This window comes from Gorilla gorilla, chromosome 1 (genome assembly GCF_029281585.2).
Source record: "Gorilla gorilla gorilla isolate KB3781 chromosome 1, NHGRI_mGorGor1-v2.1_pri, whole genome shotgun sequence".
Taxonomy (NCBI): Eukaryota; Metazoa; Chordata; class Mammalia; order Primates; family Hominidae; genus Gorilla; species Gorilla gorilla.
The window spans coordinates 148,946,332-149,090,510 of NC_073224.2; the positions used below are offsets into that span (position 1 = coordinate 148,946,332).

Here is a 144,179-nt window from a genome sequence, read left to right on the forward strand (position 1 = left end):
CCTTTAGGCATTTGGTATTTTCGCCTTTTCACTAAAATAAATATCCCTTATGCATTCGTGCACATTTTAAATTTTTTTAGGCTAACAACAACAGAAGAGAAAAGAACATGTGTATGTCTATCTTTTCCTCTTTATTACTGTTTAGTATTCTCTTCTGGTGGTGCCCTAAAAGACAGAATATTCTATCCTAGAATCTTAATTTCATATGGGATTTCCTAGTATACTCAAAACTGATGTAATGGTAGAAAGAAAGTTTTACTTTTCTATCTCCCCTCAAAGCAAATGTGATTCCTATCTTTACATTCTCTCTTCCCCTGCCTGGTGTGTGTGTGTGTGTGTGTGTGTGTGTGTGTGTGTGTAAACACACAACTGCAGATATTTGAGTATTATGTATCTGATATCTCTCTTTAAAGAGGATAAAGAGATACACTTCCATTTGATGCAACAGTGATACATTACTTAATATGTACAGATTTTCTAATAATCTGTTATCCAAACTGTGGGTGAAATAGCAATTTAGCATTCATCTTTAATGAAAACTCATTGTGAAAGTTTACTGAATTTCAAAGAAAGAAAATACCTAAACCTATTATCTGACAGCATACTAGATAGCTGTGAACATTTCCTTGGGCCCTCAGGTCTCTAGTTATAGATCCTACAAATTCAGTGTTGGCCACACACCTCTCCCAACTTTTAATATCCACAGTAGGCGGGGTGCGGTGGCTCAAGCCTGTAATCCTAGCATTTTGGGAGGCTGAGATGGGCAGCTGATGAGGTCAGGAGTTCGAGACCAGCCTGGCCAAAATGGTGAAACCCCGTCTCTACCAACAATACAAAAACTAGCCGTGCGTGGTGGCACGTGGCTGCAGTCCCAGCTACTCGGGAGGCTGAGTAAGGAGAATCGCTTGAACTCGGGAGGCAGAGGTTGCAGTGAGCCAAGATCACACCACTGCACTCCAGCCTGGGCAACAGAGCAAGACTCTGTCTTGGAAAAGAAAAATTATATGTGTGTATATATATATCCACAATAAAAAGGAGGAACATGAGATGGGTCAAGCTTGAAAATGGGCACTTGCAATGAGGTCACCTTGATTATTAATGATCAAGTGATGTGTGGCTGATATGAGTTCCGGGGAGACCTATGCTTGGGAAATGCACAGTCCTCTGAGGTCTGCAAGTGATCAGTGTTAGATCCTGTGGGAGTACGTTGCATATTCAGACATGTAAGCCTCAAAGCATGGATCATGTATATTTGGACTATTGTATATTCAGTATCACCTGACACCTCACAGCTGAGTTAAAGGGCCTCAATAGATAGCTGTTGAATGAATGGATGAAAAATATCTCGACATGTCTGACAAAGTGGTGGAGCAGATGCCATAGAAATCTGAGTGCTCAAGAGATTAAAGAAACTTCTGGGAGATGAGATATGTTCAGAGAAAAAACAGGACTGTGTCTCTTTGCCTGTACTATTGACATGTGCTATAGAAAATTACATAATGATATGGAAGTAGTGTTACCATAGATTCTTGGTCCCCAATATCAACAGAACCTCCAGCTCTGTTCAAATGCCAAGAGTTCTGGGTCTGGGTTCTCCAGCAGCTGTTTCAAACCTACTCCACCTTCTTCAAGCCTTCTGCCAACCTATTTTAGGTCATTTGTGCAGAAAGCTTTGCTGCCAATCTTACCAACAAAATAGACAGCATTTGAGCAAAGAAATCTTTCATCTGCCTGATACCCCATGTTGAAATATGTCAAATAGGAGTTTTATCTGTCTCTGTCCAAGTGTACTCTGAATACCCTTCATATTCAACCACTACAAGAAACTCTCTCCTTCCATGCTCTCTCTTTAAAAACACTTTGAAGAATTTTATTCAAACTATTGTATATTGTAACAATAAACAGTACATATTTAAAGTGTACAATTTCATAAGTTTTGACATATATCTACACCAGTGAATCCATCACCACATTCAAGAAAATAAACATACCACCCCCAAACATTTCCTCATTTCCTAATATAAAACCCTTACCCTCACACCTGCCTCTTCTTCCTCCACAACAGGCAACCACTGATTTGTTGTCTGTCACTGCAGATTAGTTGCATTTTCTAGGGTTTTATATAAAGATAATCACACAGCAAGTATTCTGTTAGGTAGGCTGGCTTTATACATTAATCAACTGATGGGCATTCATGTTGTTTCCAGTTTTTGGCTGTTACCAATAAAGCTGCTATAAAAATTCTTGTACAAGTCTTTGTGTGCATGTGTATTTCTTTTATCTTGAGTAATTACTTAGTAGTAAAAGGGATGAATCATGTTCATTATAGGGTGTGTATTTTTAACTTTTAAAGAAACTGCCAAGCTTTTTCCTAAAGTGGTTGTACCATTTTACATTCCCATAAGCAGTGTGATAGAGTTCTAGTTGTTATACATCCTTGTCAACACTTGGTATTGTTGGTCTTGTTATTTTTAGCCATTCTCATTCAGATGTGTAATGATATCTCATTTGGAGTTTTAATTTACATTTCTCTAATGACTAATGAGTATTTTTCATGTGCTTTTTTTTTTCACACCATTATATCTTTTTTGGTGAAGTGCCTGTTCACTCGTTTGTCCATTTTTTATTAGGTTATGTATTTACTTATTGTGTTTTGAGAATTCTTTATATATTATGGATACAAGTCCCTTATCAGTTGTGTAATTTGCAAATATTTTTTCCTAGTCTGGGGTTGTCCTTTCATTCTCTAAGTCTTTTAAGGAGCAAAAATTCTAAATTTCAATGAAGTTGATTTTAACAACTTTTTCTTTCATGAACTGTGCTTTTGGTGTCATTTCTCAAAAATTTTTGCCTAGCCCACAAAGATTTTCTCCTAAATTTTTTTTGGTCTAGGTTTTAGATTAGGTCTATAATTCGTTTTGAGTTAATTTTAGTATATGAATCAAATTTCAATTTCTTACATATGGATATTTAATTTTTCCAGTATCATTTTTTGAAAAGACTATCCTTTCTCTATTGAATTGCCTTTGCACCTTTGCTGAAATTTAATTGACCATGTAATTGTGGGTCTATTTCTGGACCCTCTATTTTCTTTTATTGATCTATTTGCCTATCTTAATGTCAATACCACACTATCTTGATTACTATTTTCCATGCTGGCCATGTCATAGACCACTTGCCAGCCTATGGATTAGTTTCCTTTGGATCAGGTGCCCATCCCGTGTCCAGTCAGATGTAGCTAAGTGTTGGGGAGAGCAGTTTTGCAGAGTGCAAAGCAGGGCTGCTGAGCACTACCTCTCCATGCAAGCTGAGGGCAGGGCAGCTTCTTGTAACATGTGCTATGATTATGCAGGCACAAGCTGCATAAATAACCTACTCTTCTCTCTGCATCCAGTTTTACCTCTTCAATAAATTGTATATATTTCTAAAGTGCAAATTTTATCATTTAATTTCCTTTTAAGATTCCTCAATGGTTTCCCATTGCCCTTAGGATCAAGTCCAAGTTCCTTGTCCTTAGCAATCCAACTTCTGCTTCTCTTTCCAGTTTCATTTCTTACCACGCTTACTTTTGCCACTTCTTGCATGTATACTCTGGTTTTGTGAATTACTTACCATTCCCTAAACACGGCATACTCTCTTGTACTTCTTATACTTTTTTCATGTTTCCCTCTGCAAAGAATATCTTTACCCCTACTCTTTCCCCCCAACTAGCTTTTAAAAGTCTTTTAGGTCTTCACTAGTCTCAGTGGCTCATGCCTGTAATCCCAGCACTTTGGGAGGTCTAGGTGGGTAGCCCAGGAGTTCAAGACCAGCCTGGGCAACATGGCAAAACCCAACTCTACAGAAAAATTTAAAAGTTAGCTGGGCGTGGTGGCGTGTGCCTATAGTCCCAGCGACTCAGGAGGCTGTCATGAGGATTGATTGAACCTGGGAGGTCGAAGCTGCAGTGAGCCATAATCATGCCACTGCACTCCAGCCTGGGTAACAGAGAGAGATGCTATCTTTAAAAAAAAAAAAGGAAAAAAGAAGTATTTTATGTCTTCTCTTAGATATGACATCGATTTAATTTAACAAATTTTTATTAAACAACTAATGTGAGCTAAGAAATGCCCCGCACTGTAAGAAACAAGATTAATAGGGCCCTTATCTTCACGTAGCATAGAGTCTAGAGGAGGAGGTAGTCATTAAACAAGTAATTACAGTAAAATCCACATGTACAATAATGTAGAAATAACATGGTGAAATTATGTTCCCTGACAATGCAAAACAAATTTTAATACATCTGGCTATTAATCCTGCCCTCTCCCCAGTTCCCGTTTTCAATGTGGTGGGTTAAAGCTCCTATCTTGGAGGGGAAGACAAGGTGAAGTGGACCTCTGCACACCCATGAAGTGGGACTCTGCATTCCCAGTATTCTCCCAGCCCAATCTGCCTGTATTAGACAGATCAAATGGCTGTCAATAAGCCCAGAGATTCCTGGAATCAGTGCTACGATTCTGTAATTCCCAGCTAGTCATAGAGCCTAGAGTTATCCCCTGTATATTTATTTAAGCTGGAGAAGTCAAGTACCAGCAGATGGCTCTGAACTCTAGCTGAGACCAGGATGGATTTTGGTCACACAGCCAGACACTTGGTGCTCTCCAGCAAACTATGTGGGATCACTCCAATCATTTCATTAATCTCATAATAATATGACCTTGTAATTTGTGAAACTGAATTTTTAGATTCCATTTGTTCAGTTATAGTGGGGTTTATGTACACATGAGATAAGTATAACAAAAGAAGCACTGAGTGGTTTTTGAGTATGAGGTAAGAGGGTGACGGAAAGTGGCTCTGACAGAAGCCCAGGTGAATCCAATCAGCCAATTACATTAATTGGGACTGCTGAAGGATCAAGGCAGGCCCACTATGGTTAACTTAAAATGCAGGTGGGGCTGGGTGTGGTGGCTCACGCCTGTAATCCCAGCACTTTGGGAGGCCGAGGCAGGTGGATCACTTGAGGTCAGGAGTTTGAGACCAGCCTGGCCAACATGGTGAAACCCCGTCTCTACTAAAAATACAAAAATTAGCCGGGCATGGTGGTGTGCACCCGTAATCTCAGCTACTCACGAGGCTGAAGCAGGAGAATTGCTTGAACCCAAGAGGTGGAGGTTGCAGTGAGCCGAGATCGCACCATTGTACTCCAGCCTGGGCTACAGAGTGAGACTCCTTCTCAAAAAAATAAAAAATAAAAAAAAGAATGTACAGGCAGGCATATGCCAAGATGGAAAGTATATATGTAAATATATTTACACATACTTATGTATATTATATTTATATATAAATATACATACATAAATATTTGTATATACATAATTTATATGTATATTATATACACACAGGTCTTATATGTATATATATTTGCATTTATATATGCATATATTGTGATTATCTATATATGCATACATGTAGATTATATATATGTATATACAAATATATGCATTTAAATATAAATTATATATACATATATAATCTACATATATGTATATATAAATAGATAATCACAAATTGGCCTACATTTGGGTAACCTATAAAATTGGTCAAAGGATTGTTGATATTAGCTATCCAAAACTAAGGAACTTAATCAAAGGGATATTTAACTGAAGCTTGAAGAATGAGTAAGAATTAGCCCAGGTGAAGGAGTGGGAAGATGATTCTAGGCAGAGAAGGCATCCTCCAGAAGCCTTCCCTGGTCCACTAGACTGGGTTAGGACTCCCTCTTGGTGTTCCCAAGGTCCTACTGGATGCCTATTTCTAGACCACCCTTATCACATGTGTCACAATGGCTTTTTCTTTACCTTCCCCCATTAGACTGTAAGCTCCTTGAAGGTAGAGACTGAGTAATTAGGGCCCAGTAGCATATCAATTCCCTCTGTGTGAAGTAGGGAAGAGGGATTAGAGAAAGACTCTCTCTGGGCAGAGGGATTGGGAAGGTAACTCTCTATGCAGAAGAATTAGAAACAGGCTGTTACAGACTCATGGGGTCAAGGATTGCTTCATAAGAAGTATCCTTGCCAGAAGAAAATGGCACTCTTTCTTGCAGATGGATTCAGCCCTGCACTAGGGGGCATGAGCTGGTGAGTAAGGAACAGGTTGAGTTTCAGCCTCCATTCACCTACTTGGCAACTTTGTACTGTGTACAAACTCCACAACTGTACATGGTGACCCTGTAGATTTTTCTCTGTAGTCTCTACAGTGACTATTATAAAGCCCAACACATATTAAGTAAATATTTAGAAAACAGTCCATAAAAGTAAAAGCTTAGACTAGAGACTCCAATAATGGCTTACTTAGCACCATGTGTATTCTAGATTGTTAGCTATGGCCGTATTGGTGCCTGGCAATAAAATGGTGCTGCCATGTGGAATGCAGTTGTTTCCAGCAGAAGGCTCATCAGTAGCCACAGCAGATGGCTTGCCAAATCAGAGAGGGAATGAGGTAGCTAATAGGACCTGTTCCTAAGTACAAATGGCCCCTTAAGAGACTTTGCAGGCATTTTAAGGGTCCTGCAGTAAAAAGGGATGACAAAACCCAGTGAAATCTGGGTTACTTTATTTTTTATTTTTTGAGATGGAGTCTCACTTTGTTGCCCAGGCTGGAGTACAGTGGTGCAATCTCAGCTCATCGCAACCTCCACCTTCCGGGTTCAGGTGAGTCTCCTGCCTCAGCCTCCTGAGTAGCTGGGATTACAGGCACCCGCTACCACACCTGGCTAATTTTTGTATTTTAGTAGAGAAAGGGTTTCACCATGTTGTCCAGGCTGGTCTCGAACTCCTGACCTCAGGTGATCTGCCCGCCTCGGCCTCCCATAGTGCTGGGATTACAGGCGTGAGCCACTGCACACAGCCAAGTCTGGGTTACTTTAGAAGCTAAGAATACATCTGTGGATGAACTATCCTCCAGTGTCCTGTATCCCTTGGGAACTTAGCTCAATTACGACAGCCTGATCAGAATATGAATTGAGAAAAATAAAGCTTGACATAGTTTTTGAACTTAGGCTGTGTAAGTAATGATGTAGTGGGGCAACTACTAAGTTGATGAAAGTCAATTTACCAAAACAGAAGTAAGGGAGTTTAAAAAAAGTCATGCAATTATCATATTCCATTAGATTCTAAGATACCACTGAAAGGTGTGCCCTTATTTTATGAACCCCTATGAAAGAAAAAACTGGTAATTACAAATTATGATTGTAAGACACATTTTGAAATGTTACAACATTTTTTAAAAAATGTCATAGAATTGATGAAATATGGATTATAAATACTTCATCTTCTTGTGGTTTGTATGTTATATATCTTCAAAGAAAGATTTTAGCTCTTAAAAGAGTTATTGTCCTGGTGAAAGCAGACTAAACCGTCCAAGTTCCCTTGACAGGTACATCATCATGGCAGAGTGCAATTTGCTATCAAAGTTTCATGATACCATCTGCTGAGATCATATTCATCTAATTCTATGCTCATCAAGCAAGTAAATTGGTGTTCCTAGCATCCTTCTCTACAGAGAGGGAATATGCTGACCAGTCTGCTTAGGTATTCCATTATGATTGACAGTCAAAAATTTTACTGTAAATTAATATATCAGCATTTGATTTACTTATTAATCTCTTATGCATTTCATCTATCTGCGCTTGATCAACTCTGGTTCAACTGATTCTCAACCTGCAAAGCTAAGAGCCAAACTCCAGAGGAAAATGATACCGCAGCATTATCATCACTAGGTGAAGCACCAATTGAACAATGAGCTGATCTCTTTCTTTGTCAACTTTAACATGCAAGTTGCACATGCACGTGAACATGCAACTTTTGATCCATTCCACCACAAAATATTTGAGAGCTGAGTGTGTTCTATTTACCTTCACATCCTCCAGGGGGCATGCATAATGATATGCTGAGTAGAATAGCAAATGTGTTTCTGAATATTAGATATAATTTTCATTAAATATGTGTATACTAAATCTATTTTGTACTATGTTTTATGAGCCTTTGTTTTTAACTGAGATTTGGAAAACTTTATTATCTATTCCTTATGTCCTCCATTCCCTGGTAAATTGAGAGTTGATTGTACCTTTTTGTCTAGCTCTTTCTTTGAAGTATAAAAGCACTGCATTCATTCAACAGTATTTATTGAATAGCTTCAAGGAACTGTCTTATTCATTTTTTTCTGACAGTGCCTAGTACAGTACCTTGCATAGAGTAAACAATCAATGAATGTTGGTTGAACTGAACGGAATTATTTATCGCATACCTGCTATGTGTAAAGCTCTGTGCTCAGGTCAGTGTGGAACAAAAATAAATACAAAACTTGGTTTCTGTTTACATCATCTCTCTTTCTACTCCACACATCCTCCCTACCCCCACTCCAATGAACAAACATACTGAACTATTTGCAGTTCCACAAGAGTGACTTGCTTTACAGTTTTGGTATTAAGAGGTTGATCCAGAACTAGTGGGATACTGAGCAAAATCCAAACTTGATTTGACTTTATTACTAGTAGATTAATGTTTCATTTCTTTCTTTTTGCTTGGAATTATGAAGCATTGGAATGAGGAGAATTATTTGTTTTTATCCAACACTGAACTGCATTTTCTTTTTGAGCAAGTCATTTGAGACCACAACTTACTTTATTTATTTATTTATTTTTGAGACGCAGTCTTGCTCTGTCACCCAGGCTGGAGTGCAGTGGCATGATCTCGGCTCACTGCAAGCTCCGCCTCCCGGGTTCACGCCATTCTCCTGCCTCAGCCTCCCGAGTAGCTGGGACTACAGGCGTCCGCCACCACGCCCGGCTAATTTCTTGTATTTTTAGTAGAGACGGGGTTTCACCGTGTTAGCCAGGGTGGTCTCGATCTCCTGACCTCGTGATCTGCCCGCCTCGGCCTCCCAAAGCACTGGGATTACAGGCATGAGCCACCGTGCCCGGCCACTTTATGTTTTTTATCAGGTAATTCCATTCACTGATAATCTGGTAATAACTAATGGATTCATACACTGTGTTGATATGGTCAGATTTTAACATATTAACAGTAGCCACATTATTAAAAAGTCAAAAAATAACATGCTGGTGAGTTTGCAGAGAAAAGAGAACACTAATATGCTGTTGGTGGGAGTGTAAATTGGTTCAACTGTTGTGAAAAGCAGTGTGGCAATTTCTCAAAGAGTTGAAAACAGAACTAACATTCAACCCAGCAATCCTATTACTAGGTATATACCCGAAGGAATATAAATCATTCTACCATAAAGACACATGCATGTGTATGCTCACTGAAGTATCCCTCACAATAGCCAAGACTTGGAATTAACCTAAATGCCCATTAGTGGTAGACTGGATAAAGAAAATGTGGTATATATATACCATGGAATACTATGCAGCCATAAAAAGAATGAGATCATGTCCTTTGCAGGAGCTTGGATGGAGCTGGAGGCCATTATTCTTAGCAAACTAATTCAGGAATAGAAAACCAAACGCTGCATGTTCTCACTTATATGTGGGAGCAAAATGATGAGAACACAGGGACACAAGGGAGGGAACAACACACACTAGGGCCCACCTGAGGGTGGATGGTGGGAGGAGGGAGAGGATCAGAAAAAAATAACTACTGGGTACTAGGCTAAGTACCTGAGTCATGAGATAATCTGTACAAAACCCCAGTGACATGAGTTTACCTATATAACAAACCTGCATATGTACTCCTGAACCTAAAATAAAAGTTTAAAAACAACAACAGCAACAAAAACCAGTAGCAGCATCTTGCTTTTTATTTCTTTAAAACATTTACCAGGTGTATTCATTGGAGCATCATTTTATTCACAATGTGTTATGAATTTTCTCCCAAACTGTTTTCCACATCTTGACTTTCATTCTCAACTGTGATTTCCTTAAATATTTTGGCACTGAGCCACATAACTTGTCTTTGGATTTTTTCAGTTGCCTGTATGTTTTTTTCTGTCCATAAGTTTATTGTCTTTATCTGAAAAATCCTCATAGAAAATTGTTTGGTTTAGCTCTCAGCAGCCCGCTCCTGAGCTCTGAGGAAGCTTGCCTTCTTTTGAGCTACCCAATCTTTCTTCTGAGCAAGGGACATTTTGGGTCGGTTCCACCTCTTCTTTTTAACTTCTTTCTTGGGCTTCTTTTCACAGACTGGACTCTCTCGTATAGCAGCATGAGCTTTCTTACACATCTCCTCCATCATGTCTGGAGTTACTGTTCTTCATGTATTGAGAGAACTGTTTCTTGTAATCATCTTCATCTTCTTCCATTAAGTAGCACATGTAATCTGCAACATTGTGGCCCATGATGTGCTTCCTGTGTACTTGTGCATTAAATTTCTTGCTTTCAGAATCATAACCAGGGAATCATTTAGTACTGTGAGGGACAGACAAGCCTCCATGCACAGCTCCCTTCAGAGTGCCAAAAACTTTACTGCCAGTAGTACTTCTGGCAAGGCCTGCATCCTAATTGCAGGTAAAGGCACCTGGCTGACCATCAATGCTTACCACATTGTAGTCATCGCCAGTTGCCTCCACTTGGCCTTCATAGATCTTGTCCATGCCAAACCTATTGAGAAGCCTGCGGTCCAGCAGCAGGCCAGTACAATATGCTGCAGCATAATTTGTCAGGTCAACCTTCACACCATATTTTGGCAGTTCGTGTACATATGCTGTGCAGACTATCATATCCCCCTCTATACAGGCATAAGCAATCTGACAAATGATATCTGTTTGCTCCACGAACTATCATCCTGTATTTGGGTGTGTTGTATTCATTTTTATCCTGTATCACCAACTGTTTCTGAGCATAGTAATCAGTTTTACCCTCTCATCATCTTCTAAATTTCACTTGATATCTCTTAAAGTAGGCCTTATTCTTAATAACTTTTACAAACCCCATCCTGCAGAACAGAGACCCATGTCTGCGGCTAGACAGAGACCTCACGTGTATTTTTTTTTCTTTTTGCATTACTTTATTCAAGCTTTCTGTCATTATATTTTCTGCCATTCATAGAAGCTTTTGAGATCCATTTTGTACAGCATTTCATCAACTATTACTACTTCTACTATTATAATTACTATGATTACTTTTACTGCTATTATGACTTCCACAGTATTACACTTCAGTTGCTGAGTTCTAGTGTAAAAAACAGCTTCATTAGTGAGACAAGTTCCTGATCATGGCTGAGTTCTGAATGATTCTACTTGCTTGTGTGATTTGTCTGCACATTAGTCAGTGGTATACATTAATGACAGTTATTTTCTTAGTAACTGCTTTTACAGTGATATAATGTAAGAATTTCCATAGTGCATAATATTTTGTAGTAAGTCCAATAGTAAACTGAGAATGTCCAATTTTAATGGATTCTGCAAATGAAATGATCCAAAGGGCACCCCTCCCCCATTGACTGCAAATATATACGTATTTATATTTTATTGTTTACACATTTGTGTAAATGAAGATGGGAGATTTGCATTTTAAAGAGCCCAAAGAACTGTATGACTTCGAGAAAATCACCTTACTTCTCTTTGTCTCGTTGGGTTACAATGAAATCGAGCAAGTTAGAACAATGCCTGGTACACAGTAAGCACTCAAAAGTGTTAGCTATTAAGTAATGAAGCAATTAATGTGTTTAGTCAAATATTTATTGTTTGGAATCTACGTTTGCTGTTGCTGAAGGCATCATTCCATAGGAAAGAGAATGTTTCTCATTCTTGTCAAATAAATGCAGTTATGGTATATTCTTCTGAATGTCAATAACATCTTGAGGGTTTGGAGGGCCACAGTAATGACAGCTGTACAACTAAGGAAAACTTTTTTATTTTTAAATTTTTAAATGAGTAAACAGAGGTTCAGAGAAGCCCAATAATTAAGGCGGGACCAGTAGATTTCTCAAGAACTCTTGGTTAATCTTAAACATGTTAGCAGTTTCTCGTTGGCTCAGTCGAAAACCAAAAGAATAGCCCATTCATTGTTTCTCTGCCCCCAGGATCCTGTGGTGAAGTCTAAAAATGAGAATTTCCAGAACCCTCTCGGGACTGATTCTCTGAAGGGTTAACCAGCATCTCACATGCTTCTTATATAACTTTAATTCGTAGAACCATGACACTTTCAGTAATGCAGGGAGAGAGTATCCTCAGAGAGTCAAACTGGAGCAAACCTCGGCCACCTTTCAGGGTAGGCTGTCCGGGTAACTGAGATGTCACACTTGATGCTTTGCCTGGCCATCAAGCAACTCCCAACAATCTGCCCCCTTAAGATCCTAAAACCTTCCCTCTGCCATTACTCCACAGTTGTGATTGGCAAATATTGCTGTTTTCCTCAACAAGAGGAAAATAACAGAGATTTTTGCACGCTCGTGATCGTGGAACTCAAACCTGGGCCTGTTCCACCTTAAAGGGCCTAGGCATGCCTAGTGCTTGGGTCTTGCAGAGTTTGGGCACCACCATATTTGGAGCGTGCCTACTTTGGGGCGGGAACCTCCTTGGGAGTGATTAGGTCAGCGCTGGGGGAGGTGACCTTGTTTGGTTTCTGGCACCCGAGAACAGTGGTGCACTGTTTCCGCTGCCCCCGTTTGTCTAATTGGCCCAGACGCTCCACCAGCGCGAAGCTTCCCGGGAGCTCCTCGCTGGCCACCCCCGCGGCCCGCAGCCCGGCAGAGGCGGGAAAGCAGCGCGCCTGCGCCGTGGGAACCGGGGCTGGAGGCGAAAAGCGGGGAGCGGAGGGGGGCCGCTGGAGCCGAGTAGCGTACAGAGCGGCGTGTGACGCGGGGACGCCGCGCGCTCCCAACGTCGCCCCGGTTTGACGCACACGGCACCAAACTGTGAGTTTCAGGGGTTATTTGGTCAGATTCGCTGGGACCCGAGTGGGTTTCGGGCCTCTGGGCTGTGGCAGCGGCGGGACTGAGGGTGGCGGAAGAACTTGGGGGACTCGGCCTCCGGCTCTCGGGCCCGGGGAGCTACGCCCTAGGCTGGCTCCCAGCCATCCAAAAGGACGCATTTTGCCGCACAGGCTAAGATGGCGGCGGCGGCCGAGGAGGCGGAGTTGGTGCTACACAAGGAGCCCGGGCCCCGGGTTCGGGGAGGCGGCGGCCGCGGCGGTCGCTGGGGGCCACGGAGCCTGAGGTGAGCGGCGGCCGCCGCCGCGGGGCGGGACTCGGCGGGGGGATGGGGGGGGGCTTTCCGCTGCGGCGTCGGAGGATCCGGTAGCGGACACAAAGGGGCTGAGCTGGGCACTAGACTTGGGGGTTTTGTTTAGTCACATGAAGCCGAGCAGCCAGTGAGCAGTAGGGGGAAGGGGCCGAGATCAGGCGGCTTGGGGAGCCTGGCGGTCGCCATTGCAATGCACTGAGTAACGGGGCGGGCCGAGAGCAGTCACCAACCCCTCTCGTTGAGGCTGCTTGGTTGTGGCCAGAAACGCTGGCTCTGGCATTAACTGTATACACCCCACCCCTTACTTGGGACAGGACCGCATAGCCCTCCCCTCCCCCCGTCCTGCAAGATCTTATGCGGCTAGGTGCCTGGGAAGTAACAGCAAGAGGTAAATCGCTCGAAGTGTTTGGGTTGCCAGGGGCTTGGTGGGTGTCCAGCTAAAGCTTTTTGCCTCTCCAGGTCTGATTCTCTGGCCTTTGTGTCCCTGGGAAGTTACTCTGCCAGAGGAAAGCAGGTGTGCTCCACTTCTCCCGTGAACCTGAAGATGAGTTGTCCCAGACTCTTCTCAGTGATTGGAAACTTAGGTGGTGGAGCTAAAGGTTACTTGTTACGAGACTTCTACAGACAACTCTTGTTGGGATCCATCTATGGTTTAGCAACATTAGTGGAAAAGTTTTCTTGAATATTGACTTTGAATATAAAAACGTTTATATTTAGACTTCAGATTTTGTGTGATCATCAAACTCAACGAGGGGATAAACATAATTGGGGGCGAATGATGGTCTTGTCTTGTTAATAATTTCAACAGAAGTATCACATCACCGCCGACTATCCTGTCCAGTCCTGACTAATTCCACGCTTGTTGCATCTGGATGGTAGATTTGTTTTAATTGTGTATTCCCTCCCTGCAGTAGTTTGCTTTAGTTGTAAACATTTTTTGGTCCCATGAGAAGGAAAACATTTCAAAAAATAGACAACTAAAGTTTCTCAAAGAAAGGAAACCTGGCTGTTTGCCTTCAGTGGCATGTGTAAGTATCTAGGGAACTTGATGGCAGTAATATTGCATTTTGGTAGGCTTGCTAAGAAAAACCTCGTTTTTATAATAAGGCTGTAATCTAGCTTAGACATTTTAATTGGTGAAACATAAAGCTTGATTAGTATTAATGCAGTGGTATGTATTGCTTTTAAAAGTCTTACAATTTCTAACAAATTAAAGTTATACTGCAATTATATCATACTTTGTGTTGGTATTAACTCATGAAGTACAAAATTTTGAAACACCTAATGTTTTGTGTTGGCAATTAACAGAATTCCTTGGTTGGAGGGATATTTAAACACATTAGATCACTGTGTAGATCTCTGTGTTCAAACTGAAATTTGAATTTTTCAACATTAGTTAACTTTCATTTCCTTGTTCTTTTCAGATATATATTTTCTCTTTTTTTTAGCTTTTCTTCTAATACAGAACAGTCTTGTATTAATGAATAGGAGATGCATTAACATTAGCAAACGTATTCCTGGATCATAAAGTTTTACAGTGGAAGGAATATCAAAGAACAACTGCTCTTACCCTCCTCTTTTACAATATATTGAGGACCAGAGATGATTAAGTTAGTGGCATAATGGAAAATTGCCTTTCAGCCTCTACCCATTGCTGTTTTGTATTTGTGATGTTGCTGGGATGAGAAGGTGAATATCTACAACTAATGGTTAAAAAAACAAGGGAATGTTATTGAGAATACTTGTTAATTAAATATTGTTAGGTTCATGAGAACTTCTGTGACAATAAGTTAAAAACTTTCATATTGGCCTGGCACGGTGGCTCACGCCTGTAATCCCAGCACTTTGGGAGGCTGAGGCGAGCAGATCACGAGGTCAAGAGATCGAGACCATCCTGGCTAACATGGTGAAACCCCGTCTCTACTAAAAATGTAAAAATTTCCTGGGCGTGGTGGTGCCTATAGTCCCAGCTACTCGGGAGGCTGAGGCAGGAGAATCACTTGAACCCGGAAGGCGGAGGTTGCAGTGAGCTGAGATCGTGCCACTGCACTCCAGTCTGGTGACACAGCGAGACTACATCTCAAAACAAAAAAACTTTCATATTCTATGGTAACTTGGTTTTTAAAGTGACTTTCAGTGAAACAAAATCAGGTACAAAATACAGAAATATCAGATAGTTTCAGAGCAATGTCGCTTTTGAATTTTAAGGTTTTCCAAATGCAGTCTTGACCCAGAAATTGAAAAATTAAAAAACAACAACCAGGGACTTGATAAATTTCTTTGAAAATTTGAAATAACTGCTGTTATTGCCAGTTATTACATAGGAAAAGAAATGAGATCAATGCTGAAAATAATGGTGTCTTTCATTTTGTAATAGTGTTTTGGTTGGATAAACGAATGTGCCACTCAGAATGTTCCTTTTCTTTAAAACAACTTTTTAAGATTACTACTACTGAGTGGTACCTCTAAGGTCTGTTAGGAAATTGAACAAGTAGTGACAGTCGTTTATGGTGGGACCCTATAGTGATCTTTAACTTCTTTGAATGTCAGATTTAGCAAAAAGTTAAATTGTTTTAAGGTTTTAAAAGTTTTTATGGGTCATATAAGGTGCTTTTAAATTACTGATTTTTGTAAGTTGATAAGCTGTTTTATAATTTTCAACATTATGTGAGTGGATTTACTTACACTTTCATTTTGTGAAAATTAGAGTCACTTTCAGGTTATTTGTAGTTATAAAGTGGTCTGTCACCTGCCAACCTTAAACGTTTTCCAGCTTTAGTTTGTCATTCAAGTTATAAGAGTGTTTTGGTTGAATTGAGACTGTTAATGGGTAGCAGGAGGAGAAAAGAAAGTTTCAAAGAGAATAGAAGTGGTGTGGATATCTGCAATCTAGAGAAAGGTCAGGTCCATTTTTTTTCTGTCATCCTAAATACTGTTTTTTAGTGTTACTTATTTAAACCATTTTCTCAGGATGTGATTCTGGAAGGAAAAGTGAATCTTATTCTTGGGAAGGCTTTTCAGTCAGGTCTTAAGACGATTGTAGCTTGCAGCAAATAGAGAAATTGGCATGTTGAGTTCTAACCCTGATTTTATAGAGCACTTGTTTTAGCCATTTTTTAAACTATTTTCTAAATGTTTTAAATTAGTAACCTTGTAAAATAAAACGAGAATGAAGAGTGGATACTGTAATACTATGGGTACATATTCAAATGAGCTTTTATTTACAATTACTAATCTTTCTGGTAGAATGTCTATTTCTTATATGGAGAATCTGTAAATATTGAGTAAAGTTGTCAGGTATAGCATTGACTGAAGCAGTTCTAGAAGTGGTGTTTTTGATTCAGGTTTATTAGAGGGAAATAAATAGCTGCTGTTAATAGTGCAAGCCGTTTACACCATTGAGTTTTGGGAGATTTGAGAGTCGTGGAACTGATGCTAGCACTAGCTCACCCTGCTGGTTGGCTAAAAGATTTCTCCTCTTCCCCTTAAGAAACAAACATGAAGATCACAGGAGACCCAGAGGGTAGTAAAACTCTAAATTAAATTCTGTCTTTCTTCAGGGAGAGGAAGTTCCCGTGAAAAAGGTGTTTTCTTGTGTCTAAGGCCTTAGTTGCTGCATTATAATTTTTTTTGCAGATCTGCCAAGTTGAACCATGGAGTTACTATCCTTTCTTTTTCTTTCTTTTTGGTTGGGGGACGGAGTCTCAGTCTGTTTCCCAGGTGCGGGTGCAGTGGTGCAATCTTGGCTCACTGCAGCCTCCGCCTCTCAGGTTCAAGTGATTCTCCTGTCTCAGCCTCTCAAGTAGCTGGGATTACGGGCGCCGGCCACCACACCTGGCTAATGTTTGTATTTTTAGTAGAGATGGGGTTTCATCATGTTGGCCAGGCTGGTCTTGAACTCCTGACCTCAGGTGATTCACCCGCCTTGGCCTCCCAAAGTGCTGGGATTACGGGCGTGAGCCACCACACCTGGCAGGAGTTACTATCCTTTTTGAACTTCCTGGGAACTCTTATGTGATTATGGAAAGTTAGTATATTTTTATTCTTTTAATTTCAAGATAAGAAATCCTTTGACAATTGAGAGATGTTAGGAAGAAAAACAGCCCTGTGAGAGTAACTTTCCAGGAGGAAAAAAGCAGAGGATTTCAAGAGTAAGAGGAGGAGGAGCCTGCCAGGGCAGAAGCAGCAGCAGTGCACACTTCTCTTGGTTGGGAGAAAGTGAGACTGGATTAAGATTAGCGTTTCTGAGAGATTTTCTTTCCCCTCTCCTACTCATCTTGGCCCTACCTCTTCTGTCTGCTAGCTGTGGTCTTCCCATTTCATTTGGAATCCTTTGAACTGAGATTTTGTAAGTAAAAATAAAGATAAGTGATTCGTTCCTTGAAACTTAATTCTGTTAGCCTAGATTTTGGTCGAATTGAAGTTGGGTTAGAGTGATGAAGGCAGATTTTATGTGTTAAGCCTTTTGGTATGTATATCTTTTTTTTAAGTTGAAAATACAGCTTTTAAAAGACTTTATATAGGCCGGGTGTGGAGGCTCACACCTGTAATCCCAGCACTTTGGGAGGCCGAGGTGGGTGGATCACTTGAGGTCAGGAGTTTGAGACCAACCTGGTCAACATGATGAAACCCTGTCTCTACCAAAAATACAAAAATTAGCTGGGCATGGTGGCACGTGCCTGTAGTCCCAGCTACTTGGGAGGCTGACGCAGGAGAATCACTTGATCCCAGGAGGCAGAGGCTTCAGTGAGCAGAGATGCCGTGCCACTGCACTCTAGCCTGGGTGACAGAGTGAGACCCTGTCTCAAATAAAAAAGACTTTGTACAAACTCTAGAAACGTAAGTATATTTTGAGCCAAATAGACAACTGAAAATTAAAAACACCTAATAAAGTGTTGATTAAAATTCTTTACACTTTACAAAGCATGTTTACCTGTAGTCTATCAATTATTTTATCTAATTTTTTGAAAAGATTAATATTTTACTTAAAAGTATCTCTTTCATTAGTTTCTTGAGGAAGATATTAAATACAGTCATGTGCAGCATAATGATGTTCTTTGGTCAATAGTGGACTGCATTTACGATGGTGGTCCCATAAGATTATAATACTGTATTTTTACTGTATTTTATGTTCTATGTTTAGATACACAAATACTAAACAGTTATGTTACAGTTGTGTGTGGTATTCAGTACAATAACATGCTTTACAGGAGCATGTTGTAGCCTAGGAACAATAGGCTATACCAAGTAGCCTAGGTGTGTAAGTAGGCTTTACCATCTAGGTTTGTTTGAGTACACTTTGTGATGTTTGCACAGTGACCAAATTACCTAAGAATGCATCTCTTAGAATGTACATCCATGCTTAAGTGATGTATGACTGTAAAACTAGTACTTTCAGAGCACCGTTTATTGGGGAGGAGAGGGGTAATTCCCAATTTATTGTTGGTTTGTGAAGGTGGGTAAAAGCCTTCACAGAGTTGGAATTAATTGCCTTTTGTTTACTGCTGACTCACTAAATACTTTACACACAGACACACACACACGTAGAATCACAATTGCAATTATAATTATGCATATATAAAGAGGCAGGATATGATAAAGTTTAAAAGTGTAAGCCTTGAAGTAAAATTGGCAGGGTTCAGATTTAGCTGTGTGAGCACTAGGCAAGTGGAATTAGTAATTACCATCTTCAAAGAGGTTTAGGGTTGATATTACATAATTCATGTAAAGTCCTTAGCTTTCTGGCATACAACGCTGAGTAAAGTAAGTGTTACCTGTTAGAGTAATAATGGTTATTATTACCATTGTTTAATTATTCTTTCTACATTAACTTGAGATTTTCACCTGTGAGTGATTTGCAGTTGTATACTTTTGCTAATGTCCCATTTTAAGCCATGCCGATAAAGACGAGGTTGTTATAGAGGAAGTGAGAGGTAGGCATCAAAGTGTGCCTTCTCTGATTCTAGCAGCAGAATCTTATAACCAGGTTAAATATTTCAGGAATGCATTCCCAGCACTGTCAGCAGATGAGTAGATACACTTGGGAATGAGTACATTTTAATGAAGTTATTTCCCAGCCAGTGCATTGGTTTGTCTTTGTTATAACATCCTGAATTTCTTCACTCTCCTTTCAATTTTTGACTGTGAGGCCATGTGGTGACCATTAGTAGAGAGAAGAAGGTGAGTGGCTATGCGTATTTGTAATGTACATATAAACCCAAGATGAGAGTGAGGAGTGGCTGGTAGGTAGCTAGATTGAGGAGGGTGGAATATAATCTTTTCATTGGATAGTCTGAGTTGGGAATTTCCCAAACAGCATTTCCTTTTGTTGTTTTCCTCTCCACACTTTGTTTTGTGTAAGTCTGTGCTGGTATGGTGTTAAAGTTATCAGTTCCCCCTCTTTAATTTTCTTTCTACCACCAACCTCCTCCTAGCACAAACACGGATTTTAAGCTTATAAGCAAATTTGTCAAAGACAGCTAGTAAAAATAATTTTAGGTTCATTTGAGGAGGGGTACTGGTATGAAATTGTAAGTTTTTCATTTATGCTTGAAAAATACAGCAATTTTGAAAGTGAGGGAGGGGAAGTCACCCATAATCTTATTACCATTATATAATTATTAGTATTAAAGACAGATGACGTTAATTAAGCATCTACTATATTCTTTTAATAATCCTGTGATGTATGTATTCCCACTTTACATGTGAGGAAACACATCCACTTAATAATGGAGTAGCCAAGTTTGAACCTAGGTATATCTTGAGAAGGTCTAGAGAGGAAACCTTTCTGTTCTACCTTCCTGTTCTTCTTACATATATATCCTTTTACCTAGTTGTTACACAATTTGTAAGTTTCATCTCCTAGTTTTAAAACTTAGCATTATAAAAACATTTTTCTCCCTACCCTTATTGCAAGTGGTGTCGTATTGCTCTCATTGTCTATTCATACCACCATATAAAGGCTCTTTGTCTTGGCTGCTGGACATTGGTACAATGATGTTGACCAAAATGGATGCTGCCCTTTACTGAGTGACTAAGATGAAAAAAATCAGGCTTAATCAGAACTAATACTTTATGGGTTTTGGATTGCTACAGGTTTAATCATGCTATCTATCCTTGCTGGTGGGACATTTGACTTAGAATTGTATCTAGGTAAAATATAGATGACAAATAAATTGTATAATTTATAGCTATCTGAAAACAACTTTTTTTTAAATATTTGAACACTTTGAAATGCCTCACACTTCCTTGTTAAAAATCTTAAAGGGATATTAAAATTAAATGGGCACTTAAAACTTATCTGGTTACTATTAGTAATTCCTAATATAATATTTAATTCATTAAAGAAAAAAGCTTAATGTTGAATTCTGGCACTCATCGGGAAGATGACATTATATGTTAAGAGATAATTTGTGGGACATAGTAACTATAGTTAATATTGCATACTTGAAAGTTGCTAGGAGAGTACATTTTAAGTGTTCACACCACAAAATATAACTATGTGAGGTAATGCATGTGTTAATTAGCTAGATTTAACCATTGCATAATTTATATGTATTTCAAAATGTGTTGTACACCATAAATATATACAATTTGTATTTATCAGTTTAAGAAGAAGAAGAAGAAAAAGGTAATTTGTGGGCATTTATAAATAGATTGTATAGGTCAGCACTGCTCAATAGAAATATAAGTTGAGCCACAAATGCAATTTTAGATTTTCTATAGCCACATCAAAAAATAAAATAAATAGGTGAAATTTTATTAATGGATTTTTATTTAACCCAGTATCTAAATACTATTATTTCATCATATAAACATGATTGAACTATTTTACATTTTTTCTTTTTTTAACCATGTTAAGTCTTCAAAATCTGTTAGTATTACATACTTAAAGCACGTCTCAATTCAGACTAGCCAGACTTCAGGTATTCAGTAGCCACATGAAGTTACTGTATTGGACAGTGCAATTACAGATAGTAAGTCCTATGGGGTATAGGGAAAGAATAACATAGAAATTGAACTGAACCGTAAAGGATGGCTGAGAACAGAAAATGCTTGAGAAGAATATTCCCATAAAGAAGTGATAGGAATTAAAACAGCAAATACAGTTTGATACCAGGTAATAGAGTGGCTTGAATCCAGTTTAGGGAATGTGGTTTGGGGTGTGTGTGTGTGTGTGAGAGAGAGAGAGAGAGAGAGAGAGATTGGGAATATATATTGGAGGGTGCCTAATTCGTGTCTCATACATGAGCACTTGATAAATACTGAATTAACTGGGTGCATTGGCTCACGCCTGTAATCCCAGCACTATGGGAGGCTGAGGTGGGCAGATCGCCTGAGGTCAGGAATTTGAGACCAGCTTGGCCAATATGATGAAATATCCCGTCTCTACTGAAAGTACAAAAATTAGCCGGGCATGGTGGCGTGCACCTATAATGCCACCTACTTGGGAGGCTGAGGCAGGAGAATTGCTTAAACTTGAGAGGCGGAGGTTGCAGTAAGCCAAGATCATGCCACTGCATCCCCACCTGGGCAACAGAGTGAGACTCAGTCTCCAAAAAACAAAAGAAAAAAGATAAATATTGAATTAATATTTAGAGAGAATTAATATGACACTACAGAAAATGCTGGAAAAAACATCCTAACAAAGCCTTGTGGATCTTCAAAAGGGAAAGTGTTTCATTTAGGGAATATTGATGTTCTATGATTAACAATATGATGGAGATTGATAAAGATGAGAATTGAGAAAAGGTTTTTAGATTTAGCTATTAATTGGTTACTTGTTTTTAAGTATTTTTTTTTAGGTATAACATACAGTGAAGTGCACAAATCTTAAGTACAACTCAGTGAATTTATACATATAAGTATACCTAGGTAACTTCCAGGTAGTGGGAGGTACTGGGTTACACCTGGGGAGAAGAGGATGTAAAAAAAGCACAGACATGAGAATTGTGGAATGCAAGCATTTTCCGTGATTAGAGCCTATTTTAAATGAAATACCCAGATAGAGATGTAGAATATTTTTCTTCACTGATTAAAGGTGACTTATGCTCCCTACTATTAATTTCTCCCTTCAGAAGTAACCACTATTTTAACCTCTAACCTCTATCACCATAAATTAGTTTTTGCTTGTTTCTTTTTCTTTTCCTTTCTTTTTTTTTCTTTTGAGACAGGGTCTCAGTCTGTCATCCTAGCTGGAGTACATTGGCGCAATCTCAGCTCACTGCGGCCTTCACCTCCCAGGCTCAAACGATCCTCCCACTTCAGCTTCCTGAGTACCTGGAACTACAGGTGCATGCCATCATGCCTGGCTGATTTTTTTTTTTCTTTTGGTAGTAGAGATAGGGTTTTCCCATGTTGCCCGGGCTGGAGTTTTTGTTTCTGAACTTCTTATGGCATATTTGTCCTCCCTCCCAAGGGTAGTGAGAATTGATGCTTGAATCCATCTCTCTTTTCTTCTGTCCTTGTTTGGCATTGTTATGAATTGGGAGGTAAATCAGGTGATATTTGGTACTATGGCCCTTTTTTTCCCCCCCAGTGACAAAATCAGAGAGGTGCTTCTTAGTGTTCATTAATAGTAATCCTTTAGAGGTTAGTTTTATGACTTGATATTTTGTTTAGAATGCAGAGGTTTGAATTTGCCTCCACCGATAACATAGTTGCCTGGCTTGCTGTCATTACAGTATTCTCTAGGCATATAGCCAGGAAGTAGGTGGAGGAAGTTGTGGATTGCCTCCTTATATAGATGGTTTTTGGAGCCTCTTTGATGGTAGCTTCCAGGCATTATGTCAGTTAGCTATTAGGCATTTTAGGTTGCTTATTAAGGTATTTGGGTATTTCTGATTGTAATTTTAGAGGTAGGAATAAATAGGTGTACTTTTTTTATAGGTAGGCATCTACCTGTTCAACAGAAAAGTAGAATATAACTAGAATGTTACCTTATGGACAGTTGCTTACAAGTGTGAATGGTTAAAGCCCATGTAGGAGACTTTATAAATGGAAAACTGAAATAGAATTGTTGATCATGATTTTTACTTTTAGTGCTTGAATCAGTTTTTTTCCCCCAAATGGAATTAATAGTTGTAGCATTATTTTTCGTAAATACTGAGCAGTAGAAACCTTATTGTAGTATAGCAGTATTAAATTGGTGCTTTGCAGATAAAGAATTTTTTCTGAAATGGGTATTATAATAAAGTTGTTAAAAGTATATAATAAAAAATATATCTTCACATTCTAGTATATCTAGTTTTGAAGAATGAATATGTAAATTGCGCAGAAATGGGTATGAAAAGACTTTCTCATTAACATTTGGATTGTGAATGCTCTTGAGTTTATAAATGAAAATATTTACTCTATACAAAGAAGTTTTGTCTTTTGGAATTTGTAGTAAGTTCATTTAATATACTCTTGCTCCAGGGATTTTAGTATTTGTCTTGAAGAAATAATAAAATCTCACCTGTCAACTTTTCTTATTGTAGCTTTTGTGAAGTATAGAAGGCTAAAGCAAATTGGTTAAATTAGACATTGAAAAAAGTATATGATTATTATCTCCAAAATATTGAGACTTTACACATAACAGCTTTTGGGGGCTAGATTTAGAAAATCACTAACATAAAACAATTAGAATGTTCTTAATTATAGTTTTCAGAACTGACTAATGTATGTAGAGAAAAATACACTCAAGTTTGTGTTCTGTGTTTACATGTTGTTTTGACAAAAATGAATGTTATATTTGAATTTAGTTTTGGGAGATTTCAGTTTTTTTTGTATTCAGAAAAGTCTTGTTTGTCTGGTTGTATTTCCCCCAATTTTCATAACTTTTATTTAACTGGGTTAGTTGTCATACAAAATTCAGCTAATGCTCCACTAGGGGTAGGGTTGCATATACATAGAGCACAGGATATGGCTTCTACTCCAAAGAGCTCATGATCTAAGATATAGCTTGAAGAGTACTTAACTATGAAACATTTAAATTACTGAGCTGACAAAATAAAATGAATGATCTGTAATAAGATTAATAAAGCTTTTTGACAAAAATAATTTTTTACGTAGATTTTGAAGAAGTGGTGTGTATAGGTTGGTGGAAAGGGAAGGAGATAACAGCTAGGGGGAAGAGCATGTTAAAAAAGCACAGATATTTTGGGATGCTGAGGCAGGTGGAGCACCTGAGGTCAGGAGTTTGAGACCAGCCTCGCCAACATGGTGAAACCCAGTCTTTACTAAAAATACAAAAAAAAAAAAAAAAAAAAAAAAAAAATGAGCCAAGTGTGATGGTGGGTGCTTGCAATCCCAGCTATTCAGGAAGCTGAGGCAGGAGAATCACTTGAACCTGGGAGGTAGAAGTTGTGGTGAGCTGAGATTGAGCCACTGCACTCAGCCTGGGCAACAGAGTGAGACTGCGTCTCAGAAAAAAAAAAAAAAAAAAGCACAGACATGAGAATTGTGGAATGCAAGCGTTTTCCTTGGTTAGAGTCTATTTTAAATGCATATAATAAAAAGTAATAAGATTGTGGCATGAGCTGGAGGGATCTAAAGAAGTTTGGATTAGAAATTGGAAATAAGGAGTTCTACTGAAGATCATTGAATAGAATTACATGAAGAAATATGATTAGCAGCCAGATACAGCGTGATTGGAGGGAGATTGAAGTGAGGAAGGCCAGTTGGTGATTATTATCTTGGTGAGTGGGAAGGGTATATTAAGAGTAAGGATGCGTAGTTTTAAATAAGTCAAATCAAATATTGTGGCTCCTCAGTTTGTAGTGCAGAGCTAAGATAAGAATGAAAGAGTTTTATTATCTTCTGGTATTCAAAATAAATGGAGATAGAGTTTGCATATGACTTACTAGCACTAATTGAGGTATGCCTTTTTCTAAAAAAAAACTGGCTTGGCCTTTTTTTTCTGTTAAGTTTACTTTGAAAACCAATAAAGTTATGCTATAATGGTGTTTTCCTAAGTAAAAGATATTTAAGGTAACTGGTAAGAAGAGCTTGTACTTGTATGCTGAATTTTGAGTTAAAATTCTGTATTTTAGCCATGGCTTAAGGGACATTATAATTTGTATTGGAGCTGGCAGGAAAACAGGAAATAATAAAAATTAACAGTGTGGACTACATATTTATATTTGTTTTTAAATAGATACTTGTTTTAAAATTTAGGAACTTTTGGGAATACTCTGCTTTTATAGGAAAATAATGTTCTTAAAATGTAGAGTTTTTAATAATTCCTAAATTGAGTGTACATTATGTTTTATTATGGGTAAAGGTCATTTTTAAAATAGAAGAATTAGAAAAACAGGAAAAATAGAAGTAATACAGTTTTTTAAATCCTCTTTTTTTTTTTAAGAGTTAGGAAATAGAACAGAGCTTGGGAACTAATAGTTTTAGAGTTTTAAGATACCATGTTTCAGTATAACATTTACATTTTAAACATTCTCACAGTTAATATAGGCTTAACTTGGAAATATTAAGCTTTTAGGATTTAGTATGTACTAGTTCTCTGCTGGCACTAAGTCTTTCCCCTTCGCTCCTTTCCAACAGGTATTGCCCAAGCTCTCATAAGCCGTTCTTTTCTTTCTATTATGATTATTATTTTGTAGAGATGGGGTCGCACTTTGTTGCCCAGGCTGGTCTTGAACTCTTGGGCTCAAGCAGTCCTTTTGGCCTCCCAAAGTGCTGTGATTACAGGTGTGAGCTGCTGAGACCAGCCTTTTCTTTTAACTCTGATGGTCAGTACTGATGAAGTCCTTTCCAGCTTTGGGTACACAGCCTTCCGTTATTCCTGCTGTCAATTTTTTGTCTTTCTACTGTGCTTTTCAACCTTGGTTATTCATGTATCACCTTCATCTGTGCAATTATTACCATTTAACTGCAGCAAGTAAAGACGTTAATAGTGAGGTTTTTGGGAATGTGGTAAAATCGGGAGGTATATTTGACTTTGTCCAAGTTATCTGATGAGGCAGATCAGCTAAAGCAAAATACAGTGGGTTGCTCCCTACTATCACTGGGACCTAGAGATTTCATCTACATCTCTGAAAAATGGGGCTTCTGTATGATAGTATGGGTCAGAAGGAATGACAGCAGAACTATCAACTGTTTTCTGATTATCCTGATGAACTAGTGGTATAGGAAGCTTTTCTGAAAACTCTGCTCTGAATTGCTTGCTTAAGTAGTTGCTTTTTTATTCCTTTGTATGGCTCCAGAGTTCTTGGGAATAGCCCTACCTCCATTTGTTTGTAGATGAGAGAAAGCTGAACCTGCTGTCAGTGGAGAAGGCCTAGAATTAGTCTAGAACTGGTGTTATAGGGCCCTGGAATGCTTCAGGAATTGGTGGCTTGCAGGGACCTCTGAAGGAATTGTCTAAAAGTCTGTATAACAAGTAAGCAACACTCATGGTTTCAGGAAAGGATCTCTTGCCTCATCCAAGTTTTCTTCTTTGACATTCAACCTGAGGATCTCTGTACTTGAGAACAGTAGGCATAGTTCAGGTTAAGGGCATCATACTGGAAAACAGGGAGAATTAAATAAAAATCTGCATGTTGATCTGAGAGTTATTCCCAGTGTCTTTTTCCCTCCCAGTTCTGAGAATACTGGCTGACAAGTTCTTGTCCCATCTAGCTGTGAGATTAAAAGATTCATCCTGTGACAGCAAACTGCTGAGATCAGGAAAAATATCTAACTGATAACAGATGTGGCCCAGATTGATAATCCTACAGTATGTCTACTCATTAAGACAGAATCCATAGGCAACTTTTAAGTGCCTCAATCTTAAATATGAGATTAAGGATCACCAAACATTTGAGGATAACCTTAATATGAAAGAGAAGAGGGAAATGGAAATACTTCAAGAAGACAAGTTTTTATAAAAAGTTAACTGATTTCTTCAGAAGTAAAGGTATTGCATCTTTGAAACAAGAAAGGATGCTATGAAAAAGCAGTGCCCAGAAAACAAGAGCTTCTAGAAATTTAGAATATGAAACACTTCATAGAAGAGTTGGAAATTCAGAATATTAAATTCTTATTAGAGGGTTGGAAGATAAAGTTGAGAAAACTCCCACGGAGGAGGACAAAAAGAGTTGTAAAGTGGGAGAAAATAAGAAAACTAGAGGATCACACTTGCATGCACGTTCAACATATGAAAAGTAAGGATTTGCTGGGCGCGGTGGCTCACGCCTGTAATCCCAGCACTTTGGGTGGTCGAGGTGGGTGGATCACCTGAGGTCAGGAATTCAAGAACAGCCTGGCCAACATGGTAAAACCCTGTCTCTGCTAAAAATACAAAAATTAGCAGGGCATGTTGGTATGCACCCGTAATCCCAGCAAATCGCTTGAACCTGGGAGGTGGAGGTTGCAGTGAGCCGAGGTGGCGCTACTGTGCTCCAGCCTGTGCAACAGAGCGAGACACTGTCTCAAAAAAAAAAAAATTACAAAATGGGAGAAAATGGAAGAAATTAAGAATAATTGAACAAGAAATGTGAATTTCCACAGTGAAAGGGCTCATGAATGCTCAACATGGTGACTGAAAAAAAGAACCACATCAAGATACATCATGGTGAAATTTCAGACACCAGAAATAAAGGGAAGATCAAGAAAGCTTTCAGGAATGGAGCACAAAGAAGGGATTAGAAATAGGTAGCATTGGAAAGTAATCAGTAATGGAATAATACGTTCAAAATCCTGAAGGAAAGTTATTTCCAAACTATTCATTCTATACCCTACCAAGCTATCAAGTGTGGGAGGAGGCTAAAAATATGAAACATGAGGTTGTTAGAATATTTACTTCAAAAGTACTATATCAGGAACTTACTAGAAGACACAGGCTCCATCAAAGTGATGGGTTAACTAAAAAGGAGGGATCCAGGAAGTAGGATGCATTACAGGAGAAGAGTGAAGAGAATTTCTAGGATGATTATGAAGGGAGATTCAAGGATAGGGCTGTACAGGAGGTCTGAAGAGTAATCAGTTCAGCTTGGGACAGGAGGATGAAGGGATCTGGATGGCATGTCTTTAGAGAAAAAAAAAGGACTTTTTTGGTTTAATTCATAAGGGATATTTGTTGGTAGTTTTCTTGTGATAACTTTGTCAGATTTTGGTATGAGGGCAATATTGGCCTTATAGGAGTGAGTTAGGAAATGTTCCCTCCTATTTTTTGGAAGAGTTTGAGAAGGAATAGTGTTAATTATTGAAATGTTCCCCAGATTCCAGGGAAGCAGTGTGGTCATGGATTGTTTGTTTGTTTTTATGAGACAGAGTCTTGCTCTGTTGCCCAGGCTGGAGTGCAATGGCACAATCTTGGCTCACTGCAGCCTCGAACTCCTGGGCTCAAATGATCTATCCTCCTGCCTCAGCCTCTGAAGTAGCTAGGACTACAGGTACTGTCCGCCGTGGTTGGCTAGGTCCTGGGCTTTTCTTTGTGGGAAGTTCTCTCTACTTGTTTTAGGTCTATTCAGATTTCCTATGTCATCGTTAGTCAGTTTCAACAGTTTGGGTTTTTCTAGGAATTTGTCCATTTCATCTACACTATGTAATTTGTTGGCATACAGTTGCATAGTGTTCTTTTATAATCCTTTTTATTAATATAAGGTTGGTAGTAATGACTCCTTTTCCATTCCTCACTGTAGTGATCTAAATCTTTTCTTAGTTGAGCTAAAGGTTTGTCAATTTTGTTCTTTTCAAAGAACCAACTTTTGGGTTGATTGATTTTTTTTTTTTTCTACTATTTTTCTGTTCTCTATTTCTGCTGTGTTCTTTATTTTTTTTTCTTTTGTCTGCTTTGAGTTTAGTTTGTCTTTTTCTAATTAGAAAATTAGGTTATGGATTTAAGATTTTTTTTAATGTAGTCATATATAGCTATAAATTTCCCTGTAAGCATTGCGTTTACTTCATCCTATACGTTTTAGTATGTTGTGTTTTTGTTTTCATTTTTCTCAATATACTTTCTGATTTGCAATGCAATTTCTTTGGCTTACTGGTTACTTAGATGTTTGTTGCTTAATTTCCACATATTAACTTACCAATTTCCTTCTGGTATTGATTTCTAGTTTCATTCCATTGTGGTCAGAGAACGTACTCTCTATGATTTTTATTCCTTTAAAATTTATTGACGCTTGTCTGATGGCCTAACACCTAGTACATACTAAAGAACATTCCTTATTCTGCTGTCGTTAGGTGGAGTGTTCTGTAGAGTTTATAGTGTTCAAGTCTTCTATTTCCTTGATCTTCTATCTATACTATCCATTATTGAATGTGAAGTATTAAGGTTTCTAACTATTATTTTTGAATTATATTCTGCCTTTCAATTCTGTCAGTTTCTACTTCATATATTTTGGGGTTCTCTTATTAGGTGTACACATGTTTATAAGTGGCATGTAATTTTGATGGATTGACCTTTGTATTATTACAAAACATTCTCTGTAGTAGCAATTTTTTGTCTTAATGTCTGTTGTTTCTGCTATGAGAATAGCTGCATCAACTCTCTTTTGGTTACTTTCTGCATGGTATAACTTTTTTTATCTTTTACTTTCAGTTTATTTGTATCAATTTAATCTCAAGTGTGTCTCTTATAGCCAGTATATAGTTGGATTATGTTTTTTACCTGTTCTGCCAATATGTGCTTTTTGTTTGGAGTGCCTGATTAATTTCCATTTAATATAATTACCAATAAAGTGGAATTTACATCTGCTATTTTGCTCTTTGTTTTCTATGTGTCTCATTGTTTTTTGGGGTGGTTATTCCTCTAGTCCTGTAGTGCTGCCTTTTGTGTTAAATAGATATTTTCAAGTGTATCACTTAAATCACTTGTTTTGTACTGTATACTTTTAGTTCATTTTTGTAGTGGTTGCCGTGGGAATTATAATTAACAACTTAATTTTAGTCTAGTTGAAATTAATACTGTAAATTTTAATAATATACAAACATTTTGCTCCTATATAGCTCTGTTCCCTCTCCTTCCTTCGTGCTGTTATTGCCATACATACATCCTTTTATACCTTTTAAATCAGACAGGAGAAGAAAAAGTTACAAAGAGAAAACAGTTATACTGTCTTTTATATTTACCTATGTGGTTACCTTCACCATGCTCCTTATTTCTTCAGATGGATTCAGATTGCTATCTAGTGTTCTTTCATTTCAGCCTGAGGGACACTCTTTAGTATTTGTTTAAATCTGTAAATGTCTTAATTTCTCCTTCTGTTATGAAAAATAGTTGTAGAATTCATGGTCGAGAGTCTTTTTCTTTCAGTACTTTGACACCATTGCCATCCGGCCTCCGTGGTTTCTCATGAAAAATTAGTTGTTAATGTTACTAAAGTTGTTTGTCTGTGACAAGTTGCTTCTTTCTTGCTTCTTTTAGGATTCTCTCTTCCTTTTTCAGCAGTTTTATGATGATGTGTCTAAGGTGTAGACCTCTCTGGGTTTATCCTCTGTGTAGTTCCTTGAGCTTTTTTGGATGTTTAGGTTAATGTTTTTCATCAAACGGGGGGAATTTTTAGTCACGTTTCTTCAAATGCTCTTTCTGCCTCATTCTTTTCTCCCCTCTTTTCTAGAACTCCTATTATATATACAATGGGATGTTTAATGTTGTCTCACAGGTTTCTTAGGCCCTGTGGATTTTTAAAATTGGTTTTTCTTTCTGTTCCTCAGACTGGATAATCTCAGTTGATCTATTTTCAGGTTTGCTGACTTTTCTAGTAAATTGTTCATTTTAGTTATTGTGCTTTTCAATTCTACAATTTGTTTTTTTCTCATAATTTTTTATCTTTTATTGATATTCTCATACTTTCTTTTAGTTCTTTAGACATGGGTTTCTTTTAGTTATTTGAATATGCTTAAAGTAGCTGATTTTAAAACATTGTCTTGTTTAGTCAGTCCTATGTCTGGGTTTCCTCAGGGACAGTTTTGTGAACTGCTTGTCTCTCCATGTGTAGGAAGCATACTTCCTTCTTTTTTTCTTTGTATTTTTTTTTTAATATTATTATACTTTAAGTTCTAGGGTACATGTGCACAATGTGCAGGTTTGTTACGTATGTATACATGTGCCATGATGGTGTGCTGCACCTATTAACTCGTCATTTAGCATTAGGTATATCTCCTAATGCTATCCCTCCCCCAGGCCCCCATCCCACGACAGGCCCCAGTGTGTGATATTCCCCTTCCTGTGTCCAAGTGTTCTCATTGCTCAATTCCCACCTATGAGTGAGAACAGGTGGTGTTTGGTTTTTTGTCCTTGCAATAGTTTGCTGAGAATGATGGTTTCCAGCTTCATCCATGTCCCTACAAAGGACATGAACTCATCCTTTTTTATGGCTGCATAGTATTCCATGGTATATATGTGCCACATTTTCTTAATCCAGTCTATCATCGATGGACATTTGGGTTGGTTCCAAGTCTTTGCTATTGTGAATAGTGCAGCAATAAACATATGTGTGCATGTGTCTTTATAGCAGCATGATTTATAATCCTTTGGGTATATACCCAGTAATGGGATGGCTGGGTCAAATGGTATTTCTAGTTCTAGATCCTTGAGGAATCACCACGCTGTCTTCCACAATGGTTGAAGTAGTTTACAGTCCCACCAACAGTGTAAAAGCATTCCTATTTCTCCACATCCTCTCCAGCACCTGTTGTTTCCTGACTTTTTAATGATCGCCATTCTAACTGGTGTGAGATGGTATCTCATTGTGGTTTTGATTTGCATTTCTCTGATGGCCAGTGATGATGAGCATTTTTTCATGTGTCTTTTGGCTGCATAAATGTCTTCTTTTGAGAAGTGTCTGTTCATATCCTTTGCCCACTTGTTGATGGGGTTGTTTGTTTTTTTTCTGGTAACTTTGTTTGAGTTCATTATAGATTCTGGATATTAGCCCTTTGTCAGATGAGTAGATTGCAAAAATTTTCTCCCATTCTGTAGGTTGCCTGTTCACTCTGATGGTAGTTTCTTTTGCTGTGCAGAAGCTCTTTAGTTTAATTAGATCCCATTTGTCAATTTTGGCTTTTGTTGCCATTGCTTTTGGTGTTTTAGACATGAAGTCCTTGCCCATGCCTATGTCCTGAATGGTATTGCCTAGGTTTTCTTCTAGGGTTTTTATGGTTTTAGGTCTAACATGTAAGTCTTTAATCCATCTTGAATTAATTTTTGTATAAGGTGTAAGGAAGGGATCCAGTATGAGCTTTCTACATATGGCTAGCCAGTTTTCCCAGCACCATTTATTAAATAGGGAATCCTTTCCCCATTTCTTGTTTTTGTCAGGTTTGTCAAAGATCAGATGGTTGTAGCTGTGTGGTATTATTTCTGAGGGCTCTGTTCTGCTCCATTGGTCTATATCTCTCTTTTGGTACCAGTACCATGCTGTTTTGATTACTGTGGCCTTGTAGTATAGTTTGAAGTCAAGTAGCATGATGCCTCCAGCTTTGTTCTTTTGGCTTAGGATTGACTTGGCGATGCGGGCTCTTTTTTTGGTTCCATATGAACTTTAAAGTAGTTTTTTCCAGTTCTGTGAAGAAATTCATTGGTAGCTTGTTGGGGATGGCATTGAATCTATCAATTACCTTGGGCAGTATGGCCATTTTCCCGATACTGATTCTTCCTATCCATGAGCATGGAATGTTCTTCCATTTGTTTGTGTCCTCTTTTATTTCATTGAGCAATGGTTTGTAGTTCTCCTTGAGGAGGTCCTTCAGATCCCTTGTAAGTTGAATTCCTAGGTATTTTATTCTCTTTGAAGCAACTGTGAATGGGAGTTCACTCATGATTTGGCTCTCTGTCTGTTATTGGTGTATAAGAATGCTTGTGATTTTTGCACGTTGATTTTGTATCCTGAGACTTTGCGGAAGTTGCTTATCAGCTTAAGGAGATTTTGGGCAGAGACGATGAGGTTTTCTAAATATACAATCATGTCATCTGCAAACAGGGACAATTTGACTTCTTCTTTTCCTAACTGAATACCCCTTATTTCTTTCTCCTGCCTGATTGTCCTGGCCAGAATTTCCAACACTATGTTGAATATGAGTGGTGAGAGAAGGCATCCCTGTCTTGTGCCAGTTTTCAAAGGGAATGCTTCCAGTTTTTGCCCATTCAGTATGATATTGGCTGTGGGTTTGTCATAAATAGCTCTTATTATTTTGAGATACGTCCCATCAATACCTAATTTATTGAGAGTTTTTAGCATGAAGGTCTGTTGAATTTGTTGAAGGCCTTTTCTGCATCTATTGAGATAATCATGTGGTTTTTGTCTTTGGTTCTGTTTATATGCTGGATTACGTTTATTGATTTGTGTATGTTGAACCAGCCTTGCATCCCAGAGATGAAGCCCACTTGATCATGGTGGGTAAGCTTTTTGATGTGCTGCTGGATTTGGTTTGCCAGTATTTTATTGAGGATTTTTGCATCGATGTTCCTCAGGGATATTGGTCTAAAATTGTCTTTTTTTGTTTTGTCTCTGCCAGGCTTTGGTATCAGGATGATGCTGGCCTCATAAAATGAGTTAGGGAGGATTCCCTCTTTTCCTATTGATTGGAATAGTTTCAGAAGGAATGGTACCAGCTCCTCCTTGTACCTCTGGTAGAATTCGGCTGTGAACCCGTCTGGTCCTGGACTTTCTTTGGTTGGTAGGCTATTACTTATTGCCTCAATTTCAGAGTCTGTTATTGGTCTATTCAGGGATTCAACTTCTTCCTGGTTTCCTGGTTTAGTCTTGGGAAGGTGTATGTGTCCAGGTATTTATCCATTTCTTCTAGATTTTCTAGTTTGTTTGCATAGAGGTGTTTATAGTATTCTCTGGTGGTAGTTTGTATTTGTGTGGGATCAGTGGTGATATCCCCTTTATCATTTTTTATTGCGTCTATTTGATTCTTCTCTCTTTTCTTCTTTATTAGTGTTGCTAGTGGTCTATCTATTGTGTTGATCTTTTCAAAAAACCAGCTCCTGGATTCATTGATTTTTTTGAAGGATGTTTTTTGTCTCTATCTCCTTCAGTTCTGCTCTGATCTTAGTTATTTCTTGCTTTCTGCTAGCTTTTGAATGTGTTTGCTCTTGCTTTTCTAGTTAATTGTGATGTTAGGGTGTCAATTTTAGATCTTTCCTGCTTTCTCTTGTGGGCATTTAGTGCTATAAATTTCCCTCTACACACTGCTTTAAATGTGTCGCAGAGATTCTGGTGTGTTGTGTCTTTATTCTCGTTGGTTTCAAAGAACATCTTTATTTCTGCCATCATTTCGTTATGTACCCAATAGTTACTCAGGAGCAGGTTGTTCAGTTTCCATGTAGTTGAGCGGTTTTGAGTGAGTTTCTTAATCCTGAGTTCTAGTTTGATTGCACTGTGGTCTGAGAGACAGTTTGTTATAATTTCTGTTCTTTTACATTTGTTGAGGAGTCCTTAACTTCCAAGTATGTGGTCAGTGTTGGAATAAGTGCGATGTGGTGGTGAAAAGAATGTATATTCTGTTGATTTGGGGTGGAGAGTTCTGTAGATGCCTATTAGATCTGCTTGATGCAGAGCTGAGTTCAATTCCTGGATATCCTTGTTAACTTTCTGTCTTGGTCTGTCTAATGTTGACAGTGGGGTGCTAAAGTCTCCCATTATTATTGTGTGGGAGTCTAAGTCTCTTTGTAGGTCTCTAAGGACTTGCTTTATGAATCTGGGTGCTCCTGTATTGGGTGCATATATATTTAGGATAGTTAGCTCTTCTTGTTAAATTGATCCCTTTACCATTATGTAATGGCCTTCTTTGTCTCTTTGGATCTTTGTTGGTTTAAAGTCTGTTTTATCGGAGACTAGGATTGCAACCCCTGCCTTTTTTTGTTGTCCATTTGCTTGGTAGATCTTCCTCCATCCCTTTATTTTGAGCCTATTTGTGTCTGTGCATGTGAGATGGGTCTTCTGAATACAGCATACTGATCGGTCTTGACTCTTTATCCAATTTGCCAGTCTGTGTCTTTTAATTGGAGCATTTAGCCCATTTACATTTAAGGTTAATATTGTTATGTGCGAGTTTGATCCTGTCATTATGATGTTAGCTGGTTATTTTGCTCATTAGTTGATGCAGTTTCTTCCTTGCATCGATGGTCTTTACAATTGGGCATGTTTTTGCAGTGGCTGGTACCGGTTGTTCCTTTCCATGTTTAGTGCTTCCTTCAGGAGCTGTTGACAGGCCTGGTGGTGACAAATCTCTCAGCATTTGCTTGTCTGTAAAGGATTTTATTTCTCCTTCACTTATGAAGCTTAGTTTGGCTGGCTATGAAATTCTGGGTTGAAAATTCTTTTTGTGAAGAATTTTGAATATTTGTCCCCACTTTCTTCTGGCTTGTAGAGTTTCTGCCGAGAGATCCACTGTTAGTCTGTTGGGCTTTCCTTTGTGGGTAACCTGACCTTTCTGTCTGGCTACCCTTAACATTTTTCCTTCATTTCAACTTTGGTGAATCTGACAATTATGTGTCTTGGAGTTGCTCTTCTTGAGGAGTATCTTTGTGGCGTTCTCTGTATTTCCTGAATTTGAATGTTGGCCTGCCTTGCTAGGTTGGGGAAGTTCTCCTGGATAATATCCTGCAGAGTGTTTTCCTACTTGGTTTCATTCTCCCCGTCACTTTCAGGTACACCAATCAGGCGTGCATTTGGTCTTTTCACATAGTCCCATATTTCTTGAAGGCTTTATTCGCTTCTTTTTACTCTTTTTTCTCTAAACTTCTCATTTCATTTCGTTCATTTGATCTTCAGTCACTGATACTCTTTCTTCCAGTTGATCAAATCGGCTACTGAAGCTTGCGCATTCATCACGTAGTTCTCGTGCCATGGTTTTCAGCTCCATCAGGTCATGTAAGGACTTCTCTACACTGGTTATTCTGTTAGCCATTTGTCTAATCTTTTTTCAAGGTTTTTAGCTTCTTTGCAATGGGTTCGAACTTCCTCCTTTAGCTCGGAGAAGTTTGATTGTCTGAAGCCTTCTTCTCTCAACTCATCAAAGTCATTCTCCGTCCAGCTTTGTTCCGTTGCTGGTGAGGAGCTGCGTTCCTTTGGAGGGGGAGAGGCACTCTGATTTTTAGAATTTTCAGCTTTTCTGCTCTGTTCTTTCCCCATCTTTGTGGTTTTATCTACCTTTGGTCCTTGATGATGGTGACATAGAGATGGGGTTTTGGTGTGGATGTCCTTTCTGTTTGTTAGTTTTCCTTCTAACAGTCAGGACCCTCAGCTGCAGATCTGTTGGGAGTTTGCTGGAGGTCCACTCCAGACCCTGTTTGCCTGGGTATCAGCAGCGGAGGCTGCAGAGCAGCAAATATTGCTGAACAGCAAATGTTGCTGCCTGATCATTCTCTGGAAGCTTCGTCTCAGAGGGGTACCTGGCTGTGTGAGGTGTCAGTCTGCCCCTAGTGGTGGGTGCCTCCCAATTAGGCTACTCAGGGATCAGGGACCCACTTGAGGAGGCAGTCTCTCCGTTCTCAGATCTCAAACTCCGTCCTGGGAGAACCACTACTCTCTTCAAAGCTGTCAGACAGGGACATTTAAGTCTGTGGAGGTTTCTGCTGCCTTTTGTTCGGCTATGCCCTGCCCCAAGAGGTGGAGTCTACAGAGGCAGGCAGGCCTCCTTGAGCTGTGGTGGGCTCCCCCAAGTTCGAGGTTCCTGGCCGCTTTGTTTACCTACTCAAGCCTCAGCAATGGTGGGCACCCCTCCCCAAGCCTCGCTGCTGCCTTGCAGTTCGATCTCAGACTGCTGTGCTAGCAATGAGCGAGGCTCCATGGGCGTGGGACCCTCCAAGCCGGGCGTGGGACCCTCCAAGCCACGCATGGGATATAATCTCCTGGTGTGCCGTTTGCTAAGACCATTGGAAAAGTGCAGTATTAGGGTGGGAGTGACCCGATTTTCCAGATGCTGTCTGTCACAGCTTCCCTTTGCTTGGAAAGGGAATTAATTCCCTGACCCCTTGCACTTCCCGGGTGAGGCGATGCCTCGCCCTGCTTTGGCTCATGCTTGGTGGGCTGCACCCACTGTCCACCACTCCCCAGTGAGATGAACCCAGTACCTCAATTGGAAATGCAGAAATCACCTGTGTTCTGCATCGCTCACGCTGGGAGCTGTAGACTGGAGCTGTTCCTTTTCGGCCATCTTGGAACCGCCCCCCCCCCCTTTTTTTTTTTTAATATCTTGTAATTTTTTGTTGAATACTGCACATTTAAAATAATGTCACAACTCTGATAATCAGATTCTCCTCTCCTCCCTGCCCCAGTGTTGTTTGTTATTTTAGTGATTTTCTTTTTGAAACTAATTCTATAAAATCTATATTCTTTGTCACATATGGGCACTGAAATCTCTGCTCAATTGGCTTAGTGGTCAGCTAATGATTGGACAGAGATTTCGTTAAATGCCTGGGAGCAATAAATCTTTTTGTTGAAGTTATGTGTGTGTTGGGACGCTCCTTCAACACTTAACCAGGCAGTTTACAACTCTGCCTTACTTTTTACTTCCTGCTTGTGCAGAGCCTCAGGTTTAGCCAGAGGTGAGCACTTAGGTCTTTCCTGGGCGTGTATACAGCCCTTTCTGTACATGTGGCTCTCTAGAGTCTCAGGAATATGTTGGAGCTTTACAAAGCCCCCAGCTTTTCTTTTTAAAGCTTTTAGTCTATTGTTTGCCTCAGCTGTTCTTCTCTCCGTCAGCCAGCTGCAATATGAAACAATTACCTCTGATTGTTTTTGACAAATGTCCTTTGGTTGTCCTAGGGTATTGGGGGAAGCTTTTTGTACTAGATAAGTGCTGAGTCAGGTCAAATTAAGATAGCTTTGCAGTAGAGCCTTCCAGGAGACCACCAGATATGTTAAATAATGACAGTTCTCTGGGAATGAGGTACTAAAAGAGCTCCAAACCTCTTCTGTCTTTCCTAGTGCCTGCCAGGCTGTTGGGTTTTTGTTTTCAGTTATAAAGCAGTGGGGCCTGGCTCTGTGCTCAGGCTGGAGTGCAGTGGCATGGTCATAGCTCACTGCAGCCTCAAAGTCTTGGGCTCAACTGATCCTTTGGCTTCAGCCTCCTGAGTAGCTGGGACTACAGATGCATGCCAACGTGCCTAATTTTTAAACATTATTTAGAGACGGGGTACCACCATGTTGCCCAGACTGGTTCCAAGCACTTGGGCTCAAGCATTTCTCCCACCTCAGCCTCTCAAGTAGTTGGGATTATAGGCATAAGCCACTGGGCCTGATCCCCCAGGCTGCTAATTTTCAAAGCTACTATGGGGGAGAATGGGAATAGGGCAAGATAAGATGCCTTAAAGTGTGCTGGTCTTCCCAAATAAGATTCAGCCATCTATCACTCTTCCTAGATTGCTCCAAGCCTTTGGCTAATTTCCAGAGTTCACAGAATGTTGATTTTCACAGTTTTTGCCAGTGATCTTGCTGGGTTTATGGAGGAGATGATTTTCGAAGGTTCTTATTCTGAATTTTTTGCTTGTATCCTACTGTTGAGTTTTGGGAGTTTTAAAATATTTTAGATATGAGTCTTTTGTTAAGTATATAGTTGGCAAATATTTTCTGTTATTCTAGAGGGTATGTAGAGTTATCTTGTAGTGATTTTTATTTTGCATTTCCCTGATTCCAAATGTGACTGAGTACCTTTTAATATATGTATTGCCAAGTTTTATAAATGTTTTGTGTGTCTTTGGAAAGAATGTGTGCAGTATTTATGTGTCTGTGTCTTAGTTTGGGCTACTGTAACAAGTACTATAGACTGGGTGGCTTACAAACAACAGAAATTTATTTCTCACAGTTCTGGAGATTGGAAGTCTGAGATCAGATTGCCAACATGGTCAGGTTCTGATGAGGGCTCTGAGCCTCTGATGTCATGTTTTTGATTTAGTGTTGTTACTACTTTCCTTCCCCTTCCCCTTTTAAAACTCTTGTTGTTTGTTTTATCTGCGGCCACAAACCCAATTTTTGTTTTCTGAAAATACCTTTTTTCCACTTCATTTTTGAAGGATAATATCATTGGATATAGAAGATGTTGTTTCAGTTATCTCCATTTTTTCTGATAGGTCAACCATTAACAGTATTGTTGTTTTTGATATGTAACCAGTCATTTTTCTTTGGCTGCTGTCAAGGTTTCTGTTTGGCATTCACCAGCTTGACTATGATGTATATGCATATGTGGCTCTTTGTGTATATTCCGCTTGGGTTTGTTGAGATTCTTGGATTTGTTAAGTCAACATTTTCTACTGAATTTGAAATGTTTTGGCCATTATTTCTTCAACAAAAAATTTTTTATGCTCATTTCATTCCTTTCTTTTTGGGACTTACATATATGTTGGACTGCCTAATAGTGTCCTTCTGGTCTCTTAGGATCTGTTTATTTTTCTTTAGTTATTTTACTTTCTGTTCTTTGGATTAGACAGTTTTATTTCCCTGTCTTCAAACTCACCAATTCTTTCTTCTGCTGTCTCTAATCTTCTGTTGACTCATCTGAGGAATTTTTTATTGTAGTTATTGTATTTTTCAGCTTTTTCTTTTTTTTGTTTCTGTCAATTGTTTGAACATAATTTCTTTTAATTTTCATAACATACTTAGAATAACTGCTTTGAATTAATTCAGGTAGACTCAGAATCAGTATCTGTTGATTTACTTTCTTTTTTCCTGAGTCTGGGTCACATTTTCCTCTTTCTTTGCATATCATGTATTTTTTGCCTGAAACTGCACATTATGGTATGTTTTAATAAATGATTCAGTTAATGTTCTTAGAGTTGCAGGTCTTTTTTTGAAGGTAGATAGTTAACTTACCTGGGCCCAGACTGCAAACTTGGTCTCCCCTGATGTATGTAGCCGCGGCCATCTCTGTTTTCTTCTAGCTTTCCATTGCTGCTTTTTTGGCCTGGCTTGTTGGGGGTCTCCCAGTGTCTGAGTAAGTTGGTTGTTACCCAGAGATTTGTGGAGATTGTAGTCCAATTTTGCCCTGTGGTTTTCTTGCTTCTCGGAATTTTACTAATTTCCAGCTGTTCTGCAGAGCTTCTAACCTTCACTAGTACTTCAATCTTGTAGAGCTGCAGCTTCCTGCTGCCTACACTGCATAGTTGGGGAATGCACTCTGTTGAAAGGCAACAAATTCAGTAATACAGTGCTATTTTCAACTGTAGCATCATTCTTTCTAGTTTCTGCCTACTTTTTCCTCAATCCCTTCAGGTCTTCTGTGTGCCTACTGGTTTATCAGTCATCCAATGATTTGGGCAAAGTTTATACCTAGAATTTTTGTTTCACCCCTCTGGTTCTCTGACTGCCATGTTTTTCCCATTTAAATTTCTAGCTGTTTTCTCAGGCCTGAATACAGAGCCCTACGGTGATACTGTCTTTATCCAGAGATAATTTTTGTGTGCTTGTGGGGTCTCTAGCATTCTGTGATTACTTTAATTAAATTTTAGGGATTGAAGGATCGATGAGTGCATATGGTATCTGTAGGATGATGTCTTTATTTTTGGCTTGGATTTCTTCCATAGTAATTTCATTCCTGAACATGTTCTCTCCATGAAGTGTGGCAAAGATAGCCACTGGCTGCTCTAACCTACATCGTTCGCATAGCTGTTTCCGCTGAGGATTCAAGTGACACTTTCCCAATAGTTTTTGCAAACGTACTAAGAAGCATTCTACATCTCCCATTTAGTCCCATCCGTGAACAAATTACTGTGCTAGGAGAACAGGGTAATCTGATCAGCCTGAGAGTCACTTGTTTATCCTTCCATTCAGGTGCCTAGGATTTGGGCCACTGTAATAGTTGAGTAAGAATGTGTCCCTATCTGGAAATTAAGGTTACTATTAGTAAAAATAGAGGCAATATTAGAAATAGAAGATTGCTCTATAACAGTTTTTATAGATTTTGGAGTGTCCTGAAAAATTTCATTGTATTGCTGGATCCAGTAAAGTTGTCTAGGAACAATATTTCACAAAAAAATTATAATTGAATGGTGACATTACTTACAAAATGATTTTGGTCAGTTTATATGTCTCTGAGTTTGAAAAATTTTGTGACAGAATGTCTTGTAGAGTTACTGCTAATAAAAGAATGAAATAGATTTGTTCCTTTTTTCCCCACCTTGTCTTCAAAAGTTAAGAGACCTAAATCAAATGTCAATATAAAATAACTCCTAGGGCTAAGAAAAATTTATTATGGTATTGTTAAGATAGAGTTGCTCTGTCAGTTAGCTAATTATTGTGTAACAAATTACTTTGAAACTTGGTGGTTTAAATCAATAAACATTTTGATTAGAACAAGTCTGTGAGTCAGCCAGGTGGCGTTTCTGGTCTTGACTGGGCTCATTTATGAATCTGCATTTAGCAGCAGGTCAGGAAGGTGGCTCTGCATCTCTTGGCTGGGTTCTCTGATATATTTGGGCATTGACTGGCCATAAGGTTGATCTAGGATGGCCTATATTGAGCTGGCTATAGTTTGGTCTAGGATGTGCTGTGACATCTGGGATACCCTCCCATTCTGAAGCAGATGAGAGTTGGCTTGTTATCATGGTGGTGGCAAGGTTTTGAAAGAGAGCAGAAGTATACAATGTCTCTTGAAGCCTAAGCTCAAAACTGGCAAACTGAAATCTGCTGGATTCCACTGGTGTTTCTTATAAGGTCAATCCCAGATTTAAGAGATCAGGGAGAGGATGCTACTTCTTTTTTCTTTTTATTTTTTAAGAGACAGGGTCTTGCTCTGTTGACCAGACTGGAATGCAGTGGCACAGTCAGAGCTCACTGTAACCTTGAACTCCTGTGCTCATGCAATCCTCCTGCCTTGGCCTCTTGAGTAGCTAGGACCACAGACATGCACCACCACACCTGGCTAATTTTTGTATTTTTTGTAGAGGCAGAGTCTCCTTGTGTTACTCAGGCTGCTTGAACTTCTGGCTTCAAGTGATCCTCCTGCCTTGACCTCCCAAAGTGCTGGGATTACAGGCATGAGCCACTGCACCTGGTGGACCACCTCTTGATGAGAGAAACTACAAAATTTCCTTGCCAAATACATGGATAACGAGGTGAAACAGAATTGGGCTATTCACAATCGGGCCTTTTGTTTCAGTTGGTAAAATTAGATTAATTTTCAATGTTTAATTCTGAACTCATATTTCAGTAAGAATTGTTTGCATATAGAAATTGGGGCAGGTAAAAATTTTGTATATCAATCTGTCCAGTAGTCCAGATTACTCTTTGCTATATTTGTTTCATACATCAGGTCTGATGAGATTTTGGAAGCATTGTTTATACACTGAATTACCAATTGTAGGTAGATGTTGGTAAATTAGCAGTTGTTCAAAGGTGATTCATTTATATCTTTTTTTTGGTTATAAATGATTTTTTTTGGGTGTACATTTATTATTCTAACTTCGAGATTTGACTTTTTTCTATTTGTTCTTTGCATGCTGTGAATTTTTAACAGATTTATTGAAGTATAATTGACATATTAAAAAATCACACTTAAAGTAAACAATTTGAACAGATTTGACGTCTGTATATACCTATGAAATCATTCAAGATAAGCAACATACCCTTTAGTTTCAAAAAGTTTCCTTATGCCTGTTGGTATTCTTCCTGTTTGCCCAGACAGTGAATGATCTGCTTTAGGTCATTTATAAGGTGGTTTGCATATTCTGGAATTTTACATAAATCAACACATGCAGTACGTACTCTTTTTGTTTGGAGTTTTTTTTAACTCAACGTATTTTTTTTGAGATTCATTCATGTTGCATATATCATTAGTTCAGTCCTACATATTCTGTTGCAGGTGTATAATGTGAGGATTCACCTGTTGATGGGCATTTTTCTTCTAGTGTTTCAATATTACAAATAAGGATGATATGGACATTTGCATACAGATCGTTTGACGTGGTTTGGCTCTGTGTCCCTACCAAATCTCATGTTGAATTGTAATTCCCAATGTTGGAGAAGGGACCTGGAGAGAGGTGATTGGATCATGGGGACAGATTTCCACCTTGCTGTTGTTGTGGTAGTGAGTGAGTCTTCACGAGATCTGGTTGTTTAAAAGTGTGTAGCACTTCCCCCCCTTCACTCTTATTCTCCTGCTCCATCATGGTAAGATGTGCTTGCTTCCCCTTTGTCTTCTGCCATGATTGCAGGTTTCTTGAGGCCTTTCCCAGCCGTGCTTCCTGTACAGCCTGCGGAACTGTGAGTCAGTTAAACCTCTTTTCTTCATAAATTACCCAGTCTCAGGTAGTTCTTTATAGCAGTGTGAGAATGGACTAATACATCATTGTATGGACATATGCTTTCATTTGTTTGGACAAATACCTAGGAGTTTCCACTCCATGACTGGATCCTGTAGTAGGTGTATGTTTGACGTTTTAAGAAACGGTGAAACTTTTACAAAGTGGTTGTACCATTTTATCTTCTCATATGAATGTATGAAAGTTTTAGTTCCTCCACTTGTTCACCAACACTTGGTATGGTTGATCTTACTAATTTAGCCATTCTTATAGCTGTGTAGTGATAACTCTTTGTGCCTTTAATTTGCACTTTCCCAGTAACAAATGATACTGAGCATCTTTTGATATGCTTGTCATTCATGTATTGTTGCTGAAGTGCTGCTTCAAATTTTCTGCCTATTTTGTAATTGGGTTGTTTTATTATTGAAGATGTTAAAAGCAGGTTTATTGAGGCATAATTGACATGTAATAAAGTACACATACTTAAAGTATACAGTGAGAAAAATTTTGACACATATATACTCAGGAGGCCGCAAACAGGATGATGAATATATTCATCACCCCCAAAAGTTCTCCTGGTGCCACTTTGTAATTCTTCTTCTCCACCACGTTCCTTTTTGGGGGTCTGTCTCTTTAACAGCATATAGTTCAGGGTTACTTTCTTTTCCCACTGAGGCAAGACTCCTTTTTGTCTGGTGTTAACGTGAATCAGGAGATTTTCCACTCTTAAGAGAACAGGTACTATTTCTGGTGCTGTGTAAGACTAGGGCAATTCCCTTTCATCCTTTTGGGTGACTCTTCCTTGCTTGGATAGTTTCCACACAGAGTTGCTGTAATCATTATGTAGCTAGATACTTGAGGGCGTTCTTTGTGGAATTATCTTCTGTTCAGTACTCTGCCCTCATGACTTCTTTAGGCTTTTAGCTCAGTCTCCTCATCTCAAGGATTACCACCAGATTCTGCATAGATACTCTTTTCCTTGGGCAGGGATCTGTACTTTCTCCAGGCAGTAGTTTGCTCACCTTGTTTCCCTTTCAGGGTTCACCATCAGGGGTTGCCTAATGTCTAATATATGAAAACTGTTGTTTCATATGTTTTCTGATTTCTTGAGTTGTCAGGGAGGAGGGCAAACCCAATTCCTGTTACTCCACCTTGGCTCTTATATGTACTTTCTACTCTTCATATTTATCTTTTATTTTGGTAAAAAACACATAACAGTAAATTTGCCATCTTAACTGTTTTTAAGTATACAGTCTAGTAGTGTTAAGTGTATTCACATTGTGTAACAGGTCTCTAGAACTTTTTCACTTTGGAAAAGATAAACTCTGTGTCTGTTAAACACTAATTTCACTTCCTCTCTCCCCCAGATTTTGACAACCACTCCACTTTCTGTGATTTTTGACTATTTAGGTACCTCATGGATGGAATCATATAGTATTTGTCCTTTGTGATTGGCTTATTTCAGTTATAATGCCCTTGAGGTGATTGAGGTTCATCCATGCTATAGCATGTGACACAATTTCATTCTGTTTTAAGGCTGCATAATACTCCATTGTATGTATACACATTCGCTTGATCTGTTTATACATTGGTGGACAGTGGGTTTCTTCCTTCTCTTGGATCTTGTGAATAATGCTGTTGTGAACATGGGCATGTAAATATCGTTTTGAGATTCTGCTTTGGATTCTTTGTGTATATGCCCAGAAGTGGGATTGCTGGATCATATGGTAATTTAACTTGAAATTTTTTGAGGAACTGTCATGTTTTTCATAATGGCTGCACTATTTTATATTTTCCCCAACAGTGCACCAAGGGTTCCAGTTTCTCCACATTCTCGCCAACACTTTTTATTTCCTGGGTTTTTAAAAATAACAGCCTCTAGTGGATGTAAGGTGATATCTTGTAGTTTAGATTTGCATTCTCTGATGACTGGTGATGTTGACTGTCTTTTCTTTCTTACAATATTTTTTTTGGAACAGGGTCTTGCTATATTGCCCAGGCTGGAGTGCAGTGGCACAATTATGGCTCACTCCAGCTTTGACCTTCCAGGTTCAAGTGATACTCCCACCTCAGCCTCTCAAGTAGCTGGTACTACAAACGTGTGCTACCACACCTATTTATTTTTTTCAGTAGAGACAGTGTCTTGCCATGTTGCCCAGGCTGGTCTCAAACTCCTGAGCTCAAACGATCCTCCCACCTCAGCCTCTCAGAGTGCTGGGATTACAGTCATGAGCCACCACACTGGACTGAGCATCTTTTCATGTGCTTGTTTTATATGCTGTCTTTGGAGGATTGTCCATTCAAATACTTGGCCCATTTTTAAATTCAGTCATTTCTTTTTTTGTTGTCAAGTTCGTTATATTACATATTTTGGATTTTAACCTCTTGTCACATACATGATTTGCAAGTATTTTCTCCCAGTCTGTAGGTTGTCTTTTCACTCCATTGATTACTTCTTTTGATGTACAGAAGTTTTTAACTTTGAATGTAATTCCATTTTTTGTTCCCTGTGCTTTTGGTGTCATGTTCAAGAATTCATAGCTAAATCCAATGTCCCGAAGCCTTCCCCTATGTTTTCTTTAATAGTTTTATTGTTTTAGTTCTTATGCTTTGGTCTTTATCCATTTTGAATTAATTTTTGTATGTGGTGTAAGTAAGGGTCCAACTTCATTCTTTTTCACGTGGATATTGGATTTCCCAGTACCATTTGTTGAAAAGACTGTCCTTTCCTCTCTGTATAGTCTTGGCCCCCTTGTCAAACACCATTTGACTAGAAATGCATGGGTTTATTTCTGGGCTGTCTATATTTTGTTTCATTGGTTTATATGTCTTTTTATGCTGGTACCATTGTTGTCTTGATTACTATTTGTATTTAGTATGTTTTGAAATCAGGACATGTAAGGCCTCCAACTTTGTTGTTCTTTTTCAAGTTTGTTTTGGCTCTATGGGGTCCTTTGAGATTCCATATGAATTTAAGGATAGGTTTTCCTGTTTCTGCAAAAATGCCATTGGGACTTTCACACGGATTGCATTGAATCTGTAGATTGCTGTGGGTAGTATGGACATTTTAACAATAAATCTTCCAAACTGTGGGTACAGTGTGTTTCCATTTATTTGTATATTTTATGGTTTCTTTCAGCAGTGTGTTATAGCTTTCAGTGTACAAGTCTGTTGGATCCTTGGTTAATTCCTAAATATTGTATTCTTTTTGATACTATTGTACATGGAATTGTGTTAATTTCTTTTTCAAATTGCTTATTGAAATACAATTGATGTTTGCATGTTTGTGTGCTTTTATTTTTTGTATCCTGCAACTTTGCTGAAATGATTACTTCTAACGTTTTTCTTGAAAATTTAAGAGTTTTCTGCATATAAGGTCACATCTGAGAACCAGGGTAATTTTACTTCTTTCCTATTTGAATGCATTTTATTCTTTTTTCTTGTCTAATTGCTCTGGCTAGGACTTCCACTACTGTGTTGAATAGAAATGGTGACAGTAGGCATCCTTGCTTTGTTCTCTATCTTAGAGGAAACGCTTTCAGTCTTTCACTGTTGAGTGTGATGTTAGCTGTGGGCTTTTCATGTATGGCTTTTATTATGTTAAACTTTCCTTCTATTTCTATTTTGTTTTCATAGGTTGAATTGTCCTTGCATTCCAGGAGTAAAGCCCACTTGGTCGTGATGTGTAATCCTTTTAGTGTGCTGCTGAATTTGTTTTGCTCCTATTTTGTTGTAGATTTTTGCATCAGTATTAATCACGGATATACGTCTATAATTTTGTTCTTGCTTGTTGTGTCTTTGTCTGCTTTTGGTGTCAGGGTAATGCTGACCTTATAGAATGAATTTGAAGTATTCCCTTCTTTTGAATTCTTTATGAGTTTGAGGAAGATTGGTGTTAATTCTTATTTAAATGTCTGGTAGAATTCTCTAGCAAAGCCATCTGGTCCTGGGCTTTTCTTATTTGGTAAGTTTTTGATAACTGCATCCAATCTCTGTTTACTAGTTATAGGCCATTCAGAGTTTTTATTTTTCATGTCCTCGTTTTGCTAGGTGTACATTTTTAGGAATATACCAATTTGTTCTAGGTTATTCAATTTTTGATGTATAATTGTTCATAATATTCTGTTATAATTCTTCTGGCATCAGTTGTAATGTCCCCTCTTTCATTTCTGATTTTCATTTTTCAAGTCTTCTCTTTTTCTTAGTCTAGCTAAAGAGTTTATTGATTTTGTTGATCTTTTTTTTTTTAAAAAAAAAACCAACTCTAGGTTTCATTGAGTTTTTTTCTTTCCTTGTCTTCAGTTCTATATTTAGTTGATCTCTGCCCTAATACGTATTATTTTTCTCCCTTCTGCTACTATTTGGTTTAGTTTGTTCCTCTTTTTTCTAGTTCCTTGAGATATAAAGTTAGGTTGTTGATTTGTGGGGTTTTTTTTTTTTAACATGTGAGCTTTTGCTGCCATAAACCTCTCTCTTAGTACTGCTTTTGTTGCATGTCATAACGTAATGGTTTGTTGTGTTTTTGTTTTTGTCTCCGGATATTTAAAAAATTTCTTTGTAATTTCTTTGACCCATTGGTTGGGTAAGAGTAAGTTTTTTAATTTCCACATGTGTGGATTTTCTTGTTTTCCTTCTGTTATTGGCGTTTAGTTTCATTTCACTGTGATTAGAGAAGATAGTTGGTATGATTTCAGTCTTAAATTTATTCAGATTTGTTTTGTGACCTACCTTTTATATAATTTTAATGTGTTTCTGAACTTTCGGAGTTAATTCTGAAGACTTTTCTGAATTGTCAGTGTTTAGTTTTCTAAAATACGTTCATGTCTCTTCAGTGTATTTACAATATTTTTGAAAATTAATAGACATTCTTTTTTAAAAGTTTTAGATTTACAAAAAATTTCAGCAGGATAGTATACTGTTCCCATATTCTAACCACCCCTTCCAACTGTCATTTTTCCCTGTTATTAACATCTTACATTAGTACAGTACATTTGTTACAGTTAATGAACCAATATTGACACATTATTATTAACTAAAGACCATAGTTTATTCAGATTTTTTTAGTTTTTACCCAATGTTCTTTTTCTGTTCCAAGATATATTACATTTAGTTGTCGTTTCTTCCTAAGTTTCTGAAGACTTTGTTTTTGATGACCTTACGAGGTTTTTTTTTTGTTTTTTGTTTTTTTTTCACCTTAACAGTTTTGAGGAATATTGGTCAGATATACTCTATGATCTTCTATTGGAATTTGTCTGATGTTTTTCTCATGATCAGACTGTGGTTATGGGTTTTTGGGAGGATGTGTTATACTTGACATTTTAGTATTCAGGTGTTCTGTTAGAATACTGCTTGAAGCAAAACCAGCGGTGCCAACTGCTTTTAAGTTTTATCCTCTTTTTTTGTACCCCCTCCCACTTATATAAGTAATATTCCAATTATATTTCTTAGGTATAGATTTTAAAATACTTTCTATCATACTTCTTTGTAAAACCTTTTTTTTAAAAAAAGTTTATTTGCTATTATCAGACAAAAGATAACAAATGTTTGCAAGGATGTGGAGAAAGGGAGCCCTTGTGTACCTTGTTAGGAATGCAAAATAAACAGCCATTATGGAAAACAGTATGGCACTTTCTCAGAAAACTAAAAATAGAATTACCATATGATATAGCAGTCCCACGTCTGGTTATATATCTAAAGGAATTGAAATCAGTATGCTGAAGATGTATCTGCATGTCCATGTTCACTACAGCATTATTCACAATAGCTAAAATAGGGAAGCAACCTAGGTGTCCATTGGATGAAAGGATAAACGTGGTATATATGCACAATGGAATACTATTCAGTCTTAAGATAGAAAAAAATTCTGTTATTTGCAACAACATGGATGAACCTGGAGGACATTATGCTAAGTGAAATAAACCAGGCACAGAAAGACAAACACCACGTAATCTAACTTACATGTAGAATCTAAAAAAGTTGAACTCATAGAAGTAGAGAGTGAAATGGTGTTTACCTGAGGCTGGGTTGGGGAGTGGATGGGGCAAGAGGAGATGTTGATCATATGGTACAAAGTTTTATTCAGGAGGAATAAGCTTTAGTGATCTATTGCACAGAATTATGAAATATAGTAATAATGCATGTATATTTTAAAATTGCTAAAAGAGTAGATTTTAAGTGTTTTACCACCAAAAAATAAGTGTGAGGTGATGGATTTGTTAATTAGCATGAATTAATCATTCTACTATGTAAGCATATGTCAAAACATCACATCGTACCCCATAAATAGATAATATATACAACTATTATTTGTCAATTAAGAATTAATAAAATAAAAATAAAGTGTCTAAAATGTGCTGGTTTAGGTTTGTGGGGAACAAATGCAGTTAAAAGGTTTTTTTTCAGATTTTGGAGAGTACAAGCAAAGCAAGGTAAAATTAAACAGCTTAAGTCAAAGTTTGTATGTGTGTGGTGTTTGTATATGCCTTTATTTTTTATTGTGGTAAAATATGCATAACAAAATTTACCATTTTAAAGTGTACAGTTCTATGGCATTCAAGTATGTTTATATCGTTTGTGCAACCATATATAGTTTTTAAAAATATGCATTGATCTGCTAGGACTGTCATAAAATACTACAGACTGGGTGGCTTACAACAGAAATTTATTTTCTCACAGTTCTAGAGACGGGAAATTCAAGATTAGGGTGTTGGCAGGTTTTGTTTCTCCTGAGGCATCTCTCTTTTGCAGAGGGCCTGCCCTCTGTGTGTGCATACCTTGTGTCTCTTAGAATGATACCAGTCAGGCTCGGCGTGGTGACTCACACCTGTAATCCCAGAACTTTGGGAAGCCAAAGCGGGTGGATCACTTGAGGTCAGGAGTTCGAGACCAGCCTAGCCAATATGGTGAAACCCTGTCTCTACTAAAAATAAAAATACAAAATTAGCCAGGCATGGTGGTGTGTGCCTATAGTCCTAGCTACTTCGGAGGCTGAGGCACGAGAATCGCTTGAACCCGGGAGGCAGAGTTTGTAGTGAGCCTCTGTCTCCAAAAAAAAAAAGACACCAGTCATATTGGGTAAAGGCCTCATAAGTTACCTTATTTAACTTGATTCCTGAAAGGCTCTCGCTGTAATGTAAATTTCTGTTATGTAAGCCACCCAGTCTGTAGTATTTTATGACAGTCCTAGCAGACCAATGCAGTTCGTAACATCTTTTATATAGGAGTGCTTCCAGTTTATCTCCTTGAGAACTTGCTGTCTTCAGTGTATTAATTTCCTGTGGTTGCTCTAACAAATTACCACAAACTGGTTGGTGTAAAACAATAGAAATTAATTCTCTCACAGTTCTGGAGGCCAGAAGTTCAAAATCAGTATTATTGGGCCAAAATCAAGGTGATGGCAGGGCTTTGTTCCTTCTGGAGGGAGGCTGTAGAAGAGAATCCATTCCTTGCTTCTCCCTGATACTGGTGAGTGCTGGCATTCCTGGCTATGGCCCATGTCCTTCCAGTCTATGAAAGCAGCATTTTCAGTTCTCTCTGCCATGTCTTCTTCTTCTTCCTCTTTTTTGGAGACAGAGTCTTGCTCTGTTCCCTAGGCTGGATGCAGCGACGTGATCTTGGCTCATTGCAACCTCCGCTTCCTGAGTTCAAGCAAGATTATCTTGCCTCAGCCTCCTGAGTAGTTGGGACTACGGGCGCGTGCCACCACACCCAGCTAACTTTTGTATTTTTAGTAGAGACGGGGTTTCACCATGTTGGCCAGGCTGGTTTCGAACTCCTGACCTCGGGTGATCTGCCCACCTTGGCCTCCCAAAGTGCTGGGATTACAGGTGTGAGCCACTGTGCCCGGCCTCTCCACTTGTCTTCTCATTGCCTTCAGTGTGTGTCTCGTTCTTATAAGGATACATGTGATTGCACTGTGGTCCACCCAGATAATTCGGAATAATCTTCCCTCTCAAGATCCTTAATTTCATCATATCTACAAAGACTTCTTTTTTTTTGCCATATGAGGTAACATTGTCAGATTTCAGGGATCAGGGTGTGGAAGTCTTTTGTGGGGCAGTAGTTCAGCTTATCCCACTCAGTTGTTTATAATAGACTTTTAATGTTCTTACTTTTATTTTATAGTTTAGTTTTTAACAGGCCCCCATGTCCAGTTCTGGGTTGGTGGGAGATGATGGCATTGGGTGGCAGGGAAAATATCTCATCTTTTCTAGATACGATGCAGAAAATTCTAGGTCTGTGGTTCTAGGAAGGACAAATCAGAGATGATAGTTTGGAAATAAAACAGTTAAAGTAATCTAGCTTGAGAACGGAGGTAGGTATGGTGGTGCTATTTTTTAAAGAATAGAGAATTTAGAAGAGTCACAAGCTAGTTTCAGGTATGGGGAGGAGGAGATATGTAGAGTGTGGGACATACTGAGTTTTCAGAACTTCTGAAATATGGTAAAATTAGTAATGGTAGGTATATTTTTGGCAAATGCATGTTCAGTGGATTGTTGGAGTAGAAGTCACTTTATACTAGATTAAAGATTAAATTGAAGATGGGGAGTATTGATACATTCTATTCTCTAGAATAATGATGCTTGGCATTTAGTAAGTACTTAATCAGTGTTGGCTATTATGATAATTACTATTAGTATATACTTTTATGTGTTCCAATACTATAACATTTTTGTCTTCAGCTGTTTGGTGTGTGTCTTGATATGTACATAATATTAAATAAATACTGATCTAGAAAGATGTGTTTTAGTAATTATTTTAATTATTGCCATTGCCATACTATTAAAATTAATGAAAACAATTTAGAATTTTTTTTTTAAAAAAGAATTAGTTTCAGTTTCTCATTTGAATAGATTATTATTTCTCAAAAAAAGCAGTGGGGTTGGGGGGCACTTAGCAATAATTTCCTAAAGATTAAAATGATGGTATTCTAGTTGAATGGTTTTTTTATGTTATATCAAGAAATATAATTTGGTTTGTGTTTTTTCATTTAAAATAATAGTGTATTGTAGCTATAGTTATTCATGCCTGAAACAAAAAATTAAACCTTGGTCATTGTGTGTATTTCTTTCAGGTTTGATTTAATTTTGGATGAGATCGTTCTTGCAGCAAGATGTTAATAAGACAAAATCTAGGTAAGTAGAAGACTGCTTTGTTAAATGTACATATCAAGGTAGGAATAATACAAAAAAATTATGTCTTAAAAATGTGTTGAGTTCAGAACCAAAGAGTTTTTAAATAAAATTTTGAAATGCAAATAATTGACTTTTTGACACACTTGGTCCAGTTGATTTGATGGGAGTAAAATTACAACTATCAAATTGTGGAACTAAATTTTTAGTTTCCTTCTTTTGTGTTGAGGTTAACTAAAGCATTCAAGTTTCCAGTGAATATTCTAACATGTTAGAAAATCAAGTTAATGTTTGGTTCAGCCACTTATTGAACTCTGACCACTTCAGTAAGACATTTATTGTGTCACTTCATTGTTCTCTCCTTTGTTGATAAAGTATATGAATAGTCATTGCTTTTGTGAATTTTGCTTCATTTTTACTGTTAAGGAAGCACTTTCCCAAATGGGATAAATTTGCCAAATTGTGATTTCTTTCTGTTAATATAGTATTCAAAATTGTAAATTATTGTTTTAATGTTTTCCTAGTGGGTGTCTCTACTGAATGACCTCTCTAATATAGCATTCTGATTAGCTTTCTAAGGCTGTTCACTTTTAAAAAATTGAATTGGCATCATGTACTTTGGTATGTGAAAGAATGCTTTTTAATAATATAAGCCGTTGACATGTTTTAAAAAGATACATTTACTATTTATTGGTAAGTGAATATGGCTTCAAAATGGAAACAAGGGAAAAAGAACATTGAAAAAATTGGAGTTAACTTGGTTTTCCCTCTAACCAGATGTTTCAGCTGTCAAAAATTTGCTGATCTCAATGTTTGTTAAAGAAAAAAAAAAGTCTAGGATGAAAAGTGCTGTAGTTCAGTAATATGCACTGAAGGAAATCTCAGTCAGTGGTTTGGGCATGTTTTGAAGCAAAATTTTGCTTTTATTGCTATTATATAATAATAACAGTAGTGGTAGTTTGAAGAGTACTTATTGTGCTCTAAATTCTGTTAAGTGCTTGTCATACCTTATTGATCGTTATAGTACCTCCTCTTGTTGTGTAGAAAAATTTCATTTTTTGCTTTATAGTGGCCTATTTTTCTTTAGGAATAATAATTTACTTTTGTAGCATTTATTAGAAATAACACTTGCCTATGTATCTTCTTAAAGTGGAGAAGAAGCCAGACTTTTGTACCTGAAGGTCTTATTAGGGATTTGTTTTCTAGTTGAATATACAGTGTCTGTTAAAACTTTTGTTCTGATTTTCTATGTTTGATATTGCTTGTGGGATGACACTGGTTTAACTTATTCTGACCTTATTTTTCACCATGCTTATATATGTAGTTTTTTCTTTTTTATTATGGTATAGTTTACATATATATGGTAACATAAAATTTGAGGTATAGAGCTGAATGACTTTTCACATACACATCCATATATGTAACCACCATCTAGATCAAGATATAGGACATTTCATTACTTTGGAAAGTTCCTTGTGCTTTCCCCGCTTCCAATCCAATAGCCTTTTCCCCTGAAGTAATCATCTTTCTGAATTCTGTCAGCATAATTTAGTTTTGCCTGTTCTTGGATTTTATATATAGTATGTACTCTTGTATGTGGCTTTTTCATTCAACATAATGTTCTTGAGCTTCATCTATGTTGTGACTATGTCAGCAGTTCATTATTTTTTATTGCTGTTTTATTTTTAGTAATATTCCATTGTATGAACACACTACAAAGTATTTATGTTTTCTCAGTGATTTGGTTTATTGGATTCTCCATATCTCTGTTCCTACTTGCTAACTTTTCTATACGCTTTTCCTTCTTCTACCTGTCTCTTTAATTGTCCCCCATCACTTTCAGAATAAAATGTAGTAAACCTTATAACACAGCATGCAGTTATCTCACCGTAGCTATGCCAGAATGCTGAGGATTATATGAATAAACTAAGTATGATGTTTCATATTCCTAGTTCTAGTCCTAGGTACATGTTGTCACTTTCCCTCAATCTCATGCCTCCCCAGTTGCCAGAGACCTCTTTGCTGGTTGTCAGCTTATCTTCTGAAATAGCCTATCTGAAGCATCATCTGATCCTTTAAGCCATGCCTGGCCGTAGTTTGTCTTCTTTATTAGAGTATGAGTTTGAAGGTAGATACCATCCATGTCTCGTTTATCTTAGCACAGTGCTGGGAATACTGTGTGCATTCAGTAAATGTTTTGTTAAACATAGACCAATGAAAAGAGTTCTTTTCTCCCAGGCAAATAGAGATTCAGAATGCTAGCTGGAATGGGATGGGGGCATTGGCACTTGAGTTGCTGTTGGGCCATAGTAAGGAGCCACTGAGGATAATCCAGAGACAGCATTATAGACATTTTAGAAAGAGAAATAAAATATTTCCCAAGTCTTCATTCAATCCAGTTGAAATACAGTGGCTAGTAAAATATTCTTAATTCAGACCTAAAGTAAGACTGTCATTGTTGATTTTGATTAGTATTTCCAAGTGGAGGTATTAATCCATGTTGCAGAAATTTGAAGTGTTTGCTATGAAGAGTATTTTCTTTGTGGGTTTGTACTAGTTATTTTTTTAAAGATTTTGGAATGTTAGACTAATACAAGTAGAAGATTGGGAACACTAGTCACACGTGTAAGAAGTGAAGAAAACTTTTCCTTATTTCTCTGAAGGTAAAAAACTGTTAGGATGGAGGAAGAAATTGTAGAATCATAGCCTGGAACTGTGATAACATTTTTGATTCCCACAGCTTAGGAAGCTTGCTATTTGTTGAAAGGTACTTAATTTTTTTTAAATTGTAGATATGTAATATAACATATATAAACAATATACTTTTTTTGTTTTGTTTTTGAGATGGAGTTTTGCTCTTGTTGCCCAGGTGGGAATGCAATGGCGCAGTCTCAGCTCACTGCAACCTCTGCCTCCCAGGTTCAAGCAATTCTCCTGCCTCAGCCTCCCAAGTAGCTGGGATTACAGGCATGCGACACCACACCCAGCTAAATTTGTATTTTTTAAGTAGAGACGGGGTTTCACTATGTTCGTCAGGCTAGTCTCGAACTCCTGACCTCAGGTGACCCACCCTCCTTAGCCTTCCACAGTGCTGGGATTACAGGTGTGAGCCACTGCACCTGGCCTAAACAATATACTCTCTTAAGAAATAACACACTTCTTAAATTTTAAAGCATTTTGACTAGTGGTTTTTTTTTTTTCTGTTTTTGAAATTTGGCTAGTTGGGTTGGCTATAGTAATCATCTGGAGATTTTTATGCCTGAAGCTTAATTGCCCTCTAGCAAGTCCAAAGCAAGAAGAGGTTCTTCCCCACAGGGATCAATTTGTTGCTTTTCCTTTCTGCAGCTTCTGCCATAATGTTTGAACACAGAGTTAGACATTGACATTTTCTCATGCTGTTCCTTCTGTCTTCCCACAAGGGTTTTCTTAGACATAGATTCTTACCGTATATAGACCTTGGTTCTTTTTTTTTTTTTTAATCCTGCTTGTGAAGTGTGTTTAGTCATGTTGTTGGTTAGAGTTGAGGAGCCAGAGAAATTTAAACTTGAGATTGCCTAACTTACATGTCTCCACAAAGATTTTAGACTAATTTTTCTTCTCAGAGGCTGCTAGCTGTACCTCCGTTGCAGAGTCTTCGTCTTCATTTTGTGCTTCAATATTTAACATAGGCAGCTGCTGCTAAGACTGCAGAATCCCCGAATCCAAGGATTTGAAATTCTTTATGGATATTTGTCTTAGATTAGTTTCTCTAATTTCTAACTTAACCTCTCTGTACTTCAGTTTCTTTAGTAGCATTGTAGATGTGCTGCCCTTTGTTGTAGCATGAAAAAGACTTTTTAATTAATAAAATTATTTGTCCTTCATTCTAGATGAGATTGTACAACGTACATTGACCCTTTCCAGCTGTATTGCCAAGTAACATTTAGTATTTAGTATTTCACTTTTTTTTTTTTTAGACAAAGTTTTGCTATTGTTGCCCAGCTGGAGTGCAATGGCACAATTTTGACTCCCTGCAACCTCCGCCTCCTGAGTTCATGCGTTTCTCCTGCCTCAGCCTCCTGAGTAGCTGGGACTATAGGTGCATGCCACCACACCTGGCTAATTTTAGTATTTTTAGTAGAGATGGGGTTTCACTGTGTTGGCCACGCTGGTCTCAAACTCCTGACCTCAGGCGATCCACCGGCCTCAGCCTCCCAAAGTGCTGGGATGATAGGCGTGAGCCACTGCACCTGGCCACATTTAGTATTTTCAAAATGTAAATTTTTTATAAAAGTCACATGTGACCTTATGAGCAAATAGTACAGCAATGTTTAAAGTAAAAAGTAAAACTCTTCTCTCCCACCCAGCACTATACTCCCCATAAGTAACCAAAAACAGCTGGTATGTATTCTACATCTTTCTCTTTCTGCTTATCAATATATTTTGGACATTTTTCCATATATTTACCACATTTATTATAACTGTTACCTTATTAATATTTAGGTAAGTCTCAGGATTTTTTGCCTGTATATAAGTACTGCTGCAATAAATATTTTTGATGATATTAACGGGAGTGTGTGAGAGTGTCAGGATAATTTGTAGCAGTAGATTGCTGGATCAAGGATATGTGCCCTTTAACTTCTGATGTAATGAAACTGCAATGAGGTTGTACCACTTAATATTCTTATTGCTAGTTTATGAGAATATCTGTTTTCCCACATTCTGCTAAATATTTGTTTTATCCTTGCTAGTCTAATTGGTGGAAAGTGGTATTTATTTTACTGGGCATTTTTTAAATTGTGAGAGTGCTCAAAGGTTTGAAATATCACCTTCATTACAATTTAAGTTCTATTGGAGAATATATGTGAAGATTTTTATTTTTTACTGTTAAGTCCATCAGTTCCATCAATTAACATACCTTTGTGTTTTAGGTATTACAGTCAAAGTTATTTAATATTGAATAATCAGATTATTTGCCTTTTTTTCCATTCATACTATTTTTTTAGGATAAATATTTCCTTATGGTAAATTTCTTTATAGTTTGCTACAAACTAACATCAGCATAGCCTGTAAATAAAAAGAAAATAAAAGCCATTACTAAATATTAGGTTCATTAAGTCTAGATTGATAGCAGACTGCTTAAAATCTGTTGTCTTTTACAACTCAGTCATTAGAATACTTTGCTTCTTTGTGGTTATTTTTTACTATCCTTATTGTGTATGATAAGCCACAGTTATTAGTCTTAATTCCAGCTTTAATGTGAGTGAACTCCTTTTTTTTTAAGTATTTAATTCTAGAAAACTTAAATACTTAAATTTACAACCAGAAAAAAAGAGCTGAGAAAATGCTTAATGTTTCTGTGATGGATTTCTCTGAGTTATTTTTACAAATTGGCATATTTTGGTATTTTTTAATAGTATTTTCTAGTGTGATGCCTTTATTCCTAGATATGTTTAAAGTACTATGCCATATTATATAAGGGATTTGAGCATCTGTGGATTTTGGTATCTAGGGGGGTGTCCTGGAACCAATCCCCTTCAGATATGAAGGGTCAACTGTATATCTGTCTGTCTTGATCTACATCTCTTAAAACTCACCCTTGGTTTCACTGTGCTGTTAAATTTGTTTAAAGGGAGGCTACATTGTTCTCTTTTGAAGTTGAGCTGTCAGTAGTTTTTCCAAAGAAAGTTTCAGCCATGCTTGTGTTTAGTATAAAAGTTTCTATCCAAATCTGAAATGTTTTTAAACCTAACAAAGGCTAAGTGGCAAATATCATTCCAATATGTGAACAGGAAACCATAAAACTGCTCCTTCAGACCAAAGAATTTTGCCATGGCTATACTTTAGCCTTCTATGATTGGTCTAAACTGTAAATAAAAGTGCTAAATGAAACAAGGCATTCAGTAAGCCTTTATTGAAATCTAATATTCTAGGCACTGTGCTATATGTTAGGGATGCATTAGTCATTAGAATTCCCAGTACCATGCAACTAGTTATAGTACAAGTGATGAACACAATACTGCCAAGTCTGGTAGTGTAGTGTAGTAGTAGGCCTGAGGAGGACGTTTTTAAGGAAGAAGTCAGGAAAGGCTTCATAGAGCAAGATATCATTTAGAGTTGAAAAAAAGAATAGAATTTTGACCTTGGGAAAATATGGGCAGAGTGGGGCATGAACTAAAGCTCTTATTTTAGTTGCTAGACATTATTTCGTAAAAACAGTTTCATTTAACTGGATGTCCATACTACCAGAGTTGCTGGCAGTTTCTTAAATGTACTGAAGTTCACATTTTACCACAGCTTAGGAATTTATTATTTGAACTGTTTCCTTGTGCTATTTTTTCAAACTGTTTAAACAAGTTTAATTTTTTTGAATCCACCAAGAAATAAATGATACTGTGAAAGCCTTCATACTCATTTTTTTGATTATTCTAATGTTACACTTAAGGGTAAGAGATTCAGAAATAATGACTGGCTTGAGGTCAGGTAGATAATTGCAGAAACAGAATTGGAACCTAAGTCTTCTGACCTCTGATTTACTATTCTTTTGAGATGACCATTAAAGTAGATATTTGAGGCCAGGCATGGTGGCTCACACCTGTAATCCCAGCACTTTGGGAGGCTGAGGCAGGTGAATCGCCTGAGGTCAGGAGTTCAAGACCAGCCTGGCCAACGTGGTGAAACTCTGTCTCTACTAAAAATGCAAAAATTAGCATTTTTTGGGTGTGGTGGCAGGCACCTGTAATCCCAGCTGCTTGGGAGGCTGAGGCAGGAGAATCACTTGAACCCAGGAGGCAGAGGTTGCAGTGAGCCGAGATCGTGCCATTGTGCTCCAGCCTGGGAGACAGAGCGAGACTCTGTCTCAAAAAAAAAAAAAAAAGTAGATATTTGAAACTTTTAGGGTCTTCTAACTAGGCTGAAGCCCGTGGGCTCAGTAAATTTTTGTTTAATATTTTATTGATTCATCTGATGTTTTATGAATTGGTGATTGTAATTAAGTTGGTTTTAGATCACACTTTACTAGTCTGAGGAGAAAAGATAACTAAATATGTAATTATAATCAAGTATCATTAGTACTGTGATAGTCTCTGTTCCTGGAAGGCAAGGGCCATGTCTGTTTTATTTCTTAAGATATATTCAGTACTTTAATATAGCTAATACTTTGCTCATAGTAGACATTTAATAAATATCTATTTAATGACTGGATGGAAATATGGCAAGGCCTCCCAGAAGTGACACTTAAACTGAAACTTGGAGGAACTGTTGGTGATTAATGTGGATAAAAAATGTGGGGAAGGACTGTTAGCAGAAGAAATAGCATGTGCAAAGGATGAGAGGTAACAGAAAGGGAAGATTGCTGGAACTGAAATAAATGTAAGTTTTGAATGTAGAGCTCACCGTGGGGTGTGGATGTGGGGAGTGGCTAGTCTCAAGAGATTAGACGAGAGAGTAAGGCTGGGCTATTTTATTGAGGCTTTTATAAACCATTGAAGGAGTTTAAATGTGAGGAAATGATTTTATTCTATCTGTTTTAGCAAATGAACATAATTAAAATGGGGAGAACAGATCACAGGGAAAGCTGGATTGGATTCAGGATGACTAGTTAGTATGGGGAGCATGCTGGCCTGACTTGAGAGTGGTAGAAGTGGGGATAGAAAGATGTGGTTGGATTTGAGAGAGATTTAGACAGCAAAAGAGACCAGCTTTGGTGGTTAATTGTAATGGAGGTGGGAGTAGGAGAATAAGAAAGGAGTTAAGTATGACTCATGTTTCTAGCTGGGCAGTAGTGCTGTATTATTCATAGATAGGAACTGTGAAGAAGAACATTTGGAGAGAACAAGAGCTACATTTTAGATGTGTTAAGCTTTAAGTAGCTCAGGACTTCTGAGTAGAAATGTCAGGTGGCAGTTAGATATGAGACCTATCTATAACTTGAGATGTGAGAATCATCAGCATGAAATCTTAATGTCCCTCAAATTCTTTTTTTTTTTTTTTTTGAGACAAGAGTCTTGCTGTATCCCTCAGGCTGGAGTGCAGTGGCGCAATCTTGGCCCACTGCAATCTCTGCCTCCCGAGTTCAAACGATTCTCGTGCCTCAGCCTGGGATTACTGGTGCCCACCACCTTGCCCAGCTAATTTTTGTATTTTTGGTAGAGATGGACAGTCATGCAGGAGTGTGATTAGAGGACAAAAGGGTATGATCTGATGGTGATAAACTGGGGTGGACTTAGCAAAGCCTGTTTGTTCAGATTCTTCTTGGCATCTCTGTGTGACACATCTATACGGACACCTATCCCATAAAAGTTTTAGGAGAGAAGGGAGAGAAAGTCAAAGAATGACTTTCCTAGATTTTATGGCTTACTTCAGGGGAGAAAAAAATGAGAAAGTCAGAAGAGAGACCTTCCTGCTTCTGCTGTTTTCCCAAATGCCAAGGTGCCATATTTTGGGGGTAGCATTTCCTACATCTCATTACTAGGAAGTCACTTTCTCTTGATATTTATGATTGCAAACTGAGCCACCTATAAATTGAATGACTTAAAAGTATCACAAGATAATGAAGTGCTAAATATTGACGTCTCCTGCAATACCCTCTATAGATGACGGGCTCTTCTATTTTTTAAACTGGTAAAAACAAAAATCGTGGTTACCTTATATATATATATGTCTTTTTAAACAAAAGTTTATATGATGTTTACTCTTTCTACGCTTAACACAGATATTTTTTGTCTGATGGATTAAAAATAAAAACCATGATAAATGCAGACTTATTTAACATTTGTATAGTGCTTACTATCTGCCAGGCACTGTTATAAGTACTTTTTAAATATTAACTCAATCGTCATTTTACAGATAACAAAACTAAAATATGAGTTTAACAATGGAAGACCTAGGATTTGAACGGGGTAGTTTAACTTGAGAGTCTGCTATTAAAGGCTTATGTTATACTGCTCTCAACAGAGTGGTAAAATAATTTAGTAAATGTTGAAATAATTCAGTGAAATAACATAAGAAATACTACACAGGAAAATACATAATTACATGTATACTCTTACTGTATTATACTCTCACCCATTTATGTATTATACTCTCACCCATTTTTTCCTCCCCCTCAGGTTATTCTGGAGCAAACCCAGACATATTTGTTATTTATTGATCTCCACCTCATCCCCATTGGTAATTTTTTTCTAGTTTTTTTTTATTATGGTAAACTATATGTAACATGAAATTTGCCATTTTAACCATTTTTAAGTGTACAGTTCAGTGTTCCTATATACATTTATAATGTGCACTCATCACCACCATCCATCTTCATAACTTTTTGTCTTGCGAAACTGAAACTCTATACCCATTAAACAACAATTCCTCCATTTCTCCTGCTCCTGAGGTCCTGGAAATCACCGTTTTTCTCTCTTTGAATTTGACTATTCTAAGTGTCTCATAAGCAGAATCATATAGTGTTTGTCTTTTTGTGACTGGCTTATTTCACAAGTGTGATGTTTTCACGGTTCATTCATGTTACAGCATTTTGCAGAATTTCCTCCCATTTTAAGTCTCATAATACTGTATTGTATGTATGTAACACATGTTGTTTATTTGTCCATTGGTGGATACCTGTGTTGCTTCCACCATTTAGCTATTGTGAATAATGCTGCAGTGAACATGGGTATACAAATATCTCTTCAAGACCTCGCTTTCAATTTTCAGGGATATATACCTAGAAGTGGAATTGCTGGATCATATGGTAATTCTATTTTTAGTTTTTTGAGGAGCCACCATAGTTTTCTGTAGTGGTTGCACCATTTGACATTCCCACCAACAGTGCACAAATGTTCCTGTTTCTCTCCATCCTTGCCAACACTTGATGTTTTGTTTTTTGTTTTTTGATAGTGGCTATGATGTGTCATTATGGTTTTGATTTGTATTTGTCTAATAATTAGTGATGTTGAGCACCTTTTCATATGCTTATTGGCCATATGAATGTCCTTGGAGAAATGTCTATTCAAGTCTTTTGCCCATTTTTTAATCATGTTGTTTTTCTGTTGAGTTGTAGTTCTGTATATGTTCTAGATATTAATCCCTTGTTAGATACATGATTTGCAGAGATATTTTCTCCCATTCCATTGGTTTTCTTTACTCTGTATCTTTTTTTGCACAAAAATTTTTACATTTTCACAAAGTTCAATTAGTCTTTGTTTGTTTGTTTGTTTGTTTGTTTAGACAGAGTCTCATTGTGTCACCTATGCTGGAGTGCAGTGGTATAATGACTTGGTTCACTGCAGCCTCTGCCTCTGGATTCAAGCGATTGTCATGCCTCAGCCTCCTGAGTAGCTGGGACTACAGCTGCTTACTTGCATGTTTCATTGTTTTCCAGCCTTTACATTGTATGCTTAAAATGCAAACGGAATAATATAAGAATATAAGAATAATGAGAAGTAATACTTGGAAGTGTTCTGAGAAATGATGAAAAAAGGGCCTGGTTTCTATCTGACTGAAAAGAGGTGAGACTTGGGAGAGCAGTCAGACTCCCTCTCTCCTTCCCACCTCTTCTCCTCATCCCCTCCCCTAAGTGCTCTGGCTAGGAATTCTAGTACAATGTTACGTAGAAGTGGGCTTTTCTTGCCCTGGCGTGGTGGCTCACACCTGTAATCCCAGCACTTTGGGATCCGAGGTGTATGGATCATGAGATCAGGAGTTTGAGACCAGCCTAGTCAACATGGTGAAACCCCATCTCTACCAAAAATACAAAAATTAGCTGGATGTGGTAACATGCACCTGTAATCCCAGCTACTCAGGAGGCTGAGGCAGGAGAATTGCTTGAACCCTGTGGTGGAGGTTGCAGTGAGCCAAGATCACGCCATTGCACTTCAGCCTGGGTGACATAGTGAGACTCTGTCCCCCCACGAAAAAAAAAGAAAGAAATGTTTGAATATTGCTTTTATTACATTGAAGTAGTTTCCTTCTATTCCTAGTTTGTTGGATCTGTTTATTAACAAAAGGATATTGAATTTTGTCTTTTTTTTTTTGCATCAATTGCGATGGTCATGGGTTTTTGTCCATTCTTTTGTTAATGTGCTGTGTTACATTGATTTTTTTTTTTATGTTGATGAACTGTCCTTGGATTCCAGAAATAAATCTCATTTGCTTACGGTGTATAATACTTTTAATGTGCTGTTTAATTTTGTTTGCTAGTATTTTGTTTGAGGTTCTCAATCTCTTTTCTACCTGGATAAATGAAGGCATACAGATAATTTTCATAATAAAGCCATACTACAGTATATATTTATAGTTCAGTGGAATGTAAGTGATAGTGTTTTGTTTTTTTTTTTTTTTTTGAAATGGAGTCTCGCTCCGTTGCTAGGCTGGAGTGCAGTGGCGTGATCTCGGCTCACTGTAATCTCCGCCTCCCGGGTTCAAGTGATTCTCCTGCCTCAGCCTTCTGAGTAGCTGGAACTACAGGCATGCGCCACCACGCCCAGCTAATTTTTGTATTTTTAGTAGAGACAGGGTTTCACCATGTTGGCCAGGATGGTCTCTATCTCTTGACCTTGTGATCTGCCCTCCTCAGCCATATATTTTTTTAATAGATAATCACTTATATACCCTGGTATTTGGTTGTATATGCTTCACACTAATTACAACACTTGATAATCATATGATATCTGAACTCTAGACCATTGTTTTCAATTATGGCTGCACTTTACAATGTCAAAGGAGATACTCGCACACACACATACACACACACCATTGCCAGAGTCATTTAGATTGGAATTTTTCAGAAGGGGACTGAACATTAGTAGTTTTAAAAAAGTCTTCAAGTACAGCAATATTTAAAAATTCTCTAGATTGTTTTGGCTACAAATACAAGTTGTATGGGGTGCTTTAAAAAGTCTATAGGCCTTGGTAAAGTGGAATCAAATTCCAGGGGAGGAGTTGCATAATCTGTCATTTTTAAAAGTTTCCCAAGTTTATCTGAAGCACAGCTAGGTTCTTAGTACTGGTCTAGAATTTTCTCAGCGACAGGAAAGGATAGTTAGCAATTTATTTTGATTAAGATCATTTGCAAGGGCCCTGAATACAGGTTTTCTATTGTATGGGCTGAAAGGAGATCCATATGTTTTAAATGTCCATTATACAGGAGCTAAGTTGTTTACTTAAGGAAATTGACATAGGTGCTTATCCAGATATTAATCTAATTGCTGTATAGGGTTGCAATAATATGAATAGCCAGGACCACCAAATATTTTCTTAGGCAAACTTGTTCTTATGTCTAAACTGATATTCTGCTCACATCTCAGCATTTAGCATAAAGCATGTTGGAGATGACCTTAGTTTTGTGTTTTCAGAAGATAGAAATATTCATGTATATCACAGTAGAACTTAAATGCAGTGTGATTTAAAACATCTCATTTGTTCTGCCAAGTTGAGCATATTAGTCTGCTAGGGCTGCCATAAGAATCTACAGTAGACCTACCTAATCCGTGGGGGATACATTCCAGTACCTCCAGTGGATGGGAAAACCTCAGTACAGAACTCTATATGGGCTGTTTTTTTCCTACATACACGTATCTGTGATAAAGTTTAATTTATAAATTAGACACAATGAGAGATTTAAAACAATAATAATAGAACAATTAAGTAAAGTAAGGTTTACTTAGCACAAGCACTACGATACCTAGACAGTTGATTTGATAACTAAGATGGCTAATACATAGGGAGCATTTACAGCATGGATACACAGGACAAAGGGATGGTTCATACATAACCTGGGTAGGATGGAGCAGGACAGTGTGAGATTACATCACACTACACAGAACTGTGTGCAATTTAAAAGGTTTGAATTGTTTATTTTTGGAATTTTCGATTTAATATTTTCAGACCATAGTTGACTGGGTAATTGAAACCTCAGAAAGCGAAACTGCAGATAAGGGGTGACTATTGTACCACAGACTGGGTAGCCTAAACAATAGAAATTTATTTTCTCACATTTCTGGAGGCTAGAAGTCCAGGATCAAGATGTTAGCAGGCTTGGCTTCTCCTGAGGCCTCTCTCCTTGGCTTGCAGATGGCTGTCTTCTCCGTGTGTCCTTACGTGGCCTTTTCTCAGTGCATGCCCATCCTTGGTGTCTCTCTGTATGTCCTAATCTTCTTATAAGGACACCAGTTAGACTGGATTAGGGCCTACCCTAATGGCTTCATTTTAACTTTGTACTAGGGCTTCAACATATGAATTTTGGGGGGAACACAATTCAGTCTGTAACATTGCATTTAAAGTGTTGTTCTTTATAGCGAATGAATTAATGAATGGAGTTAAATTATTTGGAATTATCAGATGCTGCTTAATGAAGAAAATTTGCCAAAAATGACGACTTTGATTTTTGTAATGAGTATTTAACCATACTTTTAGAATGTAATAACAAGATGTGGTGCATTGAGTCAGATGTGTGACTTTTGGTTTGCTATGGCAAGTAAATAGGATAAATGCATCTAGATGTGCATATATGCATTCAAGGTATACTGATAAATGTATCTATTTATCAATATATCTATTTATCTGTATATATTGAAAGGTATCCTTAAAGTATTCAGGAAAAGAATCATAAATCTGAAAGGGAGTTATAATATACCTTTATGTCATCTATTATACAAAGTTATTTAAAAAATTTATTCAACCCACTTTAAATATTACTGTGATATTTAAGGAAACAGTAAAAATTTGTACTGTCTGTTAAAATTACACAGTTTAATCTGGAGATAGTCATTGTTTATGTACCAGAAGGCTAATGATACAACAATAAATGTGACAGAGATTTAAATTTTCCTTATTTTCTCAATTCAGAGAAATAGTAGTGATATTAGAACCATTGTAAAAAGTCTGTTTATCACACATCACATTAAAATGAGAAGCTCCCCCCCAAAACCAAAATATATTAGAATGCTTATATACAGTTTAAAAGCAAATTAGCTAGTTGACAAATTTTTAATTTGGGGGCAAAAAGTTGCCTATGCAATACTATATTTTGACATTACCCTATTGTAAATTATATCTCATAGGCAGCCTTTTAAGTTTTCAGTGCATATCAGTACATTTACATACATAGGAAATTTTTAAAATTTTCCTGCAGATTCCTACAAAATAACTGATGATGAGGCATGTGAATTAGGTATATCACTAATTGAGATAAGGTGTATAATGACAATTTCTATTACCTTTCATGCACTTTTAAATTGGTTGCATGATTGAATATTAAAATAAGCTTGGATTTTTTTTTTTTTTTTTTTTTTTTTTTTTTTTGAGACGGAGTCTCACTCTGTCACCCAGGCTAGAATGCAGTGGTGCAATCTCAGCACACTGCAACCTTCGCCTCCCAGATTCAAGCAATTCTCCTGCCTCAGCCTCCCGATTAGCTGGGATTACAGGTGCCTGCCACCACTCCTGGCTAATTTTTTTTTTTTTGTATTTTTTTTTAGTAGAGACGGGGTTTCACCATATTGGCCAGGCTGGTCTCGAACTCCTGACCTTGTGATCCACCCACCTCTACCTCCCAAAGTGCTGGGATTACAAGCGTGAGCCACCGTGCCTGGCCATAAGCTTGGATCTTTTTGTGCACTCACTGGTGGCTAGGGGCAGGCTACCCAGAAATATGCAATGTGTCTGATGAAACCAGTTGAAGTTAATAGAAGGAAAATTTGTTGTGTTTAATTCCTATAATTGACTGATTTCAGGGCTTTATTCATTTATAGTCAGCCTGTGTTGTCTGTGTTCCTTCATTAGGTTGACTACTACCTTTTAGTTGTTCAAAACAGCATATGCAATAGAAGACATGGTTCCCATTCTCTTGGTATCACAGGGAAGGTTTTTATGTTTTATGTTTTGGAACTTAGGACCATTAGGAGAGAGAAATCAATAATCATCAGCTGAATATTTGAAAGAGTTCTGAAAGGAACCGTTCTGTAAGAGCATTTGTCAAAGGAACTTGACACAGAGTGGGTTGAGGAGAGCTTCACAGAGTAAGTGACCTTCAGAGCTGTGATCTGATGAGATTATGAGTTAAGGTTAACTAGATTTGTGCGATGGAGGGCTGAGGATTCCAGACCAAGGGAACTACATGTACAGAGGCCCTATGGTGAAGAGGAACATGTTTGGGGAATTTGAGAGGAGGACAGTACTTTGGATAACTGAGAACTGATGGGAGTAGAATCTGAGACTACAGTGGAGAGATAGGCAGGGCCCAGCAAAGCCATTTCAACTGTATAAAAGATTTGGGATTATATCCTGAGAGAAGGGAAAATGTGTTTTACAGAGAAGTGGAAAGATGACTCTACCTATGGTGCAGAAAATGATTAGAAAGGGGAACAGTAGATTCTACTTAGAAGTCAGACATGCATTAACTTTAAGAAACTCTTTCTGCTTATGATAATGAACAAAAAAGTAGTCACAAATTCCCCACCTCAGCCTCCCAAAGTGCTCCTATCACGTGAGCTGCTCAGCTCTTACTTACTGCTACCTTAAGACCATCTCCCAAAATGCCTACTAGTCCGTGAAGTTGGCCCGTTACCCAGTTTTTTTTTTTTTTTTTTTGAGACTGAGTCTCACTGTCACCCATACTGGAGTGCAGTGGTACAATCTTGGTTCACCACAACCTCCACCTCCTGGGTTCAAGCGATTCTCCTGCCTCAGCCTCCCAAGTAGCTGGAACTACAGGTGCATGCCACCACACCTGGCTAATTTTTGTATTTTTAATAGAGACAGGGTTTCACTATGTTGCCCAGGCTGGTCTCGAACTCCTGACATCAGGTGATCTGCCTGCCTTAGCCTCCCAAAGTGCTGGGATTACAGGCATGAGCCACCCGCACCTGGCCCCTGTTCCCCAGATTTAATTTAGACCTTAACCTATGGCTCAAAATGGAACACTCTAGGCACTATTTTGGATGTCAAGGGTACATCAGTGAGCAAAATGTGTCTCTTTTCTCAAGAAGCTTACTTTGTAGTGGGGAGAAAAAAACAAATGATCAAATAATAATGTATCAGGTGTTAGTACTATAAAGAAAAATATCAGCAGAGAGGGGCATAGAGAGTTAGTAAGAGTGCTCTTCTAGTAACTTTATTTTGGATGGTCTACGAAGAACTAAGAAGGAGATGGACACAAATGTGAAAGAAATGATCCGTAAGTATGTTTGGAGGAAGAACTTCAGGCAGAGAATATTAAGTGCAAAATAACCAGAGCATAGTCGAGAAATAGTAAGGCCAATATGAGTACATTGAGAAAGAGAGTTGGGGCCAGGCGCGGTGGCTCATGCCTATAAGCCAGGCACTTTGGGAGGCCAAGGTGGGTGGATCACCTGAGGTCAGGAGTTAGAGACCAGCCTGGCCAACATGATGAAACCCCGTCTCTACTAAAAATACAAAAAATTAGCTGGGCGTGGTGGCTGGCGCCTGTAATCCCAGATACTCGGGAGGTTGAAGCAGGAGAATCGCTTGAACCCAGGAGGTGAAGGTATCAGTGAGCCGAGATCATGCCACTGCATTCCAGCCTGGGCAACAAGAGCGAAACTCCGTCTCAAAAAGAAGAGAAAGAGAGTTAGTGGGAGACGGGGTCTAGGACAAAGTGCATTGGATATGAACTATATGACTCATTACTTATATCAAAATTCAGTCCTTTTTTGCTGATAACATTTTATGTAATTAAAATAGTATTCTGTTATTTTACAACTTTTAGGAACTATTTTTTGTCCTCCTTTTAAATAAGAAAAATATACAAAAATTTCAGAAAAGAAGAGTAGTGTTAAGGGTTGAATTATATCCTCCTCCAAATTCTTATGTTGAAATCCTGTCCCCCCTCTACTTCAGACTATAACCTCACTTGGAGATATAGGGTCTTTATAGAGGTAATCAAGTTGAATGAGGTCATTAGGGTGGGCTTGTCCAGTTATCACTGATGTGCTTATAAAAAGGAGAAATTTGGATACCGAGACACTAATAGAAGGAAGACGATGTGAAGAGACCTAGGAAAAAGATGGCTCTCTACAGGCCAAGAAGAAAACTGAAACAGATCTTTCCTCACAGCAGTCAGAAGGAAGCAGCCCTACTGTACTTTTGTCTTGGCCTTCCAGTTCCCAGATATTTCAGCCAATAAATTTTTGTTATTTAAGCCACCACTTGCAGGACTTTGTTAAAAGGCAGTTCTAGCTATACAGATCCAGTATAGCTTTTTCTATTATCCTAGCAAATTAATACAGTTATTAACTAAAAAGCAAAACTTACTCTCCTCATTCCTTCCCCATACTTAACAAGGGTAACAGATTGTTATGAAACGTTCCAGGTCTTTTATTGTGTTTGTGTGTATGTGTGTGTGTTTCATTAATTTGTAAAGCAACTTATGTCTTCTAAGGAAATGTGGGGAATTTAAAAACAACAAGCAACAAAAAGTAAATGCTACAGCATTATATAATAGTTCCTTGCCTTCCAAGAAAATTTTTAACTCTAAAACTAAATTCTATCACAAGATAATATGCACAACTCTTTTCCAAAAAAAAAGACCTCTTTTATTTTTAAAGTTTCATACTAATATACTTCACAGTCTTATTTAAATTTGTTAAAAGATTGATTTTTCCATTCCAGTATAATATTCCAGTATAGCTTTTTCTGTTGCTTCAGTGTGGTATTTTGGAAAAAGAATTTGTTACCACTTGGTGGCACTATGTGGCTTAAAAATGAATCACATTGTATGCAATTAACTATACTGTTCTAGGTAAATGATTAAATTCAGAGGGAAACTGATACTGAGCAACTTAATATAGTAAATGTTTGATTCTTTTGTAAATAAAATAATAATTGGTATTGTAGAGTTTTATTAAAATGTCATGGAATATAAAAATATAAACCAAGGCTTAGTTTGTTGGGTAGGGAAGTATATAAATTTTTGATAGAAACCTCCTTTAGGTCAGGTGTCATTTATCATTCTGTCTTAATCCCCTTCTTTGTCTAAATGTGAGAAAATAGATTTTTAATATTAGAAACAAACATCTTCAACTTTAATAGTAATTAATGTTTTCCAAGGTATGTATTTTATTTTCTCTTATATAAACTTAAGAAATTGAAATTTTTCAAATGATTAAAATATGTAAAACTTAAAGGAAAACAGAAAAATTAAATATATTGAATGATGTCTGAAATTTTTCAGAAATATACAGAAGTATTATTTTGTCTAGCTTATTTTGTTCAACATTATGTTTGAGAGTTGGAAATTTTGTCAGATGTCGCTATGGTTCACTTGTATAATTTTGTCACAATTTGTCATGTTAGTGTAGGACATTTGGGCTGAATAATGCTGCTGTGAACATTCTTGTACATGTTTCTTGGTGCATATGTGCAACATTTATACTAGGTGTATACCAAGACTAGAATCTGGGTCATTGATTTGACCAGTGTATGTATGTTCAAATTTAGAAGATGACACATGAATTGTTTTCAAAATGGTTGTATCAATCACATCAAGTATATGAGGATTCCTGTTGCTCTGTATCCTCACTAGCACTCGGTATTAATATCCTTTTTAATTTTAGTCTTCTGAAAGATGCATTTCCCTGATCCAAATGGAATTGAATACCCTTTCATAAATGTACTGGTTGTTTGGGTATCCATTTTTGCAACGTCTCTTCTCCTATCCTCACCACCTTAACAAAATTACTATTGAGCTTTCTGTTTCTATCTTACTGGTTTATAGGAATTATATGGTTTATACATACACCCTATTTTTCCTATTGGAGTTTCTGTACTTTTGTTTTTAGGAGTTTTTATATGCTCTAAATACAGACTCTTTGTTAGTTACATTTAAAAAATATATACATTCCACTTTGGCTTGACTTTCACCTTCTTAATATTATCTGTTAATGAAAGGAAGGTCTTAATTTTAGTATAGTTCATTTTATCATTGTTTGCTCTTATTGTTAATGCTGCTTGTGTCCCATTTAAGAAGTCTTTCCTTGCTCCAAGGACATGAAGATATTCTCTTAGGCTCTGAAACTATGCTTCTCTACTAGAGGCAGTTCCCTCCTCTCTAACCACACATCTCCCACCATCTGGGTGGGACATTTGGCAGTGTGAATACATGTTTAGTTTTTATAACTGAGTGAGTGGAGTACTCTGGTCATCTAGTGAGTTGGGCTAGTGGTGCTGCTAAATATCCTACAATGTACAGAATGCTAAGCATCCTACAATGCACAAAACAAACATCTAGCCAGGGTGTCACTAGTGGGTGAGGTTAAGAAACATTATCCTAGGATTTTATTATTTTGCTTTCTACCATCTACCTAGAACTTATTATTGTTTATTATTTTGTATATTGTTTATTATGTATTTAGATCTACCTTCTATCTAGAACTGATTTTTGTATAATGTGTGAGGCATAGAATCACCTTTTCTTACATGTGAATGTATGTTTTATATGACATCATTTATTAAAAAGATCACTTCCCTACTGCTCTGTGATATCACCTTTGGCATAAATAAAGTGACCATATACATATGGGTCTGTTTATGGACTCTGTTTTTTTCCCCCATTGGTCTACTTTTGTCTATCACCACACTAACACCAACACTATGGTGTTTTAATTACATGGCATAATAATAATAATAATAATGTCTATCCACTAAGGCCTACCTTGTTCTTGTTTCATTGCTTTCCATAAATTTTTATTCATATCAGTTATATAAAATTGAATCTATTCATTGAGATACAGTTAACATCTTTATGATATTAGGTCTTATAGTTCATGAGTGGCAAATTATCCATTTATTTAGCTCACTGAGACTGAAATTCTTCTCAGGATCCCTTTGAACTTTTTAAAATAACTTTTATTTATATGATTATGTCAGGTTATTTGTTGCTTTTATCAAGATTGTTTCTCAGCCTTGGCAAAATTGACATTTTGGGCCAGATAATTTTCTGTTCAGTGGACTATCTGGATGGAGACTATCTGTGCATCATAAGATTTTTACCTAGCCTCTATTCACTAGATGCTAGTAGTACTTACCCGGTGTGACAGCCAAAAAGTCTCTAGACATTTCCAAGTGTATTGATTCCAGTTGAGAACAATATTTACTGCTTTTGAAATTAAACAGATTTTAAATGTTTATAAGTTTATTTTAATATAATAATATTCCATTACATGTTAACATAAATAACAGCATTTTGAGAAAAATATACATTCCAGAACAAAATTTAGTGAGAAGAGTACCATTGTTTTACATGTTTTAAAAATCTCTTTAATGTCTCACTTAATAGAAGACAGTTGGATTCTTATACTTGCTTCAGTTCAGATATCATACGTTATATAGCCTCTGGAAAACTCCATTGTACACTTGTGAGAGAATGGCAGTGAAAAGGCAAATAAGGTGTTAGTATTATTATGAAATGGTTTTGTTTATTGAAGAACCTCTAATAAGGTCTTAGGGATGCCCCCTGGGCCCCACAACTCACACTTTTCAGACCTCATGTCCTAGAGATCACAGCATGCACCCTTGACCTAATTTAATCAAACTGTTAATAAATTAAGTAAATTAGATTAGATTGATAATTTGTTAATTTAATTGTTTTATTTTTGAAGACAATGCAAGAAACCTAAGACACTTTAATCCTATTCGTTTCCTTGCATACTGTATCCGTTACTCAACTTATTTGCCACTATACTCTTGTGTTTTTAAACTCCATATATATTTTAGCCACCATGAAACATCATCATCGTTTTGCTATATAGATTTACCTACATATTTACTTGTATCGCTTTTTATTCTTTCCTCCATCTTCATTTCTTCATCTGTGACCATTTTCTGTTTTTGAAGAACACTTTCTGTTGTACCCTTTAGTGTAGGTCTGTAGTGAGAAATTCTCTTCATTTTTGTTGTCTGGTCATGTTCTGTATTTCACCCTCACTTTTGGATGATTCTTGTTTAGGATTCTGAGTTGGCAGTTATTTTCTTTTAACGAGGATGTTACTCCTTTGTTTTCTCTGCCTTCTGTTGTTTCTGTTAAGAAATTGTTAGTCTTGTCAATGTCCTCCATCCAAAAAGACTAGCAAGAACACCTGTAGTTGAGCACATTTTTTTACTTGTTGCAATGAGGGAGATCATACACTAAAGGGAGCTTTAGGGTGTCTTACTAAGAGGATATTAGAAGGAACCTATTACAGGATTTGGGCTTTGGTTGAGTAGTTTGGAGAGGGTCTAAGGAAGTGGAAATGTGTCCTAGATTGGGTGTCGTCAGGACATGGGACATTTTATGATTGGCTGTCTTTCTTTAAACGGAGGTAAAATTCACATTACATACGATTAACCATTTTTAGTGTACAATTCATTGGTATTTAGTGAACAGTAGTCCCTCCTTATCCATAGAGTGTACATTTGAAGACTGCCAGAGGATGTCTGAAACTGCAGGTAGTACCAAACCTTATTGCTGTCAGTCAGACACGTTTCTGTTCATGTCTTTCACCCATACATTTAATGCCTTTTCTGTTTTACCTAAGCTCTTAAAATGCGCCATGTTCATAACTTTTGCAGCTTGAGGTGCAACAGGAAAACTTGCACAAATTTCTTTTTCCTTCTTCCCAATTCAGCGAGTAGAAGATTTGTTCTTACGTAGATATTAGCAACCTTAGCATTTTTTTTCTCTTCTTATTGAGAACTTTCACCTTTTTATGTAAAGGAAACGGCTTACAGCTTTTCTTTGACATATCTGAATTGCCAGTATCACTACTTTTGTGCTTTGGGACCATTATTAAGTGAAATAAAGGTTCTTGAACAAAAGTACTGCAATATCATGACAGTCAATCTGATAACCAAGATGATTACTAAGTGACTAATGGGTGGAGAACATATACACTGGACAAAGGGATTATTCACATCCCTCTGAGTGGGATGGTGCAAGATGTCATCAAGCTCCGTAGAATAGCAATTTAAAACCTGTAACTTGCTTATTTCTGAATTTTCCTTTTAATATTTTTGGACTGTGGTTGACTTCAGGTAACTGAAACTGTGAAAAGTAAAACTGTTGATGAGGGACTACTGTATTTACACTATTGTGCAACCACTAGCTCTCTAGTTTCTAAAGTGTTTCATCACCCCATAAAAACACTGCGTATTCATTACGTAATCACTTTCTATATGCCCCCTTCCATCACCTGGTAAAGTAACCTTTACTTTCTGTCTCTATATATTTGCCTGTTCTGGATATTTCCTATGAAAGAAACCATAGAATATGTGACTTTTTGTGTCTGGCTTCTTTTACTTGGCAAGTTGTAGCATGTGCTTCGTTTCTTTATGTGGCTAAATAATATTCTATTGTATGGATATACCGCAATTTACATATTATTCCTTAATGAATATTTGAGTTATTTTTACTATTTCACTTTTATGAATACAGTGCTATAAACATATGTGTACAAGTTTTTCTGTGGACATGAGTTTACATTTCTCCTGGATGTATATCTAGGCATTGAATAGCTGGATCATATGATAATCTAGCTCAACTCTTTTAGGAACTGCCAAACTTATTATCCATACTTATCATCCCACCAGCAGCGTATGAGTCTCTGTTTCTCTACATCAATGTCAGTAATTGTTAGTTTTCGTTTTTTTGTTTGTTTATTAAAGCTATTCTAATGGTTATGAAGTGGTATTATTGTAGTATTGATTTGCATTTCTTTAATGACCACGATGTTGAACGTCTTTTTATGGGCTTGGTCATTTATATATCTTTTTTTGAGAAATATCTGTTCACGTCCTTTGCTCATTTAAAAAATTTGGTTGTCTTTTTGTTGTTGAGTTTTTTATGTGTTCTGGATATTAATATATTTACCAAATATATTTCAGTAATACCTGTTGATATACAAAGGATTTTTATTTTGATAAAGTTAAATTTCTGTTTTTTGTTTGTTTTGTTTTTTGCTGTTCGTGCTTTTGATGTCAAAGAATCCATTGCCAAATCAAGAGTCATGAGGATCCAACCCATGCCTTCTGAGAGCTTTACAAATTTAGCTTTTATATTCAGATTGTTGGTCCATTTTGATTTAGTTTCTGTACCTGGTGTGAGACAGGCTTCCAACTTCATTCTTTTGCACGTGGTTATCCAGTTGTCCCAGAACCATTTGTTGAGAAGACTGTTCTTTTCCCCATTGGATGGTCTTGGCACTTTGTTGGAAATGAATTGGCCATAGACGATTGGGCTTATTTCTGGACTCTTAAATCTATTCCATTGATCTGTATGTCTACCCTTCTTCTACTGCCACATTGATTACTATAGTTTTGTAATCAGTGTTCTGAAATCAGGGAGTGTGAGTACTCCTTTTTCTTTCTCGGTACTGTTTTTGTTGTTCAGGGACTCGTTCAGTTCCATATGAGTTTGAGGATAAGCTTTTACAATCCTGCAAAAAGGCCTTTAGAATTTTGATAGGGATAGAGTTGAATCTGGGATCACTTTGGGGGAATTTTGCCATCTTAACAATACTAAGTCTTGAAATCCATGAACATAGATGTGTTTCCATTTAATTAAGCCTTTAAGTTTTTGTAGCAATGTTTTGTAGTTTTTAGTGCACAAGTCTTTTACTTTCTTGGTTACATTTATTCTTTTTTTTTTTTTTTTTTTTTTTTTTTTTTTTTTAGGAGTTTTGCTTTTGTCGCCTAGGTTGGGGTGCAGTGGTGCAGTTTCAGCTTACTGCAACCTCAACCTCCTGAGTAGCTGGGATTACAGGTGCCCACTACCACGCCCAGCTAGTTTTTATTTTTAGTAAAGACAGGGTTTCTTGCTGTTGGCCAGGCTGGTCATGAGGTTACACTTATTCTTCTGGTTATTTTTTAATTTTTGATGCTATTGCAAATGGATTTATTTTCTTAATTTTCTTTTTGGATCATTCGTTGCTGGTATATAGAAGCACAACTGATTTTTGCATGTTGCTGTTGTGCTTGCAAGTTTGCTTTATTGGTTTATTAGTTCTAGTAGTTTTTTTGTGGATGCTAAGGAATTTTCTATGAATAGAATTATGTCATTCACAAATAGAGATAGTTTGACTTCTTCTTTTCCAATTTGGATGCCTTTTATTTGTTTTTCTTACATAATTGCTCTGACTGACTTTAAGTGTTGAATGGCAGTGGTAAAAGTGGTAGCCTTGTCTCTTTACTGATATTAGGGGAAAAACTTGTCTCTCACCATTGAGTATGATGTTTGTTATGGGTTTTTATGCTCTTTGTCATGTTGAGGACATTTCCTTTTGTTACTCATTTGCTGAGTGTTTTGTTTTTTTCATGAAACAGTGTTGAATTTTGTCAAATGCTTTTTCTGCATCCATTGAGATGATCATGTAGTGTTTTTTCTTTGTTCTATTAATGTGATATGTTACATTGATTGCATTTCTTATGTTGAACTACCCTGGCATTCCTGGGGTAAATCCCACTTGGTTATGTTATATGATACTTTTAATATGCTATTGGTTTCAGTTTGCTAGTAAGTTGTTGAGGATTTTGGTGTCTGTTTTCATAATGGATATTTGTAGTTTTCTTTCAGTATCTTTGGCTTTGGTATTAGGGTAATGCTGGCTGCTTAGAATGTGTTAGGAAGTGTTGTCTCATCTTCCATTTCTGAAAGAATTTGAGAATAATTAGTGTTAATTTTGTTTCATAGAATTTACCAGTGAAACCGCATAGTCCTGGATTTTTCCATTTGGGGAGGTTTTTGATTATTAGTTCGTTCTCTTTACTTGTTCTAGGTCTGTTCAGATTTTCTATTTCTTCTTGACTTCCTTTTGGTAATTTCTGTGTTTCTAGGAATTTTTCTGTTTCATCTAGATTATCCAATTTTTTGGCATCCAGTTATTCATAGTATTCTGTTATAATTCTTTTAATTTTTAAGGTTGGTACCAGTGTTCCCACTTCTATTCCTGATTTTTCACTTGTGTTCTTCTCTCTTTTGTTGTTGTTGTCAATTCCTTTGTCAATCTTGTTGATCTTTTTTTTTAAGGAACCAACTTAATTTTTTTAATTAGAGGGCGGCTTAGGTAGGGGTTTCTTGTTTTTGTTTTTGAGACAGAGTCTGTGTTGTCCAGGCTGGATTTGAACTCCTGGGCTCAGGTGAGCCTCCTGCCTCAGCCTCCTGAGTATTTGTGACTAAAAGAACCAATATTCTCTTATCTTTATTCTAAAGATTGATTATTTTCTTCCTTCTACCGGCTTTGGGTTTAGTTTGCTCTTCTTTTTCCTAAGGTAATAATTCCCTAAGGCATAAAGTGAGATGGCTAATTTGACATCTTCTTTTTTAATGTAGGTATTTACAGCTGTAAATTTTCCTCTACATGCTGCTTTTGCTGCATCCTATAAGTATTGGTATGTTGTTTTCATTTTCATTTGTCTCAAGATTGGCCATCATACTAAATCTCATCTGTAGGGAATGCAGACTGAAGCTGAGATAAACTTACACTGGCATACCCTGTTTTATTGTGTGTTGATTTATTGTCCTTTTCGTATATTGTGTCTTATACAAACTGAAATTTTGCAGCAACCCTGCATCAAGCAAGTATGCAGGTATCATTTTCTCAACAACATATGCTCATTCGTATCTCCGTATCACATTTAGGTAATCCTCACAGTGTTTCAAACTTTTTATTTTGTTACGGTGATCTGTGATCAGTGATCTTCAGTGTTTCTATTGTAATTGTTTTAGGGCACCACAAACCATGCCCAATCAAGATAGTGAACTGAATTGATCAATATTGTGTGTGTTGTGATTGCTTCACCAACTGGCCCTTCCTTGCCTGTCTCTCTCCCTCTCCTTGGGCCTCCCTATTCCATGAGACACAACAGTATTGAAATTAGGCAAATTTATAACTGTACAGTGGCCTCTATTAGTGTTTGAGTGAAAGGATGAGTCACATGTCTCTCATTTTAAATCAAAACCTAGAATTAAGCTTAGTGAGAAAAGCATTATACGAGATGAGATAGGCCAAAAGGTAGGCCTCTTGCCGCAAACATTTAGCCAAGTTTGTGAATGCAAAAGAAAAGTTCTTGAAAGAAATTAAAAGTACTACTCCAGTGAGCACACAAATAGTAGGTAATCAAAACAACCTTGTTACTGATATGGAGAAAGTTTGAATGGTCTGGATAGAAGATCAAACCAGCCACAACATTCCCTTAAGCAAAAGCTTAATCCAGATCAAAACCCTAACTCTCTTCAATTCTGTGAAGGCCAAGAGAGGTGAGGAAGTTTCGGAAGAAAAGTTGGAAGCTAACAGAGGTGGATTCATGAGGTTTAAGGAAAGAAGCCATGTTATAACATAAAAGCTCAAAGTGATGCAGCAAGTGCTGATGTAGAAGCTGCAGCAAATTACCCAGGAGATCTAGCTCTGACAATTCATGAGAATGGCTACACTAACCAACAGATTTTTCAGTGTAGATGAAGACAGCTTTCTACTAGAAGAAGATGCCATCTAGCACTTTCATAGCTAGAGAAAAGTAAATGCCTGGCTTCAAAACTGAAGCCTGAGAGACAGGCGGACCCTCTTGTTAGTGGCTAATGCAGCTGGTAACTTTTAAGTTGAAGCCCAATGCTCATTGAACAATTCCATAAATCTTAGGGCCCGTAAGAATTATACGAAATCTCTACCTGTGCTCTATAAATGAATCAGCAAAGCCTGGATGACAGTTCACCTGTTACAGCATGGTTTATGAACTATTTTAAGCCTACTGTTGAGACCTGCTAGAAAAGACTCCTTTTCGAAATATGCTCATTGACAATGCACCTGGTCATCCAAGATCTCTGATGGAGGTGTACAAGATGAATGTTGTTTTCATACATGCCAACACAGCATCCATTGTGTAGCTCATAGAACAAGGAATAATTTTGACCTTGAAGTCACTATTTAAGTACATTTCATAAGGCTACAGCTGCTGTAGCTAGAGTGATTCCTCTGATGGATCTGAGCAAAGTAAATTGAAAACTTTCTGGAAAGGATTAGCTATTCTAGATGCAACTTAAACATTTGTGATTCATGGGAGGAGGTCAAAATATCAACATTAATATGAGTTTGGAAGAAGTTGATTTCAACCCTCATGTATGACTTTGAGGGATGCAAGACTACAGTGGAGCAAGTAACTGTAGATGTGGTAGAAATAGGAAGAAAGCTAGAATTAGAAGTAGAACCTGAAGACTGGGTGCCATGGCTCACACCTGTAATCCTAGCACTTTGGGAGGCCAAGGCAGGTGGATCACTTGAGGTCAGGAGTTCAAGACCAACCTGGCCAACATGGTGAAACCCTGTCTGTACTAAAAATACAAAAATTAGCCAGGCATGGTTGTGCAAGCCTGTAATCCCAGATACTCAGGAGGCTGAGCCAGGAGAATCGCTTGAACCTGGGAGGTGGAGGTTGCAGTGAGCTGAGATGGCAACACTGCACTCCATCCTGGGCAACAGAGTGAGACCCTGTCTCAAAAAAAAAAAAGTGGAACCTGAAGATGTAACTGAATTGCTGCAATCTCACGATAAAACCTGATTAGATGAGAAGTTGCTTCTCTAGCGAAGAAAGTGGTTTCTTGAGAGGGAGTCTACTCGTAGTGAAAATAGTGTGAACATTGTTGAAATGACAACATAGGATTTAGAATATTACGTCAGTAAAGCAGTAGCAGGGTTTGAGAAGATTGACTCCAATATCAAAAGAAGTTTTATTGTGGGTAAGATGCTATCAAACAGCATTGCACGTTACAGAGAAATCTTTCATGAAAGGAAGAGTCAATCAATATGTCAAACTTCATTGCTGTCTTATTTTAAGAAGTTGCCACAGCAACCCCAACCTTCAGCATCTGCCACTCTGATTGTCAATATTAAGGCAAAAATCTCAGCAAAAAGAATCAAACTCACTGAATGCTCAGATGACTGTTAGCATTTTTTTAAAGCAATAAAGTATTTTATTTTATTTATTTATTTTTGTTATTGTTGTTTTTTGAGACAGAGTCTCGCTCTGTCACCAGGCTGGAGTGCAGTGGCACGATCTCAGCTCACTGCAACCTCTGCCTCCCAGGTTCAAGCAATTCTCCTGCCTCAGCCTCCCAAGTAGCTGGGATTACATGCGCCCGCCACCACATCTGGCTAATTTTTTGTATTTTTAGTAGAGATGGGGTTTCCCCATGTTGGCCAGGCTGGTCTTGAACTCTTGACCTCAGGTGATTCATCCGCCTCAGCCTCCCGAAGTGTGGGATTACAGGCGTGAGCCACTGGGCCCAGCTACAATAGAATACTTTAAGGTATATACCTTGTTTTTTAGACATAATAGCTTTTGTGTAATTAATTGACAACAGTATAGTATAAACATAACTTTTTTTTTTTTTAAGTTCCAGAGTACATGTGCAGGATGTGTAGGTTGGTTACATAGGTAAATGTGTGCCACGGTGGTTTGCTGCACCTGTCAACCCATCACCTACATATTAAGCCCAGCATGCATTAGCTATTTTTCCTGATGCTCTCCCTTCACCCCCTACCCCATAGGCCCCAGTGTGTTCCCCTCCCCATGTCTGTTAAATGTAACTTTTATACGTACTTGGAAACCAAAAAAAAAAAAAACAATGGTGGCTCATTTTATTCCAGTATTCACTTTATTGCAGTCGTCTGGAGCTGAACCCACAGTATCTCCAAGGTATTCCTGTAATTGGTAAAGAATTTGGTGACAAATCACTCATTTTAATGAGGGGGGGAGATGTTTGGTAGTTTGTGTTGCACAATGACCTTGTCTGACATGGATATTTTATGAGATACTATTTTTTTCTTAAGGCAACGTTGTGACAGAACATCAGATAGTCTGATAGCATGAGATTAGCTCTTGGACATCGGGAGCTGCTTTTTTTTTTTTTTTCTCCCCCTCAGTCTAATTGTTGTCTCTTTATAGGTATTCTTTTTTTCTGTGGCTGCTTTTAAGATTTTTTTTCTCATTGTCTTTTATTTTCATTAGTTTTCCTGTGATGTATCTAAGTGTAGTTTTTATTTATTCATCTCAGAGTTCCAGGTGCTCCCAGAAGCTTTGGCTTGATGTGTTTTGTCAGTTTTACAAAATTCTCAGCGATTATCTCAGAAGTATTGCTTCTGTCTTATATTCTCTCTTCTTTCCTTCCGGGATTCCAACTAGATGTTGGAATGTATGTGTGATCTTTTACCATATCAGTTTCAGCTCTTACTCTTTTCTCTATTTTCCATCCTGTTGTCTCCCCTTGCTTCATTCAATATACTTTGTATTGACCGTTTTCTAGTTCACTAATTATCTCTTTAATTGTATCAACTTTCTGCTTTGTTTGCTTTGTTACATACTGGCCAGAGCATATGGTCTACAGTGATTTCTGTTTCTGTTGGAAGCTTCTCAGTGGTCATTGTAATACATTCTCAGATTTTATAAACGTTCTGTGTTTTGAAAAAAAGAATGTCTAGTTGTTGTATAGACCTCTCCCTATATGTTTGATCAGTGGTCTACATACTTTTTTCTTCACACACCTCTTAAAATAATTTTGGAAAACTATGGTATTTTTAAGGTGGCATCTGACATTTTTGTCACAAGTGAGAATAATTACATGTTTATACAGTACATTGTATGCATAATTTACATCTCATTTCTTCAGAATCTTTGTGCTGTAGATTTAATTCATTAAGGTTACAGAAAATGTCTGCCTTGTAACATTTAACAAAGCCAGTCTTCACAGCTAAACCAAGGTGACCCTTTGTCAGTAAAAATGGCTTCATTTTTAAAATTCAAATAAATGTATTTGTATCACTGTTGATGACCTTTTCATTTCTGAATTTTAATTCTAAGACTGGGAGTCAGGGAGAGGGGTGAGAGAGAGAAGTATGGAGAGAGAGAGAGACAGATACTGAACTCTTCCCTTGAGCTGTTTTTTGATTAACTAAGACTGTGTAGCCTTCACATTTTCCTATTTTGTGCTTTGCTGCAATGGCCTTCTGCCTAAGGAGCTCTGTATTCTCAAACCTTTTATTTGGTTCCCCAAAGGTTTTTACACACTGGAGCATTTGCGCAATGCTAAGATTCTGGGCAGCTCTCTTCTTGACCCTTGAGGTATTCAGTTAGCAAGGTACATAGAAATCTTTGCCTGTGAAACTTAGTATTAGAGGAGGGATGCACAAACTACAACCACAGTAAATAAATATATTGCATGGTGTGTTAGACGGTGTTAAGTGTTATGGGAGGCGGGGGAAGGGATAAACTAGTATAAGTAGATTTGAGAATGCCAGCAGTGTGGAGAAGGTAAGGGTTTTGGGGTGTCAGTTTAACTAAAGTGGTCCAGGTTGGCATTATTCAGAAGATAATGATTGAGCAAAGACTTGAACCAAGATGAGATAGTTTGCCATGAGACTATCTGGGAGAAAGAGCATTCCATCTGAGGAATAGTCAATGCTAAGGCCTTACGCTAGTAGAGAACATATTCAAGAATAGTAAAAACAAAACAACAAAAAAGCCAATGTGTCTACAGCAGAGTGAGTGAGTTGGGGAGAGGAGTAGGAAACGAAGTCAAAGGGTTACTAGGTAGTATCTCTCTGTAGGTCCTTTCAGGTCATTGTAAGGGCTTTTCCTTTTTTATCTGAGAAAAACAGGGAGTCATTTTAGAGTTTTGAGGGACATTATCTGTATGGATCACTCTGATTGCTGTGTTGAGAATAGATGGTAAGTGGGTAAGGATCTGTCCTTGTACTAATACCAGATTAGTCAGCTGATGAAGTCCTAGTGGATCTGGGTATAGCAGTGATGAGAAGTGATTGGATTCTGGATGTATTTTGAAGATAATAGCAGTAGGAATTCCTGATGGTTTAGATATGAGGTGTGAGTAAACAAGAACAGTGACGGTTGCTCCAGGGTTATTGGCCTGAACAACTGATATAGATGAGGAAGGCTGCTAGATATGTGTTTGGGAACCTTTCTTTTGTACAGTGAGAGAAGGATGATCTTTAAAAGGGAGATGGGTAAGAAGAACTAGAGTATTGCAAATATAACATCCAGATCAATTTTAGGGAAAGAGTACTTACGGAAGTTGAGGAACTAGAAATTAATACTTGACCTGCATACTCTTTGAGAAGTCTGTCTGTACTTTCAGGCGCATACATAGCCCAGTTTGAAGACCACTGTTCAGATCAACCTTAGTAATTATGTTATTAAAATCTTCTATATTCTTCTTTACTTTTTAAGTCTGCTTGATTTGTTAACCTTTGGGAGAATTGTTTAAAGCCTGCCTCTGTGGCTGTTGATTTGTCAGTTTTTTTTTGTACTTGTAAAAGTTTTTTATTTTTATATTTTATAGCCATTTTGTTGTGTGCCAAGAGATTCGTGAATATCTCTTCATGGTGGATTATATATTATACTTTATTAATTTATAAGATTCATCATTACCAGGCCTAGTACTTAATATCCTCAGGTTCTATAAACTAGTGTGTTTTCAATAAAGAAACACAATCTGCTTTTGGGGGGAGGCTGACAAAACACTTTGAAATTAAAAAAACTACTAACAATAACAACAACAAAGCACTATTATTAGCACTATTTCTTTTCTTTTCTTTTCTTTTCTTTTCTTTTCTTTTCTTTTCTTTTCTTTTCTTTTCTTTTCTTTTTTTGAGATGGAATCTCACTCTGTCGTCCAGGCTGGAGTGCAGTGGCACGATCTCGGCTCACTGCAACCTTGCCTCCCGGGTTCAAGCAATGCTGCTGCCTCAGCCTCCTGAGTAGCAGGGACTACAGGTGCATGGCACCACACCCTGCGAATTTTTTATATTTTAGTAGAGACGGGGTTTCACCATGTTGCCCAGGCTGGTCGTGAACTCCTGAGCTCAGGCAGTCTGCCCACCTTGGCCTCCCAAAGTGCTGGGATTACAGGTGTGAGCCACTGCGCCCAGCCCCAGCACTATTTTTTTGAATCAATAAATGAACAACAAAAAGGATTCAGGAACGGTGTTTGGTGGTATAAGCAAACATTCTCCTTAGCCACATACTGGGAATCCTATTGCTAAAAACACGCAAATTTAGCTGCTAACTAAAAATTGGTAACATACATTCAACCCTGGATATCCATGTGGGATTAGTTCCATGACCCTGCAAGAATACCAAACTCCAATGATGCTCCAGACCTTTATATAAAATGATGTTGTATTTGCATATAATCTGTACACATCCTCCCATATATGTTAAACTATCAATATATTTCTTGTAATACCTAATACAGTGTAAATGCCAAATAGTTGTTATACTTCATTGGTTTCTTATTTGTATTTTTTATTCTTGTAATTTTATTTTTTATTTCTTTTGATCTGAGTTTGGTTGAATCTGAGGATGCAAAACCCACAGAGAGAGCCAAGTATATTTTTGTTAAGACAGTAATGTGAGAGAGAAGCACACTAATATATTTTGTTTCAAGAAAAGCAAATTTCTTGTATTTGAATTATTACCATCCTAAATTAAGATACTTGTAGAATAGTGATTATCTTGAAATATTTTTCTTAGATGATAATTGGATTTTTTCTGGTTTCAGAAAAATAAATTGAGCAAGGATAATAACATTTCAAGAGTTCACATTTAATACAAAACATTTTTTTGAAGTAGCACTTTCAGTTTTGTTCTTTTTTTTAGTTCTCAAAGGTGTCATACTTTTCCATGTGAATATATGGAATAAATATATTCAAATATATAAATATATAAATTCAATATATAAGTTTGAATTTACATAGTAGAGTTTGAATGTATATAATACAGGTGAGAGGTTAAGTACTCATTATAGATTATTACAGATTTACAGAAATTTGTTTACGATTTAAATCCTTCCTTCAATAGATTAAATTGTAAATCAGTGAAATAATTGAATCCTGGATGTCATATTATTCAAGTTCTATTTCTCATTAGACTTTAATTTTATATTTTCTAAATATGAGATTAAGCAAATTAATTTATGGAACTTTTATAATGACAGATTATTAAAATCTACAGAAGTTTAAGAAATCTACATATTAAATAAAATCTGTGAACCTTTGAATTTGAAAAACTTAATTACTGAGGTATTAGAAGGAAACTAGTATACATTCGTTATGTTCCAAGCATCAGGCTAGACATGCTGGTAAGGGTTCTGTTGGTCATCTTTTCCCAAAAATGAAATACAGTTGACCCTTGAATAACATGAGCTTGAACTGTGCAGGTCCACTTAAACGTGGATTTTTTTCGATGAATATAGTCGACTTTCTGTATCTGTGGGTTCTGCATCCGCACCCAAACCAAATGCAGATAAAAAATACAGTCTTCATGGCAAGTGAAACCTACATTTAAGGAGGGCTTGCTTATCTTATCCATAGATGGTGTCAAGTGCGGGGACTTCAGTATGCGTAGATTTTGGTATCCACCAGGGTTTTAGAACCAATCAGCCATGGATACTGAGGGATGACAGTAGTTTCATCCGCATTAACAATCTATTAAGGCACCGGTCATCTCTTCAGCTGTTGTAAGGAATCCCTTTAAAGCCACCATGTTTGCATTTGCAGTCATGCCACTAACTTTGTTGTGCATACTATAATGTGCCTTGATCCTGTGGAATATACATGGTTGGGGCAAAAGCTTCATCAACAGCACTTTGAACATTCTTAGCTTTTAAGTTCTTCAACAAATTCCTAGCATTTCCTGAATAAACATTAAGCAAATAGATATCTGACTTGGTGCTGATTCTATACTCTAAAACCATTCTTTTGTTATTTCTTTATGTCTTGATAATTGTTGTGAAATTCGTAGGTATAGCAGTTTTTTGAATGGTGAAATTGTCTTTGCCCTTTAAAATTATTTCTATTCTGAAGCAATTTATTCCATATGCACATATATTTATCTCACTTTTTTACATATAATTGTCTCTATTTTCATTTATATAATTACATACAGTCCCTGACTTACGATGACAATGATTCAACTTTGCGATGGTGCAGAAGCAATGTACATTCAGTAGAGACTGTATTTTTAATCTTATCTTTTATTATTATAAAATTTTTATAGACTGTGTCAGATTATTTTGGCCAATTGTAGGCTAATGTAAGTATGTATAAGTAGGCTAAGCTACAATGTTCAATAGTTTAGATGTATTAAATGCATTTTCAACATGATGTTTTCCATTTATCATGGGTTTACTGGGAGGTAACCCCGTTATATGTAAAGGAGCATCTGTATATGCTTTGTATTCCTAGGACTTTGAACACTCTCACTTTTCTTGAATTTATTAGGTATGATAGTTTAGTATTTATATAATATTTCAAAACTGAACATAAACAGCAGACCCATCATAGGTTAAAGAATACCAGAAGTCTCAAAGTAAAATGACAATTTATGGCATAATACTTTCTGTGGAGGGCAAAGTTGACACACTGCCCCTGGAGTATGGGATTGACATACTTAGGTACATTGGTTTCTTTGAAAGTTTCACAGTTAATGATTTGAACAGATATGTTTTATAGTGAACTGACCCATGTTACACAAATGTGGTCAAAATATTTGATCAGTTACATATATATCACTCATTTCAAATGCTTAAATGCTTAAATTTGTCTTGTTGGAGCCATGTGCATATATGTCTATTACGATGTAAGCTGAGACCATCACTTATTCTAATTACATGAAAGCATAAACAACACAGCAGTCATTCTGTGCTAACTATGACTTAGCACTCTCCTTTGGTTGCAGCTGTAATTTATTGCCTTCTTCCAGTTGCAGAATTCTTCATTAGGAAATTAATGTTTGATTAGTGAACATCCTTTTGATTTTCTAGTGTTGATTCTTATTGTTACATAATTTTGCCATGTCTTTAAAGTTATGTCTTTGTAGGGCCTCCCTGCCCCCCTTGCCTTCATCCACACAGTTACCTGCTTCCGTTTACCACATGGGAGCTTCTTTAGATGTGTTAGATTATATTTAGTATTTACTATACTTTGCAGTAAAAATGATCTTGAGTTATTAGGTGTTTATTGTCTGGTACCCGACTTTGTAACATCTGCCTTCCTGTTAACAAGTGAGGATGGTACATGGCATCAGGAACAAGCTGTTCAACAGGTTCAGTGTAATTTGTTTGCTTTTTTTTAATTGCAATCTATATATCAAACTCAGTGCCTTTTTTGTTTTGTTTTGTTTTTTGGTATTGCCAAGGGGAAAAAAAAATCTCTGGCTGTAACATTGAGTTTTCATGATACAGTTAGCTCTGTGGCAGTGTGTTGGTCATTTAATGCCATATTTTCATTGTTCAAGAATCAATTTATTGACAGATCATAAGTTAACTAAAGGATTATTTCAGGTAATTGTGAATTTAGAGAATACTTTTAAGACTCAGTAGTGTAATTCTTTAGTTTTTTGCTCATTATTTCAAATAATGTTAAATGTTAATTATGTAATAACTAAGTACTAAACGTTTGTAGTACATATTAAAAGGGACCTTAGAAATCATCTTATTCAATCCTCAACTCCATATTCCTGTCTGTAATGTTCTTGACAAGTAAGCGGTCTAACCTTCTGAACCATTTTATTATTTGGCTTGGTTTTAAAGTCAGTCTCATGCTGGATACCCTTACAAGTGTTCTGTATTTTTTTAGTGTTTCTTCTCAATGTGACATCCAGAATAAGTTATTACCTGGATGATACATTCTGTCTTCTCTTGAAGTGTGCACTAGGTGAGATTTAGGTATATATGTTTGTACATTGTGTATGGTATATATAGGTTTAAATGCTGCAATAATTTTAAATATAATATTTCAGTTAATTAAGATCTGTTTTACAGGTAGACTGACACTTGTGAATGGTTTTCTCTTCTTGACCCAATCTCATACATTACTAACTGAAGTTGTCATGTGATCGCAAGGATAATTTAAATGAACATAGGGTTTGTGAAAACCTGACAGATCCTAACTATAATTCAGCTAGTGGGCAGCATTATAATTTATTTATAGCTGTGTAATATAGCAATTAATGAACTAATATACAATGAGGGCAAATTGTACTATATTTTGCATGAAATTATACAACACAACAAAGGTTGGCATTATGTAGTTAAGTACCCACAAAATGTTAACCTACTTGCAATAAATACAATTAATAATGTACATAAAAGAATGAAATTAAGCTAATTTTCTATCAGAAAAGAATTATTCGTGAACAGAAAGTGGACAGCATAGATTTGATGACAGAAAGGTTGTATCTAATCTGAATTACTGAGTGACCTAGGAAGCTTGCTCAGAGGGATTACAGAATAATTATGTTAATATGCAATTATCACCTCATTTCTTCTGTAGTAACCTCAAGATGTAGTGTAGTGAGGGTGTTATAGCAAGTGCTGATAGTTTGCAAAAATACTGATGTTTGAGATTTCTGAGACAATAAGTCTAGCTTGAGGCATATAAGTGATGATCTGTCATCTTGAAGACAGATCTGACCTTTGTACAATTTTTTTAGTGCTCACAGTATATAACTAGAGGCAGTTATAGCTGTAGAACTCATTATGATTTTCTAGAAATTGAAATATATTTTATGTAGATTTAAAGTTCTGTTTGCAGCTTTTTCAAAAGGTGTGTGAATTTTTTAAAGACTATTTTAAAAACCAGTTAAAAGAAAAATTCTATGGTTATATGATTATATGCGGAAGATTTAGTAATGGTGTCTAAACGTTAGTGTTTAAAAATCTTAATTGATATATAAGGAGTCCAAACATCAGTTTATTTATCTTAATTTATTAGCTTCTGTTTTTTAAACTTAATGAATAATGCCCACCTTCAAATATGTTCCTACTTTGTTATAGTAACCTAAACTGGTATTGATGTCTCTGTTATATATACATTTGACTATACAAAGGTAGTTGAAAAACTATTTGAGATGGTGTAAAATTAACTCAGGTCAAATGCTTTCTTGCCTAGATGCCACATAACCCAACATGAATGTAGTAAAATAATTTTTGATGGTGTTAAAATTCTGTATCAATTATTCAGTGCAACAGATTTTGATGATCCATTGTTCTGCATTGTATCTCAGCACAACAGCTATGAGTCTTGAGTACTGTTACTAAGAAGAAGTATATTTGGAGCATTGTATAATTAGAATATATTCTGAACATTTTAATTGTTCCTAAAATAAGTACCCACAAAACGTTAATCTACTTGTAGTAAATGCAGTTAATAATGTACATAAAAGAACAAAATTAAGCTAATTTTCTCTCAGTAAAGAATTACTCATGAACAGAAAATGGACAGTATAGATTTGATGACAGGAAGGTTGTATCTAATCAGAATTACCGAGTGACCTAGAAAGCTTCCTAAGTCAACTTTTGTAACATATTTTCAAACTGATGCGGAAGGTAACATCTTTTATTTTTGAGTAGAGATAATTATTAACTTGGGGGTAAGTAAGCCATATTTTATTATGTGGATGTGAAGGAAAACTTTCATTGTTAAAGACTTCATTTTATATTTTAACAATATTTAATTGGATTTTTTTTTTGCTAGATGTGTTTTGTAGATAAAATATCTGTTATGCACATATATTTTTTCTGTGTTTTTGAACAAAACAGGTTGATATCTTCAGAATGTGAACTTATGAAAAGCTCTTATAAAGCCATTCCGGTAATGAGGATGCAGTCTCCAAGCTGACATGATGTTCTCATAGTTTGTCACCCTGCTGTTCAGGGGGTACCAATGAAGTTGCTTTAAATGGGAAGCGTCTGTTCCATCTCTAAACCTCTAACACCAGAACAGATGGGTGGAACATAGAACATGGAAGGTTTTACCTCTGAGGTGGTAACAGTGAAGCCACTCATTAACACTGAATTTACCACTTCGTTAGCAACATTGCTTCCTGTTGAGAAAAACTAATATAGGCTTTCAAATTGACTTAGCATATATTTGTCCACCTCTGTGATTATAATAAGTGGGAACGGAAAGGAAAGTAACTGTCTTTCAAGCTAGTTTTTTGTCGTTCGTTTCAGATTTATGAGATTGTTGCTATTGAAGCGTTTTATGTTTTCTACCTAATTTAATGAGAAATATCAGGAATGAATAGTAGTGTAGCATTAAGGCTTGCTTTTCTTTCCCTTGACATTTGCACACCCTTTCCTAACACATGTTTATGTGCTGCCCATTTTTAACTTCTGTGTATGTGATGTAGAGACTCCTGCTGGGTGATGCATTAGCACCATTTTGGAGTGATATCATTGAATGTGATCTTATTGGAAGTCTATTTTTATTACCACAGAAGTTTGCCAATCTCAAAACAGAATTCTAAAACCTACGAGGGGTGGAAAAAATGATTGTTGGTATAAATAACAAAGATACTGGTAATAGGTATTTGTTGTATTAAATAACATTTTATGGAAAGAATAAGATCAGATTATAAGTGCTTGTTCTAAGTTATAAAATAAGAAAAATGTAAGAACAATTTTATTATTTTATTGTTTTTTATTTTTTGAGACGGAGTCTCACTCTGTCGCACAGGCTGGAGTGCAATGGTGCGATCTTGGCTCACTGCAAGCTCTGTCTCCCGGGTACACGCCATTCTCCTGCCTCAGCCTCCCGAGTAGCTGGGACTACAGGCACCCACCACCATGCCTGGCTAATTTTTTTTATTTTTAGTAGAGACGGGGTATCACCGTGTTAGCCAGGATGGTGTCAATCTCCTGACCTTGTAATGCACCCGCCTCGGCCTCCCAAAGTGCTGGGATTACAGGAGTGAGCCACCGCGCCCGGCCTAAGAACAATTTTGTTATTCTTGAATTAGATTTAATGTTTTACAAAGCATGAAATTGGTACCCTTAAAGGATAGTAGAAATATTGAACTATATTGAACATGTTTTGATTTCTAAATGTTAGATTGTAAGGTCCTGTTGCCCTAAAATAGTATTACTTGTTATGCAAATTAAAATTACTGCAAAAGAAAAATATACAGGCTTCATTCTTTATCTGAGAGCAGGAACCTAACTTGTCTTGTTTACCATTATATCTGGAATACGGGAACAATGCATGGCACTACTAAGTGCTTAGGAAATATTTGGAGAATAACTGCAGAAAAGGAGAAGAAATATGGAAGCTTATGCCAGTACTTCAATTAGTTAATACCTGGGGTTGCCAAATAGCAGGTTCTTTAAATTATACGTGAAAATTACTGGATATTTTCAGGACCTTATTATAATTACTGAGTTAATAAATCAGAACCTGATGGAACTTGTGTTTGAATGGGGTATCCAGATTTCATAGGAACAAAACTGTTTTTCTTCTTTACACTTTAGGAACTTTTACTTTGATTTTTGAAATTATGTTTTTATTAATCCAATACTTATTCAGTCTTTTATTCAACAAATATTGCCTGAGCACCTATGCCAAGTGATGTACTAGGTTCTAGAGATATGATAGTGACTAGATTACATTCCCAGCCCTCAAAGAGCTGACATTCTTTGAAGAAGGCAGATACTTCCAATGTGGCCATTTCTAAGAGCAGGAAAAAAACAGGTTGCAAGGGAACTTTTCATAGTGGGGGTAGGCATTACGGTCATGGTGTGAATGGACCCCAAACATTCAGAAATACTGTTTCCTTTAAAAATATTGTACTTTTTTCTCATAATGATTAAATATCTTATCAAAAATGCCTAGAAAAGTTTTATCTACATTTTATATGAAATAAATTTAAAACATATGTTTATGCTATTCTGTTGTAAAATGTGTTAGGCCATTGCACTAGACCACCAGCTCATAAGTGGGATAACTGCTTTTAGAGAATGCCTAGAATTTGGGGCCCCACATATGAAAGTTTGACATAAACCTTCATTAATTTTAACTTTAGTAAAGTTAAAATTCGCTTTACTAAAATTTAGTTAACTTTACTAAAGTTAAAATTATAGTTAAGGTTAATTTGAATAAGGAATGAACAAAACTATGAATAAAGCATTTTTACAATTGATAGAATGTTAGGAGAACATTAAGCATCTTGAGAGCAAAGCAGTCTTTTAAAAAGGACTATTTCATACATAAAACATTGATGTTGATAGCAAATATGTTCATTCAATAAAGTTATTTACTGAATGGTGTTTTGTTACCTTCCTTCAGGAATGAACTTATAAGTGACAAATCTTTTACTTCTCTGCAATATTTGATAATTTATATTGTTCTCTAGAATAGAGTGACTACCTCTGATAAACCTACTTAAGTGAAAGAATTTTCTTTGTATTAGCAATCTCCACGTGAGGTTTAAAATTTTTTCAGTCTGTAGCATATTTATATTGTTTTTGAGTCTGTGTATACATGTGTACCTGTGTGTATGCTGCTTTTCCCTAGTGTGTTTGTGTATGTTGCTTTTCCCTAGACATTTTGTATACATGATGTATTGGATTGTTGTTGTTGCCTAGCATGAAGAACAATATTAACCTTTGAGGTGCTTTTTAAATATTTCAATATGTTTGTGTTCTTTCATTCTTGGAAAATTATTAGAATCTCAATATAAAGAGTAGAAAATTAAACTAATAAAAATATGTACTTTCAACTCTCCATACATTCTAATAGTATTTTTTCTTTCATGCAAATCTAAATTTTTTTTTTCCATTTTCTAGACTAAATGTGTTAAATGGGCTTGCCAACAATATGGATGATTTGAAGATAAACACCGATATTACTGGTGCTAAAGAAGAACTCCTAGATGACAACAATTTTATCTCAGACAAAGAGAGCGGAGTTCATAAGCCAAAAGATTGTCAAACATCATTTCAGAAAAATAATACGTTGACTCTGCCTGAAGAACTGTCAAAGGACAAATCTGAAAACGCCTTAAGTGGAGGCCAGTCTAGTCTATTTATACATGCTGGTGCTCCTACTGTTTCTAGTGAAAACTTTATCTTGCCTAAAGGAGCTGCTGTTAATGGACCAGTTTCACACTCCTCCTTAACTAAGACTTCCAATATGAATAAAGGCAGTGTTTCATTAACCACTGGACAGCCTGTGGATCAGCCAACAACAGAATCTTGTTCAACTTTGAAGGTAGCAGCTGATCTTCAGCTGTCTACACCACAGAAAGCAAGTCAACACCAAGTTTTATTTTTGTTATCAGATGTAGCACATGCTAAGAATCCCACCCATTCCAATAAAAAACTACCTACCTCTGCTTCAGTTGGTTGTGACATTCAGAATTCAGTAGGGAGTAATATAAAGTCAGATGGCACTTTAATAAATCAAGTAGAGGTGGGTGAGGATGGTGAAGATTTATTGGTGAAAGATGATTGTGTCAATACAGTAACGGGAATTTCCTCAGGTACAGATGGATTTAGGTCAGAAAATGATACAAACTGGGATCCCCAAAAAGAGTTCATTCAATTTCTTATGACTAATGAGGAAACAGTAGATAAAGCTCCACCTCATTCTAAAGTAGGTCTCGAAAAAAAAAGAAAGCGAAAAATGGATGTAAGCAAGATAACTCGTTATACTGAGGATTGCTTTAGTGATTCTAATTGTGTACCCAATAAATCAAAAATGCAAGAAGTAGACTTTCTAGAACAAAATGAAGAGCTACAAGCAGTAGACTCACAGAAATATGCATTATCAAAAGTGAAGCCTGAATCAACTGATGAAGACTTAGAATCTGTGGATGCCTTCCAACATCTAATTTATAACCCAGATAAGTGTGGAGAAGAAAGTTCACCTGTTCATACTAGCACTTTTCTTTCAAATACCTTAAAAAAGAAATGTGAAGAGAGTGATTCTGAGTCACCTGCTACTTTCAGTACCGAAGAGCCATCATTCTACCCCTGTACAAAGTGCAATGTGAATTTTAGGGAGAAGAAGCACCTCCACAGGCATATGATGTATCATTTAGATGGGAATAGTCACTTTCGCCATCTTAATGTCCCAAGGCCATATGCTTGTAGAGAATGTGGACGGACATTTCGAGATCGCAATTCACTTCTAAAACATATGATTATTCACCAGGAGAGAAGACAGAAGTTGATGGAGGAAATTCGTGAATTGAAAGAACTCCAGGATGAAGGAAGAAGTGCACGATTACAGTGTCCTCAGTGTGTGTTTGGTACCAATTGCCCTAAAACATTTGTGCAACATGCTAAAACCCATGAAAAAGATAAAAGGTACTACTGCTGTGAAGAGTGTAACTTCATGGCAGTGACAGAAAATGAATTAGAATGCCATCGAGGCATTGCACATGGGGCAGTGGTAAAATGCCCTATGGTCACTTCTGATATTGCCCAGAGAAAAACACAAAAAAAGACTTTCATGAAAGACTCTGTAGTAGGATCATCCAAAAAATCAGCTACCTACATATGTAAGATGTGTCCTTTTACTACTTCAGCCAAAAGTGTTTTAAAAAAGCACACGGAGTACTTGCATTCATCATCATGTGTTGATTCATTTGGTAGTCCTCTTGGACTTGATAAAAGAAAAAATGACATCCTTGAAGAACCTGTAGATAGTGATAGCACTAAACCATTAACTAAACAACAGTCAACCACGTTTCCAAAGAACTCTGCTTTAAAACAAGATGTGAAGCGAACATTTGGATCAACCTCACAATCAAGTAGTTTTTCAAAAATTCATAAGCGGCCACACAGAATACAGAAAGCTCGGAAAAGCATTGCCCAATCAGGTGTAAACATGTGCAATCAAAACAGCTCTCCTCATAAGAATGTTACAATTAAAAGCAGCGTTGACCAAAAACCTAAGTATTTCCATCAAGCAGCAAAAGAAAAGTCTAATGCCAAGGCAAATAGCCACTATTTGTATAGGCACAAATATGAAAACTATAGGATGATCAAAAAATCAGGGGAATCATATCCTGTGCATTTCAAAAAAGAAGAAGCTAGTTCATTAAATTCTTTACACCTGTTTTCATCATCAAGTAATTCTCACAACAATTTTATTTCAGACCCTCATAAGCCTGACACCAAAAGGCCTGAAAGCTTCAAAGATCACAGACGTGTAGCTGTAAAGAGAGTAGTTAAGGAATCTAAGAAGGAAAGTTCTGTTGGAGGGGAAGACTTGGATAGCTATCCAGATTTTTTGCATAAAATGACTGTTGTCGTTTTGCAAAAACTTAATTCTGCTGAAAAGAAAGATAGTTACGAAACAGAAGATGAAAGTTCCTGGGATAATGTTGAGTTAGGAGACTACACTACACAGGCCATAGAAGATGAAACCTATAGTGATATTAATCAAGAGCATGTAAATTTATTCCCTTTATTTAAGAGCAAAGTGGAAGGTCAGGAGCCTGGAGAAAATGCTACTCTTAGTTATGACCAAAACGATGGCTTTTATTTTGAATACTATGAAGATGCTGGAAGTAACAACTTTTTGCATGAGATACATGATCCTCAGCATTTAGAAACTGCAGACGCTTCATTGTCAAAGCATAGTTCTGTTTTTCATTGGACTGATTTGTCTCTTGAGAAGAAATCGTGTCCTTACTGCCCAGCAACATTTGAAACAGGTGTTGGGTTATCAAATCATGTCCGGGGGCATCTTCACAGAGCAGGATTAAGCTATGAAGCCCGTCATGTTGTATCACCAGAACAAATAGCCACAAGTGACAAAATGCAGCATTTCAAAAGAACTGGCACAGGAACACCTGTTAAACGAGTTAGAAAAGGTAAGTTCTCCATGGGGATGATTTGGGCTGATAGGTCTGTGTTCTAATTCTGAAGATTTAAAAGTTTTGTTTGAATTTAGTCTTTATTAGAATCATAATTTTATGTTTCAGAATTAACTCATTTTAGGGTGGTCAGTTTATATAAGAAAGTCTGATATTACTCTTAAAAATTTTTTTCTAGCTATAGAGAAGTCTGAAACCACTTCTGAACACACTTGTCAGCTCTGTGGTGGTTGGTTTGATACTAAAATTGGATTATCAAATCATGTTAGAGGCCACTTGAAAAGACTTGGAAAGACGAAATGGGATGCTCACAAATCTCCAATCTGTGTTCTGAATGAGATGATGCAAAATGAAGAAAAATACGAAAAAATCTTAAAGGCATTGAACAGTCGTCGTATTATTCCCAGACCATTTGTAGCTCAAAAACTTGCATCAAGTGATGACTTTATATCTCAAAATGTTATACCTCTTGAAGCATACCGTAATGGCCTAAAGACTGAAGCTCTGTCAGTGTCTGCATCAGAAGAAGAAGGGCTGAATTTCTTAAATGAATATGATGAAACAAAACCAGAACTGCCCAGTGGGAAAAAGAATCAGTCTCTTACACTCATAGAACTTCTTAAAAATAAAAGGATGGGAGAAGAAAGGAATTCTGCTATTTCTCCTCAAAAGATCCATAATCAGACAGCAAGAAAGAGATTCGTTCAGAAATGCGTTCTTCCGTTAAATGAGGATAGTCCGTTGATGTATCAGCCACAAAAAATGGACTTGACTATGCATTCAGGTAAGAGGACGTTTATGACTATGCTCTACACAGTTTAAATGCAGTTCAATTATGCCTTCTTTAATGGAATCTATGTGGAAAATACTTTCTCACAATCTTCTTGTTTAAGCTGCTTTTTTTTTTTACAGAGCACAGATTGGTTATTCTACTGTCATTTCTGTATAACTCATCAATTGATGCTCATTAGCACTGAGTTCTCTGTGCCTCTTTTCTTGGTCTGAATGTAAGGTGAGAACAAAAGCAGAAGAAAACCACACACACACACAATAAAAACAACAAACAAAAAGCTGATCTGTAAAAATAAAACTTGCTCTGGCTGGAGGATGGTTGTGGATGGGAGGTTGATGTTCAAAAGCATAGCATTATTGAAAAGGCATACCTCTGTCATATTTTTGCCAGTTCTCCAAGGTGATCATGTTTTCAAGATTTAGCTGTTGGTTTTTCCACTGCTTAGGTAAAACAAAACAGACTCTTAAAGCTGAATGGATTGGTGTCTGTTGTGATTAACCCAAAGAAACATCTCCCTCTCCAATTCCTCATTGTATTGCGGAATAGTTTGGTTTTGGAGAACAGTTGTGAACATAAAACATATTTGTTTGGGGTTTTAGGTTTTAAGATAGTGCTCTAATGGAACAGAACGGATGATTTAGCTTAGTGCTTGTGCACCAATAGTTTTTCCTTTTGAAAGGAATATTTTGTATGTATTGGCAAATAATGTGGCAGATAAAGTAGCCAAACTTTATTCAGTATTGCCAAGTGTGGTTTATACTTTTAGACTAGAAAAATTTTAAGTGTTTTTTCTAGATTTCTTTTTGAAGGTTGATAATGTTGAAGGTTTATGTAAATGGTCTCATGATTAGAGCTCTAAGTTGAATGTGTCGGAGGTAATAGTTAATGGATTAATAATGACTAACATTACTGTAAAGTAATGTTGTTTATTTGCTTTGGGGCAGACATTGTGATATCCCAAATAGTTGTAATGCAATTTTGATTTAAGGAAAGATAACTTTGTATTGTAAGTGGTCTGCAAAGCAGTTTATCTTGTATGAGCTTCTGTTTAATCCGGCTTTTTCTTTCGAATAAAGAGTCTCTGAAAGTCAATAGCTTTCAATATTTTTTCAGAAGGATAAAACGCAGGGAAGATGTGTTAGCTGTGTTGACCAAGGGGTAGTATACTTCAGAGATGGAAAGCATATTTGTGGCTATCACAGTAATGCTGAAGAAACCAATTGAAATGTGTTGGGGGAGTGAGGATTGTCTGAGAAGTTAGGAGTTTCTTATTGTTTGAACATGTTTTTCCTGTGATGACTAAGATGTTAGCTTGTTAATCTTTTATTTAGCACAAAGATTTTAGCAAAAAACTTTAAATCATTAACTTTCATTATTGATTGCGCATTCAGAGTAATGAACATAAAATACCCTAAATAAAATGTTGTGTCTAACAGCTGTTCAGTGGTGTGTTTTACCACCTTTTCTCCCAGCCTTCATCAGAAAGCCTAATTTAGTATTGAGACTTTTACGGTTTTGTGGGTAAAACACTTTAATTACCACTTTGTCAACTAGACTTTTTAATTCTTTTTATTGGTAATGTTGTAAGCTTTGAAACTTCTCAACAGAACCGTGGTGTTCAAATCACAGGATTGTATTGTAGTAGGTTTAAGAAATAATCTGCGTAACACAGAAATCTGCAAGAAAGTAATAATAGGTGTATATCCAGAGGAGCTCAAAGGTTCAAGTCACTCCTCTTCTACCTTTCCAAAGAGCATGAGTTGACTCTAAATACTAACTACAAACTAATAACAGTTAACTTAATTTCCCCTCCTTATTTTAAGTTAACCTATTTCATTGAACGTTTTGAAAACCATCTTTATTGTGGTGCTTTTCTACACTCTTTAAGCTAAGAAAATTTCACTTTTTGAAGTGAGAACTGGATTATAGTTTTCTTTTGAATGATAGGTATGCCTGTGAAGCTTAGAACATGTGTGCATTGCAATACGACGTTTACAAGTGCTGTTAGCCTGTCCAACCACTTACGCGCTTATGCACGAAAGAAGAGTGCTGGACTTTTGACTGGTACAGGTATGTTTGAACAGATATCACAGCAAGTCTGTTTGATACAATACACTTTTTTTTTTTCCCACCAGACTGGTGTTAATTCAGATCATATTTATAGCTTTCTTTGGTAAGCTGCAGTTGAGTCTGAATACACATTGAATTTCAGCAACTTGTAAACTGTTAGATGTAATTCTAAGCAAGTTAATCTTTTTCTTTTGGCTCTTATTGACTTAATTTGGGGGAAAAAAAAATTAACCCAAGAGGTGTGGAACTTTTGAGTCTACCTTAATCCCATTTCTTTTTTAGAATACTATTTTTGATTTTTAAATTGATTTTAGATTCCAGTAAAACACCTCTCTTTATAGTTCTAGTCAGGCTCAGTGGTGTGCCCCTATAGTCCCAGCTACTCATGAGGCTGGCAGGAGGATCACTTGAGCTCAAGAGTTAGAGGCTATAATGTGCTATGATTGTGCCTGTGAATAGTCACTGCACTCCAGCCTGGGCAACATAGCATAAAAATATTGTAGTTCTAGCTTGGGGAAGTCCTTTATTAGAAAAGGAAATTATAGGGAAATTTCAAAATGTAGACTTGATTAGGAAACTAAGCAAACTAATGAATTTTCATTAGTCTATAGATTAGATCTTTGAAGGGGTGAGCCTTAATAATGGCTTGTGTTGACAAGTGAATAGATTTTTCTTTTAATACTTCTTAAATATATTAAGGATTAATAAATTTAGCTATGCACATACGTGTTAACATGCACATTTCTGTGTTATTTTTGGTTGGTTAGCCCAACCTTGCAGATACCTCTTAATACTGCTCATCTGTGAAAATTTTATTAGCTTACTTATATGTAATACGCTTCTTATAACCTACAAAATGCTTTGCACTTTCATTTGTAGTCTTTTAAGCTACCCTGCTTCAGCAAATCTCATTTCCCTCACATCTTAAAATATACCCTCTTTTTGACATAGATCTACATAAATTCTTTTGCCTAAAATTCTTTCCAATCATTTTATTTCTCTTGCTCTTTTTTAGATCACTGCCTCCTGCTTTCTTCTAGTTGTTTTCCCAGCTTTTTTGTTCTTCCTCATGTCCTAGAACTTAGATCCAATATGTTCTTGCTTTCAAAAAACCACTTATATTTATACTAGTGTCTTTCTTCTGCTTCTTTGCATTCTTCCTTAACTTGATATACAAATGACCAGGGATGAATGTTGACAATTTATATTAAAAAGAGAGGAGTGGGGTGAGTTTTAGTCTACTGGATTAGGCTTCCTACTCTGAGATTATAATTTTTATATACCCTCACCTTTATCAGGCTTGGCAAGTGATTGCAGACATTAGAGGTGGGGAACAATAAAAATAAGAGACTATACAAGTAGGAAATCATTATTGTTACCATACTTGCTAACTTTTATTGAACATTTACTATGTGTCAGGCACTATGCTATGCAATTTACATGCATAACATTTAATCTTTACAACAGCCATATAAGTTGTAGGTACTGGAATTCTCTTCCATTTTATAGGAAACTAGGACTTAGAGAACTTAATTTGCTCAAACTTACACAGTTAATAAGTAGCAAGGTTGTAATTCAAATCAGGGCTTTCTTACCTAATCTTTGTTTTTTAGTCACTATTCTCTACCTTACACAGGCGGCCTATTTTTGAATTTCTTATTTTTAAAATAAGAAATTGAAATAAAAATAAGCAATGGAAAATTCTAAAATGAAGGTGGGTTTGTTTATTTATTTATTTATTTTGAGACGGAGTCTCGCTCTGTCACCCAGATTGGAGTGCAGTGGCGCGATCTCGGCTCACTGCAACCTCCACCTCCCTGGTTCAAGCAATTCCCCTGCCTCAGCCTCCCGAGTAGCTGGGATTACAGACTCACGCCATCATGCCTGGCAAATTTTTTAGTATTTTTAGTAGAGATGGGGTTTTACCATGTTGGACAGGCTGGTCTCGAACTCCTGACCTCAGGCAGTCCGCCCGCCTTAGCCTCCCAAAGTGCTGGGATTACAGGCGTGAGCCACCGCACCCGGCCTGAAGGTGGGTTTAAAATGGGGAGTATTCTGGTGAAGACTGAATAAATAAGAGTCTAATTAAAAAGAGCAGAGATCCAAGAAGTGCTTAGGCCTAAATTAGACTTTAGAGGACTTAATGTTCCATTCTGATTATTCAAGCAGATTATGCAAATATCCAATAAGGCAAGATATCTCCAGTCCAGATTTTATTAGTCCATTAAAAAAATGCTTTTACTTCATCTGAAAATTCTGCAAAACACAGGATTAATTACTTATAAATAACTGGTAGTAAGTCTCCATTTACCAAGAATGCACTTATGAAGATTATCTAAAAAATCTTCATTATCAGAGAGAAGAGTAATGTAGGATGACTGGGAATATGTTTAGGTCCTGAAGAATAAAAGAGGGTGTTATTTTAAAAATATGATTAAGTACTACCAAAATATTAGAAGTACTAGGAAACAGAAAGCGTGTGTTTGGCAGTCCTAGGCAAAGAAAAGGAAAATGAGAAACTGAAGAAAGCCTAGGGTCTTATTTTCCACACCCAGTAGCCACTTTTGAGAAACTTTAAAAACTAATGCTGCTTTTTCTTGGAAATTCTGAAACATTTTTTCCCTCATTAAAAAAAATCTTCTTGATCAGTAGAGCTATACAGATGTCTTTGCTGCTTATTTATGCCAACTAAGAAGTTTTTTTTTCAAGCTTTATTAACTTTTCTGTTTTCCAGATAGAGAATTCTGTATTGTATTTACAAACTCCACATACTGATTATCCCCCATATCAATATCACTGTTATAAAGCAGTGTTCCTAAAAACCTATGGCCCTAGAAGGTTCCACTTGGTTATTATAAGTGATTCATTAATTCATATGAGTAACAGGCATCATTTTTCAAGAACACATGATCTTTTAATGAATAAAATGCAAATTCATTTTTATAAAATCTTACCTTAGTATATCACAAAATTGGAACAATGTAAAGGGAAAGTAGGTAGGAATAAAGCCTCCCTAACCATGTCCAGTATGTGTATTTCTAGTTTAAGCAGTCTTAATTCATGTAGATTTTAAGTTGTGTGGTCCACTCTTGAATACAAAGCTTAGATACCCTCAGACTAAATGGTAAAGGCCTGCTTTTGGTTACCTGTGATAGAATAAACTTTCAAGCCTTCTTAGAAGCCACCAGCTCCTGGTCTCTTCTGTGGGAACTGGTGACCTTTTGAGGGAAGAAAAATATTTCTTCTAACTTATAATCTCTTCAAGTATCCTGAATACACTGAAAAGGATACCCCTCTCCTTCCCAAAATACCTGTTTACTGGTAACTTAAATACTTCTAATGTGATGGTTCTCAATCTTTACTGGGGTCACCGACATCTTTGAGAATTTCATGAAAGCTGTGGGCCCCATCCCAGAAACATGCACTTATTTGTTCTCAGATAAAAATTTTTGTGTGTATAGGCTTTGCGTATCTCCTGAAGGCTATCATCAGTTTGTCTGATGGCAAATTGAGAAAGGAGAGATGCCAAAATAAAAGGAAGGTAGAAACAGAACTAGGAATCAGAAGCCTTAAGAAGTTCTTTTTTTTTTTAAGAGCAGAAGATGCTTAAAATGCAAGAATTGCATAATAGCAAAACTAATTGTGGGGTCATTATCTTCCCTAATATTTGTAAAGGGAACCGATGGAGGAAATAGGAAAGATTTAGAATTGAAGATTTGGAAGAGGTAGGCAGACTTGGGAGAGTTAAATTGTCATAAAAGAATAATTTCACAGATTAAAGTTTTGCCCAGAACTGTCCCAGTTTATCTTCTGTTGGGTAGGTTCAAATAAATTATGTAATAATTTTTCTGTGTCTTCACTTGTAGATAATTTATGAAGCTGTTTTACTTCCTTTCCCCGATCAATCTTTATCAAAATAGACTAGAATCAAAGGGTTTATTTTACATCCTATATTGTAAATTTAAGGCAGACTTCTTATTCAAGAGTTTATTCTAGTTATTTATGGAATGCAATAATGGTAGGGTTTTTTTTTTTTGAGATTTTGTTCTCTTTAATGTTTTACATGCTCATACAGATTTTTTCTGGTTAATTTTCCATACAGTTTAATGAGAACATTATATAGTTTTCATTAAGTATTGAAATTTTATAATGTAGCTTATATTAATTACTTCTGGACTTTTTATTTTACTGATTAGCTTTTCTTGTGCCTAATGTTTTAATTAAATGATGTATTTTTATGCTAGCCATATTAAGAACATAGTTCTATTAAGTTATTAATGGAGTGACTATACATACTGGTTTACCTTGTTGTCACACCTAAGTACTAGTGCCTCTTTTACTCTCATAAGTGTCCTGGATTGAATGATAAATTAATCATCCTGATTATTAAAATTGCTAAAGCAATTAAAATTAAGGTAAAGCATATTCTATCAACCTAATCTGCAATCAGGAAAAAAAATATATTTTGAGGTCAAAATAAGAGTGAATTTCAACAGGTAGGGAAAGGGAAATACAGAGTAGAGAGAATGTTGTTAAAGGAAGTAGATCTGTCAGATGAATGCCACAATGCTTTTCTATGGTAGATAGCATGTTGTTATCTTTTGAAAAGAAGAAACAATGATGGTAGCAGTCAGCATTTTAATTGAGACTTTATTTTATATCTTGACCACATGTACAAACTTACACTAATACAAACACACAATTCCTTGTTTACTCACCTAAATGTACTTTAATATTTTCTTTTTTATTATATTCTTTGTTGTGAAAAATTAATTGATTTGCTACCCACTTAAGAAGTCACTATCATAGATTGAAGACACTGCCCTAACTGCCTCTTTCTCTTAGGGGTTGGTACTGACCAATGGTAGTAGTATCTTAGAAGTCATAACTCTTCTGTGGCAGCAGGTGAATTTTCTATACTCATTCTATCCACATTTTTCTCTCTAGACCACTTTTGTAAATCAAATGCTAACCTCTGGGACTTAAAGTAATTGGAAATTTCTAGTTACTCATTTAAAATTAATGCAAGAAAAATATTTTTATATTTGGGAGGGGCTTCATTTCATTATCTTCAGAACAATTTTGTGTGTGTGTGTGTGAGACGGAGTTTCACCCTAGTTGCCCAGGCTGGAGTGCAGTGGTGCAGTCTCGGCTCACTGCAATCTCTGCCTCCCAGGTTCAAGTGATTCTCCTGGCTCAGCCTCCTGAGTAGCTGGGATTACAAGCACACGCCATCACACCCGGCTAATTTTGCATTTTTAGTAGAGATGGGGTTTCTCCATGTTGGTCAGGCTGGTCTCGAACTCCTGACTTTAGGTGATCCGCCCGCCTGGGCTTCCCAAAGTGCTGGGATTACAGGCGTGAGCCACTGCACCCAGCCCAGAACACTTTCTTGATACATTTTGGAAGTAAAGCCCAATTGTTGCTATTCTACAACAAATGACTTATCCATCATAATTATTTGACTTTTCTGATGAGGTCAATACCACTAGTGCAATATATTAACGTTTTTAAAAAATCAAGTCAGTGTTTTATTTTTCATACCATCTACTTTTAAGTGTAATCATAGTAGGTTTCTTTTGCCTGTTTTCAGCTTTAATGATATAATTGGCCACACAGGACTGTAACAAGTACTAATGAACATATAGCACAGTGTCAAGTGCTGAATGGGTTTGTAAGCCACTAGAAAAGTCATTCTTATGTTGTGGAAAGTGCTATGGGAGCACTTTCTGATGCGATAGAAAAAATAGTATTGTGAAAGCTTCCCAATGTGCATTAAATTATTTGTTCATTCATGAGTGTCGCTGTAGTGTCTTTTAAAAATAATATAGTATTGCATGTTTGAAAAATTGCATGTTTTCATAGTGGCTCATTCAGACTGAAAGAGTGTAAGTAGAAAATTTTGATCTTCTTATTAAGATTAAACTCCAAATGAGCAAACTTGCTTCTGCTTAAAGCAAACTCCTTGATAATTCTTCCAGACTGGGCTGAGGGGGGTATGTGAAAAGTATGAGACATGTCTCTGCTGTCAGAGAAATTAGGAAAGGATTGTTGACAACATACATAAAACTATCAAAAATTGAAAACTGTGCAAGATAGTATACAACTAAATGGCATATTGGCTTTAAGTGTTGTAGGGGTTCAGGTTGATTATTTTAGTCTAAGCCTCCTTTTGAGGGGAGCTGGGAATTGAGATTCCTTTTTTTTCTGATGCCCTTACTGTTTGTCTCATTGAATTAGAGCTTGTAAAAAACAGAAAAAGAAAATAAATAAAAGTAGTTCGTGCTGGTATGCTTCTTGTCACTTTTTAAATGCAAGAGAACAACAAAACTAGCAGCCATACAAAATTTTATTCATTCAACAAAAGTTTGAGTTCTTGTACCAAGACTGTTCATCGCTGAGCCAGTAAAGATACTGCACTCCAGCTGCATAAACATAATCATAACCCAGTGGGAAAAGATCAAGTATGCTATTACAGAAAGGTTTATATGGTTTCAGCCAGACCCTGAAGTTGAAGGATGCAGTAGAGTTTTAGGAAGATGAGATGAAGTGTAGAATATTTCAGGCAGAGAAGAACATAGTGTGGACACAAAGGGATGAAATTTGGACTTCAAGTGTCAGGAGTGGAACTTGGAGTTCAAGTGTCAGAAGATTTGGTTACAGATGTTTGGGAAAATTGTAGTGCCAGAAAGGTGGGGTTGGTGCTTTGAATGCTTGGTAAAAAAAATTAGGAAGTCGTTAAAGGATGTTTTAAAAATAAGGAGGCCAGGCGTGGTGGCTCACACTTGTAATCCCATTACTTTGGGAGGCTGAGGCAGGCAGATCACCTGAGGTCAGGAGTGTGAGACCATCCTGGTCAACATGGTGAAACCCTGCCTCTACTAAAAAAAAATACAAAAAACTAGCCAGGCGTGGTGGTATGCGCCTGTAATCCCAGCTATTCAGGAGGCTGAGGCAGGAGGATTGCATGAACCCAGAAGCTGGAGGTTGCAGTGAGCCAAGATTGTGCCATTGCACTCCAGCCTGGGCAACAAGAGCAAAAACTCCTCAAAAAAAAAAAAAAAAAAAAAAAAAATCAGCCCAGTGTGGTGGTGCGTGCCTGTAATCTGAGCTACTCAGGAGGCTGAGGCAGGAGAATTGCTTGAACCTGGGAGGTGCAGGTTGCAGTGAGCCAAGATTGCGCCACTGCACTCCAGCCTGGGCGACAGAGTGAGACTCCGTCTCATAAATAAAAACAAAAGAAAAATAGGCCAGGCGCCATGGCTAACACCTGTAATCCCAAGCACTTTGGGAGGCCGAGGCAGGCGGATCACCTGAGGTCAGGAGTTTGAGACCAGCCTGGCCAACATGGTGAAACTCCGTCTCTACTAAAAAATACGAAAAAGTAGCCAGGCGTGGTGGTGGGCGCCTGTAATCCCAGCTACTCAGGAGGCTGAGGCAGGAGAATCGCTTAAACCTGAGAGGTGGAGATTGCAGTGAGCTGAGATCATGCCGTTGCACTCCAGCCTGGGCAACAGAGCAAGACTCCATCTCCAAAGAAGGAAGGAAGGAAGGAAGTGAAGGAGGGAGGAAGAGAGGGAGGGCAGAGAGAGAGAGAAGAAAAATAAGAGAATGGTATGGTCAAACTTATATTTTAAAAAGCCATTCATGAGACAAAGAAAAGATGGGTCTTTATATTTCTTAGCTATAACTTATTTCTATAGTACTGTTCTTCATTAAGAGCATATATGTGTATACATTTATCTGCACACTAACATATCATTTATAAGTGATTAGCAAGGTAACGAATTATCTGAGTTGAGTAAATTCTCTAGGTGACTGAAGAATAGTCCTTTAACTGTTAATAACTTGATTTTTCCTAACCATTTTGGTGGTTATTGCTCCAAAATGTTGTTCTTATTTTTGCCTTGAGTAGCTTGGATATAATTTAATCGAGTATTTTGGGTAACCCTTATAGATGCTCTACTAATTGTTTTATTATTCCAGCAAGGATTAGGCTGTTTCTCCACCATACAAAAAAATTATCGGCTGATTTTTTCACTAATTCAACAAGCACTTTTTTCACCTCCAACTGTGCTAAGTATGCAGAGATACATTGGATCTTACAATACAGTAGAAGCACATATATGCATAACTGTAATACGAGACAAATTGTTAAGTGCCATTGGAGAGGTATGCATGAAATGCTGTGGAATTTCAGAGAAAGAGGAAGACACTTTCAGCTAGACTAGGATCTCCCAAGGCTTTTGGAATTAGCATTTGAATGGACCCTGATGTATAGCTAACTGAAATGGAAATGGGGGTCAGGGGTGGGGAAGAGAAATGCCTGAAGGAGGGAGCAAGGTGGAACATTCTGGGAAGTTTATTGGAAATACTAGGAAGTAGGAGGTAAGGGAATTGAGTTGGACTGGTAAAGTGAGTCAGATAGATGACATAGAATGCTAGTCTAAGATGCTGGAATTAACTTTGTAGTGGGGAACTATTTGAATACAGAATTTGTGTAATGCTTTTGAAATTGCTTTTTAAATAAAGGATTTGGCAGAGAGGAGGAAGAATTGCAGGGTAGATCATTTTAAGAGTCATGTACCAGGTCAGTGACATTAAGAATGTAAAGGAGGGGTACTAGATGTATGGGTAATATTATGGAAATAAAATAAGCAGGATATGGTAGATTAGAGTTAAGAGATGGCTCAAGATTTTAAATCTGAGTGGGAGGAGGGTGGTTATACCAGTACAGTTAATCAATCTGCTACCATGCTGTCTGGTAGAAGGGCAGGCTTCATTACTTCTCTGTCATTTACTAGCAACACTTCAACATCCAGCTATCCACTGTAACAAAGTGTCATCTTAAAAGCAGGAGATCTACAAATTTGGAAAAGAGAGCTTTATTTCTTAGGAAGCTTGAAGCCTGCAGGCTTGGAAGTGTATCCTGAGACAGAGACCAAAAGCAAGCCCTTCAAAGGAAGAAGGGTGAGAAAGGAAGTTGTGTTGAATGGGTTGGCTAAGTATGCGTATTCAACAGATTATAGGAGGAGCTATGAATATTCATGAGGGGGTGCACACATGCTTAGTGTGCACACTCCATGTTACATACATCCCATGTTCACTTTGAGGTGGAGACCTAACATTTAATCATAGTAAAATTTAAGGTTTACATGTCAAAAGGTGAAACAGAGTTCATAGGCATCCTATGTGCAGCCTTCATGGACCAGCTAGAACCAGTTGGTGATCTCTTATCAGTAAGGAATGCTGGTCAGTTCAAAACCACAAAAACAGAGGGGAGTCTGGCTTCTGAGTTAGGCAATTGGTTGATATCAGTGGGGAGCAAGTCTTTTGAAAGGGTTGGTTTCTTTTTAACTCTTAGGAAAGAAAGTTTTATGGTGGTTAGTGAGGGAGGGGACCTAACGAGACTTGCTTCACCTCCTGTCCCATCATGGCTGGGAACTCAATTTTTAAGGTTTCTCTGGGGTCACCTTGGCAAAGAGGAGGGTGTCCATTCAGTCTGCTGTAGAACTTAGAATTTTATTTTTATTTCTCAAAAGCAAATAACCACACTTGTTGAATCAGTAAGTTTATTTTTAGGAGAATATAGCCTAAGAGTTACACCATTGTAGCATAAAATACTTAAATTTTATGATGCTTGTTTTTTGCTGCTCATTGGTTTCATAAGGAAGGTGATCTATTTTGACTGACATCTTGTTTTTCATGCAAGTCTTATCTAGTTTCCTAGCATTACTATTGGTTTAATTATTTACTAAGTTTCTGGGTTTTGCTTTTTTTTTTTTTAATATATGTTTGGGCATTTTAAATGTATCTGATTCTATCTTCAGTTATAATGTTTGTGTTTGCTATGATTTTTATTCTCTAAGCCTTAAATAATGAGATTCACAAAATATCATTAGGTATAGAGTTTATTCAAGCCCAAAGCTTGAGGATGGCCACCTGGGAGCATAGGTTCAAGTTGCCCTGGATATACACTGTGATTAGCAGCAGTTACAAGTGAGTTTTTAAGAAAAAAAGCGGTTTCTATGTTTATTTACCAAGAATTTACATTAAGATAACGTAAGCTATCGATTGGCTATACATTGTTCTTTGTATCACAGATTTCAGGAACATAAAAATAATGGGTGAGGCATCAGGTCAGGAACATAATGAATGCCTAGTTTAAATAATTGCCCTTCCCCCAGTGGGGGGCATGAGAGTCAAGTGACTGAAGTCCCCTACTCCAGTCTTTCTGGGCCTGGTAAATCTTGCATACTGTGCATAGCTGACTGCTGAGCTGCTTTCCTTCTCTCTAACATGAATTTCTTGAATGCGGTTTGTAATCTGGATTAAGATAGAATTAGCCCTTATAATATAACAAGGCATGTGGTTGGCCAGAGCTAAATTTTAGGTAATGTTTTAATTGACTTTACAGAAATAATAAAATAACACTCAGACTTTCTCTATTGGAGGTTAGGGCAAAAGGATGGCTTATTGGTAGGTAGTTCCTCACTTATTGCAGAAGTAGAAAAAAGTAGAAAAGTAGAATTTACTTTTTTTTTTTTGGTATGCTTAGGGTTTGAAGAATGAGGTTAATTCTTGTTATCCAAGGTTTATGTATTTAATTGTAGCTTAGCTGGAAGTTGGCTAAAACAAAAAAATATCTGATCAATACCATGTTTGGTTATAGTTTGAATTTTGGCTGGAATGTGTAAAGCTCTTGAGAACTATAAAAAGCCAAATCAGATCCATTGCGACCATGGATTTGTGCCATTTAGATTTACTAATATATTGTTGTGAGTCCTATCTAATTTAAGGTAAATATGATTGTATTGAAAATAATTTAAAGGAAATTTTAAAGTTAGGTGGTTTTCTTAGCTAATTTTATGATCAAGAACAATTTAATTATTGTTACTACATCTGAAATGATATATCAGAAATACGGAGATTTTAGAGGGCAGGGACTGTGATTATTTTGTTTGTAATTCTAAACAAAAGTGACTTAAAGCAGATTGTCATTATGTACTTTAATGTTTATTCTAATTTCAGATGTGTCTTACAAAAGTGGTTGATGTTGATTGCTAATGCCTATTTTGCTTAATAAAACGGCATACAAGTCCAACTTACTTGAAAAGAAAATTTTAAACGTTATTTTCTTACCTGTTACCACAAAGTAATACGTTTGCTATCCTATCAACTCAACTGACCAGTAAGCCACTTGTAATTGTGATATTGTTAGCTTTTTTAGCTTTGGGTAAGCTGATAAAACTAGCCTGCCTCTAATTCCTGTTTATAAAAATGTGTGATGAAGTATCATATTTATGTCCAGCTTTTCCCTTTACATAGAGAATACTTGCTCAAAATGCCCTTTAGTAATCATCCCCTCTACTTTGAAATAGTGGAGTCTTCTACAGATTGTACTTTTTCTTTAACTGAATCCATTCAAGTTTAAATAAAAGGCTACTTCCATTTCCTTTAACTCTTTCTCTGAACTATAAGGCTGTTGACTATGCTTAATTTAACTTCCTACTTTGTAGGACAAACTCAAGCAACCAGTCCTTGTGGACTAATAATTGTAAAACCACAAACCTAATTCTTAAAGCAAAGGAAATCTGCTTTCCAGGTATTTTGCATTTCATCCTCTTCCAGGTAAATTATTAAAACAAGCAGGAACTAGTTAACTTTGCCACTGATTGCTGTGTGATTGAGTTACTTTTTTTTCAGTCATTGGGAGTGGAAACTCTAAAAATTAATGAAAGTTATTTAGGGTACTAAAAAATTACCCAATTTTAGAGTGAAAATATCAAGGGAAAATGTTGATGAAAACAAATACTTTTGAGGTGACCAAATGTGTATCTTTATACTTCATGCCTGACTGTAAGGGAAACATTGCTTTTTACAATGTAAACTACTCATCTTGGGAATAATGAAGTGGTATAGCTAGGAGCAAAGAACTGATGTTGGTAGGAGTAGGCAAGTCCTTTTCAATTTTAATACTGTGTAGAGTGGGGATTTAACAATTTTTCTCTTAATAGCCTTTTTTTTTCTTTTTTGAATGGGCCGAGAGATTGAGGGGTGGAACTGAATGCAGCCTTTCTCATTTATGATAGTAGATACTCAGGTCCCAGAGCTGCTGTTTGCAAAGTCCAATGCAAAATGAGTATGTGGTAGACCTCGTTCAAAAATTAATAGTTTCAAGGCTGCAACAGTAGAGCATTAAACTGAGTGTGGGGCTCTCCATATGTGACTGCGTAAGTTGGACACCCATGAAGCTGGTCTCCTAGGCACTTTGTACAGAAAGAAAGATAAAAGCTGAATAAATGAAACTTCGGCTTCTCAGCAATTGGCTTTCTCTACTCTATTCCTGTTTTACACAAGCTGGCATGTTTTTGTTGTTGTTGTTGTTGTTGTTGTTTTCTAAAAAAAGGCCCTGATTCTTTTTCATTGGAGGCCAAAGGAAAGAAAATTATATTTGCAGTCTTTTTATATGCTTGGGGCTTATGAACCTTGAAGGATTAGTGACAACAGTTATAATTGAATTTATTACTAACACAGGAACAGAAAACCAGTACTGAATGTTTTCACTTATAAGTGGGAGCTAAACAACCAGAACACATGGACACAAAGAAGGGAGCAACAGACTGGGGCCCACTTTAAGGGTGGAGGGTAGGAGGAGGGAGATAATAAAAAAAACTACCTATCAGGTACTGTGCTTATTGCCTGGGTGATGAAATAGTCTGTACACCAACTCCCGTGACAATTTACCTATATAACAAACCTGCACATGTACCCCTGAAGTTAAAATAAAGGTTTAAAAAAAAGAGTTGACTTTATTTTTCTTACACTTGTGTATCCTTTGGCATGTGTGCATCCTCTTCCCACCTCACCACTGCCAGCACGACCTCCAGCACCAACTTTTTAATAGTGATAGAATGATGATTTACCTGTTCGTGTCATGTTTATTCCTACTGTAGTTCTGAATGAGCTCATAGCTAATATTGTCCACCAAACTTATACAGGCCAACCACTTAGAGAAGAAATTTTCTTCTCTCTCATAGGGGTATACTGTGCCTCTTACTTTGGGTATAGATAACCCAGTTGTTTCACTTTGTCCTAGAGATACCAGCAACCAATTAGAAAAGAAATGGATTAAACAAGACTTTTAAGTTACTGGGCAGGTGAGAATGATTACAAATAAAAATACTTCGGTGGCGAATGTTAATTTAGTTATGGTGTGCTTTATCAAAGAAGTTCCAGATGTTTTTATGAAATCTCATTCTCTTGGGTCATTTATATCGTGAAGGAAAAAGAAAATGAAACTCATTGAAGCAATTATTGTATAAAATGGGCAGAAAGGTGGAAAGAGCAAAAGATTTTAATGTCAGAGTCAAAAGTAAATTCTTAATCTTCTTTGTATAAAACTAAATAATGGCTCAGAAAACAGACTTGAATTTTTATGTGTTGTGTTATCTATTTATTTGCTTTGCACCAATCTGGTTTAGTGCTTTGGCATGTTGTTGTCGTCATGGTCATTGGTCGTCGTATTCATAGCATAGCAGTGTGGTGTTCTTTTTGAGGACTCATGAGTTTATTGTATTTCTCTTTCATATTTGTATTTGACCAAGACAAATATCTTACTGAAAGGTATATTCTTTTTTTTTTTTTTTTTGCATTTGACCTTACAGCTCAATTTATTCTCCGTATGAGTAAAATATTCTCAGTAGCAATTTAGATCTTTTATAAATCAGGTAACTTGAAAGATTTTTAACAGTCTTTTGGTTGAAATCGATCACTTAAACAGTTTCTGCCCACTGAATAGTAATCTTAGGAAGGTTTGGATGACTGGATTTCTTTCTTTCTATAGAAGCTTATGCTTGAGAAGAAAATTAATACTTTCTAAAAATAATTTTTTAATATATTTAAGGTATAGAAACAATGTTAGATTTAAAATACTTTGTAAAGAGAAAAGAGTGTGTGGGTTTTTTGTTTTTAAGTTCCTTGGAGTTTTTTGGTCACTAACAAGTGCAAATAAAATCCTATTACAAAAAAAGGCTTTGTGTAACAAAGTTATCTATTTGGCAGATTATTCATATAAACAACTCTGTTAAAGCTTTGGCTGTTTATCACAGATACTGATGAGCTGCATTATATTAAAACTGAATGTGTTAGTGATCTGTATTTAATGTTCTAGTGGCTCCTGGTACAGTCCAGAACAAAACTACTTTTCCCTCTAGATATAATAAAATCTCTTAAGTGAGAATATTGGTATAACAGACACGTTTCTACCTCATCCTTTTCATTTATTGAAATTTTCTGTGTAAATCATCCTTTTATGTAGAGGATCCTATATAGGTGTCCCCTTTTTGTGCAGTTTTAATATGTTAAATACTCAATTTTAAACAGATTTTCCCAAAGGTATGGGCAATATCACAGGAGTGGGTTTGGATATTGGCATTAGAAAAACTATTGTAAAATATGTTCATGTTTCACCTGCTCAAAAATATAACATTTCAGGAGATAATAAATCTAGAATTGATGAAGATATTAAAACACTGAGGCATTTAGATTTCAGTTTCCAAAGTTCCCAGATTTTTAATATTTTAACTTTATGAATAAGTTTCTAGGGATTCTCAGTGCATGAGATTCTGTAACCTTAACTTTGGAGCCCTGGGTTCTAGAGATGATTGATCAGTCATATGCTGGCAGAGTTGTCCTGCTTTCCAAGGTTATAATACCTTCAAATACTCATTGCTACAAAAATGATGGCATTCTCATTTCAAGTTTAGATCTGATCATTCATAAAACAGCCTAAACTTAAGAGTTTCCACAGTCCGTAAAGCATCAAAAGCCATAAAATAATTCTTTTTTCCCTATTAAAGAAAAAGCCAAAAATGTTTCTGTATTTTAGAATAAACATTTCCAGTTCCATTTTTAAAATATTAACAACATGTAAATTTAAATGCTTTTGTAACTGATAAAATGTTCTTTTGCATATTTCCCTACCATCCTCCTGCCCTTCTTCCTCAATTTGCTTTACACCCCTAACATTAACATTCTGTGAACAAATTTTTAAGGGTTGTTATAATGTATTCTATTTGTATCCTACAGTAATTTATTTGCATTTTAAAAGGAGTTTGAATACAGTGTGGCAATTTTGACAACCAGCAAGCTCATCAAAGTAAGATTCTACCTGTAATCTTATGATACACCAAATGCCTGCTCTATTCTGCCTAACACAGACAAGGATCCATCTTTACAGATGGAAAGAATAGCTGACATCTAGTAGCACTTACTCTTTGAGTTCCCTGAACTCTATTTCTAGTGTATGAATCACTCATAACCCACTTAAATTCAGATTGCTCACCAAAGCGATTAGGAAAAAGGTTTTTCCTACTGGTTACAAAACATAAGGTATTTCACTCTTGTAGTTGTTGTGAATAACCTAGTTTCTGTACATAAACTGGCCTGGTCAGTGATTTATATCTAGGATAATGAAGTATGTGTGACTGCAGCAACATATTTAAACAAATGATGCACAATGTTGTACAGGAATATTACCTGTATTAAATAGGAGTAAAACATTTTCATTCATAGGCTGTCTAAATATCAATGGTTAAATTACTGAGTTTTGCTCTATTTTTACTCCAGAAGTATTTGTTGAGTTCCTACTACATGCAAGGCTCTTGACTGAGATAACTAATAAGATCCTTATAATATTTTTCTATTCCAGAGTTTGGTTGTTTAGTTTTGAATTACCCATTCTTTAATACCTAACTTGACTTCTAGTAGTTCTTTACTTGTTAGACTCTTCTTCTAAGGATAAACAGAAAAAGACTGTGTCCTAGATTTTACTTTTGAATAGGCAGGTGACAGGAAGCTGAAACCAGTGGCTTCAATGAGATTTAGGTTTCTTGTGGTTTTGAATTTTCTATATGACATTTCTGTTAGCATTGCCATTTGACTAAGGAACTATGTTTACTGGTTTTGTAATAGTAGCATCTATTCTTTTGGAATCCGGACTTTGAACAATTCGTTTCACAGAGTCATTGAACAGCCAGTTCCTTCTCTCTTACTTAGAATTTTTCCAGGGAATTTTTCACATGGCAGGATAATGGAAGAAAAGCCATTTGGGTAACTCTTCTGTTACATTTGTATCCCTCCCCCCTCGGATCCCTACAGATAAATTCTTACCTTCTCTTCCTGCTAATTGACCAGCAGCACCCTGGATTGCTATCATCCCTTTGTCCAAAGAAATGGTGTAGCTGTATTCAAAGACCTATAAAATGTTATGTGCTATCTATTGCTACCTATAAAAAATACCTTTTTTTCTTTTTAAAATCAGGTTGTTTTAGAATAAATAAGGGAAAAGTCAATTAATGGAAAAATTTCAAGAACAGTTCACATAAAATTTTGGTCTATTTTAATTTTTTTTTTACCTTTTCAAATCACATTTTAAAATAAGCAGTTGGAGAAAATGTAAAATGAAAAATATGTAAAGAATAGTTAGCATTAAACATCAGATCCAATTGTAAACTTACGTGAGATAATATGGATTTATATTTATTTTTTAGTAAAATAAAACTTATATGATTGCATAATTGATTATTGTATATGCAATACAAGTTAAGTTCAAAAATGAAAGTTGAGCTTTTTTTGTCCTTTCAAATGTAGGGCCACCATACAATTTTAAGAGCTATTTATTATAAAATTCATGGTGAATCACTATGAAAATGGATTTTTCCTTGAGCTTTTAATTACGTTATCCATATTCCCTTATGAAGTTTTCCAAGTATAGAAGACCTACTTAATAGAGCAGTAATCAAATGCAAACTTAATTTAATGATCTCAAATAAAAGGTTCTATTTTTCTGGAAATAAGATTAAACCAGATGTTAAAATTATGTATGATTATAAAAGTAAAGAGTACCATTATTGTAATAATTGACCAATTTAGTACTTTCAAGTTATTTAGTTACATTTTCTCAGTTCTAGTTTGGTGTGGTAAAGCATTATTTGAAAAGGCAGTATAGGAAGAATACAGATAGTATTCTTCAGTACAGATAATACCGCTGTACAGTACAGATAATATTACTGCTATTACAGAATCAGCAAGTTGAATGCATGCTTCAGGGAATAGGGAAATGAATGCAGACTTTTTCTAACTGATTTAGATGGTCTGTCTGACCTCTCTAGAAAAATATGTGTGTATGTATATTTTGAAATATATAAGGAATGTTAAGTCTTTCTCTTCCCCTTTTTAGCCTTAGATTGTAAGCAAAAGAAATCAAGGTCAAGATCTGGAAGCAAGAAGAAAATGCTAACATTACCTCATGGTGCTGACGAGGTTTACATTCTCCGATGCAGGTATATGCCTATATTGCCAAATCTGATCAGTTTCTTCATACTTTGCTTTGAAACATATTAGCTATTTCATTTGGGATTTTTAATTTGTGGCAGAGTGCATTCTCAACAATCAAGTTATAAATGAACTTTTGGAGATAGGCTTAAAATCTTAATTCAGCTTACAATATCCTGTACTTCAACAACTAATGAATCAAGTTTTTTACATTAGCCAATAGTAATGTAAATCTATTATACTGTGATTTATTAAAGTAGCTTGGCCAGGTGTGGTGGCTCATGCCTGTAATTCCAGCACTTTCGGTGGCCAAGATGGGTGGATCACTTGAGGCCAGGAGTTCAAGAGCAGCCTGGCCAACATGATGAAACCTCGTGTCTACTAAAAATACCAAAATTAGCCAGGCTTTGTAGCGGGTGCCTGTAATCCCAGCTACTCGGGAGGCTGAGGCAGGAGAATTGCTTGAGCCCAGGAGGCAGAGGTTGCAGTGGGCCGAGATCGTGCCACTGCACTCCAGCCTGAGCGACAGAGCAAGACTGTGTCTCAGAAAAAAGAAAAAAAAAACTGGCTTTCCTTGTGTTTATTTGGTTTGTATGGTTTAATTTTGTTTGGTTTGATGTTTTGTTGTCTTGAGTTCTCGCTTATTGGGAACACATTTTCTCTCCCCTCATAGTCACGCCTTCTTCCGTACTCACACTCACACACAACACACATGAAGAAACATAGACACAATGCCATTTAAGGAATGCTAAACTGGGGAAGGGTCTTTTCTAAAGAATGACATATTTTGGAGTAATAGTTGTTTTTTCAAGTGAATTAAGATGTGTAGATATTAATTTTAAAATAATAATGCTCCCACCTATACAGAGATTACTGGAGTTTATTATAGCTGTTAATAAACATATGAATTGGGAGTTTTGATGTTTTATTAAATCATTTGACTTTATTTAGAAACTTTATCAATTGCTGTCTTTAAAATATGATAAAGTTTATTCCTTATGTTTTAGGATTTTGTGTGAATTAGTTTTAAAGAAAGAGAATTGGTCATGTTAAGAGAATTGTTATCTTTCTGTAGGTTTTGTGGCCTAGTCTTTCGAGGACCCTTGTCTGTTCAGGAAGACTGGATTAAGCACTTACAACGACATATTGTAAACGCTAATCTTCCACGGACTGGAGCTGGCATGGTGGAAGTCACGTCACTACTTAAAAAGCCTGCCTCCATTACAGAAACTTCATTTTCTCTACTAATGGCCGAAGCAGCTTCATAGAACCAGGAAACCTTTTAAATAGCCAATTTGAATTGGATGTAAATTTGAAATTCTTTTTTTTTTAAGCCACATTAAATTATCTGTTTATAAATACTAAAGCAGGAAAATGGGGGGAAAGTGAATTACAATGACATCAGAGCAAATTGAATACTTAAAACAGTAAGTAGTCTATATATTTTATATAGGGTGGAAGATGTGTTTTTAAGGTTTATAAAGTTTTGTTGGTTAACTGTGTTCACTCAATAAAAGAGCAGTACATGTAAGCAGCCATTAATAAACTGTTGCACATGGATACTTATAGACAGACTTATTGGACAATTATGTTTTTTGCAGTGTTACCAGAATCAAGGCTCTGTTTATTCCCCACAAGACTTGCATAGAAAAATAAGATATTATATTTTGTTTGTATGTATTTAGTGTTTTGTATAATACCAAGAACCGCTGACTAAATTTACTCAAATTAGGGCATTAAATATCATGTACTTCATAGTTTAAGACTGTTCACTCAAATAGGGCAGAGTACTATTCTATCTAAATGTGTAAGTGTTTTTTTTAAAATCACATGGAACGGTTTTTTTTATACTAAAAAGTGGAGGGAGATTTGTTTAAACAAGTATTTCTAAAAGAAATATGTACATAGTTCTGGAAATTATTTGTGGTAAGGAAATATTCTTTACTCCAATTGCATTTCTCAGACAATAAAGTGGTGCATCCATGCTACCTCCTACTTTGTCAACAAAGATGCTATTTACCCTTTACATTTTTGTATCATAATAGATTTTAAAAATCTAATGTTCTTTATTGCAAGACATTCTTTTGTTAACAGGTTTGTTTCTTTTTAATGTTTTACCTAAAATTTGACATGCTTACAGGACAGGTTTGCCTCTTATTTTATTTAACATTGTAGAAATGTAATTAATAAACAATGCTCACTACACAGTTTAGAATAGACGTTCTCATTTATATTATCTTCCAAATTTGATCAGTTAGCAAAACTTAATACACCAATTAAAATATTTCTACATATGAGAATGTTTACAATTTAAATTTTAGAACTTGTTTTGGATGTGATTATATGTACGAAAATCGTGTAACACTATGCTCATGCTAAGAACCAACATAACAGAATTACTGAAATAAATGTGCTGTGAGGAATGGAAAATATGGTGCAGGTGTCTTGGTCATGGTAAATTGTGATTCTTTTTAAAAAATTTTTTCCAAAAACAATTAGGTATTTTAATCTGAAGTCAGATTCCTTTACAAACAACAAGTTTTTGTATGCAAGCACCATTTTATTTCATGTAGTATGGCTAATACTATAGTTGAACCAAGGATATGCATTGATTCTTTGCTTCGTATGTAAATAAAGTTAAAAACAGTTAAGGAGTATTTTGGTAGAGTATATACATACCTCACTGCCAGTGAAATTGCTTTCCTATGGTATATCTCCTTACCAGAAAAATCTCTAAATAAAAAAAGGTTTAAAGAAAATTAAAATGTGAAACATTTCTTATTTTTATCATTGGTGGTAATAGTTCACTTCAGGTTGTGTTTCATTGGATTTAAATTGTTTATACTTGCCAGGTTACTTGGATCACAGAGCATAGTTTTTCTAGAATCACCTCATTGGTCAATATAATGTATGTGAGAAAAATCATTTTCCCCCTTTCATGATTAATCAAACCTCTAAATTCAGAGCCATCTTATATGCAAAATTAGAAGGTTGGACTAGATGGATCATTCCCAACCGAGGGTCTCCTGATCCTTAGGTTAATAGATAAGGGAATAGTACTTGTAAGTTATTTTCAATTTTACAAAAGTCCCGATAAAAACTATGTATTTGTCTATAGTGACAAAACTAACTAAAACATCCCATTTCTTTACTTTTGACTGAAAACATACCAAGTCTGTATATATTGGTTATCTCTTACTGAACAAGTTTCGTTGATAGTTATATGTCTTTGGATATATATTTTTAAATTGGAAGACATACTACATAGCAAGTGGAGTCCAGAAGTAAAAACAAAACAAACAAACAAAAAAAAATCATAGCAGGAATCTTGTGGGAAGGCTGGTAATCACTAGAGCCCCTTTCCACTCTAATTCTTTTTTTTTTTTCTTTAAAGACAGAATTTTACTGTGTCACCCAGGCTGGAGTGCAATGGTGTGATCATATCTCACTGCAGACTCAACCTCTCAGGACTCAAGTGATCCTCCCACTTCAGCCTCCCAAGTAGCTGGAATTAAAAGCACATGTCATCACTCTCGGCTAGTTTTTGTATTTTTCGTAGAGACAGAGTTTTACCATGTTGCCCAGGCTGTGCTTGAACTCCTGGGCTCAAGAGATCCTTCCGTCTCCGCCTCTCAAAGTGTTGAGATTACAGGCATGAGCCACCACACCTGGCCCCCTAATTCTTACACTTATATGATTTTGTCTTATCAGGCCAAATATCAACATGTGTGAATACAAGTAGAAGAATTAGTTTGACCACAAGTTTCGGAATCAAAACTACATTTAATTTTAAAATATGTTGAACTATATGTAAACAATTATTTCTCCTTCTAGTTATATAAAGAATTCAGTCATCAGAATAAAATATTTCACATCAGAAACAGTAGACTAGAGTGACTCCTGAAAAGTAAATTAAGCAAAGAGCATTTTTCATAGTAAAGATATTTGGGTTACAAAATTTAAAGAATTCTTTAGGAAGCATTCAAAATTCATCTTTTATTTGGCAACTAGAAAATTAATAATATGTTTTCATTTGGTTCCCACTAGAAGAAAAGTATAAAATATTGTCTCAAGTTACATGATAGATTTTTATGTCAGCATATGGCCTGATTTATCATTCAGTATTGACTAATTTTCTTTTAATTCTTTTACCATTGCCTGAGATATGCAACCTTCTAATGCTAAATTAGGGCTTTAAAAAATTCCAGTCTGGGCCAGGCGCAGTGGCTCACGCCTGTAATCCCAGCACTTTGGGAGGCCGAGGCGGGCGGATCGCGAAGTCGGGAGATCGAGACCATCCTGGCTAACATGGTGAAACCCCGTCTCTACTAAAAATACAAAAAAATTAGCGGGCGTTGCTGCATGCACCTCTAGTCCCAGCTGCTGGGGAGGCTGAGGCAGGAGAATGGCATGAACCTGGGAGGTGGAGCTTGCAGTGAGCCAAGATGGCGCCACTGCACTCCAGCCTGGGTGACAGAGCAAGACTCCATCTCAAAAAAAAAAAAAATTCCAGGCTGAAGTGTTGATTTGTTTAATGGCTTCAAGACAAAAAGGTTAACTTCTATGTATTATTTTCCACTATACTTCTTTAGAGTATATTAGAACTGTGGCATAACTCATATCTGTATTTTAGATTTTACTTATTTAATTATGTGTTGGGGAGATAATGATTTCTCAGTAATTTACTAGACAAACTTTTTTAAAGGACATACACATAAGTTCTCAAGGACTGTGCAGTTAGAATACAAAGTCCAAAGGGATCACTCTGGGTTTTTCCTCACTAAGAAAATGTAATAGACCAGGCACAGTAGCTCACGCCTGTAATCCCAGCACTTTTGCAGGCTGAGGTAGAAGGATCACTTGAGCCCAGGAGTTCAAAATCACCCTGAGCAACATAGTAAGACCCCATCTCTGAAAGAATTAAAAAAAAAAGGCATGGTGGTGTGCACCAGTAGTCCCAGCTACTCAGGAGGCTGAGGTGGGAGGATTGCTTGAGCCCAGGAGTTCAAGGTGAACACAGTGAGCTATGACCATGCCACTGCGCTCCATACTGGGGCAACAGAGTGAGGCCCAGTCTCTTAAAAAAAAAAATGTAATCTATGCCCATTTAAAAAATATTAGAAAAACAAAAAAATAAAAATTGGGGAAATCACCTGTGATAGTATCACTCAAAGATACCTACTTTTAAATAGCTTGATATATTTATTTCTTTTATCTATCTTACTATTTCAATATAATTATGATCAGAATGTATTATAACGTATCTTGTTTTACCATTAATTTTAAATTCAGGTGCTGTATTGTATAGATTAACCTTTGAATACCACATAAATTTATGTTAACCCTTGAATGTGACAGAAGCCAGTCCCCATCTGTGATATTTCAAATGACAGACTAGAATCACTTTTCATCCCCACTGCAGAAGATAGCTATCATATTTATTTCAACAATGGGAACTTGTTTTCTTATTTTGAGAGCCAGCCACATTCAATTATAGATCTTTCATCAGTAGCCATACCTTTACTACAACCTTGGTTTTTCTTATCACAAATTATTGAATAATACCTGTAATAGTTTAGGCAAACGACAACTGCAATAATAAATAAAATTTACAGAATTGATTCTTCATACTGCATGGTTCTTAGATTAGACCAGAAGTCAAGGTGAGCAAAGAGTGCATATAATCTAATAAATTATTGATTTATTTCTTGTTAAAATTTTAGATAAGAAAAAGAAAAAAATACTTACAATTCCCCACATTAAAAATTCATCATATGCCCCCTAGTCTTTTTTTCTGTTTGTAGACTTTTTCCTTTAAAAAAAAAAAAATAAGAATTTGCTATGTAGAAATTGACCCTTTATTCTCTTAGCAGTAGATCCATGAGCATTTTCATGCCACTGAATATTCATCTTAAATATACTTAAATTTTTTACAATTTTCCATTATCCTATACATTATTTACTCCTCCATTATTACTCATGTTATATCGTCTCCAGGATTGGGCATCATAAAGAATACTTTTGTCGGCCCAGCACGGTGGCTCATGCCTGTAATCCCAGCACTTTGGGAGGCTGAGGTGGGCAGATCACCTGAGGTCAGGAGTTCAAGACCAGCCTGATCAACATGGTGAAACTCCTTCTCTACTAAAAATACAAAAATTAACTGGGCATGGTGGCAGGCGCCTGTAATCCCAGCTACTTGGGGGGCTGAGGCAGGAGAATCACTTGAACCCGGAAGGTGGAGTTTGCAGTGAGCTGAGATCGTGCCATTGCACTCTAGTCTGGGCAACGGAGTGAGACTCAGTCTCAAAAAAAAAAAAAATGTTTTTGATGATTATTCTTGCAGTAAATTGTACACATCCAAAATTATTTCCTTAGAATAAATTTCTAGTAGTAGAGTTTAATCAAGAGTTGAATATTCCTCAGTTGAGGCTTTATGTATACATTTCCAAATTATTATTCAGAAAGGTTATATAACTATATTCTCCTAACTTCAGTGTATGGAGACTGGTTTCAGTTCCTCTCATCCTTGCCAGTATATTCTAAACGAAACAAAACTTTGCTTATTTAGTATGTAAAAAGTGGTATTGTGTTCATTTTTAACTGGTAAATGAAAACAAAATATGTGAACTTTTGTTCTTAAAGACATTACCTTTCTGATTTAAAATGAATATAATTATATATAATAACATAATACATACAATTGTATTTTGCTGGATAATATGTCTAAAATAACTTAAGCTCTGATTTCATAATTGGCCACCAGGATAATGGAGAGTTTTAAGTGTCCTTAACCTGTAGTCTTTTTCAAGAGATCTTTGACTATTGTATTGTGTGGTGTGTCTATACATTTTTCTGGGAGCTCCATAGCACTTAATTGCTCTGTGACCCCCACCTACCCCCACCAAAAAAGTAAACAATAACTTCTTTGAAAGTAGCATATGTCACCATATCAACTGTCAAGTGTTTTGTGTTTTTGAGTATAATCCTAGACAAATTTTAGTTAAAATTAACCCTCAAAATCTTCCAGCATATAAATTGGTGGTATTTGGGAATTTAAAAAAAAAACAAAACTTCTGGCATAGGTTTTTCTGTTTGCTTTTATATAATGTGAAAAATAGCATTAAATGTGAATTGTTTTGTGTCTTCTGAACAAGTTGGTAGACAAATATTATTTAGAAGTTTGCTCGAAAAAGATGATTTCTTAAGGATATAAATCCAAAGATTTAGTTCTTTTTTAAGTTTCTAAGGTCAAACTCGTGGTTTTTTGTTTGTTTGTTTTTTTCTATTGATGAGTTTAGCAAATTTCAGCAAATACTTTGAAGTAAGGAGCTTTTAGATAATATGTAGTCACATTTACAACCTTAGAATTTTAAAAACATTTAAAAGTGCATTTCTAAATTCAGTATATTCAGTTTCTATTTCAAGAACCTCTGTTCCCTGATTTAAAACCTTTTCAAGTACATAAGTATCTTTTATAAATAGAACAAATTAGTCTTAATATGTAGAACCTTGAATTATCTTGGCTATTTCAATGCCTCAGATAACTTAATAAGATTTCTACTTTAAAATGATTAGTACAAGTCCATGTTGATTACTCATTTACACATTTTTAGATTGGATTTAGGAGGCTGAACTGTTAGGCTAATAGACCAGATAATTCTTAAATATTATAAATACTCAAAATGTTTATAAAGTATGAACAAATTGCCACTTACCAAACTGGCTTTATTGTGAGATAAAGTACGTAAATATGTTACTCTGATATTTAAAGAAATAACCTTAATTACCCTAAAGACAAGATGTAGAACATTGCCAGCATCCCCAATTAAATTATCTTTCTTCTGTTTACCATTATTCTGACTTTTCTAATAATCATTTGTTTACCATTCTTAATGGTTTGACCTCTTAGAAAGCATGCAGTCTGCTTTGTCCTGTTTTTGTATTTCATAGAAATGGAATTACACTGCGTGTCCTCTTTTGTGACCTGTTGCTTTTGCTTAATACCGTCTTTGAAGTTCATCTCTGTTTTTGTTAGTAACTATAGTTTATTCATTTTCATTGTTGTTTTTTTTTTTTTTTTTTTTTTGAGGCGGAGTCTTTTCTGTTGCCCAGGCTAGAGTGCAGTGGCGCAATCTTGGCTCACTGCAACCCTTGCCTCCCGGGTTCAAGCAATTCTCCTGCCTCAGCCTCCTGAGTAGCTGGGATTACAAGCACCCACCACCATGCCTGGCTAATTTTTTTTGTATTTTCAGTAGAGATGGGGTTTCACCATGTTGGCCAGGCTGGTCTCGAACTCCTGACCTCAAATGATCCACCCGCCTCAGCCTCCCAAAGTGATGGAATTACAGGAGTGAGCCACCGCACCCGGCTTCATTGTTGTATATTATTATATAGATATGCCACATTTAATTATCCATTTTTGTTCTTGGTAGACATTTGAGTTGTTTTCAGCTTATGGCTTTTAAAAGCTATGGAGCTATGAACACTTATTACGTCTCATGATGAACATCTGCGGGTTTCTCTTAAGGTACATGCCAAGGAGTGGGATTTTTTAGTCATAGACTATTTAGTTTATGCTTCTTAGATAAAGCCAAACTTTTCTAAAAAATGATTGTGCATGTTTTTACTCCCAGAAGGAGTGTGTCAGAGTTCTTATTCCTCTGTATTCTCACTAATACAGTCAGACTTTTAAATTTTTACTCGTTAGTGCATATAAATGATATTTCATTGTGAACTTAATTTACATTTCCCTGATTACTGTAAGGCTGATTATTCTTTCTTAGGTTTATTGGCCACCTGTGTTTCTCTTTTGAAAAATGTCTTTACTGATAGCCCATTTTTTTCTATTGGGCTGTCTGTCTTTTTCCATATTGACTCTTAGCAATTCCATTAATCCTTAGGTTGTATGTGTTGCAGATATCCTCTACTTTGTGACTGTACTTTTCACTTGCTTTATGGTGACTTCCAATAAATCCTTTTAAATTTTTTAGTCATTTTATGGCACATGTTCTTGGCTTTTGTATGTCTGGTGATGCCTTTATTTGGTTAATTTTTTTTTTCACTGTTTAGGGTTTATTTGATGTTTTAGTTAGTATGGATATTCACTTAATTCTAGAATGATATTTTTACTGGGTATGGAATTCTATATTGATAGTTTATTTTTTCCTCACAGATTGAGGCTATTCCATCGTTTTCTGCCTTGTTCTTGGAAGTTCAGTTGTTGCTCATCTTAAAATAATCTGTTCTCTATTTTGTGGCTGATTTTTAGACATTTATATTTATCTCGAGTTTTTAAAGTTTTCCTCTAATATGTCTGTGGGAATTTTTTTGTTGTTGTCAAGTTTGAGATCTCTGCTGGGATTCTGGAAATTTCCTGGCTGTTATTTATCTCTCAACTGTTTTTTCTGCCCCATTTTCTCTCTCTGGTTCTTTTGGGACTCTAATATAAGTTAAATCCTTCTCACTGTGCTTTCTAGATTTTTTGTCTTCTCTGTTTTCTTTCTCTTTGTCTCTCTGTGCTGCATTCTAGTTTCTTCCCCTGATTTTCTCAGCGACTGTTACTTCAGTTATACTATTATTCAGATCTAGAATTTCCATTGGCTCTTTTTCAGATATACTTTTTATTGTTTTTAGTACCCTAGGTTGGCTTTTATTTCTTTGAATATGGTGCAGATAGTTATTTTTACATTCTGTGTTTGATAGTTCTGAGACTCTAAAATGTGGGTCAGATTTTGTTAGTAGTTGATTTTTTCTGCTTGTTCATGGCGTCTTGTTTTCTTATATGCCCATATGTTTGACTATGTGGTGGACATTGTATTTGAAATGTATTATAGAACTATTTTCAGGCCTAGGACAGTATCTTCTCCCATAGGATTTTCATTTACTTCTGCCAGGTGTCTAGGGGTGCTACTAGTTCAGAACACCCTAATCCGAGTTCATGTCTTGCATTTACCTGGCCTACTAAGATGACCCAAAGTCAGGCTATAAGAGCTATCTCATGGGAAGGCTGGTTTTACAACTGGTTCACCTTTTGCCCTGTGGGTATGGTTTTGTTCTTCTAGCCCCATGAGGCCATTGAAAGTGCAATTTAGTTTTATAGCTATTTATTCAGATCGGGCATTTCCCCCTGGGCAAAACTAAAATGTATCCCTGCTGGATGGCCTCACTGGGTTTCTTGTCTTAAGATTTTTTTTTTTTCTGTGAACTCTGCGGAGAAGTATCTTTCAGATTTTTGGCTCAGTAATCCTTCACTGTCATATTAGTTCTTTGATGCCTATATGAAGTTTTTGTTTTTATTAATCCAACATTTTAATAAATCATTATAAATTTTCTGAGATTGGGCATTTTGTGTGTTTTGTTCACTTCTATTCTAGAAGAGTACTGGTATATAGCATGCATCCAGTAGTTACCGAATGATTGAGTTTTGTTTGTTTGTTTGTTTGTTTTTGTTGTTTTTTGTTTTTTTGAGTCTGAATCTTGCTCTATCGCCTAGGCTGGAGTGCAGTGGCATGATCTCAGCTCACTGCAACCTCCGCCTCCTGGGTTCAAGCTATTCTTGTGACTCAGCCTCCCGAGTAGCTGGGATTACAGGCACCTGCCACCATACCCAGCTAATTTTTGTATTTTTGGTAGAGATGGGGTTTCACCATATCGGCCAGGTTGGTCTCAAACTCCTGATCTCAAGTGATCCACCCACCTTGGTCTCCCAAAGTGCTCAGAAGACAGACATGAGCCACTGAACCCAGCCTGTGAATTAGCTATTTTAAAGCATTGCGTTTTTTTCTTCTACATATATTTTAGAATTAGTTTGTCAAATTTGGGAACATCCTGAGATTTGGCTTAGAACTACACTGTAATTTGTGGAAAACGGGAAAATATAAGTCTTCCGTCTTAGGAACATGATATGTTTTTCCATTTATCTTTGTATTTTATGTCCTATGGGAAAGTCCTATAGTTTTCTTTATAGAGAACTGCACATTTCTTTTAAAATGTATTTTTATGTATCTTAGTTTTTGTTTTTGTTGCTAGTGAAAGAGGGGTTTTTATACCAGAATTTTCTAATTCAATATTGATACAAAGGAATCCATTCAATCCTATCATGCTGAACTCATATTCTAATATTTTTTCTGTAAGTTCTCTTGAAATTTCTAAGTAGCCAGTCATCTCAAAAATCATCTCTTGCTTTCCAATTTTATTCCTATTCTTTTTCTTGTATTCTTATATTATGAAGGATCCCCAGTACAGTATTAGCAATATATTAGCAGGTATTTCTCTCTTGCTTCAGATTATAACAAGGATACTGCTGTCATTATTGAATGTAATTTTGCTGAAAGTTTCTTGTAAACAGTTTGAGTTGAAAAGAGTTTATTTCTTGTTGGATAAGGGTTTTTGCATGTTTTTGTTTCAAATAACAAAGGAAACATCGATTTTAATAAGTATTAACTTTTGTTGAGATTGCCATGTGATTTTTTTCTTCTTTAATTGGTTGATACTAATAAAATATATTAATAGGCTTTTAAACATTAAGTCATCCTTAAATGCCTTTTTATAATCATGATGTGTTGGTTAATCCTGTACAATTGATTTGTTTCTGCAGGTTGAGTATCCCTAATCTGAAAATCCAAAATGCTCCAAAATCCTTGAGTCGCTCCCTTGAGTCTTGACATGATGCCACAAATGGAAAATTCCACACCTGACCTCATGTGACAAGTCACAGTTAAAACAGTCAAAACTTTGTTTCATGCACAAAATTATTTAGAATACTGTATAAAATTACCTTCAGACTGTGTATAAGGTGTATATGAAACAAATGAATGTTGTGTTTATACTTGGATCACATCCCCAATATGTTATGTAAATAATATAAGGATTATGTATATAACCTAATAATTTCTTTGGGTTTTGAAATATTTGCATATCTAATATAGAATATTTGCATAAATCTAATATATGTAAATATTTCAAAACCTAAAGAAATCCAAAATCTGAAACACTTCTGTTCTTAAGCATTTCAGATAAGGGATACTCAATCCATATTTCATTGAGGAATTTTTTTCATATATGTTTATTAGTAATATTGGCCTGTACCTTTCTTCTGCCTTACTTGTCTGGAATCTAAGTTGAGCTAGCCTAAGAAAATGAGTTAGGAAATTTAAATTTGTCTATGCTTTGACAGGGTTTTCATATCATGGACAATATTGCTTTCTTAAAGATTTGATGGTACTCATCCATGAACTCATCTGAGCCTGTTACCTTTTGAGAGATCAATGTTTTGGAGAAGTTTACTGTTTCTTCTATAATCATAGATTGTTAGGGTTTTTTTCTTCTTTTTGAGCCAATTTTGGTTATACATTCCTAGAATTCTGAGTATCCTAGATTTTCCAAAATTTTGGAGTAACTTCTAGATAATATCCTCTTAAAAGTTATTTAATCTCTGTCATTTCCTCATTTACTGATGTTTTATTCTCTTTTTCCTTAATTAAACTTACTGAAGGTTTTTTCTGGGGTGTTAGTTTTTCAGTCTTTACAAGAACTTACTCTTGGTATTTTATTTATTAACTCTTCTACCTTCCAAAACCTAAATTTTATTTCCCACCTTTCTGGTTTTCTAGTAATTACATGTAAGGCTGCATGTTTTTCTATCCATGTCAATTTGATATCCCACAGGCGTAGATATACTAGAGCTATTGTTATTTACTTTTTACATTATATTTCAACTTTGATTTACTTTTTAACCAATTTCTACAGAACTTTTGGGAATTTGTTGAAATTTTTTCTGTGGTCTAAGATCTGTAATTACTTGTTGGTAGTGTTTAATGTGTTTGAAAATAATGTATAATCTGTTTTTTTGGTATAGAATTTTATATATACATGATATATAGTTTATTTACATATATTTTAAAATATAATTTATATCATATATATAGTCTGGATTTAAATGATGCTGTTTTAATTATCTATGTTTTAATCATATATTTTCTTTCTTTCTTTTTTTTTTTTTTTTTTTTTTGAGATGGAGTCTCGCTGTGTTGCCCAGGCTGGAGTGCAGTGGCACAATCTCGGCTCACTGCAATCTCCGCCTCCTGGGTTCAAGCGATTCTCCTGCCTCAGCCTCCCAAGTACCTGGGATTACAGGTGCCTGCCACCGTGCGTGGCTGATTTTTGTATTTTTTAGTTGAGGTGGAGTTTCGCCATGTTGGCAAAGCTGGTCTTGAACTCCTGACCTCAGGTGATCCACCCGCCTCGGCCTCCCGAAGTGCTAGGATTACAGGCACGAGCCACTGTGTCCAGCCTACTCATCTATTTTCTATACAATTTGTCAGATTCTATGAAAGATAGTTTAGGATCTCAGTGTGATTGTTATTGTATCTGTTTCTGCTAAACCTCAGTTTATTTTTTAACCTTGTTTTTAAGTATATAAAGGTTCATTGCTATTATATCTACTTGGTAGATTGTTCAGTTTTTCAAATACAAAAAAAAAGGAGGGATATCTTTTTTCCTTCTTTCCTAATGTCAGTTTATTTTGGACGTAGAGCTAGATTTTCTTATTATTTCACCCAAGTTAAGATGAGTAGGTAAATACAACAATTCATATTTTTGTGCATATGTTTACACTTACTCTTAATATATTATGGTTTCTATGTATTGTGCTTTCTTAATGATTCCTTTTCCAACTTTTATTGGATTGATTGAGGAGTTTTTGGTTAATTTTTATGCATATATTTGTATAGAATAATATAGGACAGAGAGAAATACCTCTTTTCTTAGATAATACATGTAGTTTTCTAGATTTTTTTTTAAAAAATTGTTTTTAACCCGTCTGGAATTTACTTTTGCTTTTACAGTATTATATAGGAGTCCATTTCTTATACCAAAAATGGATATCAACACCACTTACTGAACAGTTTTTCTTTGTCTAACAGAATTAAACAACTTTGTCACATATCAAATTCTTGTGTAACCTAGGATCTGCATCTGGAATCTCTATTCTGTTCAACTGTTCTTTTTGTCTTTTTCTTAATCAATACCATATTTATTTGATTGCAGAGTTAATACTATATTCTAATAATGGCAGAACAGTTCCCTGTCCTTCTTGAGAATATACTTACCTCCTTCACTGCTGTCACAGTGAGAACTTCAGAATGATTTTGCTACCCTTCTCTTCTAAATTTTGCGTCCTTATTGTCATAATCCTAAGAAATCTATCCCTCCCCAATTAAATTAAATTTACATGAGTAACCAGTGTTTCCTTTTCTCTAATTCTGTCTTGAGGCCTCTTTTCTAGTTACTTTTCTTTTGCCCTGAAAGATGAATAATTAATTGACCAGGTAAAGGATCACTGGAGGCAGTCCATTCTCTCAGGGTGGATAGATGCTGTTTGTCTCAGGGTGGATAGACTGGCTATTTCATTGCCAGTGTAACCTCTTTCCTTATAAGTAACTTGTTCTTTCTGCCTGGATGTTTATAAGATCTTCTGTTTAGAGTTCAGGAACTTTACCAACCATGTCTAAATGTACAGCTTGGGACTTACTGAGTAGATTTCAGTCTTTCTCTAACTCAGGTAAAATTTTCTACTACTACCTGCTGAATAATTTTATTTTTTTTCATTTATTCCTTTGTCTACTTCTAGAACTCCCATTGTATGTTAGATTTCTTTGATCCATTCTTTAAATCTTTTCTCTCAGTTTCCATTTACATATGTTTGCTTTGTACTTTGAGATATTTCTTGTGCTTAGTGACCATCCTCCTTTTAAAACTATCATTTAAATTTTTTTTTGTTGTTTTTTTTAAGAGACAGGGTATCGCTCTGTCACCCAGGCTGGAGTGCAGTGGCAGGATCATAGCTCACTGCAGCCTTGAACTCCTGGGCCCAAGTGATCCTCCCACCTCTGCCTCCCACGTAACTGGGATCAAACCACCATGCATAGCCCTCATTTAAAAATCTATTTAAAAAATAATGTTACTAAACTTTTGGAAGTTGTGCGTGTATGTGTATGTGCTGCACATGAATCACCTTAAATGCTCTTATTTTTATTCATGTTTTCATCTTTCTTCTCTAGCATTTCTGTTTTTACTAAAGGTGTATTCTGATTACTCTGCTCATTTTCCTCTTATTGCTGGGCCTCCTTAAATGGGTTATTTTTCTTTTTCAGCTCATTGAATTCTGGCCTGTTTGTTGTGGTGTCCTACATGTTAGTAATCCACCAAGCAGTAGATAGTGAAGTGGCAGTTCCTGCTGAAGTACCTGAAGGATGTGTCTGGTCCCTTATCACCCTGAGCTCTCTGGGAGATAATCTCTGGGTCTCAAGATAAGGGGGACTCAGTCCACTTACTCTTTCAAAAATACATAATACACTTACTTGTGGGCCAGAATTGACCTTCTTCCCTGGAGCCTACATATTCCTGATATTCAATCTCTCCCAAGGTGCATCTTCTGGTCCTCCACACTGAGCTTCCAACACTTGAAGAAGAAAGTTGCATATTGGTTCTCTTTTCTCTAATAGGACCCCAGCAGAGCGCCAAGCCTCATACACATCTACACCAGCTACTACAAGTCCCAGTCACCATCTGGCTTAGGAGAAGAGTAGAGGAAAGGGAACCTGTATTGAAATCACCCATGCATTTTATCTTTTTTCTCCAGCAATACAAGAACTTTAGTATGCTTTACTTCCCTCACGTTCAGCAACCTTTTTTTCCTTTTGATCACTTGAAATTTGGCTTCCATATTTTTTTAATTTATTAATTTTAAGTCTTGACCCTTTATTACTTAATATTCTGTGTGAAGAAATGGGAAAAATGCATAAAGCATTTCTGCTGCGTACTGAAGTGTAGTGGTTGCCTCAAAGAAAATTATATGCAGTTTGAGTTCTAAGCTGAACTAGTTACTATTTTTATGGAACATTTTTGCAGATTGTGGTAAACTTGATATAACAGAATTAACCATTTTAAAGTAAAAAATTTAGTGACATTTAGTGCATTCACACTGTTGTCCAACAGCCACCTCTACCTAGTTCCAAAATGTTTTCATTACCCCAAGAAGAAACCCTGTACATAGGAAGCACTTGCTCCCCATTTTCCCTTACCCCCAACCACTGGCAACCACCAGTCTATTTTGTCTCAGTGGGTTTACCTATTGTACTTCCATATTATTTTTTAATCAGTATTTTGTAATTTCTTCCATGGTTTTTTATACATGTTTTACTCTTAGAATAGTTAGAATACAACCTCAAGGAGCTTTTTTCACAAAGGGCTGTAACCTTATGGGTGGTATGCTCTCTGAATCTTTGTACATCTGAAAATGTACTTCCAGTTTGTCTAGGGGTAGAATAGATTTTCCCCTGGGCCTCTGAAGATTGTTCCATTGTCTTATATCTAGTATTGTGGATAGTCTGGTGCCAATCTGGTCTAATTTCTTTGTCAATCTCCTACCCTCCCCCATGAAAGTTGTAAGATTATCTTTTTATCCTTAATGTTCTGAAAGTTCACCAAGATGTGTCTTTATTTTTCCTTCATCCTGATCAATACTTTGTAGGCATTCTCAATTTGAGGACCAATGTCTGTTTTCAGTTCTGGGATACTTATTTTTATCATTTCTTGTTTCCCTTAATTATTTCTGTTCTGTCCTTGTGGCACTTCTTTCCAGGTGTATATTAGGACTTATAAATCTATCCTCCATGTCTCTCTTAGTTTTTTATTGCGCTGTCCTGTGGGAGAATTCCTTAGCTCAGTCTTCCATCACAGGTTGACTTTAAAGCTCTGTGCATTCTGCTCATCAGCTATCTGATGAGTTGTTTTGGGGTTTGATATTTTGGTTTGTTTGTTTATTGGCACTCAACACTTTCTATATCTAAGATCTTTAATTGTTCTTCTTAAGGATCCATTTTGTTTTGTGGATATGATTTCCTCTTGGCCCTCAGGAATTATATATGTTTTTAAGTCTCTTTACTCTATTGAATGTTTTCTTGGGGTTAGGTTTTCCTCACATATTTGGTGATTTGTGCTTGTTTGCTCATCTTATGTTTTAGGTTCCTTGCTAGCCTTTCTGCAAACGTTATATTAATTCAGCCTGTTTCTGGTGATTGTAGGGAAAGAGTACAACATATAAATATTGAGTTTTCTAGAAATGGAGGCTGTTTCTGTTTTTGGTATTGTAGAGCAATGTCATAGCCTTGCCACGTCTGAACTAAGAGAACCCCAGCCTCCAGAGCCCTTACCACCTGTTGTAGCAATCTTCCCATGTATCGTTTGGGTTAATTTCCTCATTTTATTAGATTTCCTTTGCCTTCTGTTTCTTCAGTTATTACAATTTTTTATTAACCAAAATATGCTATTTTTCCCCCAACCCTGTTACAGATTTAAATTTTTTCTTTATGTCAGTTTTTAGGGATTAGAGGATCCTGCAGTATAGTCTCTTTTTTTAATTGATTGAAGAATTGTTCATGTAAATATGAGTGATACATTATTTCCCTAAACCACTGTAAAGTCAAGTCTAAGGCATGGTAGTTATGCTTCAAAAGTGTTCTTTTTTAGCTGCCTCAAATCCTCTATTTTTTTTTTCTGTGCCTAACTTTTTTAAGTCCTTTCAGATTATTGCAACAATGCTGTCTTTCTACTCTCTACAACCACTGGATATGTATTTTTTATGAGATACGTAGAAAAAGATAAGGAGGAAAAGTATTTTTGTAATATGTTAACCTAAAACATAAAGTGATTTAAATGAACACATTTTTTACCCTGTGATTTAAGTTGTGTATTCTGCATTCTGCTTTTTTTGTTTGTTTTTAGAAGGTGATGTTTACTGCTATTCATTTCTCTTTGCTTAAGGTGGTAACCAAGCTGCTAATTTGGAATACTTGTTATGGTACCATTTCAGAACTAAAACATTACTTACCAAAGGTGAATGATATCATGTGAACATGGTTTTTGCAGACCCTCCTAATATTTCGTATAATATGTTTAAGTCTGTACATCATAGATCATAGCTTCATGGGCCCTCTTCTCACTTAGGAGGCCAATACAATGAAGACTTAGGGCCATTCACTAGGAAGATGGAACTTATATTCGCTCATGTATAACGTTAAAGGTCTATTATTTCTGTTAGTGTCATATTTTCTCTTCTGATAGGGCAGGCAAATGCCCTTGTCCTTGCCCTTCTACCTCCCTCCCTCTCTCCCTCCCTTCCTTTTTTCTTTTCTTTTTTTTTTTGACAAGGTCTCACTCTGTCACCCAGGTTGGAGTGCTGCGTGCAGCGTGGTCGTAGCTGACTGCAGCCTCAGACTCCTAAGCTCAAGTGATCCTCCCACCTCGGCCTCCTGAGTAGCTGGGCCTACAGCCATGTGCCACCACTCCTGGCTGATTTTTAAATTTTTTTTAGAAACAGGGTCTCACCATGTTACCCAGGCTGATCTCGAACTCCTGGCCTCAAGCAATCCTCCTTCCTCAGCCCTTCAAAGTGCTGGCATTATAGGCATGAGCCATCGCCCCAGCCCCTTTCTCTCTAAGACTGGAGCTAATGTGGCTATTTGAATTGGTGATTGGGAACATTAGTATACAGTCTGCTGTGTGGTGTTGGGCCCACACAGTTTAAAAGGAAATCACTTTCTTACACAGTTACTGCTAAAACCAAAGGGTTCTAAATGGTAATGCTGACACAACAGTAAATTTAATTTAATTCATACGAGAGGGAGGAGAGTTCTGATAGTATTTATTCTTCATTGTTATTTCTAAACTCTTCTTCGTCTTTAAAAATCCTCAGCTTTGAAGCTCATGCTTTCAGGCTGTATCACTAACAATTCCCCAGTATACCAAAGCCTTGAACATTTTTAGCTCCCGGTTACTCTCTACAACACTACCCCATTCTAAATCTTGAGATTTTATCGTCCAAGAGAAAGTGACATTAAAGCAAGTTACCAAAAAAGGTGATGTAATTAGCAGTATAATTATCTTGGGGAGAAGTATTGGGCTCTAGGAAGGATAAGTGCAAAGGAGCATGGTTGGTTTTCTGAAGGAACCGGAAGAAGGCCACCGTGGCTGGAGAGAAACAAGTGGAAAAGTGGGAGACAGAGTCAGAGAAGTAATTTGGAGCTGGTCATGTAGGGCCTCTGTGTCACTGTAAGAAATGTAAGATCATAGGATGTCTCTAACAGACTTAGCCTTCACCCTTTCTTGGCCTCATACTCTCATCATGATGCTCTAAACCTTGTCTGTCTTCATGAAACTGCAGCCTATTTTTTCTCAGTTTCAATATTCCTACTCTCTGAACTACCATGTCTTATCCTTCTGATTTTACTGTCTCTTAAACCCTGACTCCAGTAATTCTTCAACTTCACCAGGGCCTAACAGTCCATTGATGTTACCACCTTTTCACTGACTCTCAGCTGCCATCCACCCCCTCCATGTTTTCCCTTATTTCCTTACCCAAATTATATTCGTCGGTCTGTCATCAAGATCACTCTCTTATAATCACTCTTCCCTTGTCTGTCTCACTTTCTGTGCTCTCTTGGCAAAATCCCAACCCCAGTTAAACCACTCTCCACACTTACTTTCCTCCATCTTAAAACAAAAAACCTTTTTTTTGACCTCTGCCTTCTCCAGCTATCAGTCATTTCTGTTTTTCCTTTTAAAGCAAAACTTCTTGCCATAACCAGATAGCATTATGATATAGAGATAAAATTTATAATTATAGGTAATATTTATTGAGCACTTGCTATGTGTCAGACATCATTCTAAATATTTTACATATGTTAATCTTTATTCTCACAGCAGTCCAGTGAAGTAGAAAATAGCATTTTTACAATGAGAAAAATGAGGCATAAAGACCAACTTTCTCAGTAACTGATCAATAGTAAGCGAAATTAAAAATCCAGGTGGTCTGGCATCAGAGCCTATGCCCTTTACTATTAGGATCTCAAGGAAAATGTGTTTTAAATGTCAGTTCTCCTGCAGGCAGCTAGCAGTACACTCCAGTTCCCAAGAGTGAGTATACCCTACTGCAGTTCTCGTTCCTCATGAGGAGCAGGGCTAATAGGTCCTGGCTGTTGGGCATTGTGTTTGTTATAAGGTGGAGTTTTTCATGTTATCAGAAAGTTAAAAAGTGATTGCTTCTAGGCTGAGCGTTCTTTCTCTCTTGTAACCTTAGTGCTTTCTGGTTTCTTTATGCTTTTCATTTCTCGCTTACATCTCATGTAAGTTCAGCTCAACACTGCCTGTCTCCGATAAAAGCATAAACTCTACCTCATCCTATCCCTACCACATCGTAGGCCAAACAAGAACCAGAGTGGGGTCCCAGGAAAAGAAGTTATAGAGAAGACTCTTCACCCTGATCTCTAGTCCAGAAAGAAAGAATCCTGGAGCTAAATCAGATTGGTAACCAGCAAGACTTCTTTGTCTGAATTGCTGCTTCTGCAATTGCTACTTTGGAATCTGTGGTGGCAATAGGTGGTAGATATTTGTTTTTTTAATCAGGCACCTGTGCTTTCTATCAAAGGGTTACCCCCTACCAATGACATAATTTTAAAACCCTTCAATTGGAGTTGTTTTCTATAGACCTTAATCTGATATATCCCTAGGGAACTTCTTTCTTAAATAATTGCCTGTAATCCATTATTTATTTGTCACTCCTTTCTTGTACTTATATTCTTTGTTATATTTATCCTTTGGGAGTGGAATTCAGTTAAACATTTAGCATGTATGTTTTGTAACTATTGATTTAGAAAATTTTAAACAGTAAATCCTCAAAATCAATTTTTAAGTTTGAAGAGCAAGGAAAAATCAGAATAACGTTGGGTGACCTCTCCCACATTGTCATTGGCAGACACAGCAGACATGCCCCTTCCTAAACAGTCACTGGCAAGGGATTACTATGATTGTCTTAACCCTTTTCTGCGTCAAATTGTAGAGTTTATCACCATACCTAGAGAGGAGTTGTTAGTATTTGTTATTTATTGGTTTTTGTTTGATTGATTTTTTTGTTGTTCATTCTTAAAAGTTAAACTCTTGTCAGAGATAGTTTAAAATTCCTATTATAAAGAGCAGGCAAGTTTTTTTCAGCCATATTGTTATCCCCCTTACCCCATTACAGTTCTACCTTTCTGAACCCCCATTTGTCTTAGTTACATTCCAGTACCAAAAATGTTGAAATGTTATTAGTTTACACTGAAAGGTCCAATCTCTACAAAAGGAACTGATGTTAATATGAAATTACTATAATAATGATTAAAAAAAGAATTGACCTACAAAACTACCATGATGGAATGAAAATCCAACCATTTCCCAAGTGATTACTTTCCATTGTGGAGGTTTTATTTATTAAAAAAAGATAAAGCTGAGTGATTTTGTCAAACTGGCCTAAACTTAATGAACAAACCCCACTGGTCCTTTAGGAGTGATATCTGAAACATTTATCTGTTTGGTTCTAAAGAAAATATATAACTTTGTTGGGGAGATTTGACTTAAGAATTGTAAATCCTATATGCTTTTAAGTGAGTTGATTCCTTTTACTAGACATCTATCCTGGGGCTTTGGCCTAACTAATTCTAGTAAATAAAGCGTTTTCATATTGATAGCTTAAAGAAAATCAATATTATCAAGGATTATGAAGACCAAGATTGTAATTTAAGAATCTGTGACCCAAGGTCTTACTGTGATAAATACAGCTGCACTTGTGTTGGATAATGCCACCTCCTACTACAGGAAAGGGCTTTTTATGTCTGTAAAAGGTAAATGTTAATCTTATAACAGGTCCTTCAGGTTGATGCCAGTGGTGTGGGTGAGGACAAAAGATAAATTGAACAAGAACATGATGAGAGATTTGATAAGCTGGACAGGTCAAAGAGAATCTAATTTCTAAAAGAACATCAGAGATTCTAGAACTAGCACTAGGGGGTGTTAGAAAGGAGACTTCCATGAAAGCAATTTCAGACTCAACACAGTGGATATGCTGGAAGTGCCAGCCAGGAAAAGAAAAACAAATTTTGCTTCCTATGGATGAGGGCTGAGGGAGAAGGAGGTGTTCCAGAAAACATTCGTTAAAACTGATGAAGACAGGAAGAAGGCTTCAGTTTTGAGAAGAGCTCTATGTGTCATTGCCACGGATTTCACACAGCTACTGTCTCTGATATTACAACACTGAGAAACACCCAAATCATAAAACCATAGTTGGCTTTTTCCTTTACTGAGTAAATATAATTTCCCCCTGACTATAAGAAGAATAAAATTATGCAAATAGAAGACCTCTTTTCATGGTTTAAAAAAGAAACAAATGATATGTCCTACTGTGGTCAGATGATGATGACAATGATGATGATGAAGGCAATGTTTAAGTGTAGTGGTTGTTAGAGCGAAGCTAGGGAGTAGTAGTGGAAAGAATACTAACCCAGGTATCAAAACTTGATGTCTGCGCCTGGGTTTTACCCTGCTTTATCCAGTACAAGACCCTAAATTCACAATTGATTTAGTTCCTTATCACTAGAAAGACTACCTGATCTTGTTTTTCCACCTCTAAAATTACATAATTACAACAGAAAAGTATCCACACTTACACTAATAAAATTTGTTTGAACAGTATGATGATGATGAAAAATAGCATGTAAAAATAAGGTGTTGTTTTAATTAAGTTTATGCTTTATTTTAATAGGTTTATGCAACAATGAATTTTTTCTGGAAACTATACCTCTGACAGGGATGCAGAGTTCATTTTGGTAAACAAAAAGCAGAACTGGTAGCACATCATATTGCCACATGGAGGCTAGCAAATTAGACATAAGCCAGACAAAATCACAAGGAGAGCCATAAATAAAAGACAGTCTTAATGTGATTTAAATACCGTGACTGAGTTGCATTCAGTATCTGCCTGGTCACCAAGTCCAATGCGACATCCTCCTCTATAGAGATGTATTCTAGCAAAAGACTTCTGCATCCACCATCTGGCCCCAGACTAAGAACACATCTCACTGAATGACACATAACCCAGTGGGATGCACCAAATTTGCTTAACCATGAGCACATCATCATCTCATAACAAAAGCTGAATATGACCCTAATTTTATATTCTGTAAACTCTGTTGTGGAAATTATTAAAACAACTGTCTTCTGGGTAGTCCTGTAAACATTCACTGATCTTTTTTCCTTTATTGAAGCCACAATTTAAAAAAAAAAAAATACTACAAATTTCAGTTTAAATTGAGAAGCCAGATATCTTTCAAAATGTATCCTTTATGTGGTAAAATAGAGAATAACATTGTTTTTAGTTAAGTAAAACTAAAGTACTGTTTCTAACTAGGTAATCTGGCCTTCCAAACACAGGAGTTTGAGCAGAGAGTTCTAAAAATTAGAGTGTCTGTTCTCTGTCAGAACCTTCTGGGAAGAGTGTGTCAAATGAGCACTACTCAGGAGAAATTTCTAAGGTTTTAACTTAGTTTATACTTTAAACTGAGATTTCAGGCATGTTTCAAAATAAAGGCAATCACATCCTGTCTCTTAAGATAGAGTCTACTGGGTGTCTTATATTCTGTATTATTTTGGAAATATTTTACACTTCAGGAGCAATGATATGATTTGCCTAAATGGAAAATATTCTTTCTTTAGTACTTCTTTGGCATTCCTCAGAATGCTAAATGTTTTGTTGGCTGTTGGGCAAGAAGGAGATGATGATATCTCTTATTTCAAAAGCACCCTAAATATACAGAACCCTGTAAATACTAAGAAAAAATTTTGGTGGTCTATGGTACTCTTTCTGATAAAAATAGATGCTAAAGAAGGAGCATGATGTGGAAGTTGGAATAAAATTAAAAATAATCATTTTCTTCACCAAGTTCTATAAAACTATGAGCCTTTATTGAAATAAAATGAGAAAACCTTGCTAAGAACTGAGCTGCAGTTAATACAAAGGATATATAAGCAACATTATTTAGACAGCAGACTCTTCTCTTTTAATTTATTTTTTGTAGACATGGGAGTCTTGCTATGTTGCCCAGGCTGGTCTCAAACTCGTGGCCTCAAGCAATCCTCCTGCCTCAGCCTCCCAACGCGTTGGGATTACAGGCATGAGCCACCACACCCAGCCTAGACAGACTCAAAAAGGAAGGAAAATAGTCTGATAAATGAAAAGCAAAGTTCAAAATGATACGAGAACAAAAAATGTTAATAAATTTTATTGCCAATTTATTTCAGGTAAACTGTTCATTAAAAACCAGAGTGAAAATTGTGCATATGACTGGTAAGGTAAGAAGCAATACACGATTCTGGGAAAAGCCTACTTAAGCTGGACTTCTTCAGGGCTAAAGGCATTGATAACATGTCTCATACTGTGTTTCAAGAATTGACCTGAATTATTGTGGAACAAAATGATATTGAAGGGTTGTGAGCTGAATGAAGACTGCAAAACATATTAATGCTTATTCAGATGTCTAGTCCCTTGGACTTCCTACCCTGGAAAACCACTGAAACTGGTGTAGGAAAAAAGAAAACTCATTTAAAAGAGCAGTAGGCCGAGTGATGGCAGTTTTAACATTTTTAAAGAACAAAGCCTATTCAGCCAGTCTCATACTGGGCCCTAAGCTTCTGTCTTGAATGTAAGCTCCACCCAGATACAAATATGAAGGGCGATTATGTGGAAGATGGTGATCAGCTGTTCTCTATCTCCCCTGCGTTCCAAACAATAAATGGATATAAGCCTCAGTGTGAGGGATTTGGGCAAGGAATGAGGAACAATCTTGTAAACTGAAGTGGGTTACCGAGTGAATCTTATTCTATGGAAGTCTTTTAAAAACTCATTACTATCTCCCACAGCATTTATTGTCTATCTGTGACATGGGTAGCCCTGTAGTAAGAAATGTGATGAGCTACACAAGAAAGAGAATCCCGAACCTGGAGAATGATCAGTACAAACATCAAATAACAAGATAGAAGCACAAAAATACATAATGACACAAATAAGACAGCAATATGTATGTATCAATGTAATGACAGCATTTAACTAATTAAACTGGAAATTTTCTCAGTGCTCTTGGAATAGTAAGGGAGTCTTCATTTTTAGCTTTGTCAGTTGACACAATTTTTAAATGAGCCTGAGTCTCATTGGCATCTCTGATCTGTATACAGTTTCTGGAAGAGCCTTCTCCTGGAGAGAATTTTCAAACAAACATTTGGCATCAATAGAATGTTTTTAATCAAACTGTCTGTTTTCAATAGAACAGCCTTTGATTTCCAGAAGAGTCAAACTGTCTTAGAGACTGAGAACCTTAGGGCATTAGACCAGCACCAAATATATTACAGTGAAGGCTGGGATTCTGGGGAACTAGGATGCCTAAGATTGAAGTACTTCTGCTGATACAGATCCAGGAAGATATTAGTGGTATTTTAGATTAAAATTTTAAGACCAAACAACCTGTTAACAACTGTACCCTCTTGTACTTTTAGAATCATAGACTCAATATCAGTAAGAATAGCATTCAAGAAGTTTAGTTTGGGCCGAGCGCAGTGGCTCACACCTATAATCCCCACACTTAGGAGGTCAAGGCGGGTGGATCAGTTGAGGCCAGGAGTTTGAGACCAGCCTGGCCAACATGGCAAAACCCCATCTCTACTTAAAAATAAAAAAATTAGCCAGGCACGGTGGCGTGCACCTGTAGTCCCAGCTACTCAGGAGGCTGAGGCAAGAGAACCACTTGAACCCGGAGGCGGAGGTTGCAGTGAGCTGAGATTGTGCCACTGCAGCCTAGGTGACAGAGTGAGACTCTGTCTCAAAAAACAACAAAAAAAATTTATTCTGATGCAATGATGTGTCAGTCAGTGTTTAACAACTGGTTTTCCAGGCAAGGGTTGGGGGTGGTTATGTGCACAGGTACCTAATTTGTAGCATTTGCCAATTTCTATGATGTAAATGCTCTCACTGTGGCTGACTGCAAGCTACCAAAATGATGTCACCCAAAGCAGAGTTGGGAAGAATTGTGCACACTCACCTCTCATTGCTCCAGCACACCAGTGGTCCTATGTCAAGTATACATAGAACACCAAAGTTCAGAATCATCACTTTGACTGTCATTCAGTGACAGCTACCACTGTCATTACCAAGTAGAACTTTTCCCTCCCACGTTGTCACAAACTATAAAAGTGAACCAGCTGGGCGCGGTGGCTCATGCCTGTAAATCCCAGCACTTTGGGAGGCCAAGGTGGGCAGATCACCCGAGGTCGGAAGTTCGAGACCAGCCTGACCAACATGGAGCCTGTCTCTACTAAAAATACAAAATTAGCCAGGCTTGGTGGCGCATGCCTGTAATTCCAGCTACAGGGGAGGCTGAGGCAGGAGAATCGCTTGAACCTGGGAGGCAGAGATTGCCGTGAGCCAAGATCACGCCATTGCACTCCAGCCTGGGCAAACCAAACACAGGACTTCTCAGAGCTATGTTTTTTAAATCATAGAGACTAATATTTAGCAAAAAGATTCCCCCGTGATACTGCTCTTTGTAGTGTGTCACTCAGGCCTTTAAAGTTCTGGTTGCTATAAACAGAAAAATCAGTTTACCAGTAAGCAGAAGAACTGATTCTTAGAAGCAGTAAGCCCACCCTTCAAAGTAAAATGATTTGGATGTTCTATTTTGGATTTTAGTATTTAGGTGTTTAAAAACTCAACACATTGGGAAATACTACGCACCATTCGATAAAAGCCCGACTAGAAACATTTCGTAGCCATTACAGGATATTATTTATTTGCCAATTTTTTGAAAGAGTAGAACTTTCAGTTAACATGTCAGTTTATGGCCCACCTCCTATCTTCATTCTTGGACCTGCGTGTATCTCTGTGACTCCAGGAAATGTATCTCTCATATCTTCAGTCTTGATGTAAAGGAAACAAAAGGCATTAACTTCTCCAGTGCCTGAATGCCCAAATGGCTGGTGTTCCTGCCTAGAAATCAAATACTGGGTAAGAACTGGAACCTCTAGTTGCCTTCACATTTACTTATGAATTTCTGCTTTCTGTATTTAAAAGACAAAACCATTCGGGAATTGCAAAAACTTCCCCTAAACCTTGGGAGAGAAAGCAATGGATTATCAGGACATAGTCACTCCCATCATGAGATGGCTAATATTCATACAAAACTAATAATGGTGTTCAAAATAATACTATACCTTCATCCTCATTAACAGTGAACTTGCACATGTTTACTCATTCATCCTCACAATAGTCCTCAGAGATGTCATTTTACAAATCAGGAAAGGCTCAGGAGAGCTAAAATCACCTGTTCAATGTCAAGTAACACATGTTGAATTTTGAATATTCATCTGATTACTAAATATCTGTTTCCTTCTCACTACACAATGCTGAATAACACTGGTAACATTGTTCAGTCTCAGACCCTCTACCAATGATTAGTACTGTGTTTATTCAATAAGTGGGTAATAGATGCTTTCTGTGGTGAGGCATAATGGAATCTGCCAGGATAAATAAAACATCACCATTGTCCTAATACAGTTTTGTTGTTAGGCTGCTGTTTGTCTGGTTGGATGGTACTTCTTTTTTAGCTAGTTATTTAATGTAAATAATCTGCTCAGTTACAGTTGGTGAACACATCTCTAAGTCAATGAGTTTTACCAGTTTCATGTACATTCTGTACTTGCATTGCTATGAAGAAATACCTGAGACTGGGTAATTTATAAAGAATAGAGGTTTAATTGGTTCTCAGTTCTGTGGGCTGTACGAGCATGGTGCCGGCATCTGCCTGACTTCTGGGGAGGCCTCAGGGAGCTTTTCCCATGGTGGAAGGCAAAGCAGGAGCAGCCATGTCACTTGGTGCCTGCTGGGTTATGATCCATCCTCATGACCCAGACATCTACCACTAGGCCCCACCTCCAATATTGGGGATTACATTTC

General features: G+C 36.6%; 1 protein-coding gene and 1 pseudogene across 14 annotated transcripts; one reads left to right on the forward strand and one right to left on the reverse strand.

Moving 5' to 3' along the window:
• Positions 1 to 10,024: 10,024 nt before the first annotated feature.
• On the reverse strand, positions 10,025 to 10,936 carry LOC101140193 (large ribosomal subunit protein uL18-like; annotated as a pseudogene).
• A 1,448-nt stretch (positions 10,937 to 12,384) lies between these two features.
• ZNF644 (zinc finger protein 644) lies at positions 12,385 to 119,067 on the forward strand. Of its 14 annotated transcripts, XM_031014175.3 has the most exons (8): positions 12,385 to 12,851; positions 13,639 to 14,207; positions 52,422 to 52,482; positions 93,068 to 96,105; positions 96,287 to 96,892; positions 98,849 to 98,971; positions 116,214 to 116,316; positions 117,384 to 119,067. In XM_031014175.3, the coding sequence occupies exons 3-8, from the start codon at positions 52,439 to 52,441 to the stop codon at positions 117,574 to 117,576; spliced, it is 4,107 nt and encodes a 1,368-aa protein (XP_030870035.1). In that variant the 5' UTR covers positions 12,385 to 12,851; positions 13,639 to 14,207; positions 52,422 to 52,438; the 3' UTR covers positions 117,577 to 119,067. The 14 variants fall into 14 exon arrangements, with proteins under 14 accessions (XP_030870035.1, XP_055207997.1, XP_030870038.1 ...); XM_055352022.2 differs by lacking the exon at positions 98,849 to 98,971; XM_031014173.3 differs by lacking the exon at positions 13,639 to 14,207 and having other exon boundaries at positions 12,533 to 12,851.
• The last annotated feature ends 25,112 nt before the right edge of the window (positions 119,068 to 144,179 follow it).

Bases quoted from the DNA above. Each gene is read 5' to 3' on its own strand.
- ZNF644 (XM_031014175.3), top strand. From the start codon at position 52,439: ATGAGATCGTTCTTGCAGCAAGATGTTAATAAGACAAAATCTAG. The intron at 96,893-98,848 runs GTAAGAGGACGT...TTTGAATGATAG, and splicing joins GGACTTGACTATGCATTCAG to GTATGCCTGTGAAGCTTAGA. The intron at 98,972-116,213 runs GTATGTTTGAAC...TCCCCTTTTTAG, and splicing joins TGGACTTTTGACTGGTACAG to CCTTAGATTGTAAGCAAAAG.